Genomic DNA, 122,924 nt, shown 5'->3' with positions numbered 1-122,924 from the left:
GAATGCTGACTGCCAGCCATGCCTAATCGCCCAAAATTAGTACCCGACCTCACTAATGCTCTTGTGGCTGAATGGAAGCAAGTCCCCACAGAAATGTTCCAACATCTAGTGGAAAGTCTTCCCAGACGAGTGGAGGATGTTATAGCAGAAAAGGGAACCAATTACATATTCATGCCCATGATTTTGGAAAGAGATGTTCGACAAGCAGGTGTCCACATACTTTAGGTAATGTAGTGTATGGAAGGGTTCAGAATATTAGGGATCAATGAACGAAATCCATGTAAATACATGCATATTCATCTCCTTCAAGCACCAATATATAGATATTTTTTAGGGTTAGGAAAGTATTTTGGTAAAGTTTTTAAACAGGGTTGGAAAGCCTTTTATGCACAAAATTAGGGGTAGGCTGTGACCAAAAAAATCGGCCTTGGCATTTCTAACCCACCTGCAAAAAATATTCCTTGTGGCCCCCATTATTATCCAGATAATGATCATTTTGCACAATAAAACCAAGTTAGATAGGCCCGCTAGGATTACAAATGGACCAGCCCTTGCACAAAATTCATTGGTGAATCAAAAATACAGTGGTTTCATTTATCCCGAAAGTTCCATAATCAATTGTTCCATCCATGAAATATTGTAAGGGGAGAAAAGTGTACAGTAAGGGTTGAATAGTAGTCCTATAACTCTACCCTGATAACCCTCACTAATCATGAAACTGTGATGACAATGGTCCAGTTGTCATGAACCGCGTGTCAGGGTCCAGGTTTAAACTGCTAAGTCTGGTGTGCGTTCCATAATGATTCAAATCGGATACATTAATGCACAACTTGTACTACGTTAGCCTTATATGATCCACTTTGCTCGCGATCCACATGAACGTGACAGAGGAAAGAAAGGTAACCTAACGATGTAATGGAATGATGCAAAATGTAAGGAGACTAACAAATAAAGTTAGTGACAATTATAAATGTACGTGAGTATAACTGAGCGTGGCTACCGATAGTGGCTAATATTTAACACTACAAATTGTAAAAGAAATACAGTGAAAAGTCTGGGCATATAATTAAAACCCTCTAGAAATAATCAATGAGCCAAGTAAAACCCCACCCGCCAAACCCTCCCCTAACCCGGACGACGCTGGGCCAATTGTGCGCCGTCCTATGGGACCTCCGACCACGGCCGGTTGTGGCACAGCCCGGGATATGAACCCGGGACTGTAGTAACACCTCTAACACTACTACAGTGCCTTGCGAAAGTATTCGGCCCCCTTGAACTTTGCGACCTTTTGCCACATTTCAGGCTTCAAACATAAAGATATAAAACTGTATTTTTTGTGAAGAATCAACAACAAGTGGGACACAATCATGAAGTGGAACGACATTTATTGGATATTTCAAACTTTTTTAACAAATCAAAAACTGAAAAATTGGGCGTGCAAAATTATTCAGCCCCCTTAAGTTAATACTTTGTAGCTCCACCTTTTGCTGCGATTACAGCTGTAAATCGCTTGCGGTATGTCTCTATCAGTTTTGCACATCGAGAGACTGACATTTTTTCCCATTCCTGGTTGCAAAACAGCTCGAGCTCAGTGAGGTTGGATGGAGAGCATTTGTGAACAGCAGTTTTCAGTTCTTTCCACATATTCTCGATTGGATTCAGGTCTGGACTTTGACTTGGCCATTCTAACACCTGGATATGTTTATTTTTGAACCATTCCATTGTAGATTTTGCTTTATGTTTTGGATCATTGTCTTGTTGGAAGACAAATCTCCGTCCCAGTCTCAGGTCTTTTGCAGACTCCATCAGGTTTTCTTCCAGAATGGCCCTGTATTTGGCTCCATCCATCTTCCCATCAATTTTAACCATCTTCCCTGTCCCTGCTGAAGAAAAGCAGGCCCACACCATGATGCTGCCACCACCATGTTTGACAGTGGGGATGGTGTGTTCAGCTGTGTTGCTTTTACGCCAAACATAACGTTTTGCATTGTTGCCAAAAAGTTCAATTTTGGTTTCATCTGACCAGAGCACCTTCTTCCACATGTTTGGTGTGTCTCCCAGGTGGCTTGTGGCAAACTTTAAACAACACTTTTTATGGATATCTTTAAGAATGGCTTTCTTCTTGCCACTCTTCCATAAAGGCCAGATTTGTGCAATATACGACTGATTGTTGTCCTATGGACAGAGTCTCCCACCTCAGCTGTAGATCTCTGCAGTTCATCCAGAGTGATCATGGGCCTCTTGGCTGCATCTCTGATCAGTCTTCTCCTTGTATGAGCTGAAAGTTTAGAGGGACGGCCAGGTCTTGGTAGATTTGCAGTGGTCTGATACTCCTTCCATTTCAATATTATCGCTTGCACAGTGCTCCTTGGGATGTTTAAAGCTTGGGAAATCTTTTTGTATCCAAATCCGGCTTTAAACTTCTTCACAACAGTATCTCGGACCTGCCTGGTGTGTTCCTTGTTCTTCATGATGCTCTCTGCGCTTTTAACGGACCTCTGAGACTATCACAGTGCAGGTGCATTTATACGGAGACTTGATTACACACAGGTGGATTGTATTTATCATCATTAGTCATTTAGGTCAACATTGGATCATTCAGAGATCCTCACTGAACTTCTGGAGAGAGTTTGCTGCACTGAAAGTAAAGGGGCTGAATAATTTTGCACGCCCAATTTTTCAGTTTTTGATTTGTTAAAAAAGTTTGAAATATCCAATAAATGTCGTTCCACTTCATGATTGTGTCCCACTTGTTGTTGATTCTTCACAAAAAAAATACAGTTTTATATCTTTATGTTTGAAGCCTGAAATGTGGCAAAAGGTCGCAAAGTTCAAGGGGGCCGAATACTTTCGCAAGGCACTGTACATGCAATGCAGTGCCTTAGACCGCTGCGCCACTCAGGAATGGTGTTATTTCTATTTGGGAAAGAATGAAGAATAATATACCTTTATGTTGTTCCACTTGGAAGTGACAGGTTGCTCTACATTATTCAACGTTTCATCGCGTTAAGGTGGTGGAATTATGAGGGAATTAAATCAAGGTCAGAATACGGTGTATCTGTGGACACACCTCCACCACGCCTTCATTTCTATGATATCCACTGGTGAATAGCATGCTATTCTCATGCTTAAGTTCAAGGTCACAATACACATAGAGAGAAAAGTTAATACAAGGGAATTAAGTTTCATTTACACGTGCTTAGCCCGGGTCAGAATCCCCCCCCCCCATAACACAATATAACAATCTGTAAAATGATGCAGTATTGGAGACATAGACATTATTCTAGCTAAGTCTTTAATATATAATCATTTTACACAGTATTTTCATAGACAGTCTCTGTAACTAAACTCACAAATATTATATGAACCAGCTATATTTCTTGGAACATTTTGATGTCAAACAGAGTTTGCATGCAGGTAACATTGGAGCCGGGAAAGCGGAACATGGTTGTTTTGCAGGCTTGAGTGCACCAGTCTAAGCATAAACTCGCTCTGAAAGTGTGGGAACCAAATAAACACAGAAGAGGTAAAGTAGCGTAACAAAGAAAGGCTGGAACTTGCTGTTTGTCACTGTCTCATGGTGCTATGGTTAGTGTGACTGGTCCTACAGCCTGACTGTTAGTCAACCATCTGCTGCAGGCTGGCTGAGAGAAGCGGGCTGCCGACTCTAATGTTCATGAATCATCAGCCTATTTTTGATCCCTCTCACTAACAAATCCCTCTTCTGCTGCAGGGAGATTCTATCATTATATCATCATTTTACCATCCACCCACCCTGTGATTACACAGCATCTGAGGACATCTTCATTCTGTTAACTTGACTATTTTCCCATAGCCATTATGTAACAGTCACCACCAACAAACACTTCATTATGATGATATGGATTACTATACTATAGCATCAAATAACTAAATAAAGTCATAAATATATACATTTTCCTCAGTTAGATTACATTGCATTAAGGATAGTCAGGTGAATTTGGAGTATGGTCTACTTGTTCAATGACACTATTCAGTGCAGAGGATAAAAATGCATTGAACATAATATGGAATACATTTTCTGAGGTAGTAGTTGGACAGATTCAATATGTTCTATGATCAGAAGGCACTTCAATAGACATGATTAAATAACATATGTGACTTGTAATGATACTCTGGCCATGACACCACACACCATTGCACTGTGACACTGATCTGTTCTCTTCCATGTCATTATAATAGGATAGTGGGTGAACTATGCCACCAGCTGTTTATCAAGTGTAACTGCAGATCTTTGCTTACCTTTGGAATGATTACATCTAATTTTATGTCAACCTCTTTAGTATTAGAGGTCGATAATAAACCTTTCACCTAATTGTAGCTTATAATTTTGCCAACAAACACCAGTCAAGTTCAAGATATTGTGTATGACATCAAAGAACATTGCCTCCACTAGTTGTAATGTCAGAGAAAACCAGTGGTGGAAAATACTTAAGTAAAAAATACTTCTAAGTACTACTTAAGTAGTTTTTTGGGGTATCATTACTATTTATATTTTTTTTACAACTTTTACTTCACTACATTCCTAAAGAAAATAATGTACTTTTTACTTCATGAATTTTCCCTGATAGCCAAAAGTACTCGTTACATTTTGAATGCTTAGCAGGACAGGAACACGGTTAAATTCCCGCACTTATCAAGAGAACAAGCGGTCATCCCTACTGCCTCTCATCTGGCTGACTCACTAAACAGAAATGCAAAATTTGTAAACTATATCTGAGTTTTGGAGTGTGCCCCTGGCGATCTGTAAATTTGAAAAACAAGAAAATGGAGCCTTTGCTTAATATAATATAAGGAATTTGAAATGATTTATACTTTTACTTTGAATACTTAAGTATATTTAGAACCAAATACTTTTACTCAAGGAGCACAACTGGATACTTTTTCCACCACTGGAGAAAACAAAGAAACATACACATTCATTTGAGGGCTTGTTATTCATTTTAGTGCCGAAGAAAGACTGGATTGAGACATCAGCAGGTGAGATGGCTTTTCTGAAAGTCACCCCAAATGTCCAGCAGCTCATGTGGTTTAAATCCAGTGACAATGACCCGCGTGGCATACGTACACGTCTCATAATCCAACCGATTGATCTCAAACAAGTTCCTGGGAGGAAGCAGCGTTTGAGAGTACACAGGCCGGACCCCTAGTACCCGGAGACACAACCCCACATAGACATCCTCCAGGGGGATGGGTCTCACAAACCTGGATGCCCATGAGATCCTGTTGGCCAGGTCAATAGAGAAGACATACCCTGCTCCAGAGACATATGGGGGGAACGTGTCTTCGGGGTAAATGTCCTCAGACAGATGCCACTTGCTCTTCCTATCCCTACGAGGCCTGCCGTCACTGATGACTGAGCCTGTGATGTACTTATGCCTGAGAGGGCCACCTCTAACTAACAGCTTATTGACCAGGTAGAACACGTTGACGAAAACGTCTGTGTCCACCTTCATCGCATAAGAGGCACCCTGACAGTGGGTGGCGAGCCAGTCCATGATCATCATGGACTTGATGGTCAGGTTGTGGTAGCTGTCCAGGAAGTCCATTTGGATGATGTCAGCGTGTTCTTTGCTCTCCTTCTCCAGGTCCTGTTGAATGTGGGAGCTTTGTCCCTCCGCGGGCAAGCCCACATAGAACAAAGTGAGGATATCCACATTAGAGATGAGGCCTGGTCTGCCCCATGTCTTTCTGATAGCATCCCTGGACAACCCATCAGAGGGTGCCACTGGAACCATTAGCACCAGAAATGGGCTTCTTTCCTTACACACAGACACATGGTTGAGAACGTATTTGTAGGTCTTTGGGGAAATCACCTTGTAAAGTTCCTGAGACAGAGGACTTGGTGTTGATAAATCCGTCTTTGGCTGAGCTTTTTTGTTCAGTAAGATATTAACAACAACTGTGAGTACACCTGCAATGATAAAATACTTCACTAACCTCCAGTAAGACGTTTTAAGCATTGCAAAGTAATCATATACAATCGGTATCTCGAGTGTATCTGATTTTAATTCCTAAACATATTAATTCCTAGGTTACTGTTTCTGTATTCGCGAAGCACCAAAAGAAAAGCATTCACGGTGGCGACAACATCAAGCTTGCATCATTTCCTTGCTACGATTTCATGTTGCCACTCCCAGGCCAAAGAGCAACCAGGAAAATAGTTTCCGTCTGACTCAGAGCTCCTTAAAAGCTCTGACTACTAAACAGCATACGGGTCATACTGGAATGGCCGGTGGTGGTGATTACTACCGGTTTTCAGCACTGGTGGTTTGTTTACATAGTGGGTTACGATAACTAATGTAGCAGATTAGGTTAATAAGTTTACGGTTAGGAAACGGGTTAGTTACAACGCCACAGCTGTCAACAACTGTTATCACCGAAGTGACAACTAGATGGCGCTATACGGGTAGCCACAACCGTACAAACTATCACTATGTCTCCGCAAACCATCAGTATCATAACAGCGGTGCTTTGTTGCGCTAGTGCCCCCTTCACGTGGCATTGATCAATACATGTGATCGATAGACCTTCATGTGTAGGCCACCTCCCATAAAAATACAATCTCATTATAAATATGAGGCGTGCATTCTTGGTACTATAAATAGCCCCCAAAATAGGCTTTATAGAGACTCTATGGCTCCTTCCCATTTGTGCGTCGAAGAGCTATTGACGAGCCAACTCCAAATATCAAAGGTAAAAACACATTTATGGCGGTAACTGATCGGCGTCTTAAATTATTTAAAAAATGTTTTGCTTTAGACAAGATTGAAGACTCTCATTTTTAAACAAACTTTGTTTTATTGTAATACGTGTTACAGAGAAACACCTGTTGTTCACCCAGTTATAATCCCCCAAAAATGTTAAACCACAGAAGCACAGAAACGTTTCATTACACAGGTATTCAAGGGACGGGGGTCAGTGGTTTCGTCTCCAGGCATGGGGAGGGGGGAGGGGGGACAAAACAGAATGAGAACAACTTCTCTTTAGTTAATTTTGGTGTGCCCAAATATATGTTTCTCAGCAAAGTGAACACTGTGACCTTACAATGTCAATTGGAATTTGCCATGAACCTCTTTTCAGCATCAATATATTTTGTATTTCAACACAATAGTCCCCTCTTAACTAAACTTCTGTAGTTAATTTTGGTGTGCCCAAATATGTTTCTCAGCAAAGTGAACAGTGACCTTACAATGTCAATTGGAATTGGCCATTAACCTATTTTCAGCATCAATATATTTTGTATTTCAACACAATATTCCCCTCTGACTTGTTGCACACATATATGTATCCATATATGTATTTCACATTTAGCAAAAAATGTAACAATCACCCACCATTTCATTATATATTGAATAATAGGTCCTGCCTTGGATTTTATAAAGGAAATAAAAACAAATCAAACACATTGACTTTTTCCTCTGGATCCTGTAGCTAATGCATGATAGCTGGAGGAACAAATAGTACAAGCTCAGGTAAATGTGTAAGAAACAATTGCACAGCACTTGCATGGCCCACACAATCAATGGAAACACATCATGTCATCCACATATGTCTGTGGGGGATGCAGCAGATGATCTATATTCAGAATGTCATTTCTTTTCGCCCGTGTCATTTCAGATGACAGTGTGCAGGTTGAGGTGAAGAAGGGATTTCGGGAAAGATAAAGGGACAAAGGATGAGTCACACATAGACTGATGAATGACAAGATAGGACTTTCTCTGGGATCTCTCTCCATTTTACACAGACATTTAACATCTTAACGAGTCGTGCGGTTTAATGAAGAAAATCCGTTTTTGATCAATAATCTCACTTCAATCCAGGAGATCAATAACATCACTTCAATCCGGATGATGGAATTGAATGTACATACGGTACAGTATGTGCTTTTATTGGGTGTTGTGTTATTCAAATAATATAATTTCTATAATCCAGTTTAGAGGTTATCAGTATTATTGAAGAGGCCCTGACACTAAAACAAGACCACATGTATGTAGACAGCCATGCCCTCTCTGCGAACACCCTAATGAACAAGCTACTGTGGCTGGAGGAGATGGACACACTGTAGAGGCAGAAAACATCAGTATTCTACATGTTAATGTGCCATGCCATACCAGACTCAAATGCACCCCTCCGCTTAGTGCTGTAACATTGTGAGAGTGAGAAGAAAGAAAGAAATGCTTTATACTCGGGTTTCATAGATTAAGCTCTCTTTGGTGCATGTTTAATCGGCGTGGGCTGGGTTGGTGGAGTTCATTTTTTTCTCACATCAATTTGGCTTTGACAGTATTTATACTGCACACAACCATTTTGTATCAGGTGGGGTTGGATAGTGGAATTTGTAGTGAATTTGACTGAATCTGTGCTTATTTCTGTGAGTGAGCAGGAGGAGGGGTGTAATTTGAGGTGGCTGGGCTCTTGGCAGTGGCTTTGGTAGCTGCGGGGAGGTGTGGGTGGTGTCCCAAATGGCACCCTATTCCCTATGTAGTGCACTACTTTTGACGAGGGCCCGTAAAGTAGTGCACTACACAGGGAATAGGGTGCCATTTGGAATGCTACCCTGGAATCAGCAGGGGCAGAGGATGGAGGACGAGTTCAGGGGTCACGAAGCGGAGCGACAAGGAGAGGGGTCGGAGCGTGGATTGGTCGGTTGGTTTACGATCGCTTCCTTCTTCCCTCAAAGTTCCTGAAGTTGGATGGCCTGATCTTCATCTCAGCAAACTCAATGGAGTGCTCGTGGCCTTTCCAATGGAACCAGTTGACTCCCTGAATAACATTTTATTTTATTAACACAAATGCCTTGCATTTCCTCCTTTGCATAGTCAATTTGTATCCAAACATTTCTGTCTATAGTTTCATACTGCGCTACAGAAGTATTTTTGAATTATGGATGTAGAAATTGCTGTTAGTTTTGTACTTTCAAATATATGTGCGCTCACCTTGCTATGACTGTCATCTCCATATCGTCCCATAAGGTTGACACGATGGCAATTCTTATACCAGAAGGCACCCTTGTAGGACAGGGCACAGTTTGTGACGGCGATGTCATTGTCATGGTCGTAGGTTGAGAATGGGCGACCATGGTGGTAGGTCATAGAATCACCTACACAGGGCAGCAGAGAGAAAGTGATCGGACTTGAGGAAGGAGGTTTTGAATCCATGCTGACGTCATACTCACACCTAACACCATGTCAAGTCCTTTATAACTTCAGTTTAGCCTGTCTATTTGGGGCGCATCCCAAACGGCACCCTGTGCCCTATATAGTGCCCTATGTTTGGGCTCTGGTCAAAAATGGCGCACCATGTAGGGAATAGGGTGCTATTTGGGATGCAGGCATGTAACTAATGGTTGTAGAGAAGGAAGGCTGACCCGCGGTACCACTGTAGCCTCCAACGTGGACCTTGTAGCGACTGCGGGGATCAGAGACAGAGAACTTGTCATACTGGGCGTAGGCTACATCCCCCTTGTCTCTGAGGTCCACACGAAGTTCATACTGTCCTGCTACTGTGATCTTATGGAGGTTTGACAGGCCTTTGGAGAAAAAGATATCAAGTCAAGGTGATGTGCTTGACTTTTTATGTAAATGTAGGAACTGTGGACATGAATTTCCTCTGTGGAGGACAATAAAACATATCGCATCTAAAAGATTTCAAACATTTGACAAAATACTCCTGATCACACAGTGGTGCTATAGCTGAATCAATTTGTGTGTTGAAATGTTTTCCATAATATGACCATACCGAGCCAGAACTCGTCGTTCATGTCACCAAAGCCAGCAGTGTAGTTCCTCCAGTTGCGGAAGAACTCCAGTTTACCGCTCTGGCGTCGGACAAACACCTGCATGGGATGGGGCCAAACTACATCAGCTCACTCATTCAAACATCATATGGACTAAGATCCATTGCACCACGTTAGATACATCGGAATCAACACGGTTTAGAACCGCTTATGCGTTTGTTCATATAGTCAGTGTTATAACTCATTATAAAGCATGATAAAGGATGTGATATAAAGCATTATACGTATGCACTTCATAGGAAGTCTTGCCAAGTTGGGTTGCAGAGTTTACTGGCCGGTGACTTACAATCCATCCACCTCCATCCGTGTCCATGTCACAGTAGACCTGTATGGGCTGACCCTCATCTCCACCCAGGTAGATGGTGTGAACACCAGACGCTGTGTCTCCATTCAGCAAGGCCTGGGAGCAGTCCCTAGGGTGTTTGTACAGCACGCCAACTACGCACGCACACACACACACGCACACACACAGACACACACAGACAGACACACACACACAGACACACACACAGACACACACACACACACACACACACACACACACACACACACACACACACACACACAGACACACACACACAGACACACACACAGATACACACACACACACACAGACACACACACACAGACACACACACAGATACACACACACAGACACACACACACACACACACACACACACACACACACACACACACACACACACACACACAGAGGATTAGTTACTAAACAGTTCCATCCGCCCAACAAACTCTACGCTTGAGATTAATATGGAATAGAGATGGTCTCAGTGGATGGTGAACAGAACAGAGGGTACAGTGACAATCCACTGAGGCCATCTCTATTCATTATTCATGACATGTTTTGTTAAACACACAGTACCGTTCAAACGTTTTACGGTCACTTAGAAATGTCCTTGTTTTAGAACGAAAAGCCCGTTTTTTGGGGCCATTAAAATAACATCAAATTGATCAGAAATACAGTGTAGACATTGTTAATGTTGTAAATTACTATTGTAGCTGGAAATGGCAGATTTTTAATGGAATATTTACATAGGCGTACAGAGGCCATTATCAGCAACCATCACTCCAGTGTTCCAATGGCACGTTGTGCTAGCTAATCCAAATTTATAATTTTAAAAGGCTAATTGATCATTAGAAAACTCTTTTGCAATTATGTTAGCACAGCTGAAAACTATTGTCCCGATTAAAGAAGCAATAAAACTAACCTTCTTTAGACTAGTTGAGCATGTGGAGTATCAGCATTTGTGGGTTCGATTACAGGCTCAAAATGGCCTCTGTATGCCTATGTAGATATTCCATTACAAATCTGCCGTTTCCAGCTACAATAGTAATTTACAACATTAACAATGTCTACGCTGTATTTCTGATCAATTTGATGTTATTTTAAGGGCATTTCTAAGTGAGCCCAAACTTCTGAACAGTAGTGTATATTTTCATATTTTAACGTTTATGGACAGGGACAGTCGGGGAGACATATCCAGAGGAAAACAGAGAGTAGGGGCCGAGGCAGGATCCATAACCCTATTGCCAGAAGGTATGTTCGGTCCGGAATCGGCAGAGCTACCACTAGACTCCAGCATCACTATGGTAACACACTCACTGGTGGTGAAGACGGTGGTGATGACTCTGCTCCTCTTGGGCCCTGCGATGGCCTGCAGTCTGACGGAGTACTCAGTGGAGGCACTCAGCTGGGCCATGTTGTAGGAGGTGGCTGTGGGGCTCAGAACAACCTCCTGGAGGAACACCACAACACCACAGTAGTCAGAATATACGCCAGAAATGCAGAATTAATAATACATTGGATTTAGATAGGACAGTGTCCATATTACCTGAAACTGTGAGACTGTGTCTGTCCTAACATAGACTCTGTAATATAATGATTTTCTAGATCCCAAATATGTATTCATCAATAGGTCAATAGACCTCTTGGACAAAACAATCATCTATTCTAGAATTGAAAGAATGCAAGGTTGTTCCACCCATAGAAATAGGTTTCAGATTCAAATAGATTCTACTGGAATAGAATAGATTATATTTCTACGGTTCCATTTCTATGGCTCCAGCAGACCACTACTTACCCGGATTGTGCCGTCAGCTGACTCGAAGCTGAGGATGTAGCCGGTGATGCCAGCGCGTGGGGCCTTCCAGGTCAACATGGCGTTCTCTGTCTGGATGTTACTGGCTGCCAGGCCCTGAGGCGCATCCACATCTAGGGGAGAGAGAGCATAGTTCAGACTGCGTACCTCTTATTTTGACCTTCTTTTTGCAGGTTCAGGTTGTCTGTTTGAAGTGGTAGGGGGTAAAAAACAACAACTGGCAGACTTGGAAGTGAGAGTTTGTGTGTGGGAGGGAATGTTCTAGGTCTTGGCCCTTTAGGCCACTCACCAGTGGTGAATTCAGTTGTGGTGACGGCGCTCTTAGCAGATGCTCTCATGGCATAGACCTTGACAGTGTAGTGGGTGGCAGGGGTCAAGGAGCTCATCTCAAACTCGACAATGTTCCCAGACACTCTCTCCATCACTGGGGAAACTACACACACAGAACACACAGATACAGTAAGAATACAGAGATAGAGACAGACAGACAGTGACAGACATTGACAGTCAGAGACAGACAGACAGACAAGGACATTCAGTGACAGTCAGAGACAGTCAGAGACAGACAGTCAGAGATTAGACAGTGACAGTCAGAGACAGACAGACAGACAGACAGACAGACAGACAGACAGACAGACAGACAGACAGACAGACAAGGACAGACAGAGACAGACATACTGTAGACAGACAGAGACAGAAACAGGCAGAGACAGACAGAGACCGTAAAGGAGAGTATCCGTACAGAGACAGTAAGGGCCCGGTCAGCATCTGTCTAAAATATTCTGCAAGGAGATTAAAGCAATCTGTCAATTTAGATCTCTTCTTAAATCCAAACAATGAAGGAACATACAACACACGCAATGGGAGGCCTAATGCCTTTTCTCCCACAATCCCTTGTAATATACTGTACAGTACATCCAGATGGTGTGTTTGTGTGTGTGTGTGTGCTTGTGATACTGTACCAGTGTCTGCAATGTAGGTGATGACATATCCGTCTACAGTGGCGATGGCAGGCTGCCAGTGGAGCAGAGCCTGAGTGTCAGTGATGTTGACTGCGGTCAGACCACGGGGCTTGTCCAGAGCTGTCACATAGAACACGCACGCACGCACGCACACGGACAAACAATATGGTTACTCTGAGCAGAACCACATCAAATACCTCCCCAAGGATAGAGACATGTTCTGTAGTTAAACGGAAACACAAAGCCTATCCACCCCCAGCCATGCTCCATCTGTGCACACTAACAGAATTCACAATGGTCTACGCGCTCAGCCTTTAGAGACGGGTTACCACCATTAGTGTTTGATGCTTTGTTTAGAAATGTTGAATGAATCCAACCATTTCTGCAGAGCGTACAAAGACATGCCTATAATTGCTGTGAGGATGTACTCTGAGTGTACAAAACATTAGGAACACCTGCTCTTTCCATGACACACTGACCAGGTGAATCCAGGTGATGCTGTGATCCCTTACCGATGTCACCTGTTAAATCCACTTCAGTCAGTTTAGATGAAGGCGGAGGATACAGCTTAAAGAAGGATTTTTAAGCCTTGAGACAATTCAGAGGGTGAATGGGCAAATATTTAACTGCATGGTGTATGGTAGTAGGTGCCAGGTGCACCGGTTTGAGTGTGTAAAGAACTGCAATACTGCTGGGTTTTTCCACGCTCAACAGAATTCCCATTTGTAACACAAATGGACACAGCCCTTGTGCTGTGAACAAGTGTGAATCTCACCTGTGGTAACGCTGCTGGAGCCTGGCTCACTCTCCTTCTGTCCCTTCACAGAAATGACGGACACCTGGTAGGTAACTCCAGGGGTCAGGTTTGGCAGCACGGTCTGAGTCTCAGTTCCACCCACTGTCACAGTCTTGGGAGCGCCTACACACACACACACACACACACACGGTCAAAAGGTCAGTCAGACGTCTGATTCTGTATACAAAGTTAGTGTCATAACACATTATAAGTGTGTTATAATGCAAGGCATTCTAAAGCATTTTGCATATGAACTTCATAGAATGTGCTCCCAAAAAGTGTTTTCATTATCATCAAGTAGTGAGGTGAAACAGTGAACCAGTAGCGAAGCAGTTGACATTGAAGTTGTGTTGACACCCTGCTTTCAAACTGCCACATCCTCTCACATAGACAGAACAGCCACTAGAGGGCAGAATGAGACTAACATAGGATTCCACAGGATAGATCAGTTCTTTTTACAGAGACTCAAAAAAAACACCTTATTTATTTTTCATTGATTAAATGAAAACGAATGCCATATGACCACAACCATACGTGTCAATGACTTACCCCTGGTTTTGCAGCCACTGTATGTACAGTATAGGTATGTATCACAGGAGGTTTGTGGCACCTTCCTTGGGGAGGACGGGCTCGTGGTCAAGGCTGGAGCGGAATGGTTTCTATGTGTTTGACGCCATCCTCCCCTTAGCAGCCTCCACTGGTATGTTTAGTATAGGTATATCTGCATGTACTCACCTCCCTGAGCAGCGACATACGTGACACGGTAGCTGTCCACTCGAGCTCTGGGGATTGCCCAGTGTACGGTGGCAGAGGTATCAGTGACTTCAGAGAAGCGGATGCCCGTGGGGGTGCCCAGCCCTGGCATAGGATAAATGATAGAGAGTACAACAAACACACAGAAGACAGGTAGCTAGTTAGCTAAAGACTCCGTGGGCAGGCTTTTAAGTGAAGAGAAATGTATACCAGATCCTAAGATATTAAATAATGCCTAGTCACATTTTTTTATAAAATAATACTGGTGTCAAATTTAAAACAAATAATTTTAACAGGAAAACACATCCCTAAAGCATTCCTAAAGATCCCATCCCTCAATACATCCGTAAAGATCATATTAAATCCCATCAATAACCCAGAAAATACACATCATTCTATTCTTTTAGTGTGAGCCGATACACCAGCATTGAGAACCACTAGTTAAAGTAGATAAAAGGAGATAGACTGAAACAAAGAGGCCAGCGCCTGTCGTAAGCACTGAGCCACAGTATCTGCGTGACAGACATGACAGGGGGAGATTAACTTGCCCCCATTGCAGACACACTAAAGTGAAACATGCGGCAGGGCCATTGGACCCGAGAGTGAAGCCATACCCCCAGAGAAGGCAGGGGACAGCAAGAGAGAGCCATCCAGACACTCAACAGACAACTTTCCCTTTACAGTTTAAAGACAATTAGACAAACCCATTTAGGGGCAAGCCAGCCAAAGACAACATTGGAGACAACTTGACAGATAGAGACAAAAAAAACGGAGCAAATCTCCTGAGCAGTTCTCTGGCTCCCGTGAATGAGAGGCCATCAGAAGCTGAGTGTGGTGTAGACAGACAGACAGACAGACAGACAGACAGACAGACAGACAGACAGACAGACAGACAGACAGACAGACAGACAGACAGACAGACAGACAGACAGACAGACAGACAGACAGACAGACAGACAGACAGACAGACAGACAGACAGACAGACAGTGTGTTGGTTCACAGACGCTGGGACTGGTTTAAGATGAGAGGACTACTGGATGATTCCTGTGGAATCACTCAAGAGTGCTGACAGACAAGACAATGACAGGACAGTGAACACTGAACAGACATGCCCAACTGGGTTGACAAACCACGATGAGGCACATCACACACAGCTGCTGACACATGACACACAAGGCAGCCCAAGCAGGTTTTAATAATTAATTTGCAAAGCTAACTGTTTATAATTCTACCAGATTGCTGCCTTGAACAAATATTATCACACAATGTTATCAGGTTAGTAAACAAAAATGGATGCAGGGATGGGCGATATTCAACACTGACCCAACGTTGACCCCATTTCCATGCTGTTGTTTTAGGAGTACACATTGAGATGTTGAGAATATACCATTTACAGTATTAAAAGAAGCTGACACGTTGTAATGAATACATTCCTAACATAATCTATCCAGTAGCCCTAGGCCATTGCTGGTGTGATGTCATACCGCGTACCTGTTTTTGCCACCACGGAAATAGAATTGGAGAGCTGTCCCGAAATGACTCCATAGAGCTCAATGTTGTACTCTGTGTCCTCAATTAGCTCAGTGAGCACTGTTGTTCTCTCCTCCCCGGGCACGACCACCTCTTGCGGAGAAGCGAGGTCGTCGCTTGTATCATTGATCATAATGACAAAACTATCAAAGAGGTCCTCTTCCGCTGACCAGGCCAGTTTACAGCTGTCTGGTGTGATGTCGGAGACCAAGAGATACTCCACGATGGGTTCAGCTTCTGGGTGATAAGGGAAGACATGTTGTTTTTGTCCCCTAGACCTCAAGAGTACTTAAATAAGTTCTTATGAAGATTACAGAAGATCAGGAAGTAAAAGTTATTCAAATCTGTGTGTACAATAGACATCACAATTAGTTATGGATCCATATCAATCTATGGATCCATATGAGTCAAACAAGAAGAGCAGGTTCACAAGATGCAATAATTAAGAGTTGTTACATACCCCATCCTGGGGGAAATTAAGAGGTTATTTCCAAGAATTATAATGATATTCATGTTGACTTTGTGTTTACTCATAATCATTGTGTCAGGCATAACTGAAGTGTTTATACCACTTAGGCATCTTAATAGGTTTTGACACAACTATACACAGGTAGAAAACCTTGTGCTTAGTGTATGTGCCTATCACATCCACCGTGGTGAGTGTGTAATGTTACAAAATTCCTGGAATTTTCAATCAATTCCATGGTTTTCCCAAGATCCCGGTTGGAGGTATCCCGGAATCAGGAATGAATTAAGCAAGAAATCCAGAGCACTCCAACCAGGATTTTATTGGAAGTTCCAGGAATTGTGCAACCCTAGGTAAGTATGACAGTAACAACATGCATTTTATCGGGGTAGATAGGTACATTGTTATTAACCAGCTAGTTTGATCAAATTCAACCCTCAGTTTATCGATGCTGTGACTGCAAAAGAACATACATGGGATTTGTGCATCAGTTCCATAATACACTGATACGAAAAGTAATCTACCTTCAGAAGAAAAGGAACATTAGACAGACTCAGCCAGAGTTTTACTAGAGTTTTAAGAGCTTGGGTGACGTCAGGGCAGATGGGTCGGTCATATACAGTGTTGTAAAAGCCAACGGTGTTAACTAGTCATTAGCAGGAGCTAATAATGGCCGAGGAAGAGTAGAGGAGCTGAGCGAGCAGGAGTCTACAGCTGTTAGAGAAAGTGCTCGGCAGAAGTCAGAGAGAGAGAGAGGTTAGACCGACTGCCTGCAATGCAGCTTACAGACAGCAGCTCATTAAACTAAAGCTGCTTCCTGGAGAAACAGAGTTACAGATGGATAGAAGGTGGCCCACAATGGTTTTAAAGTATCTCTGCTGTATATGAGAGACGGACTGCAGTAGACCTCGAAGTGGACTCAGTGCCGCCTCAGTGCCACTTGGCTAGATACAGGGACATAACTCATTAGAACACTACACCAAACGTTAGAGTCGCAAGGTCTTGAGCCAGTGTGAACCCAGAGGATTCGGCTGACGTGAAACGAGGGAACTTGTTGTGAGAAGAAGTGGTGGAAAATGAAAACCAGAGTAGACAAATCCCAGGTGCTGTCACTCTTCGTTAGGAGCGGGGCAGGCCTGCCTTAGATACAGTAGTCAGCCAGTCAGTCAGGGAAGCAGGGAGGGTGGTAGAGAGGGACATGGAGGCCCTGGTCAAAATAAGTGTACTATACAGTGGGGCAAAAAAGTGTAATTTTCATCATAGGTACACTTCAACTATGACAGACAAAATGAGAAGAAAAAAAATCCAGAAAATCACATTGTCGGACATTTAATGAATTTATTTGCACATTATGTTGGAAAATAAGTATTTGGTCAATAACAAAAGTTTATCTCAATACTTTGTTATATACCCTTTGTTGGCAATGACAGAGGTCAAACGTTTTCTGTAAGTCTTCACAAGGTTTTCACACACTGTTGCTGGTATTTTGGCCCATTCCTCCATGCAGATCTCCTCTAGAGCAGTGATGTTTTGGGGCTGTTGCTGGGCAACACAGACTTTCAACTCCCTCCAAATATTTTCTATGGGGTTCAGATCTGGAGACTGGCTAGGCCACTCCAGGACCTTGAAATGCTTCTTACGAAGCCACTCCTTTGTTGCCCGGGTGGTGTGTTTGGGATCATTGTCATGCTGAAAGACCCAGCCACGTTTAATCTTCAATGCCCTTGCTGATCGAAGGAGGTTTTCACTCAAAATCTCACGATACATGGCCCCATTCATTCTTTCCTTTACACGGATCAGTCGTCCTGGTCCCTTTGCAGAAAAACAGCCCCAAAGCATGATGTTTCCACCCCCGTGCTTCACAGTAGGTATGGTGTTCTTTGGATGCAACTCAGCATTCTTTGTCCTCCAAACACGATGAGTTGAGTTTTTACCAAAAAGTTATATTTTGGTTTCATCTGACCATATGACATTCTCACAATCTTCTTCTGGATCATCCAAATGCTCTCTAGCAAACTTCAGACAGGCCTGGACACGTCTGGCACTGCAGGATTTGAGTCCCTGGCGGCGTAGTGTGTTACTGATGGTAGGCTTTGTTACTTTGGTCCCAGCTCTCTGCAGGTCATTCACTAGGTCCTCCCGTGTGGTTCTGGAATTTTTGCTCACCGTTCTTGTGATCATTTTGACCCCACGGGGTGAGATCTTGTGTGGAGCCCCAGATCGAGGGAGATTATCAGTGGTCTTGTATGTCTTCCATTTCCTAATATTTGCTCCCACAGTTGATTTCTTCAAACCAAGCTGCTTACCTATTGCAGATTCAGTCTTCAATTTAGTTTCTGGTGTCCTGACAGCTTTTTGGTCTTGGCCATAGTGGAGTTTGGAGTATGACTGTTTGAGGTTATGGACAGGTGTCTTTTATGCTGATAACAAGTTCAAACAGGTGCCATTAATACAGGTAACGAGTGGAGGACAGAGGAGCCTCTTAAAGAAGAAGTTACAGGTCTGTGAGAGCCAGAAATCTTGCTTGTTTGTAGGTGACCAAATACTTATTTTTCCACCATAATTTGCAAATAAATTCATAAAAATTTACAATGTGATTTTCTGGATTTTTTTTCTTCTCATTTTGTCTGTCATAGTTGAAGTGTACCTATGATGAAAATTACAGGCCTCTCTCATCTTTTTAAGTCGGAGAACTTGCACAATTGGTGGCTGACTAAATACTTTTTTGCCCCACTGTATATGGGGTGGCAGGTAGCCTAGTGGTGAGAGCGTTGGACTAGTAAGGTTGCAAGATCGAATCCCCCGAGCTGACAAGGTAAAAATCTGTCGTTCTGCCCCTGAACAAGGCAGTTAACCCACTGTTCCTACACCGTCATTGAAAATAAGAATTTTTTATTAACTGACTTGCCTAGTTAAATAAAGGTTAAATAAAATATAGGGAATAGTGGGAATAGCCATAGGAGTGCACAACCTAGGAGTGCAAACATTTGTTTCTCGACTTCTTTCAGAAGTGAACATACATACATTACACAAACTAATCAATCAATGGAGACAGACTGACAGTGTTTGTATGGATACTTCATAGTGTTGTAAATGGATTATGTTTAGGCTAATGTCAATCAGCGCTGTCTGAAGAAAACATGGTAGCTCCAAAACAGAAACTTTTCAGTAAATGGGGAAAAAAAACAGCCATATTTTCCCTTTAACTAACATACAATTACGAAACTGGTTTCTGGGGCTGGTTTCTCTTCAGATCATTAGCATGCAGACAATGGGCTTCAGAGCAGACTTGAATATGTGCCACATTGAGCCATGGTCCCAGCAAGCCGCAACAGTCCCTGGCACCCCAACACCAGGCGCCAGGCTCCTGGCCACAGTGTCAATGTGAGCATGAGAATGAGGAGCAGAGGGTCTGGGAGCGGAGCAAAGCGGTCTGAGTCGAGGGATGGAGGGAGAACTGGGGGTGCATACAGAACAGAGCCTTCACAGAATGAAACAAAAGCTCCTCAGGGACTTGAAGAAACCACTGACTCTCCATCTATCCATTTGCTGAATCATCATTATCTGGGAACAGCTGAACTATCATGTGCTTTTGATGTTTACTAACAATGATACAATACCCGTATTGTTTATACTGCGAGTATGCAATGGAAAAACTTCCCTTTGTCAAAATAAAGAATCATTTAAAATTCGCTTTGAAAAGATCATTTCAAATATATCCCTTTTAAAGTGACCAAATAAGTAGATGAGAGACAACTAATTTGACGTCGTTTTTTTGTTAGCAGGTGAGATGCAAGACAGAAAGCGAGACCTGAACAGAACAAAGCTATGTGTGTGTGCAGCCTGGTCTTTATGTGAGTGTTTCTGTAGAGTGGGTGGTAGCAGGGGTCTCTATGTGAGTGTTTTTGTAGAGTGGGTGGTACCAGGGGTCTCTATGTGAGTGTTGTTGTAGAGTGGATGGTACCAGGGGTCTCTATGTGAGTGTTTTTGTAGAGTGGGTGGTACCAGGGGTCTCTATGTGAGTGTTTTTGTAGAGTGGGTGGTACCAGGGGTCTCTATGTGAGTGTTGTTGTAGAGTGGATGGTACCAGGGGTCTCTATGTGAGTGTTTTTGTAGAGTGGGTGGGGTTAGGGGTCTCTATGTGAGTGTTGTTGTAGAGTGGGTGGTACCAGGGGTCTCTATGTGAGTGTTGTTGTAGAGTGGGTGGTACCAGGGGTCTCTATGTGAGTGTTGTTGTAGAATGGGTGGTACCAGGGGTCTCTATGTGAGTGTTGTTGTAGAGTGGATGGTACCATGGGTCTCTATGTGAGTGTTTTTGTAGAGGGGTGGGGTTAGGGGTCTCTATGTGAGTGTTGTTGTAGAGTGGGTGGTACCAGGAGGCTCTATGTGAGTGTTGTTGTAGAGTGGGTGGTACCAGGGGTCTCTATGTGAGTGTTGTTGTAGAGTGGGTGGTACCAGGGGGCTCTATGTGAGTGTTGTTGTAGAGTGGGTGGTACCAGGGGGCTAACTGATCTGAAATGACAGGTATTATTCTCTCCATGACAGCAGAAGTATGCAGAGGCCAGGTTCATCCATGTACTCTATGCTGTAAAACAGATGGCTGTAACCAAACTGAAACCCAACTTAAATCCCAACGGAAAATAGATTACCACATTGAACAACACTCAAAAGAAAGATTTGGTTGGGCGTCACCCCTACCTTGCTGGCAAAACATTTTAGTGGCACCCGTCCAGAACATTTTGAAGTTGAAAAGTTAATTTCTTACAATTCTACACATTTTGCTATGGGTATACATTTTGCCACGTGGCGGAGAGAAAATGTTGCACATTTAGAACTAATTTCATGCAACTCTACTAGTTTTGCCACTGCATACAAATACTTATTATTACTTATGGTAACTACTGCTTAACTTCTTAGCCCACTGACAGTTTAGAAATGGTTCAGGTGCTTTTTATCTCATGGCACGTCCTGACAGGCAGATAGTGTGCTAAGGGTGGATCAACGATTGATTCACCGAAGGCCATGCCAGGCCTCATGTGAACTGAATCATATTTGTCTGGGAGGGGTGGTTCTATACCGTGGACGGTTGGTTTCAAAACATATTTTACAGTCAGTGCATCAAAGTGAGGGAAACACACAATGTGGGAAGAGGTATTGTTAGGTGATAATGGGTTATGGGAGAGGCATGATTTGAGTGGCAAGAGGTTAAAACGTGTGTTTTTTTTTTGTATTGTGAGGTCGGGCATTAGAGAGGTTGGGCACTGATGATGGGTGATTAGGCCTGGCTCTCAGGTGGCTTTTCAATTCATTCCAAAGTTCTTCGATGGGGTTGAGGTCAGGGCTCTGTGTAGACCAGTCAAGTTCTTCAAATTTGACGAACTGACTTGTTTGAAAGGTGGCATCCTATGACGGTTCCACGTTGAAAGTCAGTAGAATAGCTCGGGCCATTCTACTGCCAATGTCTGTCTATGGAGATTGCATGGCTGTGTGCTCGGTTTTATACATCTGTCAGCAACGGGTGTAGCTGAAATAGCAGAGGCCTCTAATTTGAAGGGGTTTCCAAATACTTTTGGTCATGCAGTATATTTTCTGTGTCCCAAATGTCACCCTATTCCAGAACCCTATCGGCCCTGGTCAAAGGTAGTGCACTATATACAGTTGAAGTCGGAAGTTTACATACACTTAGGTTGGAGTCATTTAAAACTAGTTTTTCAACCACTCCACAAATTTCTTGTTAACAAACTATAGTTTTGGCAAGTCGGTTAGGACATTTACTTTGTTTACGTACACTAAGTTGACTGTGCCTTCAAACAGCTTGGAAAATTCCAGAAAATTATGTCATGGCTTTAGAAGCTTCTGATAGGCTAAATGACATCCTTTGAGTCAATCGGAGATGTACATTTGGATGTATTTCAAGGCCTACCTTCAAACTCAGTGCCTCATTGCTTGACATCATGGGAAAAATCAAAAGTAATTAGCCAAGACCTCATAAAGAAAATTATAGACCTCCACAAGTCTGGTTCATTCTTGGGAGCAATTTCCGAATGCCTGGAGGTACAAATCAATCCCAGAACAACAGCAAAGGACCTTGTGAAGATGCTGGAGGAAACAGGTACTAAAGTATTTATATCCACAGTAAAACGAGTCCTATATCGACATACCCTGAAAGGCTTCTCAGCAAGGAAGAAGCCACTGCTCCAAAACCACCATAAAAAAGCCAGACTACGGTTTGCAACTGCACATGGGGACAAAGATTGTACTTTTTGGAGAAATGTCCTCTGGTCTGATGAAACAAAAATAGAACTGTTTGGTCATAATGACCATCGTTATGTTTGGAGGAAAAAGGGGGAGGCTTGCAAGCCGAAAAACACCATCCCAACTGTGAAGCACGAGGGTGGCAGCATCATGTTGTGGGGGTGCTTTGCTGCAGTAGGGACTGGTGCACTTCACAAAATAGATGGCATCATGAGGATGGAAAATTATGTGGATAAATCGAAGCAACATCTCAAGACATCAGTTAAGACACAAGTTAAAGCTTGGTCGCAAATGGGTCTTCCAAATAGACAATGACCATAGCATACTTCCAAAGTTGTGGCAAAATGGCTTAAGGACAACAAAGTCAAGGTATTGGAGTGGCCATCACAAAGCCCTGACGTCAATCCTATAGAACATTTGTGGGCAGAACTGCAAAAGCGTGTGCGAGCAAGGAGGCCTACAAAACTGACTCAGTTACACCAGCTCTGTCAGGAGGAATGGGCCAAAATTCACCCAACTTATTGTGGAGTGCTTGTAAAAGGCTACCTGAAACGTTTCACCCAAGTTAAACAATTTAAAGGCAATGCTACCAAATACCAACTTCTGAGCCACTGGGAATGTGTTGAAAGAAATACAAGCTGAAATAAATCACTCTCTACTATTATTGTTACATTTCACATTCTTAAAATAAAGTGGTGATCCTAACTGACCTGAAACAGGGGATTTTGACTCGGATTAAATGTCAGGAATTGTGAAAAACTGAGTTTAAATGTATTTGGCTAAGGTGCTTTTACTGTGCCATTTGGGATTATTGTCTCTCCTCCCATTTTCAGTCATCAGAAGCAACTGTGGCAGGGTCTCAGGTTTGGCCTTTAGCACATGCAGATGGATATGTGATGGGATGAATAAAATAACTTATTGTCAAGACGAGATAATCTCAAAAACATGCAGGACAGGCACTTTGTGCTCCATTTGGAGGAGAAATTGTCATGCAACATTTTTATATCAAAATAGTATCAACAGGGCCTCCCGAGTGGCGCAGTGGTCTATTGCACTGTATCGCAGTGCTAGCTGTGCCACTAGAGATTTTGGGTTCAAGTCCAGGCTCTGTTGCAGCCGGCTGCGACCGGGAGACTCATGGGGCGGCGCAAAATTGACCCAGCGTCGTCCGGGTTAAGGGAGGGTTTGGCTGGCAGGGACGTCCTTTTCCCATCATGCCCTAGCAACTCCTGTGGCAGGCCGGGTGCAGTGCACGCTGACACGGTCGCCAGGTGCACAGTGTTTCCTCCAACACATTGGTGCGGCTGGCTTCTGTGTTAAGTGGGCATTGTGTGAAGAAACACCACGGCTTGGTTGGGTTGTATTTCGGGGAGGACGCACGGCTCTCCACCTTCGCCTCTCCCGAGTCCTTATGGGAGTTGCAGCGATGAGACAGGACTGTAACTACCAATTGGATACCATGAAATTGAGGAGAAAACAGGGTAAAATATTTTTTTTTTATCAAACATCAAAACTTATTTAAAATTCAACAACATTTCCGGTCTTGTTCCTGGAACTTAGGTTTCAGAGGAGGAAGGGGAAGACCATACTCCTCAGTGAATTTCATCAAAATAAACTTTAAAAACTACAAATTATTTTAGGTAAAACTATACTAAATATATTCGCGTCACCAAATAATTGATTAAAACACACTGCTTGACAATGAAGGTCTACAGTAGCCTCAGCAACACTCTGCAGGGTAGCACCATGGTTTAGCCGGAGGACAGCTAGCTTCTTTCCTGCTCTGGGTACATTGAATTCAATACAAATCCTAGGAGGCACATGGTTCTCACCCCCTTCCATAGACTTACATAGTAATTATGACAAATTCTGGAGGACATTCTCCAACCTATCAGAGCTCTTGCAACATTTACTGGCATGTTGTCCAGGATCAGAGAATTAATCTAGTCCTGAAAGTATAAGCTACAGCTAGCTAGCACTGCAGTGCATAAAATGTGGTGAGTAGTTGATTTAAATTGAGAGAAAGACAATAGTTGAACAGTTTTGAACAAATCATTTTTTTACAAAATGAAGGAGAAGCAAGAGAGAGAGAAAGAGATTTTGATTGTATTTGTTTTTTAAACTTTCACTTAGCTAGAGAATGCAGCTACCTAGTTTAGCCTACTCAAATACATGGCTCAAAAAGAGAGGATTGCTATGTTAGCTAGCTGGCTACTGCTGTCCAACACTGGAACTCTTCCAAGTCAAGGTAAGCTTTTGGGTTCATTAAATTATTGTAACTGCTAAACTTCTTTCTGACTGTACACTGTACTGCATGATTGTAGCAGGTTTACTAACATATTAGTTCTAGTTAGTTCTAATATGTTGACTATGACATGATAAAGGTGTAGTCTGCGTGTAGTGGTTAGCAGTCATGATATGAAAGTTTGGCTTGGAAAGGTTTTTTCGCCTGGTCACAGACAGCTGATGTGTTGTGCACTGAAGTCCACAAGTGAAGGTAAAAGATGAGAGGAGGAGAGCGCATAGATAGTTGTGAGAAGTAATCAGATAAACAAAGAGCATGTTGTTTTTATGTGGCTGTTATGAAAGTGAACTGTGTTTGTTTCTTAAACGGAAGCAAACTGAGTCGAAAAGGGGATAAACATAGCGGAATTTGGATGTCGCTTAAGGCAGCCCCCCGCACCTCTCTGATTCAGAGGGGTTGGGTTAAATGTGGAAGGCACATTTATGTTGAATGCATTCAGTTGTACAACTGACTAGGTATCCCCCTTTTCCTAATTTGTCCAAAATAAACTATAATTTGCAACTGTTGGACTAATGATTACACCCTAGATCAGCTAGATGCTGGCAAGAATGTGCAAGGCGGTATTGAATGCGTCACTGTCTGTCTCCTCAATTGATTACTCAAAATTCTCTCGGCCTGTGTTCACCTACACTGTAAACTTTCATTCATAGGCTAGGTTTCGCACATTGACTCTGTACCGGTACCACCTGTATATAGCCTCGCTACTGTTATTTTCACTGTCATTTTACTGTTTTTTTTTATTTCTTTACTTATCTATTGTTTACCTAATACCTATTTTTTACTTAAATTTCGCTGTTGGTTGGGACTTGTAAGTAAGCATTTCACTGTAAGGTCTACTACACCTGTTGTATTCTGTGCACGTGACAAATAAACTTTGAATTTATTTGATGGATACAGGGACAATTTTAGAATCATGTAGTAGCCTAAAACAGAGATTCTTAAGCTTTTTCAGCTCAAGACCCAAAATGAGAAATGTTCTGTCCTTGAACGACCGAAATGAATAAGAAATAGTGTGTCATAATAAATGTTTACTCATAACTCGCGACCCACCGCTCACATCGGTGGCGTTCAGGGCCATTTAAGATGAGGCAGGATGTTGTTTTTTTCATGAGCATGGCCTTATTTCTGTTACAGCATATTGGATGACTCTCATTCATATTCCATTCACCCAGTTCAATGTAACAGCGATAGGTTTAGGCTACTATATGATACACAACTTTTCCCTATACCCATCATGAGGTTGCTACAACCTAGCCTATGAATGAAAGTTTATAAGTTTATAAAGTTTATAGGTGCACACAGGTCGAGAGACAAATTTGAGGTGACAGAGAGTGACACATGGACTGACAGAGACATTGAATACCGCCTTGCACACTCTTGCCTGCATCTAGCTGATATAGTTTTTCAATAGAATCGGTGGAATGAATACACCCCTGATCACGTGTAAACACAGTTCACTTTCATAGCAGCCATGTTGTATTTCTTCTCATGCGCTCTCCTTCGCTCACCTCTTCCCTTCACTTGTGGACTTCCATGCACAACAAGTTAGCTGTATGTGACCAGGCGAAAAAACCTTTCCAAGCCAAACCGCATCACACAGCCTACATCGTTGTCACCATATTTGCTAAAGTAACAACAAAGATATGTATAACTAAACTCACTGTTCTATCTGTGGTAGCATCATAGTCAGCATAGCTGATAGAACTAACGCGTTAGTAAACCCGCTACAATCATGCAGTAACGTTACAGTGTACAGTCATTAAGCAGTTACACCGGCGGGCCCCGGAGGCAATATATTAGTAAACCAAAAGCTTACCTTTAATTGGAAGAGTTCCAGTGTTGTGTTGGAAAGTCATAGCCAGCTAGCTAAAATGTAATTCCTCTGTTTGAGCAGGGTGTTTCAGTAGGCTAGCTGCATTTGCTAGCTAAGTAAGTGAAATAGAAAGTGAAAAAAATAACTCTCTCTCTCTGTTTTTCTCTTGTCTCTCCTTCATTTTGGAAGAAATTAATTTGTTCAAAACTATTCGACAATTACCTCTATCTCTCTTTGAATCAACAACTCACCACATTTTATACACTGCAGTGCTATCTAGCTGTATTTTATGCTTTCAGTACTAGATTAATTCTCTGATCCTTTGATTGGGTGGACAAAATGTGAGTTCATGCTGCAAGAGCTCTGATAGGTTAGAGGACGTCAAAGCATCCCGGAGGACTTGTGAGGCGTCTGTTTCTCAAACTAGACTCTAATGTACTTGTCCTCTTGCTCAGTTGTGGACCGGGGCTTCCCACTCCTCTTTCTAATCTGGTTAGAAACAGTTTGCCCTGTTCTGTGAAGGGAGTAGTACACAGCGTTGTACGAGATCTTCAGTTTCTTGGCAATTTCACGCATGGAATAGCCTTCATTTCTCAGAACAAGAATAGACTGACAGGTTTCAGAAGAAAGTTATTTGTTTCCGGCCATTTTGAGCCTGTAATCATAAACAGGTGCATGTTCATTAATTGTTTATGGTTCATTGAACAAGCCTGGGAAACAGTGTTTAACCCTTTACAGTGAAGATCTGTGAAGTTATTTGGATTTTTACAAATTATCTTTGAAAGACAAGGTCCTGAAAAAGGCATGTTTCTTTTTTTGCTGAGTTTATATATATATATTTATATGTGTTTTTGTATATTTTGTATAGTTTTATCTGTTTACAAATGTAAAAAAAAAATGTATTCACTGAGGAGGATGATCCTCCCCTTCCTCCTCTGAGGAGCCTCCACTGGCTCACATGCTCAGGTCCCACCTTGGGTCCCAAACCATAGTTTAAGAAACCCTGGCCTAAACCTGTCAATGGAATAGAGAGGGTTATGTACAGCAGAATCTTAATAAGGCTTTAATAAGGCTTTGTTTGCAATCTAGGGTTATACGTCATAGTCTGTATGGTGTGTACAGGGCATGAAAGCCAATACATGCTGATGTGTTTATTCTATTATTCCAATCCGGTTATTGGCTCCTTTGACTATTGCTCAAGATATGATCAATCAAACAGTTCTCTCTCATTGTGCCTGAGTCTCCCGTTTACACAAAGGCTCCCCACAACTCGGTGAGTCCCTGAATTTGCAGATTAGCCTAAATGATGGTTAAACTGCAGGTTTATTGTCTCCTGATCTTCCTGTACATTTCTGACTGCTGGACGGTACTTTCAATTTACCGGGACATTTATTATATTACTGGCTCAGCATTTGAAAAAGCCTCAAAATTCAGAACCGCTGTCCCTGAGCGTTTTTTCCCGCCAGAGGTATGTGTTTCTTATTTGTCTCCAAACACTTGAACTCAGATTCTTGTAATCCTTTCAATGCCTGATGATTGTCAAACACAAGTACAAGTAAGGCCCAGACCTGGGGGGGGGGGCAACACCCCCCCTTGTCCAATCCCTTTATATCCCTGCTAACATGCAGCATGCTTAGTGTTTGCATTACCCATCTGGAGACGATAAAACAGTCGGAGGAACGAATGCTGTATGCGGATTAGAGGAGTGTTAATTTCGGAGACACAATGTTTTTGCAGGGGCTCCCGCATGTGTCTTTTTATCTGACAGACCCACAGTTCATCGTAGTCAAATCACAGAAAAAAACACAGGGGAATGGGCTCACTCCAACAATTATCACATGAATGAGCTTTGTATGGAGCACACACAACACTGCCTCCATTCTGCACCTTGGCAGCATGGGACACAGATTCAACAAAATAAAGTTATTCTGAACCATCCCAGCGTTTTCCATCCCAGCGTTTTCAATTTTGCCCATAGCCATACACATTACTGGCTACCCTGTTACATAACTGGAGGACTTTCTTCTCAAATGTTTGCTTTGGAAGCACCCTGACCACTGGGGCTAGCAACAAAAAAAAATCACAATCATCTTTTTCTTTTTCTTTCCTTAGTTTCAGTCAAATAAGTTAAATAAACCCACATTCAGTTAAATGAAAGGCTTGAGGGGGGAAACAGAGACAGACAGAAAAGTGGTAACAATGAATTCAATTCATTGCCTAGGTTTGGCTGCAGGCCTCGAGAGCAAAACTGAATCTTTGGTTAATGAGAAAAGGGCTGGGGTCCTACAGTACGAAAGCCTGCAGTACAAAACCATATGATAAAAAACCCTACAGCACCAAACCTCACTAAACACAGCCCAAACTCATTTTCACAGAATAAAAAAAAAAAACTTTCTTCCATACCCCTACTATACAGCATCAACATGAATGATGGACAGTGTAAATCCCTCCTATAGCTTTTTAAGATACAGTAAGAGATTGTTGATAGTTAATATACCTGGAAGATGAATAGGGGTAGTGCTAAGGTATAGCCTAACATAGTTATTTTCTAAAACTCATCATGTGAAGAGATGTAGCCTAGTCGTCCAGTATGTTTGTGCTTTAGCCAATGAAGATAGAGTTAGGTCAGATACTGTACATACAGTCTGGAACCAGGCTAGGAGAGGTGTACTGTTAGCCTGGTTCCAGATTAGTTTGTGCTCTTGCCAACTCGTCATTGTCAAGACAGTTATTGTCAATTAAATTGAAGTTTTGGCTTGACAATTACAGTACTGTTTACACTGACCTGTGGCTCGTATACATACTGTACATTCTGAGACCATAAAAAGATATGTATGGGACCAGGTTTGGAGAGGTTCTGTCCACACTGACCTGTGGCTACTGCAGTATGGGACCATATACTGTAAATAGAATGAGGGGACACTCAATATGGTCGCCAGTCCTCCCATTATGGCATAACTGACCTGAATGGGCATACCTGCTCTATTCATTCTAATTCTATGTATGGGACAAGGCTTGAGTCTTCACAGACCTGTTGCTGCTGTGATGGTTGCGGTGCCACTCTGCTTGTGTCCCCTCTCAGCGGTCAGGGTTATAGTGTACAGCATGCCAGGCGTCAGGTTCCTCAGGGTGTACTTGATGTCATTGGAGAAGGGGGTCAACTCAGCCCTGTACCCGTCGGCTGACACATATAGCAACTTGTACTTGTCGATCTTAGCCACCGGCTTCTGCCACACCAGCACCAACTGAGTCTCAGTGGAAGACTCCACCTCAAGGTTTTTAGGCGCATCCAATGCTGAAGATTAGAATAAAGAAGGAGAATATAGAACAAATAATATGAAATATAGAAAGAGAATATAGAACATAGAAGGATAATATAGAACAAATAATATGAAATATAGAAAGAGAATATAGAACATAGAAGGATAATATAGAACAAATAATATGAAATATAGAAAGAGAATATAGAACATAGAATGATAATATAGAACAAAGAATATGAAATAGACAAAGAATATAGAATACATGATATAGAAGGAGAATATAGAACATAGAATAGGAAATATAGAAGGAGTATTTCAGGCTAACAAGACTAGGATGTCTGACTGTAGTGCAAGACAAGTGGAGAAAACTATTTGTGGATTGTAGGAGGTAAATAGTTGAATGGGAATTATAATTAGTAGATTCCTACTACTATCCATGACAGTAAACAACACAATGTATTTATTTACAATACAGTAAAAGTGAATAGATCTCACCTGTAACGGCATTGGTGGTGGAAGGAAGGCTCTCGCGCTCGCTCTTCACGGCAGTCACTCCCATCCCATACTCTGTCCCAGGTCTCAGGCCTACACAACACACAGACAAATAACACGTATTGTACCAGATGTGTGCAAACAGAGTATGAGGAACATATTTTTGTTGTATTGACCAATGATCAGGTTTTGATCTATGAAAATAGTGTAATAGAAAAACACTCAGCTGTTTGCGGCTAATAGCTTCGACAACAATAAAAAAGACTCAAGCACTTCAAGGTCTTAATTGCCTAAAAGAGATTCAAGCATAATTGGGTTTCAGCCTCTTCATCCTGGAACCTGTATTTGGAACCTCTATTTGCACTGATGGCTCTAGAAGAGGCTCTCTATGGGCCAGAAACAACATTTGCTGTGATATAAGAGGCTTTTGAGATCGCTGTGTGTGGTGCAATTAACAGCCCTCAGTCCAACTGCCCTTATTTCCTTTATTAACTCCCACAGAGGTCACTAGGCAGCCAAGCACCAGGAGTCTTGCAGCATGAAATTACATCTAATGCAGAGGAAACTCATTATCAATAAAATCACAAGCGTGAAGGCAATTACAGATAATAACTGTGTGAAAAAAGTGCTGAGGTGTGTGAGGATCAGAGAGGAGCGGAGGGGGACGTCAGTCAGCTAAATAGAAACACTGGGTTTGTCCCAAATGGCACCCTATTCCCTACAGAGTGCACTTTTATTTTGAGTAGTGCACTATGCAGGGAGTAAAACGCTATGTAGATAATGGAATGCCGTTTGGAATGCACACACTGCCTTATATACAGGGGATGGGCCTCCCAAGGACAAAGAATGGGCCTCAGACAAAGACACAATTACTGGTTTGGAATATTTTTTCTTTTTTTCACAGGTAGGGAGCCTAATCCTTCAATGCAGTGGCACATGGTTTAGAAAAACACGTCCGTCCGCCCACCTCAAAGCATGGTGCATTCTGGGAGCCGATGCATGTGGATGAAAAAAGGCCCTCCCTGCTTTTCTTGTTTGACCAGGATGGAGCTCACATGGAATAACACTGTTGCTTGTTTCAATTTAAAGCCCGAATGCACTCTCCTTTTAGCTGTTTTCTAATAAATTGGGGGGCTTTTGTGACCGGGCAAACGTTTCACGAGACAAAAACAAAGCAGGCCATTTGGAAATACTGTAAGTGCATTGAATATAATGCAGAACATTTTTGAAAGAGGACCACAAACGCAGAGCGCCGCCGCCGTTTACATTGAAAAACAATATCTATTAATTTACACAAAGATAGCATGGTTGTTTTAAAGCTGTTATCACATTGAAAGAAATCCTTTTTTCTTAAAGAGTTAATGAGTTAATGTAAACTCAAAGAAAACAAAAGTATCTAAAAAACTGAAACTGTACCAGAAGCACAGTTCACTTCCTCACTTCCTGTAGAGTTGGAAACGAGACTAGCACCACCACAGCATCCTGTAACTCTGGACTAGTGGGAGGGGTTCTGTCTTACCAAAGGGAAAGGAACACCGCCACAACCTTGCTCTCCAACAAAGCCGATTTGAACTGAGGAGCTAACTGAAGTGAAGAGGAAGTTGTCTGGAAGAGAAACTCTTGGAGGGCAGTTGAAGTAGATCAAAATAACATCTTTATTGATATAACTAACGCATTTGAGCCCTCTGCCTTCGCCAGGGTTTTACAGATATTCAAATGAGATTACTTACCACTGATCTTGGCCTGGGTGGTGTCCATGGGTCCTGTAGGGAACAGCAGCTCCCCGTGGTCTCCTCCAGAGAGGGGGCCGTATTTGATGCGGTAGTTGTCTACTTTAGCCTGGCTGTTCTTCCACTCCAGAGTGATGCTCTCGTCAGTCAGCTCTACCGCCTGCAGATCCCGCGGGGCATCCAGGTCTGGAACACATCCAGTCACAGATCAGTCGGAGTGGGAACAGACCACCACTTTTTTTTTTAACAGAATTTTGCATCCCTAGTGCTGTATGAAATGCTTGTTCCAGGTTCCTTGGCTGCATCCCAAATGGAACCTGGAACCAAATATTCCCTATATAGCAGGATTGGGGTCCAATTCCACAAATTCAATTCTAATTCTATTCCATCCCTGTAAATTCCATTTAATTCAATTATTTGAATTCTGAGATAATTCAATTCCTTTCCAATGTTAGGTAATTCCAATAATTCATTCCCCGATTCAATATTATCCCCAGAACTTCTACAAATTCAAATGAATTCCCAGACAGCCTAGCTGTACTGAAAATATAGAAACACAAGTTGAAATGACTTAAACAAATCATGTAGTCAACTTTTGATACTGCATTAATTATATTAACTGGGACATATACAAATATCAATTAAATGAAATTACAGAGATTCAATGTTTTTACAATTCTAATTCAAACAGTCTAATTACAATTCAATTCCAATTGTGTAAATTGACGATTGTTGAAATTAAAATGGAATTCAATGTACATTCTCCACTTCATGAGTGAAATCAAAAATGTAATTGGAATTTCAAATGAAATTGGAATTGACCCCAACCCTGCTATATAGTGCAATACTTTTGACCAGAGCAACAATGAAGGAATAGGGTGCCAATTGGGACATTGCTCGTGTCTTACCTGTTAGGAAGTTCTCAGACACAGGCACACTAGTCATCTCTCCCCTCTTGGCCATGAGAGACACCTCATACTCTGTGTCAGGGTTCAGGCTGCCCAGGTGGTACTGTGTGTCGCTGGAGGACAGCTCCACTGTGTTCCTGTCTGAGGGGTTGTCGTTGGGCCCATAGGTCACGCTCACCCCGTCCACCACAGCCACCGGCAGAAACCAGGTCACCAGCGCTGTGGTGTCCGTTACGTCACGCACATCCACCTCTCTGGGCGAATCGATCTCTGCAGAGAGAGGAGGCCAGAAAAGGGGGTGGGGTGAATACAAGGTGCTATTCCCTATATAGAGCACTACTTTTGACTAGAGCACTATGGTACCGGGTCAAAAGTAGTCCACTACATAGGGAATAGGGTGCTATTTGGGTCGAATCCCATTTAATAAGCATTTAGTAAGCATTCATAAGGTTCGTAGGCCAGAGAAGGGGGTTTGGTTGTTAAATTAAGGCAGGTTGCACTGGGATGCACTGGGCAAGGGAGGAAGTGGTACTGGGTGCAGGTGCCCAGGTAAGACGACAAGGATCGGGCAGAGAGACTTGGAATCCAGGTTAGAGAGTGTGAGCTCTCATCAGAACCTTTGCTACAGGGTTGAATATGAATAGTGAGAGCATGTCCTACCAATAATAGTTTGAAAACACTGCCATTTCTAGTATGCATCCATGCATGCGGTTGTTCATGTAAGTACACATCAAAACCTGGAGCATGAAAGGCACTTTCCCTACAGTGTGATGGAATTGATTTGTCACATTCAGCAACTTCAGGAAAGTCAAACCTTCTGCAAAAGGGAGATAAGACATGGAACCTGCATTGGAGCTTAACACAGATTTAACCCCCAATGAGACTGGCTGTGTGCTTGTGCGCGTGTGTGTGCGTGCATGTGTGCGGTTCCAGGGTTGCGATTGTCTCCTAAATGGTGCCTCCATCCCACACACATACACACCATGGGGGGAGGGGAGGGGGAGAGTGAGGGGGGACGGGATCACTCCATGCAATTAGACCCCCAGAATGCAAATCCCACTACAGTATGTCAATGTGTGTTAATGGCAGACATAAAGAAGCCCTGAGTGACATGGAGATATAGGAAACCCCATCCCTGTGCTGCTGTGTGTGTGTGTGTGTGTGTGTGTGTGTGTGTGTGTGTGTGTGTGTGTGTGTGTGTGTGTGTGTGTGTGTGTGTGTGTGTGTGTGTGTGTGTGTGTGTGTGTGTGTGCTTAACACCACCCAGTGTGGTGCTCAGGTTCCATTGTTCAACAGCTCCATAGACTTCACACACGTTGTAAATGCTAGTCCTATAGTAGTGACAGTCAATGCGTTAACTTATAAACTACCCATCCGATCCTAAAGAGGAGGTCTATAAGAGGAGAACGTCAGGTAGCTAATGGCTTCTCCTTGCCTTGCTCCGTTTACTCTGGCAAATTGGGGGCTGTTTTCAAACCATAAATAAGCAGAGAGAGCCTGACCTTGCTTTGGGATGGAGGTGAGGCCATAAAGGTTAGTAGAGAACCTTGTGAAACATTTTCTTGAGCATATTGAAATTGCCTTATTCTGATTGGTTGTTACAGAACTCTCTGGGGCAGCGTCAAAAGCTCACACTCTGTTCAGATCCCATTTCAGTGCTGAAATGTTCCACAAATCTTTTAAAAAAAATATATATATATATAATAAAACACCATTCCCGAAGACTACTAGTCTTGAATGTGTTGGTGGTGAGCCACCTAAAAATAACTTGGCTGGTTGAGAGGGTTGGTGGGAACCAAGCTGGCAGTTGGAGTATAGTTTCAACCCCAACACCTGTAGTTCTATTGATCCAAAACCCAAAGTACTTCTCACTGATACAAGCCATTAGCCTTGACAGCAGCACCCTGATGGAGATATTATTTCCTCATAACTGTTAAACCTTCCAAGGGGGTAGTGATGGCTTTTTACAGCCTCTAGTAAATCAAGACGAGGATGTGAAAAGTAATGAGCTAATCACTCAACGTTGGAACTTCAGGATGCCTTGGACCGACTGTCCGACTGCATCCTCCTAAATTGTACCCTGTCGCCTACATAGTACACTACTAGTCCCATAGGACCCTGGTCAAAAGTAGCGCACTACATAGGAAATAAGGTGGCATTTAGGACAGAATCTCAGAGCTGCAGGAGAGGGGATATTCAAGAAATCTATTGGATCAATGTGACAATGTGTTTCTGTGTGCAACTTTGACAGCTGAAAGCTGCTTCTGAGTCTGTCTGTATTGATGGAAATCATGTTTAAAATGTATGCAGGAGGTCAGAATGGCGTAAGGGGGGTTTATGGCTTATTCCCATGCAAATATGTCATGAATACAAGGATTACAGTAGACTTGATGCTGGCAGGTCCCTGTGTGAAGCTCTCCATATTTTGAATTAGTTATTTACCTGTAATTGTGTGTAGCCAGCATTGGCAGGCATGAAAAAAAATCTAATTCTGAATGAATTCTGAACATTTAATTCGAAGCTTCTTCAGAGATTAGACATTCAAGCCTTGAGGCATTAAATCAAAGGCCTACTGTATATATGATTCTGTAAACCTTGGCTATCACAGCTACCATCTACTCAGGCTCAACATTCAGGTACATTTTTCAGGTACCAGTTATTTTCAGGTACAAGTTATTTGCCTGGAGGAGTAAATTGTTGTCCTGTAAACAAATGGATGTACACTCACTTGTGAAAACGTTCTTGCGTGCCGGGGGTCCGCTGGTGTTGTTCTTCACCACCTCCAGTTTGACCTCGTACTCCTGACCAGGTCCCAGCCCAGACTGCTCGAACATGGTGTCAGGGCTGCCCAGGGAGTTCAGAATCTCCCCGTTCTCCTCTTTCTGTCGACACCAAACAACACCAATCATTAAAATGATATGGCATGTTTCATAATGGCACAGTTCCCCTTGTGGATTAATTAAGTACCTATCTATCTAGTGTATCTATCATTACCCACCTCAAAGGCAAGCTTAGGTTTGAGCAGCTTCCCAAACCCTATTCACTTTACAGTGCACTACTTTTCACCACTGCCAATTGGGCTCAGGTCAAAAGTAGTGCACTATATAGAGAGTAGGGAGCCATTTGGGACAATCCCTTGGTGTGGGAATAGGTCAGCCACATCATACCCAGGGGTCCAGTCTGTGATGGTGGAACTATAGTAGGGTGTGTGGGGGGAACTAAATGTAATTAACTGTGGCTTTCATGTCCTAGGACTATTTCTCATAGGCTCCTGAAAAGAAAAAAAGCTTTTAGAAACAATAATCATTCTGTGCCTCGTGGCTGCAGTACATGGCCATTAGAGCTGTCAATAGAATCCTCGCAGAACATTCAGTCACATTTAAACTTAGAGACTTAAAGAAAACAGTCTTTGGATACTGTCTCGGCGAAACTATTTTCCATGAAATACTAACCCTGTTTCACATAATCTCCCTCTCAAATGGCACCCTACACCCTATTCCCAATATAGTGCACTACTTTTGACCAGGACCCATAGACCTATAGGGCTCTGGTCAAAAGTAGTGCACTATATAGAGAATTATGTGCCATTTGGGACGCAGTACACATAGCTAGGGCAATTACTGAAGCTTGGAATGGGTGTCTGTCCTGTTATGGGGCGTATATGGTTTCTTCCACAGGGAAACAGGGATAATGATAGGCTGTGGGCTTCTGAAGATCTCAACCTCCTCCTTGTGGAATAGGTAGAGAGAGCTCCATTAACAACATGCAATGCACCATGGGAGACAGGAGAGGGGCGTGCTGCCCACTCACACTGTTTCTGAAGATGAATGGTCTACTGTTGCTAGCTCACAGTGTTTCTGAAGATGAGGGATCCACTGTTGCTAACTCACAGTGTTTCTGAAGATGAGGGATCTACTGTTGCTAACTCACAGTGTTTCTGAAGATGAGGGATCTACTGTTGCTAACTCACAGTGTTTCTGAAGATGAGGGGTCTACTGTTGCTAACTCACTGTGTTTCTGAAGATGAGGGGTCTACTGTTGCTAACTCAGTGTTTCTGAAGATGAGGGATCTACTGTTGCTAACTCACAGTGTTTCTGAAGATGAGGGGTCTACTGTTGCTAACTCACAGTGTTTCTGAAGATGAGGGGTCTACTGTTGCTAACTCACAGTGTTTCTGAAGATGAGGTTCCAGCCATCAAAGGGGATGTCCAAAGGGTCCCACTGAACCTCCACTGCAGTCTCCCTCACTGATGTGAACTTGAGTCCCTCAGGCACAGGAAGATCTAAGGGGATGAGACGGACAAATAAGACCATATTTGATGTTCTGTTTACTTAACCCTCAGGACACCCAGCACATGGTTACATCTCAAATGGCACCCTATTCCCTATACACTACACTGATTAGACCAGAGCCAGCCCTATGGGCGCTGGTCAAGGTAGTCCACTATAAGGAATAGGGCGCCATTGAGACCCAGACATGGACTCACGGCCAGCTGGTTCCAATGACGGGTAGATCAAGGGCAACATTGAAAAACTGCACCATCCCAGGTACAAATTAGTGATTTAATGAAATTACATTGGCAACAGATTTTTCGCATTAGCCCTGTAATCAATTTGTTGATATTAAAAGTTACATTGGATTTTTATTGACTGCCCTTAATGAATGGCATTTTTTGCATTACCCATAGCAGTCAACGGTTAAGGTTGTACAGTGTCCATATTAGGACAGTCTCAGTCAGACTTTAGTCAGCCTTATCATGAGTGCCTGCTGAGACAGAGAATGTCCGAAAGTGGGCACCGCAGAGGTGCCTGATGGCTCCGGGGTGAATTTTACCCTAGATACAGATCTAGGAACGGCTTCCCCTACCCAAATCCTAACCTTAACCATTAGTGGGGGAAATGCTAAACTGACCCAAGGTCAGCATCCTGGGTCAAAGTTACGCTACTCCTGACTTACGTGTTGCCACCCTGGCACTGACAGGGACACTCCTCTTGTTGTTGAGAACAGCGAAGACACTGATCAGGTACTCCACACCAGGCTCCAGCTCACTAATGGTGGCAGTCTTCTTGTCCCCAGGCACACGCATGTCCAGCTCCAGGCCCCCAAGGCCGGTTGGCACATAGGTGACCAGGTACTCTGACACCTGCATCTCGTTAACCCAGGAGAGGTCCACTGTCTCCGGGGTGACCTCTAGCACTGTCAGGTCCTTGGGTGGAGACACTGGAGAGACACAAAACAACAACATGTTAGGGGACATATTCATATTTTTTAGAAGTGATAATTGTTTTTTGTTGTTTATATCATGGAAGCTTGTATATATCATGGAAGCAGGGAAATTAAAATGTCAAGATAGGCTAAGTGAATATTTTTTTGTATGAAAATTACAGCAACACAACTACAGTTCAATGGAGGGTGGGCTTCAACAGTATAATTTGACATTTTTCTCTGATCTGAGTTATTTTGCGGCGACTAATGACCTAACTTCAACCAAATCATCAATTCTCCATGTTGAAGCCAGTGGAAAACTTCAACCCATATGTCATCATTCGACAACCACATTAAACTGCAATATTATTAATTTAAAGCAATATAAACAATGTTGTGAGGCCAGACACATTAGCATTCCAATGAATGTCATCATGTGGAAATGTTCCTTAAAAATATCAGCCGACATAAACAAATGACATCACATCAAACAATACTCTCATCAACCAAAGGATCTCTCTTTCTCCTATATAGTGCACTACTATTTACCAGAGCCGTATTGGCCCTAGTCAAATATAGTCAGTGGTGGAAAAAGTATCCAATTGTCATACTTGAGTAAAAGTAAAGATACCTTAACAGAAAATGACTCAAATAAAAGTGAAAGTCACCAAGTAAAATACTACTTGAGTAAAAGTCTAAAAGTATTTGACTTTAAATATACTTAAGTATCAAAAATAAATGTCATTTCAAAAATATACTTAAGTATCAAAAGTAAAAGTGAAAGTATAAATCATTTCATATTCCTTATGTATGGCAAACCAGACGGCACGATTTTCTTGTTTTTTTGTAATTTACAGATAGTTGGGCACACTCCAACACTGACATCATTTACAAATGAATCATTTGTGTTTAGTGAGTTCGCCAAATCAGAGGCAGTAGTGATGACCATGGATGTTCTCTTGATAAGTGTGTGAATTTGACAATTTTCCTGTCCTGTTAAGCATTCAAAATGTAACAGGTACTTTTGGGTGTCAGGGAAAATGTATGGAGTAATGTAGTGGAGTAAAATAAAAAGTTTTCAAAAATATAAATAGTCAAGTACAGATACCCCAAAAATGACTTAAGTAGTACTTTCAAGTATTTTTGCTTAAGTGTTTTACATCCCTGAACATAGTGCACTATAAAGGGAATAGGGTGCCATTTGGGACGCAAGCCTATGTCTCTTACCCTCAGAGCAGTCTTCTCCGATGAAGCCGTCGTTACACAGACACACTCCGTTCATACATTTCCCCTGGTCCTCGCAGTCTCCTGGACAGGTCAGCAGAGAACAGTCCAGGCCCTGGAATCCCTCGAAGCACACACACTTCCCGTCCACGCAGTAACCCCTCTCCAGGCAGTTATTGGGACACGTCTTCTCATTGCAGTCCTCCCCAGCAAAGCCCTGGTTGCACACACACTGGCCATTGACACAGTGGCCACGGTTCAGACAGTTGTTGGGACAAGTCAGCTCGCTGCATTCTTTGCCTGTGAAGCCCACAAAGCACACACACTTGCCATCAACACACTCGCCGTGTCCCAGGCAGTCTTTGGGGCAGGTCTTGATGCTGCAGTCATCCCCCGCAAAGCCTTTACTGCACACACACTCTCCGTTCACACAACTCCCTTGGTTCAGACACTTCATAGGGCAGGAGATTTCAGAACAGTCCTCGCCCTCAAATCCTGCATTGCAGACACACTCTCCATTGACACACTGGCCTCTGTTGCTGCAGTTGTCTGGGCAGGACAAAATGGAACAGTCCACTCCCTCGAAGCCTGGGTCGCAGATGCACCTCCCGTTGAAACAGTGGCCTCTCTCAGTACAATCGTTGGGGCAGGTGAGCTTGGAGCAGTCTTCCCCGCTGTAGCCGGAGTGACACACACACTGGCCGTTGACGCACACCCCGCGGTTGTTACAGTTGCTGGGGCAGATAGGCTCCCCACAGTCCACTCCTGTAAAGCCCTCTTCGCAGAAGCAGGTTCCGTTGACGCAGCGGCCGCGGTCGTAGCAGTCGTTGGGACAGATGAGCTCGGAGCAGTCGTAGCCCGTCCACGGCTCGTCACACACACACTCATCGTCCACGCAGCGGCCACGCCCCAGGCAGTTGTTCAGGCAGTTGGTCTGGGAGCAGTCGTTCCCCGTGAAGCCTTCCTCACAGATACACATGGCGTCGATGCACTCCCCGTTGTCCCCACAGTCCACCTGACACAGCTCCATACTGCAGTCATCTCCATAGAAGCCCTCGAAGCAGACACACTTGCCATCGATGCAGCGCCCCTGGTCCTGGCAGAAGTTGGGGCACTCAGGCTCGGTGCAGTTGGGTCCCTTCCAGCCGGGCTCACACACACAGCTGCAGGTCTCAGTGCTGAAGTTACCACGGCCGTTGCAGTAAGGCTTGGTGGCCACCTCACCTGAGGAAACATGGAGGGAGCAACACAAAATTCTATTTAGGTGATTATGATAGTAGAAGTTCTACCACAAATATTATGCAAAAAGACAAAGACAAGTCTGAATAGGGGTTATTGATCTTTAGAAGAATTAAGACCAATCTAAAAATGTTATCTAAATCGAAACTACAACTAACTGCCCCGAGAGCAGTGTTTCCACATCCTGGTCCTTTTGTTTTTGTCATAGCACTAACGTATGTTATTCAATTAATCAACTCATTATCAAACCTTTCGTTGAATCAGGTGTGTCAGGACCAAGATTGGGAAACACTGGCCTAGAGTGTCTGTAGACCAACTGTGCTATACTGTACCTGTAATCTGAGCTCCACAGCAGCTGGTTCCACTGCCACACTGTTCTCTGAGGCTGGACAGCTCAGACTCCAGCATCTCCAGCCTGCTCAGGATGTCCTTCATGTCGTGCATGGGGTTGTCACAGCCGCACGCCTGCTTGGGAATGTTGATGCGGTGGGTGAACACGATCTGGTTCTCCCCGTCCACCGTGTGCTCCAGGTGCTCTGTGGTCTGCATGTCCGACTGGACTGGACTTCCTTTGGGCTTGATCTCGGTTCCTCCGGGGCTCTCCACGTCTACGGAACACAGGGAGCTGGAGGGGACATTGATGTTGTAGATGTGGTTGAAGACCACTGGCTGGTCAGGGTGGGGCAGGGTCATGTTCTCAGAGGGGTCTCTCAGGGTCTCTCTGCGGTGGCGGATGATCTTCTTGACCAGGCCAGCGCTGGAGAGCTGGAGCAACACGGTCACGGTCACACAGCCTAGGAGCAGGCCTTTCATCACCATGATGACCAGGTCCTGTCAAGTCCTGCTGGGAGAGCTTGTGATCTGTCAGGAGAATGGAGTTGTTCTATCTGTGAGATGGCGAAGATGCCCTTGTATCCTAGAATCAAAGAAAAAAAGAAAGCCTAGTGTGAATCGAAGCCGAAGGTTCAGATAAACTGTATGTAAGAGAGAGTAGGGAAAATAATAGGAGAAAGATTGGAGAACAGTAGCTACTTTATCTATTTATAAAATATTGAATGCACAATCTCAACCCACTCTCAATTCTCAAGTTATGAAACTCATTGTTCATCTTGACATTTCTAGTTTGCCCTTACTAGCCAGTATGGATCTGACAGTGACCAACACACAACAGCCTGATTCACTTCAGATCATGTGGCTACAGTGAAATGTCAAAGTATCCTACTAAAAGCAATTAACATTCCACAGTCTCATTTAACAAAATACCTCCTACAATACATGATCCTGTTGCTGCCTGTCTGTCTGCCTGTCTGTCTGTCCTGCCTTTCTGCCTAGTTATCTCCTTGCCTGCCTGCACCCCATCTCAACCCCCCTGCTCACAGTGGAGGAGACAGACATTTTCTCTGAGGACCAACACTGCAGGGGCAATTACTGCAGGGGTGGCGAGTTGTGACCTTGAGTGCTGCGGGATTTTATTCTCTGTCCGGGTTTCTCATGACAGGCTGCCATGAACAGCAGGCAACACCTGCATGTGGGGAAAATGGAACTAACCTTCTCCCTCCCCTCCCCTTCCCGACGCCCCAGACCACAACCCAAGCTGACAGATTAAAACCGGTGAGGGGGAGACCATCTGCAGGGTTCCGGCTAGCCTTGCAGCACACCGCGCAGGGTTGGCCGGGTGTTCAGGGCTTGCATCCCAAATGGCACCCTATTCCCTTTATAGTGCATTACTTTTGACCAGAGCCCTGGGTTGAAAGTAATGCACTGTAAAGGGAATAGGGTGCCATTGGGGATGCTCTCCAGACGAACATTCAGTTCAATTTGGTAACATGATTCTTTCCACACCAAAAGTTACTGGGCTGTTTCTCTAGGCTCCCGAGACATGTTGCTTCTTTTAAGAGTAACGGTCTGCTGGAAAATGTGCTGAGATTGAGTTATGGTTTGGAGGCTGGCAGTAAAACCTTGTGGTCTGTCCTTTGATCTTGTTGTTACATAAAAAATACATGTTAGTGAAAATATGCCCCTCTGTGGGCAACAGAGCTTGAACGTGGAGCGTACATTACATGTTCTTTATCAACACAAGAACAAATCTGGACATATGGAAGGGGTTTGTAAAGACAATGCTGAACAATCAGGAATTAAGTAACTATTAAGTAACTTTGTGTAAGTTAAGAGTGACATACAATTCAACACGTTTTTTTACCTTCTCATTATTGGTCAGTTATAAGGGGGAGGGTAAATACACATTTAACAATGGATTTCCTGCCTTCAAAAAATAGGTGTTTCCCCCTAGCTAATTACACAGTAACTTTTTATTTTTCCTTTATTTTAACTCAGGGGCAGAACGACAGATTTGTACCGTGTCAGCTCATGGATTTGAACTTGCAACACTTTCGGTTTCTAGTCCAACGCTCTTACCACTAGGCTACGCTGCCACCGTCAAAATGCTGACACCATCTATTTGGTGTTTCTCACCTTCAGTAAGAACAGATACACAGGTTGCTCTAAAAGTAGGATTGCTTTCAAGCAGTCAAAATAAAATGTTCTCCATATGTTCCAAAAAGAGTTGCGACTCAACACCAATTCAACATTAACTAGACATGAGCCCCTAGACATGTTCCGTACGGGTACGTCCCAAAAGGCACCCTATTGCCTGTATAGTGCACTTCTTCTGACCTGGTCAAAAGTAGTGCACTGTATAGGGAATAGGGTGCCCTTTCGGACTCAGCCATGTATATATAATGGAGGGAGTTCCATTATCGTGGGGTGATGAAAAGGGGGTTACTGCCTTGCCGCAGACAGGGTCAGAGTGACACAGAATATACTAACGGTGTGCAGCGAATCATAAATCTTCTCTACACACAGAGAGCGGGAGCCTGACAGCCAAGACAGCCACTGGCACAGGGAGGTCATGAGCAGTAGCTCCTGTGATGTGAGGAGCCACTGCTCTGCTGCTCTCTGCTCAGTCTCCTGAACCTGCGCTGACGTGTGATTAGGCTGTCTGACAGATGAGCTCCAGTCCCAGGGATAGAGCGAACGGGATCCCACGGCTGATCTCAGCATCAGCAGCCAGCCCCTGATTAGACAGACAGGGATGAGTGCCTCCGTGATGGACGCACAGTAAGAGCACTAATGTAGCCTGCTGATGGGAGCGCTGAGATCTGGGCCCTCGGGGGCACGAAAAAGCTACCCCCCCCCCACCTCACAGGCATACATGCAGGCACACACACACACACACACCACACACACTTGCTCCGCTGTGCCTGAGCATCGCAAACCAGGGATTAAATCAACAAAATAGCCAGAAAATTGCTTTGAGTTGCTGCTAGGGTTTTAGTTCTGGGCGGATGGTTGGCTTTCTCACTTTGGAGGCTGGCTGGCGTCTCTCCACATGGAACACTTAGGGAACCAACCCTCTCTGAGAGAGCAAACTAGTCTTTGTGCGAGGCATTATTTAGCAAATCTGTGGCTTTGGCGAAACAAGTGGAAAGGAACTAAACTTGTATTTCTCAAATATCCATAGACAGTAGTCTAATATATCAACTACTTGCAACCATAATTTGATATGCTGCAACGGTTATTATTAGATGATCATTGAAATACACCAGACAGTTCTAGCCTTTTTTCCACCATGGGAACAGAGAAAACAACCTCCCCTCCTGGACTTCCGTCAGCAGACCCCTGTGGCCATGGCACTATGCTAATGCAGTTGGTTGCTGGCACACTCACTCGGACTTGACACAATTTGACTGCTGCTACTTTCTAATTCTCTCACTTTTATTTTACTCTATTGTTAGCTTCTCAGACGGCAACAAAGCCAGTTGGCTGCCATGTGGCCAATGTGTGGGGGATTTTACCAGGGGAACAAGAACCTGCTGGCTGGCACACATATTTAGTGCAAGTGATCTAAATTAGCCCAGTATTGTAAGAGTGCTGCTGAGCCGGCAACACTTCAGTTATATATCCACCACACACAGAGGATAGCTGGGAATGGTTTCAAACAAAGTCCCCTCTTCCTAAGCTTCTAATTCAAAACAAATTCTAATTTAAAACACTGCTGTATATGCCGTTCCTCTGAGACAACAATGATGCCTGTCATAGATTATAGAACAAGGTCTCCCCCAACATACATATGCAAAAGTTTGGATTGGTTAGATAAATGAATGAGACACAGTAAATCTCAAAACAATGAAGTCAGCATTGGTCTCTGATCATACAGTATTGATGATGGGGATCACAGTAATAAGAAATAGTGTCAAGTGTGGCCGTGCTAACTAAATTGACATGATTTTGACTGATCAAATCAGGATGATCCTGCACAAAATCTACATGACGAGAATCTAGAAATCCATATCAAACTGATGAACGGTTTTGCCATGTGGGTGTGAATACAATAAGCATGCTTCTTCATGTTGCATGGAAAAGAAGAGACTGTATGAGACAGAATTGAGACCCTGCAGAGATTAAAGCCTACTCTGTTTGTAACGTGGTGTTATTTCCTCTGTCTAAACCACGTTTCCATCCACAGTTGTCATGCGAGTGGAATCCTACCGTATAAAAAATACATTGCGACAGCTGTGACGGAAACGGGCAGGTTCGGTACATCTCCTTCCCATACGGTACCTTCCTGACTTTCTCATTAGTGTAATGTAAAAACCATGGCGCTGTGTTATCCATCTCCAAACAATGCAAGCGAAGATCCCCCCCCCCCCCCTTACCATTACAGTACCAAACGTTCTTTCTTTCTCTGATAAATACTCCTTTCGTCTCTCCGCTGCGTGTTTGCATGTGGGGTCTTGGAGGATCTTAATCCTTCAGTAAATCAAGTCAATGCACTTATTTAACACAAAGCAGAAGGAAGAGGATCAGGGTGGAATATAGGGAGTTAGCAAGAGGGAAAACCCGGACACTTCTACAGCCCATTTAAATCCATATGAGCTACAGTGGTGTATACCAATATTTGATTTCATTCCAAATGGCACTCTATTCCCTTTAGAGTGCACTACTTTTGACCAGGGCCTCAGGTCAACAGAAGTGCACTATATAGGGAATAGGCCCAAGTTTTGACTTGTGTCAAGATTTGCACTGTAAATGTTCAATCGCTTAGCATCGCTGCTACCATTTCTCACGTTCACCTCTAGTGTCAGGGGAAATAAACACAGAAATATTTTGTCAATGATTGTTTTTCCAGTGGTACCATGTCTTTTTTTCTTTCCTTCTCCCGTCTTTCAGACACTCAGGGCCGGCCCTAGCCTTTTGGGGCCCCTAGGTGAGATTTGGTTGGGAGCCCCCCCCCCCCCCCCCCCCATTTTGCTATGGGAAGGACATAACATTTAGCAATTTTATAACTAATTTCATGCAATTCTACTCTCGTTTTGCCATGGGACAGAGAGAAAGTAAGTTGAGACCCTGACTGAGTTCCCCCAAAAAATATGCCCAGGGCCGGCCCTGCAGACACTGGAAGTTTTGAATTTTGAATTCTATCCCGTCAAGGATTTCAGACGTCCTATGCAGAAGCCAGGATTTCTTTCAAACTCAGCCCAGCCTGGCCCCCATGCTGGCAAACTTAATCATCACTGTAGTCTACCTTTACTAATACCCACTGTGCCATATGGTGCAGCCAAGATAAATCACCAGAAAACACCACTGTTCACCATGCACAGTGCAGGCTGTCACTGTGTAGCCCGTTTGGTGAAAGATGCTGGCTATCGATAGAGCAGGAAGGAAGGCAACCATCCAACCAGGCACGTGTTTTATGACTTAAATGCAAGCTAATACAGGTCATGATAGTTTGCTAATGATAAATAGAAGATATGCCTGTGGGATGGAGTATAAGGGAAGCATTCACATGGCTGGAGCGTACTACTATCTAGTATCAGTAAGATAAACTCCACAACAAACAAACTGAATATTGAAGCAGATTGGCCCACTTGATGTGTAAAAACTGTAAATATTCAATGACTTCTTCAACCGACCAACTCCCCAGACTGTACATCACCAGTATGTTAAACCGGGGAATGTGGAAAAGCATGCTTTTCTTTTCATTTCTGTGGAAATCATCAAGCTTGCCTAGTTTTGTAGGTCACCCATGACAACAACGAGCTTTCCTTCTTTGCCACACACTATTCCTTAATCTGGGTCGCTCGTGAGGAGAGGAATGAAAAGTTATTGTCTGGAGGATCTTTTCACCTTGAGGGACGCCATACAAAATGTCTGGGTGGATGGACCAGGCTCAATGACCAGGAAATGTTGCTCCGTCAAAACAAAAATGAAACATGCCAAACTGCCATACTAAGAGCATCCATTCATTGCAAAGCCAAGAATAAATCGGCTAATAAGGAACTCTCTTCACATGTCAAGATTCATCTCTGAAGAGAAGCTCCTCAATAAGGCAGTCCTACTGGCTGATATTGAAATGATTTATATGTACATAAATCATAATGAAACGCCTGCAAGTTGAAAGGGGTTCTACTTATGTCCTCTTCTGGAGCAGTTTAAGTATTGATTTGTTTCAATCCCCACCAAGGTCACAATCAGAGAGAGAGAGAGAGAGAGAGCGAGAGAGAGAGAGAGAGAGAGAGAGAGAGAGATCGAGCGAGAGAGAGCGAGAGAGTAGCTGAGGACAGCACTATGGCTGCGAGTTATAATCATCAAACACAAAAATGTATTTCCAGGACAACTCATGACATGGATTGACTGCAAAGAGAGAGACATGGGATCGATTGTAAAATTCAGCCCTCTGTTGCGATGTTGCTGCTCCTCAAAATGGGTTTTTAAAGTTATCACCTTGCAACAATGGAAGACTCTGTCCTCTCTGTCTCAACCTATCATACAGTGCACGACCTGTGCTGATATTGCACAGGGTTCAGGATGCCCCAGGAATTCATATTTGATAACACAGCGGATTAAGCAGTCAATCAATCTCATCTTATCTGTCCAAAGGGAGGGGAGGAAGGCACCGCATACTGTAGAGCAGGGCAAACTTTTTCACTTGAGATTTTGAAATTCAACGGAGGGACGCATTTTTTGGGGGACCAATTGTTTGTTAAAATCAATTTGCCAGGGCTTCCCGAGTGGTGCAGTGGCACTGCATCACAGACCTGGGTTCGATCCCAGGCGGGGTCACAGCTGGCAGTGACTGGGAGACCCATGAGGCGGCGCACAATTGGCCCAGCATCGTCCGGGTTAGGAGAGATTTCCTTGTCCCATCGCGCTCTAGAGACTCCTGTGGCGGGCCAGGCGCATGCACGCTGACACGGTTGCCAGGTGTACGGTGTTTCTTCCGACACATTGGTGCAGTTGGCTTCCGGGTTAAGTGGGCATTGTGTCAAAAAGCAGTGCGGCTTGGCTGGGTCGTTTTTCGGAGGACGCACTGCTCTCGACCGCCTCTCCCGTACGGGAGTTGCAGCGGTGGGACAAGACTATAACTACCAATTGGTTACCATGGCCATCAGACTGTTAAACAGCCACCACTAACATTGAGTGGCTGCTGCCAACACACTGACTCAACTCCAGCCACTTTAATAATGGGAATTGATGGGAAATTAGGTAAAATATATCACTAGCCACTTTAAACAATGCTACCTAATATAATGTTTACATACCCTACATTATTCATCTCATATGTATATGTATACACTGTACTCTATATCATCTACTGCATCTTTATGTAATACATGTATCACTAGCCACTTTAACTATGTCACTTTGTTTACATACTCATCTCATATGTATATACTGCACTCAATACCATCTACTGTATCTTGCCTATGCCGCTCTGTACCATCACTCATTCATATATCTTTATGTACATATTCTTTATCCCCTTACACTTGTGTCTATAAGGTAGTAGTTTTGGAATTGTTAGCTAGATTACTTGTTGGTTATTACTGCATTGTCGGAACTAGAAGCACAAGCATTTCGCTACACTCGCATTAACATCTGCTAACCATGTGTATGTGACAAATACAATTTGATTTGATTTGATTTGAAATTGGGAGAAAAAAGGTATAACATTTGTTTTTCTTTCTTTTTTTTGCCCCCACTTGCCTTAGAGGGATGAGGCTAACTGATGGGACTGACTGTGCTCATGACCTACAACCCTACAGGAGCCTCAAATGGCACCCAATTCCCTATATAGTGCTCTAGTTTTAAACGGAGCCCTATTGGAGTTGGTCAAAAGTAGTGTACTACATAGGGAATAGGGTGCCCTTTGGGACGCACCCTGCAACACAGTCCACTGCCTCCAAACAAGCCCTCTTAGTCTAGTCTGCTAGTGGACGACTGGACGCCGACGCCCCTTAGCCATTTATTTTGTCTGGCCTGGACACCCTTAATAAAAGGGCAGTCGGTCGTGGCAGGTCAGGTTTGGGTTCGCTGATTGGATTGTTTTGAGCAGTCATAATAAACACACAATACACTTCCATTTGTACAGATGAAAGGCCTGGTGGGTCACAACACAGAAACTGACCCTGGCTGGTTATCATGTCTGGCTGTTGGACAAGTCACAGTATTTCCGTATTGTGTAAATTTACACGGTGACAACTTTAGTTGAATAATTGCAGAAATGCAATTAAATCCCAAAAGATTAACTTTAAGAAACTTTAAATTGTAGGCGACTCTCTTTTAATATGCTGGCTTTCAAAACTAAGGGGAAAACACTCCAAGAAGCGAGAATATGAAATCAATTATGTGTTGCAATGTTTTGATTACTTCCCCTCTTGGCATATAGCTTATCAATTTCCCTCTTATGGGAAAAGCATAAAATTACACAAAATGAAAATTAAATCGAAATATGGTCTGTTTTTTTTTCTTGGGATGAATTGGTTTGGTTTCATATAAATTAAGGCCCATGTTATTGGTCCTCCCTGGTGTATCTGATGGCACACATAGTGCGGGAGTGGGGGGTTGGTGTGTTCACGTCTGATAAGACAGGCCGGGGGTGGAGGACTGTGATACCAGCACAAACACTTATCTCGCAGCACTGTGCTACGTCCCAAATGGCACCCTATTCCCTATATAGTCCACTACTTTGACTAGAGCCCTATGGGGCCCGGTCAAAAGCACTGCACTATATAGGGAATAGGGTGCCATTTGGGACGAAGCCAATACACTGCAGTGAGATCACTTTGCCAAGGGTGAACAGTATCACCCTGACGGAACCACAAGGTTGCCCTGGAGCCCTCCTACCTTATCTGACTGTTACAAAAATAAACACACATTCATTTAACAGAAAAGCCATTTCCAAATCTGACATTGAGATACAAAGACAAAGTGTGATACTGTGAATGCACATGGGAGGGGAATGCCTTGGCAGATATCTGAAGACTCAATTCCATTTTATGATGTCAAGATTTTGCTCATCTCTGGACAGTGAGCCCATCAATATTCTTCACTGCTTCATGGCCCAACGTACAGTAGGTCCGTCTCACGCTGCTCTTATAGCCCAGTCCAGCTGGAGAGGATAGATACTAGTCATTGTTCATGAGCTCTTTTTTACATGTTGAGGACTGTTGACCTCCTGTTTATTAGTCTAACCTCATCTGCTGCCTTTACAGAACATCTAATCACTCATTTTTCTAGACGGTCTTAACAACCTAACCCTCCATTCATTTATCCCACTTCCTTTCCCTTAGGTTGAGCAATTCCAATAAAATCTGCTTGTGTTGAACTGTATTCCAACTATGTCGTAATGTGGTGAAAAGGTATCTTATTGAGGCTGGCTGATAAACTTTCCAAGTAACCGACACCTTCCGTCTCAGGTCACCAAATCTAGCTGCAAGACGAACTCGACCGAGATCTGATTGCAGTCCTATAACAAGAGAGCTAGGAGCTGTGTGGGCTTCATATTAGTTACCTCTAGAGAGTGATTTATTACTTAATGCCTACACATACAAAAGTGACACTAGGATCACACACGAGTGAAGGGAAAAAAAATCGGACAGCATGATCCAATTCCTTCACAGACATGAAGACAGAAGATACCTCAACTAGGCTCTTTAGTGGCTTTATAGACCAATAACCTTCTACTTCCTGGACTGTGGTAGGCACAAGGCAAGAACAATTTTGGTGTTCATGTTTACTTGGGAGAGGAAACCATCTATCAACTGTGGACAGAGAATTCCTTTTCCTGGAGAGGGAGCACCATGTCGTCTGGGGAGCGTCTCGTGGTGCTACTCCCTGACTTTGCACTGTAGTAGTACATTCAGACAGAGGAGAGGACAACTTCCTCTGTCCTTGGTCCTAGTTCCTCCCTCGCAAGCTGCACTGGCAGCAGTCCAGTATTTCCAATATGGCAAATGTGTCAACAATGTACAGCAGACAACTTGATGAAAAGGTATAGAGTAATCAAAATGATGCTCTCTTCATTCACTTGCAAATTAATCGAAGGGATGTTCAGGTTATTCAAGGACATCCAAAGTACTATAGACTTATCTTTTCAGGACTGAAAAGAGGGAGATTCTTCACAGCATTGACAGGCTTTATGACTTTCTCCCACCCTATTCTCTAAACAGGAAGGAGAGGTTTTCCCACTCGGAAATCGAGGCAGGAATGTTGGCTGTGATATGAGGACATCTGTTTGTCCTTGTCTGCATGTCGATAAGGGCTGAAAGTGTGTCGCGTGTCCTAATGGGAAGTACTACCATCCATTCACACACTTGTATGAGCTATATAACCCCACCCCGGGAACATTATGATATGGTGGGTGCATTCCAATATGTGGGGTCACTGGTGAAGGCAAAGAGTCACAGCCGTGTTATTAGCCACATGTGTTCATCTCTTGGACGCCTCCAATGCAGTGACTATGTTGGTAACACAGAGGCCCCGGAACACAGGCATGCTGTGTCCCAGGGCTCTGGTCAACAGTAGTGCACTATTTAGGGAATAGGGTGTCATGTGGGACGCACAAACCGGCTGCCAGTGCTTCCCCTCTACTCAGCTCACACATTAGCATCAGAGGAGCATTAAAAACCATCTGCGATTTCTGCACTTTAAGACATTGGATTCTTTTGAGAGAATCTTTGTGTCTTTGTTCCCGTGGTGATGACTAATCTGTCGGGAGCTTTTTGTCTCAGAGGGGCCGTCACCACCAGGGGCCAATTCTGGGAGTGACATAGGAAAGAGGCCTTTTATAAGGCTTAATACATGCGTATGTGTCACTCTCAAATGTGTTCAGCAAATATAACATGAAAACAAAGCACAAATACAAAGCATGATACTACAGAGGTCAATTTACTGGATCGAAGGCTTAGTCTGTGTGTACATGAAGCAAATAGGTCCTCTCAAAGAGGTAGATTGATGGTATTCATTCATTGTCAATGGTGGGATTTCATGAGTCACAGGAACTCAAACTACTACAAGCACAAACAATGACTTCTTCACTCCAGAAAGGTTTTGGTCTTGCAGTCAAGCTCCACATTGTGGGCTATGTGTTCCCAGGTACTGGGATCTGATTAAATCTCTGTGTTGTAGCTAACATCTGGCAGACAGACATGCCCTACTGCCAGCGGCTGGGATATACAAGGTGATATGCACGACTTCCTTATCAGAAATACCAACACACATTTACCAACCTGGAATAGTCTAAATGATCCGCAGCAGGTCATTATCTAGTAAATTACTTAACATCATTCAATTCAATCAATGAGACATATGCAGAAATGTAATTATGTCATACGGTCAGTGAGAGCAATGACTGTGCAAAGAGACACAGAGCGAGAGAGGGATAGAGAGAGAGAGAGAGAGAGAGAGAGAGAGAGACGGAAGGGGGGGGGGGGGTTGCAGTTGTTTGGTCCAGCAAAAAAAAAAAATCACCATTTGGTCCTGAGAATCATCCAAATTCAACTCATTTGCTATCCTTCCCTCTCCTCGTGGTCGTGTACAGACAAACCTCTTCAGGTCATTATGAATACACATGTAAAAACAGTTCATTTCTCCAAGTGCGTTGATTATCAAGCGTGGGGTGTTAGAGGATACAGCTGTCCAAACAAAGGACATTTCCCCACTCATCTCTGGCACTGGGTGTCACTGTCAATGGATCCTCCCTCTGCACATGGCAATAGCGTCATAAAACATTCCTACCCCAAGCCTGAGCAACCACCGAAGGCAAGCAGTCGGCACTAAAACACCACCAATCTGACACTGGCTGTACACACGTCAAGTATATGAGAAAGTGGTTGACAGAGGAAAACCTACATTGAAGCGTCATATGTCTTAGCTCACGGCGATAGAATAAAACCCACACAAATAAACCAAGATAACAATAATCCCACAAGCATTGGAATCGTGTGTGGAAAAAGTTAAATGTCGGCCAATTCGGCACTGAATATCATTGTGTTGCATGGGTTGAGCCTGTTTCAACCGTTATTTACCCAACAATGTTTAAAAGATTAGATGAGGTGCAAGTATGACATTGTATCTCCCCCTAATTTCGCAATTACCATCCAACAGACACAACCCTGGTATCCTGGGAGTCTCCTCCTTCACTGCACCCCACATCTCCATACATATACACACACAGCGCCTCAAAATACACAGAGCACACCACACAAATATCTCCACACACAGCGTACACACACACACACACACGCACGCACATACACACAAACACAACTCCATACCCATCCTCTCCTCCACTCTCAGTCATCCCAGTCACAGGGGTGTAATCTCTTTGTGGGACGTTATCGACAAACCCCCCAATAAGCTCCTTACATCCCTAATTTCTCTCTCTGAGCGTGCTGATATATTTGACATCTGTGAGGAGTGAGGACCACGTGCACACACACACTGAACAGCGTGAACAGTACATTGCTATAGGCTAGAGGGAGGGAGGGAGTCGGCGGAGCTGCCAGCTAGTACTGCGTACCGACCGTACAGTGAGAGAACCTGGAGAGAGGAGAAAGAGTAGATAGAGTAGAGAGAGCAGAAAGAGTAGAGAGAGTAAAGAGAGCAGAGAGAACAAGGAGAGAGCAGAGAAAGCAAAGAGAGCAGAGAGAGTAGAGAGAACAGGGTGAGAGTAGAGAGAGCAACTCAAAAGCACAGCATCTGTCTGTCTTCCGGGCTACAGAAGCCCGCTGTCTGCTGGCACACATTTAGTAGATTTACAGAGGGCTGGACAGACTCAGATCTGGCAGGTTGCAGCAGGCAGCACCCACGGAAACAACCATACCCCTATCTGTACTCCTAACACAACCCGAGCCGACCGCAACTGAACACAACACCTTGCAGAATTATTCAGTAGTTAGCTGATGTCTTAGATCCCTCAATTTACACATTTTCCTCTGTTCAGGTAAGAGCTAACCTCATCCTCAGGCTCTAGAGAGAGAGCCGGGTGGTGGAGGAGATTAGGTAAGGGCTAAATAGTAGAAGCATGTCAAAAATGTGGTGAACAACATCCTTCATAAACTGTAATGGGCACCTTTGAACATGTAAAGTCAATTTACTGTCGGTAATGATGGAACAAAACCTAGCCAGTCTCAGAAGTGTCTGCTTGTTAAATAATAATGAAGGTAAACAATAAAAGATCCCACTTCGATTGATGAAATCTATCTAATTACAATCCACAGTTTACTATTTCAAAATATGTTGCTACGACAATAAACAGCAATTTCTCTGATGTGTCTATAGAATATTCGTTGATATCTACATATTTTGCAACAAATACGTAATTTCCTGTGAAGATTTAGAAACCAAAATCATGAAATTGATTGTATTTTCCAATTTGATACTTCTCTAATATGAATACAAGTCCACAGTCACAGTCACACTAACAATAGTCTTAAATGATCTGATTACACAAAACCTAGACGTCAGCACTCATTCTATTTCGAACAGAGCATCAAAGTGTTGCAGCCAGGTAAAGACAGGAGCAGCTTACCTTCTACTGAATTCACAGAATCTCTCCACTGGAGCTAAATCAATGTAGAGTTGGGCTCAAATAAATAAAACAAATGTTCTTGTGGGTCTGTCTTTGCCTTCTAAAGCAATGACAGTTATGTCATTTTCCTCTCTTTCTCCCAGTCACTCTATTCCTGCCACCTAGAGAGCCAGCCTGCTGATGCTGTAGCCAGTGAGAGAGAGAAAGAGAGAGCAGCCAGGAGATCTAGGGACTGAGTGAAAGAGAGACGGAGGGAGAATTCCCTTTCTCTTAAACAGTAGGCTCTGCGGTCAGACCCCACTCCTACCTAGCGCTCTTAAATACCCCCCCACCCCTCTTACGGGAAGCTGAGGAGTTGAAACGGGATGCCTCAAGGCTGGCTCCTGCTCGCTCACGGTACAGAGAGGGAGAGAGAGAAAGGGACGGAGTAGACGAAGTAGACGTAGACGGGGAGGGGGGGGGGGCATATTAGCCACAAAGTAAGGCAGCCAATGGGAAAAAATGAGTGAATGCAGGGTCACATTAATATACAATTTTAGACTTGAATATAAAAGAGAAATGCAGCTAGTGACTGCCTCTGCTTTATGATGATGATAATAATGGTGGTGGTGATGGTAATGATGATTATGATGATGCCAATCAGATCTTTGTCCTCTTATCCCTTCTCATCAACTACCTTCCCCAAGTATACCAGGAGACTGAAACCTCATACAGAGCGAGCCTGCTCTCCCTACAGTGCTCCACCAACCACACAGCCCTTGATTAGTGTGTGTTTAGATACAGCTTGCGTCCCAAATGCCACCCTATTCCCTTTATAGTGCACTACTTTTGACCAGGACCCACAGGGACCTCCATCTACACCCAGGTCTGGGGTGAATGTAACACTTCCTTCTTTAGGATCCACTACAAGTACGCCAGTAGAGCAGAACCCGGTGGATGCTGGTAGCAATTACCAGCCGTGAGCTGTGCTGCACTGAGCATTTAGTGTAAACAGACAGCCCCACTTCAAATAAACACAGGAACAACCAACGAGGACGAGGCAGCACCCAGCCAGAGCCAAAGCCATACTGCTCCCAGGCAGTGTCCCCTAATTCCCAGGGACTTCAAAAAGGGATGTGCATCAAAGATATTTCATAAGAGCCAGAGGATCCAGCATGGAGAATGGAGTGACCCGGCCTGCAGACTAATCGGGAGCTACAAAGGCTATGGTGCTGATAATGGTCGTGGTGCATGGGGGGGGGGGGGGGGGGGGCTTACCTTGTGGAACGTTTCAAGAAACCCTTTGACATACATTTTTATCAACCCCCATTAGCTTCCTTCTCCTCAATATATCATGAAATAGAGCTGCTGTGACAGAAAAACCTTGTCAAAATGTGGCATATTCTAATGGTGCCTGTCTCTGGATGTTCTCTGTATAAAACAATCTGAAAATGGAAGCACTTTCAATGTCTTCCTTCCTCTCTATGGCTGAATAACACTGGTTGTGTCCCAAATGGCACACTATTACCTTAATAGTGCACTACTTTTGAGCAGGGCCCATATGTCTCTGTTCAAAATAAGTGCACTATATAGGGAAAAGGGCGCCGTTTGGGATGCATAAACAGTGATAAGTATGCCTGGTGTGTGAGGCAAGGGACGTAGCGGTGTGTGGTGAGGGGAAACAGAGAGAGAGGCTTTCTCAGCAGGGGACATGATCCCCTCCTTGTTATTGAGAGCCAGTGACCAGTCAGATAGAAAATGTCCCTCTAATCCCATACAAAACACAATGGCACATACTGTATGTAGCTTGGCCGTTGGGTAATAAAGCATATTCCATGACTCAAGTGGCCTGATTCATTTTGCTTTGGCTCCCCTGAGGGTAAAAGAGAAAGAGGATCTAGTCTATAGATGTATAGTTGTGTTAACAATCAGTGCTTAGGTTATAATCAACGCCGTCATTAACTATAGGATGAAAAGAAGCTGTGGAGCCATGTCTAAGTATAGCACCTGTTTTAAATGAGTGTGTCTGTACACGCAGAGAGACCCTACGTTCCTGTGGAACACGTACTGCGACTCTCCATCTGTTCCTCTTCTCACCTTCCTGTCGCACTCTCCACTTCTCTCTCTCTTTCACCGCAGCGCAGTCAGGGAGGAGAGGGAGGATTCGCAGGGAATTGCAGTGGGAGCTTGACTACTCCCTGTTTGTCATGCTTCTACTCCTACCTCTGTCTACTGACTTTTCACAAAATGCATGGAGCAGAGTTTGATTTCCCTGCTGACGTGTGTGTGCGAGCGTATCCTTCCCTGTCATCCATTCTCGTAGCTATCCGGAACCAGACACTCGCTCAAGGGAGACAAAAAAAAAATGTATTAAGTGCAGAAGGATGTTCTGATTTAGATTGTCATTTAAATGTACTGTACTGTACATGTCTGATGTTTATCACTGCGACTTTAATTCTCCTAACCTGCTATGTTAATTCTCCTAACCTGCTACGTTAATTATCCTAACCTGCTACGTTAACTCTCCTAACCTGCTACGTTAACTCTCCTAACATGCTACGTTAATTCTCCTAACCTGCTACGTTAATTCTCCTAACCTGCTACGTTAATTCTCCTAACCTGCTACGTTAATTCTCCTAACCTGCTACGTTAATTATCCTAACCTGCTACGTTAATTCTCCTAACCTGCTAATGTTAATTCTCCTAACCTGCTACGTTAATTCTCCTAACCTGCTACGTTAATTCTCCTAACCTGCTACGTTAATTCTCCTAACCTGCTAATGTTAATTCTCCTAACCTGCTACGTTAATTATCCTAACCTGCTAATGTTAATTCTCCTAACCTGCTACGTTAATTCTCCTAACCTGCTACGTTAATTCTCCTAACCTGCTACGTTAATTCTCCTAACCTGCTAATGTTAATTCTCTGAACCTGCTATGTTAATTCTCCTAACCTGCCACAAAAGTCAAATCTGGGTTTTCATTTGACAAAAGCTGGATCCCTTTTAGCCATGACCACAGCATGAAAATGGCCAGCTAGTACATCTCTCTCCAGATCGACATTGAATAACTTGCTAGTACACAAGCCAGCCAAAGCAGCAAATTAGAATGAAATCAATACAGCGCTCTAGTCACTCATTTGTGGTGGAGCAGCTAGCTAGCCTTCCGTCTAATGTTAGCTGACAGAAAACATCATCTGGCGAGAGTGAGAAGAAAAACTAAGGCAAGGGTTGCCTGGAGCATATTTAATAAGGTCTTCTTGCCACTGTATAATTGGTGGCACTCGACTTGAAGGCGAGGAAAAGGACTCGGCGGGAAGTGAGACACTTTCTGTCAATGACAGTGAGACCTAATTATAAGATGGAGCCCCTGCAGCAATTCTGTGTGTCAAGGCAGGGAGGTACTGTAGTAGAGGCAGGCAGGCAGCAATAAGGCAGCTGATGGGGCAGACACACCACCCACTGAAGGTGCAGATGACCTGGAAAAACCTGTTTACCTCATTAAAATTGAATTCCCAGGTAATAATGGGGCCTGGTCACTTTGCCTCCCTCCCGATGTCTGTCCTTCATCTATTATGCACTAGCCGCTAGCTGGCATGGTGTGGGTTAAATCCTCAGGGAAGGTCAACCTGGACAGTAGCAAGAGTAGCAAGGAGCGGAGAAGTCCTGCAGATCCTCCAGTCTACAGGAACCCATGCTGCTTAATGCAGTAGTGAGACAATAACACAGCATTGGGAGGCAAGGGATGTGCTAGTGGATCTGTAAGTGGAGAGTGCTCAGCTTGGGTGAAGTGAGTGTGCCATTAAAATCAGACATCAGCACAATAAGCCCGTGGCTGCAGTAAGTTAAACAAGGGAGAAACCGCCTATTAGAAGGAATCCATAATTCATAACCCAGGGAGGGAAGAGACATGGCTCCAGGATAGGCTCAAGCAGAGCCACACCGTGAGCTGGAGGACAGAGGATCCTTTCTTCCTCTTTCACTGTTCAATGGCTCTTCAATCTCTATGAATGATGGACATTTGGCAAAAGCAAATACTGCAGGAATGACGGAAATACACAACTGGAACCAATTAGACAATACTCATTCATGAGCATTCCTCCGTGTGAAGAAATGGGATGATCAACACACAAGGAAAGTACTTGTTCAAACAGAGAGCCCCTGTCAAACGTCGATATTGAGTATCGTCTTATCTACATTGTTGGAAGCCTGGAGGTCTGATGCTGTGGGCCACACAAGCGCACACACACTTAGTTGTGATCAGCCTTATAAAACGCCTGTACATTTCCCAACACAATGACAGGACCTTGTGAGTTTACAGCCTCTGTGTGACCCCAGTAAGCAAGGACCTCCCACCTTCTGTGTTGCCACAGTTGGCACTGTGTCTACAGTAGGGGTGTGCCGACCTGGCCACGGGCTACTCGAATTCGTTATCGTACTCCGTAGACTGACCGTTGATAGTCGTATTGGATCGGTTTTAATATGCCTAAACAGACTAGATGTTGGCACATTCATAAACTCAAAAAAGCCGCAGATGAGGAGCAGGGTGCAGAGGGATGTGTGTGTGTGTGACTGTGTCGGGGCCGGCGTTATAGGCGGGCCTAAGGGGGTCCTACCGTACCTCCTTGCCCATCCAAATAAAATATAGAAATATTTCTAATTTATTTGACCGAGATGAGCGCCTAAAGAAAGACGCATCAATCTCAGATAAAGCGCCCGTGTGAGCCAGACAGCGCTCCGTAGTATGTGTAGATCATGTATCTGGATGAAAAGAGTATGGCATGACATACTCTTTCTGGCCAGACAGGATCAGATACATACATGTGCTACATAGAGTACAGGTCAAAAGTTTGGACACACCTACTCATTCAAGGGTTTTTCTTTATTTGGACTATTTTCTACATTGTAGAATAATAGTGAAGTCATCAAAACTATGAAATAACACATATGGAATCACGTAGTAACCACAAAAGTGTACCCCGTGAGGCTGGTTGAGAGAATGCCAAGAGTGTGCAAAGCTGTCATCAAGGCAAAGGGTGGCTACTTTGAAGAATCTCAAATAGAAAATGTTTTGATTTGTTTAACCCTTTTGTGGTTCCTACATGATTTCATATGTTTTATTTCATAGTTTTGATGACTTCACTATTATTCTACAATGTAGAAAATAGTCAAAATAAAGAAAAACCCTTGAATGAGTAGGTGTGTCAAAACTTTTGACTGGTACTGTATAGTAAGACAGATGGGCACTGTTTGGCTCGCTCGGATGCTTTCTCCAGTGATAGATTCAGCAGAGAGCAAGGAAGAGGTTTCACTCTTGCCAAAAATCTGTCCAGAATACATCCAATGTGTTTTTATGGGCATATTATGCAGACCTAAGCTTGTAGCTTGCCTTCCCGACTTTGGGACAACAACTCCTATTGTTAGGGCGGAGACATGGACATCTCGTCATTTTATTCAGATCTCTGGTTTCAGCCTCTTGCGAATTGGAAAGGAAAGTTGGCGATTGCACAGTGCATTGTTCGGATGCTGGCTTCCCCTAAAGTGAATTGATGTTTTGCCAAAATTATATAATTACTCCAGTGTAAAGACAGCATGACAAAGGATAATTAGTTTCTTTAAAAAAATAGCTGTGGATTGTTTCAAATCCCAAGTTTGTAGGCCTATGTCTATTTGGGAGGCCCACAATTTGGGCCGAGCATGTAGCAATAGTCCTAGCTGATTAAGTTGTGGCTGTCTGTGAAACGCTTCTAAAATACGTGTTAAGATAATGTTTCTTGAGTACAATATAAAAATGTTGAAACAAGAAGAAGGGGAGGGGTGTGTGGAGAAGACATGGCATGTGGCTCTCCAGAATACCTGTACTCAGCTCTCCAGAATACCTGTACTCAGCTCTCCAGAATATCTGTACTCATCTCTCTAGAATACCTGTACTCAGCTCTCCAGAATACCTGTACTCAGCTCTCCAGAATACCTGTACTCAGCTCTCCAGAATACCTGTACTCAGCTCTCCAGAATACCTGTACTCAGCTCTCCAGAATACCTGTACTCAGCTCCCCAGAATACCTGTACTCAGCTCCCCAGAATACCTGTACTCAGCTCTCCAGAATACCTGTACTCATCTCTCCAGAATACCTGTACTCAGCTCTCCAGAATACCTGTACTCAGCTCTCCAGAATACCTGTACTCATCTCTCCAGAATACCTGTACTCAGCTCTCCAGAATCCTCTCAGCTGTTTCCCGCCAATTCTTGCACATTCATTTTGTGAATTGTTTGCCCTTTTGATTGTATATCTATTTATCAATTCCCCATTACATATGTCACCAGCAGGCCCAGTAAATGTACCATTAATGATCCATTAATTGGTTACATTAATTTCTGTTAATTCATGTATTAATTACAGTCATTTAGCCTACCGTTCTCATTATCGGAGTGGAAACTTTGAGTTCACAACCTGCTACGCTTGTGAGAAACAAGTTTTGCTTTATTTCATAACCATCACTTATGAGTTTTGAACATTTTTTCATTGTCTTTTGTTTAGAGCACTCCATGTGACCAATGAGCATGTGTCTGGTTTCTCTCTAGGAACATACAGAGGGAGCTAGCGAGCCTGAGCACACATAGTAGTAGGTCGTACTTGGCCTGCTGCATGCATATGTAGGAAAGTTCCATTTGGAATATCTGATTTTGGATTCTCTTACCTCACCAAGTTCACCACTAATAAGCTGGGTTTCTCATTCATTTTTTTATTCACCTCACACAGTAAGTCAACAAGTCTGTTTGTTTTGTTTCCTTACATCCTTTGTAAATAATAATAGTTCTTCACAGTATTTGAATTTTTTTCCCACCACTCTCCCGGCCTAAGAGGCAATCCGTAATTTCGATGAAGACATTAATGAGCGAGCTAGGACAGACGTAGTCAATACAACTATTTGTTCAGCACTGTCACGTGTGCTCCCTCTCGGCCTCTAGGTCACCAGGCTGCGTTATGGCGCACACCTGTCACCATCGTTACGCGCATTATGACACTCACCTGGACTCCGTCACCTCCTTGATAACCTTCCCTAAATATGTCACTCCCTTTGGTTCCTTCCCCAGGCGATATTGTTTCTGTTTCATGTCTGTGTGCTGTTCGAGTTTCTTGTTTGTATTATGTTCCATTTATTTATTAAAACACTCACTCCCCGACTCTCAGCGCACATGTTACAGAATGATGCCTCACCTAAGGGAATCATCAGGGAGTGTTTTTTTGTTGTTTTGCTTTTATTTTGGAGGTGATGTCGGGTCCGGGTGCGAGAACCGGAGCTACCTGGGAGACCTTAGCCGGTTTGTCGGATTTCCATGCTTTGGTGGGTTCGACGGGTTTCCCTACCTCAGCTGGCTCGACGGGTTTTCATACCTCAGCGGAATCGATAGGCTCCCATGCCTCAGCTGGCTCGATAAGCTCCCATGCCTCAGCTGGGTGAACAGGTTCCCGTGGCTCAATCGAGGCAACTGGGGGGGTCTCAGCCGGTTCATCAGATTTCTGCATCTCAGCGGAGGCGACCAGTACACTCCTGATCCCCGGGATCGTCCCTATGGTTGTTGCCCTGCTGCTGGAGCCGAACGTGCCGGAGAGGGGGCACTGTCACATGTGCTCCCTCTCCGGCCTCTAGGTCACCAGGCTGCTCGTTATGGCGCACACCATACACTTAGTATTAATTTCTTAGCTACAGTGTACATATCTCTCTAGAATTTTACACAATTTATGCAGTAGCATACACAACATTTTTGGACTCATTCTGAGTTGGATGACCATTCAAAACTTATATTCCCAGTCAGAGTTAGTTTTTCCCCAAGGTGACGTAGTGTCCCCATGAGTGACAAAACACTGAGCCAATATCGGACTGCTTTTTTCCACTACATCACTGGATTCCTGCCGCAAGCTCTGGAGCATTACACCGGATCATCGCAGCTAGCTAGCTGCTACCGAGTGGCTATTGTGGCTAACGCCCTTGTCCAGAAGCAAGCACCAGTTAGCCTCGAGCTAGTCTCAAGCTAGGTCCATCTCCCGGCTATTAAAAGATGTACACCAACTACAATACCTCTCTTGCCAATTGACCTGGAACCTTTGTGGACACGGAGCCCCACTGATTCATCATGACTGGTCTGCTGGTCTGCTGATGTAATTCGGCCGATGTGCTCTCAACCGCCCCCTGCTTTGGATATCGGTGAAGACCCTTCTACTAGCCCCGGCCAGCTAGCTTCCTGAACACCGTGTCTCCCGCTCGCCTAGCGTAGTAACGACTACCGAACGTAGTCTATTGCTGCTCATTGGACCCTTTGATCACTCGGCTACACAGCTGATGTGTCACGCGGGACTAGGTGGGTGAGGAAGGAATCAGGCACAGAGAGTTCCACAGGGAAAAGGTACACTTTAATGCGGCACAAAATAACAAGCCCACAACACAGGGCGCGGACAATAATGTGGACCACCCAAAACACAGGGCGCGGACAGTAATGTGGACCACCCAAAACACAGGGTGCCAGGTCCAGAACATGAACACCTCTACCTAACGCACACACTTAACACAAATACAATCCCGCACAAAACAAGGGCTGGTACACATACTTTAAATAAGGAAGCCCATTAAAAGCACATACAACAGGACAAAGGTGAAACTAATAAGACAAAACAAACAGACAACGAAAAAGGGATCGGTGGCGGCTAGTAGGCCGGTGACGACGAGCACTGCCCGAACAGGCAGGGGAGCCAACTTCGGTGGAAGTCGTGACATGATGCCTGCTGGACTGTTCATTAACACGGTACATTGTTTTGTTTATCTGTCGGCCCCAGCCTCGAACTCAGGCCTTGTGTGTAGCTAACTAACCCTCTCTGCCCATTCATTGTAATTTACCCGTTGTTGTTGTTGTCTTAGCTGATTACCCGTTGTTGTCTTACCTGTTGTTGTCCTTGCTCTCCCAATCAACAACAACTGTGATTGCTTATATGCTTCTCTCTAATGTCAATATGCCTTGTATACTGTTGTTGAGGGTAGCTCTCATAGTTTTATTTTACTGCGGAACCCCTAGTCCTGCTCAACATGCCTCAGATAGCTCCTTTGACACACCCCCACACCTAGCTTAACTGGTGCCTCTAGAGGCAAACCCTCTCTCATCATCACTCAATGCCTAGGTTTACCTCCTGCACTTACCTGCACTCACAGCCTACCATAACTTTGTCTGTACATTATGCCCTGAATCTATCCTACGCCCAGAAATCTGCTCATTTTATTCTCTGTTCCCAACGCACTACACGACCAGTTCTTATAGCCTTTAGCTGTACCCTCATCCTACACCTACTCTGTTCCTCTGGTGATGTAGAGGTTAACCCAGGCCCTGTGTGTCCCCAGGCACTCGCATTTGTGAACTTCTGTAACTGTAAAAGCCTTGGGTTCATGCATGTTAACATTAGAAGCCTCCTCCCTAAGTTTGCTTTATTCACTGCTTTAGTACACTCCGCCAACCCTATGTCCTAGCCGTGTCTGAATCCTGGCTTGGGAAGGCCACCAAAAATTCTGAAATTTCCATCCACAATTACAACATTTTCCGTTAAGGTAGAACTGCTAAAGGGGGCGGGGTTGCAATCTACTGCAGAGATAGCCTGCAGAGTTCTGTCATACTATCCAGGTCTATGCCCAAACAGTTCGAGCTTCTACCTTTAAAAATCCATCTCTCAAGAAATAAGTCCCTCACTGTTGCCGCTTGTTATAGATCCCCCTCAGCTCCTAGCTGTGCCCTGGATATCATATGAGAATTGATTTTCCGCCCATCTATCTTCAGAGTTCGTACTGTTGGGTGACCTAAATTGGGATATGCTTAACACCCCGGCCGTCCTACAATCTAAACTAGATGCCCTCAATCTCACATAAATTATCAAGGAACCTACCAGGTACAACCCCAAATCTGAAACCATGGGAACCCTCTTTGATATCATTCTGACCAACCTGCCCTCTAAATACACATCTGCTGTCTTCAACCAGAATCTCAGCGATCACTGCCTCATTGCCTGCATCCGTAATGGGTCCTCGGTCAAACGCTCCCTAAAACAGTTCAGCGAGCAGGCCTTTCTAATCAACCTGGCCCGGGTATCCTTGAAGGATATTGACGTCATCCCGTCAGTAGAGGATGCCTGGTTGCTCTTTAAAAGTGCCTTCCTCACCATCTTAAATAAGCATGCCCATTTAAAAAAAATGTAGAACTAAGAACAGATATAGCCCTTGGTTCACCCCATCCTGTGGCGTTCTGCATTAGCATCGAATAGCCCCAGCGATATGCAACTGTTCAGTGAAGTCAGGAACCAATATACACAGTCTGTTAGGAAAGCAAAGGCTAGCTTTTTCAAACAGAAATGTTCATCCTGTAACACTAAGTTCAAAAAGTTTTGGGACGCTTTAAAGTCCATGGAGAATAAGAGCACCTCCTCCCAGCTGCCCACTGCACTGAGGCTAGGAAACACTGTCACCACCGATAAATCTATGATATTCCCAAAGATTAAAAAAGCTGCCACGGTCATCCCCCTCTTCAAAGGGGGAGACACTCTAGACCCAAACTGTTATAGATCTATATCCATCCTGCCCTGCCTTTCTAAAGTCTTCAAAAGCCAAGTTAACAAACAGATCACCGACCATTTTGAATCCCACCGTACCTTCTCCACTACGCAATCTCATTTCCGAGCTGGTCATGGGTGCACCTCAGCCACGCTCAAGGTCCTAAACGATAGCATAACACCCATCGATAAACGACAGTACTGTGCAGCCGTCTTCATCAACCAGGCCAAGGCATTCTTATTGGCAGACTCAATAGACTTGGTTTCTCAAATGATTGCCTCGCCTGGTTCACCAACTACTTCTCAAATAGAGTTCAGTGTGTCAAATCAGAGGGCCTATTGTCCGGACCTCTGGCAGTCTCTATGGGGGTGCCACAGGGTTCAATTCTCAGGCTGACTCTTTTTTTCTGTATATATCAGTGATGTTGCTCTTGCTGCTGGTGATGCTCTGATCCACCTCTACGCAGACGACACCATTTTGTATACTTCTGGCCCTTCTTTGGACACTGTGTTAATTAACAAACCTCCAAACGAGCTTCAATGCCATATACACTCCTTCCGTGGCCTCCAAGTGCTCTGAAATTCTAGTAAAACGAAATGCATGCTCTTTAACCTATTGCTGCCCGCACCGGCCCGCCCGACTAGCATCACTACTCTGGACGGTTCTGACTTAGAATATGTGGCCAACTACAAATACCTAGGTGTCTGGATAGACTGCAAACTCTCCCTACAGACTCACATTAAGCATCTCCAATCCAAAATTAAATCTAGAATTGGCTTCCTATTTCACAACAAATCCTCCTTCACTCATGCTGCCAAACATACCCTCGTAAAACTCACTATCCGACCAATCTTTGACTTCAGCGATGTCATTTACAAAATAGCCTCCAACACTCTACTCAGCAAATTGGATGCAGTCTATCACAGTGCCATCCGTTTTGTCACCAAAGCCCCATATACTACCCACCACTGCGACCTGTATGCTCTCGTTGGCTGGCCCTCGCTACATATTCGTCACCAAACCCACTGGCTCCAGGTCATTTATAAGTCTTTGCTAAGTTAAGCCCCACCTTATATCAGCTCACTGGTCACCATAGCAACACCCACCCGTAGCACACGCTCTAGCAGGTATATTTCACTGGTCATCCCCAAAGTCAACACTTCCTTTGGTCGCCTTTCCTTCCAGTTCTCTCCTGCCAATGACTTGAACGAATTGCAGAAATCCCTGAAGCTGGAGTCTTATGTCTCCCTCTCTAACTTTAAGCATCAGCTGTCAGAGCAGCTTACCAATCACTGTACCTGTACACAGCCAATCTGTAAATAGCACACCCAACTACCTCATCCCCATATTGTTATTTATCTTCTTGCTCTTTTGCACCACAGTATCTCTACTTGCACATTCATCATCTGCATCATCTTATTTCGCCTTTATGGCCTATTTATTGCCGTACCTCCCTACTCTTCTGCATTTGCACACACTATACATATATTTTGCTATTGTGTTATTAACTGTACGTTTGTTTATTTGTAACTCTGTGTTGTTGTTTTTGTCACACTGCTTTGCTTTATCTTGGCCAGGTCGCAGTTGTAAATGAGAACTTGTTCTCAACTGGCCTACCTGGTTAAATAAAGGTGAAATAAAAAACTTGAAGACTCATGAAACCATAGACTTACTGGTAAAATGCTCATGAGGGGGTACTTCAGGGGTACTCCGGACAGACAAAAATTCAGTTCATGGGACACTAACCGAAAAAGGTTGGGAACCACTGGACTAAATGATCCGACCAAAACATGCAAGTTGAAGTGATCGGGTGTAGGAAGCAAAGCAAGTGGATGGAGAAATATAGCTTCACTCTATCCAATCAGAGCAGCAGGATCAATGTACATCCCACCCTTCTCTTTACAGATAGGGAAACTAGCCAGTTGAGTTATTTAGACCAAGTAGCATCTCACACTTGATAGAAAGATGCGCGCTGGCACCCCCCCAAAAAATTGGGGCACAATCACTGATGGTGACAAAAAATACTCTGTCATAATCCAATGAGGACAATTGCCCATATCCATTACAATATATTTTTTAATCCAACTACTCAGCAAACCCCTGGCCTACAGTAGTTTTTCAAAATTCCATGAACTTTCAATAAATTATCTGGTTTTACAGAAATGATGGTTGCAGGGAATCTTCCAACCGGGATTTTGGGAAATTCCAGGGAATTTATTGAAAGTTCCCTGCATTTTGCAACCTTAGTCTACAGTGACTGACTGACCTCTACTTTTCATTACACAACTGCTGATTAACATCTCAGGGCTCAGGACACTTTCATGACTGGCTGACATCCATGACGCTCATACATACACTATATATACAAAGTATGTGGACACCACTTCAAATGAGTGGATTCTGATTCTTGTTGACAGGTGTATACAATCAAGCACACAGCCATGTAATCTCAATAGGTGTTATCTGAAGTGATGAATCACGCTTCACCATCTGGCAGTCCGACGGACAAATCTGGGTTTGGCGAATGCCAGGAGAATGCTACCTGCCCAAATAATGGTCTAGCGTTGTTTTTCATGGTTCGGACTAGGCCCTTTAGTTCCAGTGAAGGGAAATCTAACGCTACAGCATACAATGACATTCTAGACTATTTTGTGCTTCCAACTTTGTGGCAACAGTTTTTTGAAGGCCCGTTTCTGTTTCAGCATGACAATACCCCCGTGCATAAAGCGAGGTCCATACAGAAATGTCCACATACTTATAGTCATGTGGTGTATAATGCATGAAATCAACAAAAACTGCTCCATTTTCATTTCATGTCAGTGTAATTTACATTACAAAAAAAATGGTAACTGTAATCTGTTACGTTTCCAGCAAAAATATTGTAATCAGATTACCGATACTTTTGAAAAGATGATAACTTTAAAATTCAGAAAGGATCTTTGACATTTCTCTGTTTTCTCAATGACATTCAAATGAGCATTGAAAAAGGCACAACTTTAAGTTTGTTCCACCTGAGCGTGTCTGACCACCATGATGACACACCAAATGTGTTTGATGGATCCCGGAAACGAGCAGGAATGGGCTTTTGTAGGCTACATACACTCCAAGTCTTCCAATGGTGCGACTGCTGTCGGAATCCAAAGATTATCCAACTTGAATAAGCGCTTGGTGGTAAGGATGACAGTAGTGGTGTAGTCTACGGCGATACGGATATCGCTTATTATTATTATCTACATAACGCATTGATGTGAATGACACTGCTGCTCACTCATTGCTGCTCACCCTTACGTATTGTGGTTGTTGTGGATGGCTGTTCACAAATCTAAATGTGTATTTGAACCCAATAATGGTTCAATTCAAGAAGTTTAAGCTGCCTATCAATCATTGTTTTTGAAAACAGTGGACAGCCAGTGGAAAATGCACTCTTGCAACAGCTGCATAGTGCAGATCCAAGCCTATGGAATAAAAGTGGGGCTTTTATTGCTCAATCTAATTCATACTGATATATAAAAGAATCAAGAGGCTTAATGGACACATGCTAAAACTTGTACACTTCTGATTGACTTAACAGGGCAATCTGTAGTTGCTACATCCATTTTTGGACTTATATATTTTATATATGTAAACATTGTAAATGTTAACAAACACTGTACAGCCTCATAACAATAATGTTGATATCATGGATGGTCAGTCCTTGCATCCATAGCTCTGTCTATTAATCTGAGTGGTTACATTTCTCTAGGCCAATCCCTCAGCTTTTTACTAAAACAGAGGTGGGGCAACTGTTTTGTTATTGTTTCATCTGTGAATTTGCCCTTTAAACAGCTGCACATTATCAAGATCTCAAAGTGTCACCAACAAAAAGGTAAAAAATAGGCCTATATCAAATGCAGCATATGGTATTCATTTTTCACATGTAAATAGTCCTCCATGACAACAAAATCATAAACAACAGAGTAGGGCTGGCTAATAAGTCATGTGACGATAATGCTTATACGAACTCGAACCAAGGCACAGAGCAACACAGAAAGCAGAGGTATGGGTCAATCCAGAACTTTTACTTAGAGTTTTAAAAGAAACAAGAGCACACAAAAAAAAACGAGCCCACAGCAATGATACAGGCCAACTGAGGAACCTAATTAACCAGGCAACCAGGTGAACAGAGAAGGTAATTAAACACAGGTGAAACCAATAAGAAATAATCAAGGTAACCTGGAAACTAGAAAACGAGGTGCCCTCCAGCAGTAACCTAAGGAAACAACTCTCAAATGAAACAGAACCTGTGACAAAGTCCTTTGTTTTGGGGTCATGCTCAGGTTAAACAATTTGGCAAATCTATACTTCCATATTTCCAAGTCCTATTCTTGAAGATCAAGGGATACAACATTTATTGGAATGACTGGAATTCTGATAGACTTTGGTTTTTAACGTAAAGAGAATTTAATTGTATTATCATATGTAGTAGAAAACAATGAGTTAGAAGAAGCCTACATAACCAACCCATAAAGTAAAATGTAACATCCATGTATGGCCAGCTATGTAAACTTTAAAGTGATTTATCCTGCAAAAGATGTCGTTCAATTGGTAATATACATTTTTGTCTTCTTGTAACGCCTCTTAAGGGGAAAGTAATCTAAAAGTAACAATGTAATCAATTACATTACTGATTACAATTTTGGACGGGTAACAGATTACATTTAGAAAGTAATCTACCCAACCCTGGTTATGGATATGTTAAAATGTTGGTAGGTTGTATTAATAATTTCCCTGTCCATCCCTTGTATAAAGAGAAAAAAATTAAGACCAGTTTAACACAATCTGGCCTACATTTCATTTTTCAGTTCAGGGTGATTGAAAGGTAGAGCCTGTTAAAACATTAACAGCTGAATATGCCTCGATATATTTCTCTCTCTCAGCTCTGTATGTTTTTCTATTGGCTCAGATATGGCTCATTTTAAACATCAGGGACTGAGTGCCAACACCTCTCCCTATAAACAAACAAAACATGTAGAGACAAGTAAACCATTTCCTCCTGACTGGCTTCTGACAAAGGGCTCAACAGTGAATAGAGGGGTCTATGGAGCACAGATAGGGCTACTGAATGAGAACTTTATTGGGGGACTTTAAATGGGCTGATTCCTCTCCACTAATGGAGCCAATGGAACATATTTAACCTGCACACAGGGAAACTATGAACCAAACCTGACCGCTGATATTTCAAAGGGCAATGTTTTAATTGGACTATGGAATAAAGTAGTGCATTATATAGGGACTAGGGTGCAGTTTGGGCCGTAACCAGAGTGAGTAGAATGTGGCAATGTGAGCCACGTCAAAGCTGGGCAGTTGGGACCTCATGGGTAAAATGTGACAAGTGTGACCCCTGAGACCTGATCTCTGTCCAACCTCATCCCAGAGACGACAGGCTGACAGCCAGGGAAATACCACAGTCACACTGTGTCCCAAATGTCATTATATTCCCTATATAGTTTTGTACTTTTGAGCAGGGCAACATACACACAGACACCCTGGGACACAGGACAGCTCAGGCTAATAACATACAGAAAACTTCAGTTCATTTGATTGAATGAAAGACAGTACATCGAAAAGACAATACATAATTTTTAAGTTCCGCTGCCTCTCTTTTTCTCTTAATTGCTGGGATGACAAACTAATGTACAGATGACCTCTTGTGCACCCTATGCCATAGTCAACTCATCTCAGTGTTTTAATTATGAACATCTGATTTAAAAAAAAATTGGAGCACCCCCAGAGAACATTTTAGTTAGAGGTGCTGACTAACAGTGAATAAACTGGAAGTGGTAAAATAGTTGCGCACTTTTATTTTTATATATATATATATATATATAACTCCCAGTAATTTATTGGGTAAAACACCAACATTTTGGCATCACTGTCCCAATAAATTACTGGGAGTATATATACAGTCAAAGTCGGAAGTTTACATACACCTTAGCCAAATACATTTAAACTCAGTTTGTCACAATTCCTGACATTTCATCCGAGTAAGAATACCCTGTTTTAGGTCAGTTAGGATCACCACTTTATTTTAAGAATGTGAAAAGTCAGAATAATAGTAGAGTGATTTATTTCAGCTTTTATTTCTTTCAACACATTCACAGTGGGTCAGAAGTTTACATACACTCAATTAGTATTTGGTAGCATTGCCTTTAAATTATTTAACTTGGGTCAAATGTTTCGGGTAGCCTTCCACAAGCTTCCCAGAATAAGTTGGGTGGATTTTGGCCCATTCTTCCTGACAGAGCTGGTGTAACTGAGTCAGGTTAATTGGCTTCCTTGCTCGCACACACTTTTTCAGTTTTGCCCACAAATGTTCTATAGGATTGAGGTCAGGGCTTTGTGATGGTCATTCCAATACCTTGACTTTGTTGTCCTTAACCCATTTTGCCACAACTTTGGAAGTATGCTTGGGGTCATTGTCCATTTGGAAGACCCATTTGAGACCAAGCTTTAACTTCCTGACTGATGTCTTGATGTTGCTTCAATATAGCCACATTTTCCATCCTTGTGATGCCATCTATTTTGTGAAGTTCAACAGTCCCTCCTGCAGCAAAGCACCCCCACAACATGATGCTGCCACCCCCGTGCTTCACGGTTGAGATGGTGTTCTTCGGCTTGCAAGCATCCCCCTTTTTCCTAAAAACATAACGATGGTCATTATGGCAAAACAGTTCTATTTTTGTTTCATCAGACCAGAGGACAATTCTCCAAAAAGTACGATCTTTGTCCCCATGTGCAGTTGCAAACCATAGTCTGGCTCTTTTTATGGTGGTTTTGGAGCAGTGGCTTCTTCCTTGTGGAGTGGCCTTTCAGGTTATGTCAATATAGAACTCATTTTACTGTGGATATAAATACTTCTGTACCTGTTTCCTCCAGCATCTTCACAAGGTCCTTTGCTGTTGTTCTGGGATTGATTTGCACTTTTCACACCAAAGTACGTTCATCTCTAGGAGACAGAACGTGTCTCCTTCCTGAGCGATATGACGGCTGCGTGGTCTCATGGTGTTTATACTTGCGTACTATTGTTTGTACAGATGAACGTGGTACCTTCAGGTGTTTGGAAATTGCTCCCAAGGATGAACCAGACTCGTGGAGGTCTATAATTTTTTTTCTGAGGTCTTGGCTAATTTCTTTTGATTTTCCAATGATGTCAAGAAAGAAGCACTGAGTTTGAAGGTAGGCCTTGAAATACATCTACAGGTACACCTCCAATTGACTCAAATTATGTCAATTAGCCTATCAGAAACTTCTAAAGCCATGACATAATTTTCTGGAATTTTCCAAGCTGTTTAAAGGCACAGTTAACTTAGTGTATGTCAACTTCTGACCCACTAGAATTGTGAAACAATGAATTATAAGTGAAATAATCTGTCTGTAAACAAATTACTTGTGTCATGCACAAAGTAGATGTCCTAACCGACTTGCAAAAACTATAGTTTGTGAACAACAAATGTGTGGAGGGTTTGAAAAACGAGTTTTAATGACTCCAACCTAAGTAACTTCCGACTTCAACTGTGTATATATATATATATATATATATAAGTGTGTGTGACTCACTTTATTTTTTATATAGCTTACAATTATGAACATCATAACATGCAACAAGAGTATCAACATTTTTCAATTTCATTTTGAACCCACAACGTTCCAATTTACTACATTAAACACTGGTGTGCAACATTAGTTTGTGGAATCTGTATTCTCGAGTATATCATTAGCTCGTGGCACATAAACGGTTAGTTAAGTGAAACATGCAACTTTCTAAATACCTACTGAGACTTTCCCCATATCTGCTTCAGTTTTAAGCTCTACAGAAAGAGAGAAGCCTGTGGAAGCGCATTGCAGTTCACACTGTGTGTTCCCGGTGTTGAACTGATGACTTATTCATGTGACACAGGTAGGAGAGGAGACAGACTACTACTATTTGTCAGGGTTTTATTCCTGTCTAGATTAACATGTCGCAGAGTTAACTTATACGTCTTCCAGTCTGTAGACCATGAGCTAATGTCGAAATGTGATGTTGTTTGCCCCACTAAACGCAAGGGAGGGCTAAGCCGAGGATTCAAGCTGTCAACAAGTCTTCAGTCGCAAAGCTTTATTATTAAACAAGAAACAGTGGAAGTAAAAAATGTACAAATGTTAAGTAACTTTGGAAGGAACAAGGTTCATGTGAACCATAAATTGGAATACAGCCTGTGTCTGGCTCATACATATGCATAAAACGAGGCCCACTTCTTACTTGTAAAGAGCAATTAGTGGAGGTTATCAAATAGAGCAACGATCAGGGCGACTATCAGAAATATATCATAGATGGATGAGACAGACAAACATTGGCTGAGGGGGGCATCTTAGCAGAGCCAGAGACAGAGTTATAGGGGGATCCCCATCCTCATCCCCACCTCACCATCCCCAACCCCAGTCAGACTCCAGCAGTCTTCATGGACCATTCTCCACAGCCTGTCTGGGCCAAGGATTCAGCTCTCCTTTTACTCTTTTGCCTACTCTCTTGGGGGAAATGAATGGGAGGTTGTGTACAGGACAAAGGAGAGATCATGGGTCTATTCGTTGGACAAATGAGCTTCATTCTGGTTATGGCAGCCAATGTAAATGAGAGGTCTGGACAATGTTGGGGGAGGGGGGCAAGGGCTCGATCACCTTCAGTCTCCTGTCCAGGATGGTCAGGAAGGGGATGAGTAATTGTAGTGTGCATTGGAACAGCTGAGCTCCTCCCTCTATCCCACCACAGCCACAGTATGTCTGTGTCATACAAATACCTCATCAATATCTATCAGTAACATTACTGATGCCGTCCTCAAGTGCATGGAGAATGGGGGAGAGAGGCAGCAAGCTAAGGGAAAAACTATTTGAAAACCAGGAAGGAATGATGGAAAACCAGTTTATTTATATTCTGTTGGGCCATTATTGTAATGGTTGGTTCTCTTTTGGCAAAATATGTTTCTGCAATATGCTCAGATCTGAAACCTATTTAAAATGATAACTGGAAATAAATCCCTAATGTATGTGCTTATTTCTCAAACTGTTTATAAAATTTACATTGAAATTGCACTGTCCCCTTTAATAAAGCTTGGAACCTTTCCTTTCATATGATTGAATAGAGATCTCCTGAAAATTCACCCTCTCGAAATTGCCTTTTGGGTTCCACCCAATTTGCTGCTGGTTTCCTCTTTTTCCCCTGCCTCTCCATCAGTCCTGATATTTCATTTTGCGGCAAAGCCATCTCTTTATGCCCACCCCCCCCCCCACCAGTCTCTAGTACCCCACCCACACATCCCAGTCTCCAGTCCATCCCAGTCTCCAGTATCCCTCCCAACCACCCACCCAAGTCTCCAGACTCCAGGCACCCACTCACCCAGTCTCCCTCTCCCGTCTCCACCCCTCCACCCACCCCAGTCTTCAATCTCTGATCCACCCCTGTCTCCAGTCTCCCACCCTCCAGTCTCCCACCCACCCCAGTCTCCAGTCTCCCACCCTCCAGTCTCCCACCCACCCCAGTCTCCAGTTTCCCACCCACCCCAGTCTCCAGTGTCCAGTCTCCCTCCCTCCCACCCCAGTCTCCACTCCCCCACCCACCCAGTCTCACTCCCTCCCACCCACCCCAGTCTCCAGTCTCCTACCCGCCTCAGTCTCCAGTCTCCCTCCTACCCACCCCAGTCTCCCTCCCACCCACCCCAGTCTCCCTCCCACCCACCCCAGTCTCCCACCCACCCACCCCAGTCTCCAGTCTCCCACCCACCCCAGTCTCCCACCCACCCCAGTCTCCCTCCCACCCCAGTCTCCCACCCACCCCAGTCTCCAGTCTCCAGTCTGCTTCTTCTTATCACTACTTCCTTTCAGCTGCATTTCTCCATCCCCAGTGTCAGTAATCCAGCACAGTGCTAAACAGAGTCATGCTTATGAACTACTGCCAGAAAGCCCCATCAACTCCTCTTCCTACACACACACACATACTCTCACACACATTCATATTGACACAACAACAAAAAACGTCTCGCTCCTAAATTGATTATGTATGGATGAGATGAGAATGTTCCAGAAAACACAGTGTGTAGGAGTCCCAAAGATGGTCCTGGTATGAGACGACAGAACTATTGTTCATTATGCTATCGGTGTATATTTCAATATAATGCTACAGTGCGCCAAACAACATACAACATGAGTAAAATAAAGAATTCTGCCATTACACATTTCATTTTAGTAACATTACCTTTATAAATTACATCAAATTGTACTGTTATGCATTTATTGATCCACAAACATCAACCTTATAATCATCTGAAATGATGACAGACATCCAAATGATGACCATCTGACCCCCTTGAACTCTACACGTTAACTGAGGGTGACAGGTAGGGGGGCTGGGTGTGTGTGTGTGCGACAGGCTGCAGGGGGCTGGGGTGACAGGGGATGAGGCGGTCTGTCTGAATAAAGGGCTTTGTCAGCCCCCCTCGTTTCAGGGGAATAACAGGCCCTGTCACCAGACAGGGGATAGAAACCCCACATGATTGATGTCTACCTTGGGACAGGTCTGGTAGCCTGTTGGTGGTCCACTAACCTCGTCCCCAGCCTCGAATTACTGGCGCATAGAGCCTGGTAACACTGTGCCACAAATTGGGACTTGAACGGTTTGTGGTTAAAATGGAGGGGAGCAAGCCTGGGAATGGGTCGCCACTTGTTACCACAGTCACAAAATCATAATTATGATTTTAGACCAAAAAGCTCATTTTTGTTTACATGAATATATACAGTCAATTCCGACTTTGTGGCTGTGGTAACTAGTGAAAACCCACTGTCCATTGACGGGTCTTTGAACAATGCAGAAAATCGGCAATCAAAATAAATGTTCTGAGTGACAATGTTATTTTTGGAGAGCCCAATTGATTCTGAGATTGTGCATAACGTTTAAATGTGAAAACAATTTCTTAGATGCATAGACGGATTGGTTGTTTAGCAACAAAACCGACACGTTCAACTATTGGGGAAAATAGACAGGTTTGGTTTAGAATGTTGACAACATGTAAACTATATTTTGTCTAATGTTTATTGAAAATAAATACATTTGCACAATGAGCACCTGTTTTCTCTCAAGTACATCGTTACAGTTAATTAGCTAGCTAGAGAATTTTAGCCATATTAGCATAGACATGACATCAGTCAAAACACCTCAAAACAAGACATGGTATCAAGAACAAGATAAAACTAGCTGAAACGAGCCATCTACGATTCCCCATATGGCAGCTTCTTGTAATTGTTGCTTGCTATCTGGCCATCCAGAATCACAACAACACATGTACTTCTGCCCAATTGAATCCCGCACATAGTTTTTGTGATGTTGTCAGCTAACACGACTATATTTTCTGATTTCACGAACTCACTTCTGTCATGACTCTCCTGGGCTGGTCCAAAAGATCAGGTTACGGTGGATCAGCTCTACAGAGATTTCTCCCTCCCACAGAGGGGTAGAGGGATGAAGTTGGGGGGTTTACGACACCTAGTTTGGGTGTCTGGAATGTCTTTGTGCCATATTAAGAGTTTACAGCACAAAACTAAAACATCAAATAAATGGACTCTGGGACAATATATTTCATCCCCCGAATGCTGGCAATAATAAGAGGTGGAATGTGGAAGATTAATGTCTATTTTTGTGATGTCATTAAAAGTTAAATGAAGACGTTATGACGAAGACGTTGTAACTGGAAGAGTTTTCATAATGTGTATATGATTTTTTAACATTTTATTTATTATTTATCTGTTATTTTACCAGGTAAGTTGACTGCGAACACGTTCTCATTTACGGCAACAACCTGGGGAATAGTTACAGGGGAGAGGAGGGAGATAAATGACCAATTGTAAACTGGGGATTATTAGGTGAGGGCCAGATTGGGAATTTACTTTAAATTGTGTAGAAAATATCCAGATTAAAGAGTGTTTTTGTGACGATAAGATTTTAGTTGTCTAAACGAGATCATAAATTCTAATACCATGTCTCAATACTAGCTATGCCACAGGGAACCCAGAGAACATGTCATAAAGACAGAAACGCCCCCTTTTTACCCGAGGGTATAAAGCTTGTGAGTTAAGAATTGACATACCAGATTAGGATGACCAGCGCTGTAGCCAAGGTCTACAATTAGTCATGTTCCCGAAACGTAACCCGAGGTTGAAGAAGACAAAGAAAACCTCTTAACAATCAATGCTATAGTGGATCTAAGAAGGTGATTTTAAGCAGGACCATCCGGTGATTCTCTTCAAGTCATCGGTTGTCTACACGGCTTTCCTACCCACGCTGGGAGCATTGACACGTCTGATTAGCCGTCCTCAGAAGACTACTCTCACAGAATGAGTGCAAGGAAACAGACAACTAAGAGAAAGGATATTGTGACATCTTGTGGACAACCAGAGGCTTACATCGGTTGAACCTCTCCCACTAAGCAGAACTCGGCCGACGAAGGCCTGGGCCTAACAGAGATAGATACCCAACAGAGATACCCGACGAAGACCTTCAACACGTAAATACATGCATTACACTTCTTACCCATAAGAGCGGTAGTTCGCGGCAAGGTATTAGGGCTAAAATAAGTATTGTTTACAAACGTATCCAAGTGTTATTTATTTTTCTCTCTCTCTTTCTCTTTAAATCTCCATCTTTTGTAACATGTGCCATAATGTGTTGTTCCGCTAGGGACCTGTTGTCATTGTATTAAGTTCTAATCAATAACCTAGACTGTGTGTGTGTGTGTGTGTGTGTTATGTCATCATTTAGCTTGTTCGTAAATAATTAATCAACTCAATTTGTGTTGTACGGAATGAGTAGTGAGATCCGGGTTTGTGGAGATTTACAGAGTCTACAATGTTCAGAATGAGACTGTTGAGGAAACGATTGAGTATTGACTGTTATCGTATCGAGATATTTTGATATATTCTTGAGTTAATTCAGGAAATGGTAACTCATTAAACAAACTTTTCCCGTGGTGCCCCAGATTACGAATTAGTTGATTGTTACATGATTAATTTAATCACGTAATAATTAAACATAGTTAATTATTCGATAAATAGCATGTCATCACATTAATGATAGTCACATCACGACACTTCCTTGTTTAGCCCATTACTTGAGCTGCTCGCCCTTTGAAATCCACAAAGAGGGGGAGGTGCTGGATGGTAATGGACTGAGAGATCAGCCAAATAAAACCGGTCACTCTTTTCACCACACCTGCCATAGACTGCCATTCAAGTCCCGTTCTGAGGTGTTCTGAAACCAGACTTTTCGTCAGAAAGAGAGCCGGCTGGTGGGCGAGATTAGTGGTCCACAAAATGTGAAATGTAGCCATTTAACTGTGCAGCTGTCTGCACAGATGGACATTAAATACTATTGTGAGAGCATGTTTATGCATACACTTAAGTTCTACAGCATACTACATTTCAGAATAAAATAATTGCTGTGAGTTGCATTATATATAACCCTTGTGTTGTTTTAACGGTCAAACATGACCCACCACTATGTTTAACAGCAGAGAAAACCTCCTAAATTACATTTTTTCAACTTAAAGTTTCATGACTTTTCCTAGAGTGACCCCAACATTAGGAAAAGTGAAACCATGCCTTTGTTCCTATTTGCATGAAAGCTGTTCACCACCAGGGTACAAAGATTGTCTTAGGGTCATTTTTGACCCGGCAGTTATAAAATTATTTACACACCACAAAAACCACAAAGACAAGAGAAAAAGGATTTAGAAGAGCAGGAGGTATCTGAAGAAGAAGAATTTGGGGAAGAATACAACCCAGAGCACGATGCATCATCGTCAGATGAAGAAGAAATGCCTCAAGCTGAGAGACATTTTTGTCTAAGAACAGCAAAATAACATGGTCCTTGTCACCATATGACAACCAGGGCAGGATAGCAGCACAGAATATCATAAGGATGACCCCAGGGCCCACAAGACATACAGTTGCCCATTCTCAGGACATCGCCTCAACGTTCTACATGTTCATTACAACAGCCATTGAAAAAATCATCCTGGAGAAGACAAATTTGAAGGGTTTCCGTAAATATGGAGACAACTGTAAAAGGATGGATGAGATTGACCTGCGTGCCTACATAGGGTTGCTAATCTTAACGGGTGTGTATAGGTCCTGAGGCGAGGCTACATGTAGTTTCTGGGATGCAGAGAGTGGAAGGGCAATTTTCCGTGTCATGATGCCACTGACAGTCTTCACACTTTCTCAAGAATGCTACAATTGAATTACTGTGAGTCAAGACCTGCAAGATGTGTGAGAGACAAACTGGCGGCCATAAGAGAGGTCTGGGAGAAGTGGGTGGAGCGTCTGCCATACCTCTACAACCCTGGGCCTGAAGTAACAGTGGATGAGCAACTGGTTCCATTCAGAGGTACATTTTTATTTTCATATCTGGTAATGTAAGTGATATTCACTGTTCATTTTATTATGTATTGCTGTAATATCATTGATTTATGTGATTGTTTTCTGTGACACTGATACTAATTCCTGATAGTAATCTCTATTGTCAAAAGGTCTCTGTCCTTTCCGGCAGTATATGCCCAGCAAGCCAGCAAAGTATGGCATCAAGATATGGGTGGCCTGTGACGCACAATCCAGCTACGCTTGGAAGATGCAAGTCTACACGGGGAAGTCGACCAGTGGAGGCCGCGGAGAAGAAACAGGGGATGCAGGTTGGGCTTGATGTGACAGGTGGGCTGAATGGGCACAATGTCACGTGTGACAATGTCTTCACCTTTTATGAACTCAGCGAGCCCCTCCTGAAGAGGAAGGTCACCATGGTTGGCAAAGTTAGAAAGAACAAGTCTGAGCTCCCCCTGCACTCCTCGCAACAAGGGAAACTTTCTCATCAAAGTTTCCCTTCACCCCCACCACCATTCTAGTTTCTTACCTCCCAAAAGGAACAAGAATGTGGTCCTCCTGAGCACACTGCACAAAATGGCTGAGATCAGTGATTGTGAGGACAGGAAGCCAGCCATCATCCTGGACTACAACCACAACAAAGGAGGCATGGACAACCTGGACAAGGTGGTTGGAACTTACAGCTGCAGGAAGATGACTGCCTGCTGGCCCCTGGTCATCTTCCACAACATCATTGATGTGTCCTCATACAATGCCTTCGTGATATGGAACAAGATCAACCCTACCTGGATGCCTGATAAGCGGAACAAGAGGAGGGTGTTCCTGGAGCAGCTGGGAAAGGTCCTTGTAAGCCCACACATTCAAAGAAGGGAGCGCCTCCCCCGCACAGCAGCCTCTGCAGCGCTTGTGAAAGCTGTTCAGGGAGCTGAATCTTGTCCTGAACCAACTGAGGCTGCAGCTGGAGCACGCAAGAGGAGGAGATGCCAATTCTGCCCCCCAAAGAAGGGCTGTAAAACAAATACTATGTGCTACACATGTGAGAAACACATCTGCAATGTCCATGCACACACACTTGCATACTGTCCTACATGTGCTAATTAGAGTTGATTGATTTATGTGCTTCACATTTTTGTTTTGAATCTATTTTATTCTTATTTATTGTTGTTGTTTGTTCACCTTGTCGGTGGGGGAAATGGGTAAAAAATGGGAGAAGACTAGTATTTTGTAGTTGAACTCCATATTGTACATTATATAAGAACATATCACTATGTTGCCAAAAAAGTTTAGGACATTGTTTCCCTTCAATAAAATGCACTCAAAACTACTTTCTGCACATTTCTGCTACTTTCTTCGGCTATACAAGTGCTGTCTCTTGCTAAAAATGTTATGCTTACACCTATGCAGTACCTTTAGCAATAATAATACTAAACCTCTACTAGTAAAGAAAACAATTATGACAGGAATGTTGTAATAAAATGAGTGTAGTCTTTCTGCATTGTGAAGAGGGAAAACCCAGATATTCACACAGTTTGTGACAAATGACAGGTTGGGGTTTAAAATTAAATTAAGCTGCTTTATTTTAGAGGTTTAGAAAAAGGCAGGTCATGTTTTACCCTTAGGACAAGTGAAGTATACAAAATGTTAAGACTACACAAGGGTTAAGCATTAAGGCCCAATGGATATGGGGATATGGGGATGTGGGTATAGCACGGCTAAGGGCTGTTCTTAGGCACAACGCAACGCAACACGCCCTTAGCCATGGTATATTGGCCAAATATCACAAAACCCGAGGTGCCTTATTGCCATTATAAACTGGTTACCAATGTAAATAGAGCAGTAAAAATAAATTTTTGTCATACCTGTGGTATACGGTCTGATATACCACAGCTGTTAGCCAATCAGCATTCAGGGCTTGAACCACCCAGTTTATAGAATAGAGTAACTACTGGTAATACCGTACCTAAATAGCAAACATCGCTATTAAATGTATAGCTAGTTATTAAGGAAAAAACATTACTTGCTATAAATGTGATAACAGGTGTCTCTCTTAGCTACCTTAAGATGAATGCACTAACTGTCTGCTAAATGACTAACATGTAAAAAAATATATATATATCTATATTTAACCTTCAGGAAGTCCCATTGAGGTCAGAGGACTTTTTTTTACAAGGGAGTCCTGGCCAATTACAAGAAGCGATAAAGGATACATTATTTACTTATTGTATGGTTTACAGGTCCATTAAAACACTGCCCAGATCCTCTTAGCCCCCACAGCAGTGGTCAGAGGTCAGAAGATCAGGAAGTGGAGGTGGAGGAAAGGAAGCGGACTGCTAGTCTGATTAACTTTCCCCCAGAAGACTCGGGCATTGGCCTGTCTTTTTCTTTCTCTCTACACCCCCTGCTTGAAGCCTGCTGCTACAGCCATAAAGATACATAAAGACCAAACAGCTCATCATGGAAGTGGAGCCTCAGTAAGGAATCTACAGGTAGATATCTAACAGTGACCACAGACTGTCATAAATCAGCTGTGAACCACCAGTAGAATCTGGATCCTGAACAAGCCAGCTCCGAGAACAACCATCCATCATAACAATGTGGACTCCCATGATGGACACAAGGTCAGGAGTCAGGGTTTAGGCCCAACAGGCTGGCAGGGAGCAGGAGGTCCAGTCGTAAGCCAGTCCGACATGTGAGTATCTGGGCTGGAAAGCAATCTCTCTCTGCAAAGATTAGATAAGTGGGTTTGAAGCATTCAACCTTAAGTGATGCTGTAAACATCCATTAAGTTCTTGCCGACTCAATGGATATACCATTAGCATGCTGTTCTACTTAGTTCAGTAGCAGCTCAATGCAGAAAGAATGCCAGAATAATGTATGCTATGTACCTAATGATTTTGCGAGGCACTAATGATGATGTTATAGCTCATCCTCACACCATAGCCTCACACTGAGCACGGCGAACCAATGGAAAACTTCAAGAGTTGAAACGGAGATCTTCAGAATACCACAAGTTCTGTGTTTTCCAGTTGACCATGGAAAACACGTGTTGTTTGTTTATGCCAAAGAGCAAATATCCCATTTTCATCTTGCCCTTTCATTTTGCGCTGCATCCTAAACGCATGCTGTGCTACTGTAAAAGAGTCCACATGTGAAACTGATGTGACGTTTCTTAATAAAACAAATATATTGAATCATTACGACAGCATTCCTCATCTCCAAAAATCAATAAGGTCTATCTTGGCGGTGGGATTGCCCTGGTGGTGAAGGTCTAGTTGGACCAAACTACCTGCAGTATTGTCATGTTACCCCTGGACCATGAGAACCCTGACCCCCAGGTCCTAATACACACGTATTATTTGGCAAGAACTCCGGCTTGCTTTGCCACTAAAGAGCTAGCTAGTATACTGAATGACAAAAGTGTTAGTGAGGCTCAGTGAGACCGCAGCAGGCTACTGCCACCATATTAGTCGATACTGTAGCACAAATTATGACTTTCTGTTTGCTGAAAAATCAAATCAAATTTTGTTTCTCACAACAGGTGTAGACTTTACAGTGAAATGCTTACTTACAAGCCCTTAACCAACAATGCAGTTCAAGTAATAGTTAAGAAAATATTTACTAAATAAACTAAAGTCAAACATTTGACAAAAAAAACATAATAAGGGCCTTCCGGGTGGAACAGTGGTTAAAGGCGCTGTACTGCAGCGCCAGCTGTGCCATCAGAGACTCTGGGTTCGCGCCCAGGCTCTGTCGTAACTGGCCGCGACCGTGGGGCGACGCACAATTGGCCTAGCATCTTCCGGGTTAGGGAGGGCTTGGCCGGTAGGGATGTCCTTGTCTCATCACGCACCAGCGACTCCTTTGGCGGGCCGGGCGCAGTGCACGCTAACCAAGTTTACCAGGTGCACAGTGTTTCCTCTGACACATTGGTGCGGCTGGCTTCCGGGTTGGATGCGCGCTGTGTTAAGAAGCAGTGTGGCTTGGTTGGGTTGTGTATCGGAGGACGCATGACTTTCAACCTTCGTCTTTCCCGAGCCCGTACGGGAGTTGTAGCGATGAGACAAGATAGTAGCTACTAAAAACAACTGGATACCACGAAATTGAGGAGAAAAAGGGGTAAAACAAAAAAGTAACACAATAAAATAACAATAACGAGGCTATATACAGGGGGTACCGGTACCAAGTCAATGTGCGGGGGTACAGGTTAGTTGAGGACCTGTTCTAAAAACAACCAAAGTGCATCAGGCAGAGAAGGTTCAATTTCAGCGATTCCTTAAACAGATTGGTCCCTCTAACAGTTCAATAGCTCAACAAAACTATTATCGTCTCTCTTGCTTCCCTGAAGGCAGCTCAGAAGCTCAGCGACACCCCAGTCTCAAATAAGAGCTAGAATGATCCATCTCCTACAGCAGGGAGGGGTGGGGAGGGGTGGGGGGTAGTGGCGGGAAGTGTTTATTAATGACAAACTAACGTTGGCGACTCCAGAAGGGCCCTGGGAATCTCCCGAGGTGTGCAGTCTGTCTGTTCTATTTATTTTCACAACACAAAGAGACTCTGACACAAAGAGAACGCAGATTTAGAGTCATGCTGTGCTCACTTATGTGGGGCTTGCAGATTTTTCAAAACGTGCGTTACCATTAAAATGTGCCCCAAAGCCTTCCTTCACTGATAACATGTTATATGTTGTATGCCCATAAGCCAATCGCAGAGCCGAAAGATAGAACAAAACCATATGTGCGTCTTTTAAAAGAGCAAAACCATATGTGCGTCTTTTAAAAGAGCATTGGTATAGTTTTGATTGATGTGGATTGGATCTAGTTATTTGGCTTTTAAGTTGGGTTATTAATATTGTACATTGTTCCGGTTGGACACAATGTATTAAAAAGACTGCATCCAGTATAATGACAGGCACAGGCAAAACATTTTACAAAAGTATAAAAACACATTAAATATTAAATATGTAATATGACATACTGTAGAGCTGGTGTCTAGCCAAAATAAGTTATGGTGAATCGTGCTGTCATTTTCCACCAAGGACACGTTTTCTTGACACTGGAGACTGGAACACAGCATCCATCTCCTCTTTGACTCAAGCACATACAGCACGTTATTACCCCTGTCTTCACTGTGGTCCATTATATATGAGTTTTAAAACATAGATATGATATTACATGATTGCAGATGATTCTGTGTCGGATAATGTGCATATTGGTCTGAGATCCCTTTACTTTCCCACACAGAAGTCAATTTGGCTCTGCCACAGACATTTGATTTCCTCCATGTGCATGTTTTACATGTGTGCTGCCCTAACTGTCACAGTAGTTATAATGATTATCGGACCAAGGCGCAGCAGCGTATGTTGAGTTCCACATCATTTTTATGAATAAAGTGAAACTTAGCAATGACAAAAACAACTAAACAATAAACTAACAACGAACCGTGACTACAGAGATGTTATGTGCACTAACTCAAAACACATACATTCAAACAATATCCCACAACCCACAGGTGGAAAAATGCAACTTAAGTATGATCCCCATTTAGAGACAACGAATACCTGCTGCCTCTAATTGGGAATCGTACACAAACCCCAACATAGAAAATTAAACATAGAACGTCACATAGAAATAATAAACTAGACTAAAACCCCTAGTCACGTCCTGACCTACTCTACCATAGAAAATATAGGCTTTCTATGGTCAGGACGTGACACTAACATACTGCACACCTATGGCTTGTTCAAATGCATGTTCTCTATATGGGTGACTCGACAGAAGTGAGATAAATTGCTGTCCAAAAAAAAATATTTAAAAAAACAGTTAAGTCTCCAAACTTAGGACATTTATTTCCATCATATGTTCAAATTAAATCCAAGGTAATAACAAACATATTGATAAATGAATATACAAAGTCATTTCTTATACCCATATTTCTATTGAGAGCTGGCTGTCCCAAAACCCCAAACTTTATGTTTGAAAATAAAGCAATTAAGGAAACAAAAAAAGTATCATCATGTAACACTATTGTTTCAATATGACATCTTCAGTTGTTCTATTATTAAATTGAAAGATACTGATCCAATTATTAGTTGTTTTTATTTTTAAGAATCTTTCTCAGAAAATGCTGTCCCTAATTTTGATGTCACTTTGGAAACACATACTTTAAAAGCCTGTAGAATGATTGTGCCTTAAGCCACATCCCTACAACTTTCACCGGGTGATGGGATTTCACACCGCTCTACTATGGTCACATGGTGAGTAGTCTGTCTGCAAACATTTTGGAGAAAATTAGTGATGAAGTTGGTAAATCTCAATGTATTTTTATCAAGTGTTATCAAGTTTATCAAGTATCAAAATCTCAAGAAATGTAAGTATGGTTTTGGGACTAAAATATATCTTTGCTAGGATGTACATCTATCCAAATGAAAGATAGCCAGACATATGTTAGCCATGGAGATTCTTCAAAGTCCAAAATAAGTCAAAATTGTCAAAACCAAAACAGTCACAGTTTACCAAAACAATTGACACCTTTGAGATATATAGAGATCTCATCGTTGTATCTGTGCCATGATGAAGTCTTTGACAGCACAGACAGTGCCATCAAGGCTATCTCCAATTTAAAGTTGTATGAGCCATGCTCTACCTACTGAGCTACAGAGGACCACCATGTGGATAGTGAACAAGCGCACACAAATGTAGACTATTGAGATGCATAACCAGAAGGGGGGCTCCAACCCTCCAAGAGCCCAAACTGTACTGTATTGTACTGTATTGTGCTCTACTGTACTGTGCTAAGTTGTATTGCATCCTACTCTACTGTTCTCTACTGTATACTTCTAGACCTTCTTTGGACACTGTGTTAACTAACGTCCAGATGAGCTTCAATGCCATACAACTCTCCTTCCGTGGCCTCCAACTGCTCTTAAATGCAAGTAAAGCTAATTGCATGCTCTTCAACCGACCACTGCCTGCACCTGCCCGCCCGTCGAGCATCACTACTCTGGACGGTTCTGACTTAGAATATGTGGACAACTACAAATACCTAGGTGTTTGGTTAGACTGTAAACTCTCCTTCCAGACTCACATTAAGCATCTCCAATCCAAAATTAAATCTAGAATTGGCTTCCTATTTCGCAACACAGCATCCTTCTCTCATGCTGCCAAACATACCCTCGTAAAACGGACTATCCTACCGATCCTTGACTTCGGCGATTTCATTTACAAAATAGCCTCCAACACTCTACTCAGCAAATAGGATGCAGTCTATCACAGTGCCATCCATTTTGTCAACAAAGCCCCATATACTACCCACCACTGCGACCTGTATGCTCTCGTTGACTGGCCCTCGCTTCATATTAGTCGCCAAACCCACTGGCTCCAGGTCATCTATAAGTCTTTTCTAGGTAAAACCCCGCCTTATCTCAACTCACTGGTCACCATAGCAGCACCCACCCTTAGCACGCGCTCCAGAAGGTATATTTCACTGGTCACCTCCAAAGCCAATTCCTCCTTCGGCCGCCATTCCTTCCAGTTCTCTGCTGCCAATGACTGGAACGAATTTCAAAAATCCCTGAAGCTGGAGACTCATATCTCCCTCACTAACTTTAAGCATCAGAGCAGCTTACATATCATTGCACCTGTACATTGCCCACCTGTAAATAGCCCATCCAACTACCTCATCCCCATATTGTCATTTTTTTCCTTCTCCTTTGCACCCCAGTATCTCTAAGTGCACATTCATCTTCTGCACATCTATCACTCCAGTGTTGAATTGCTAAATTGTAATTACTTCGCTACTAAGGCCTATTTATTGCCCTACATCCCTAATCTTATATCATTTGCACACACTGTATAAATACTTTTCTATTGTATTATTGACTGTACGTTTGTTTATTCCATGTGTAACTCTGCGTTGTTGTTTTTGTCACACTGCTTCGCTTTATCTTGGCCAGGTCACAGTTGTAAATGAGAACTTGTTCTCAACTGGCCTACCTGGTTAAATAAAGGTGAAATAAATAAAAATACTCTACTGTACTCTACTCTAATGTACTGTGCTCTACTGTACCATGCTGTACTGTGCTCTACTGTACTGTACTGTACTGCACGGTACTCGAGATTACTCTACTCGAGTTTCTTATAATTGAAGAAAGGGCCCATGGACTCTTGATCTAGTGGTCTTGGTCTTGAGATGCATTTCGGTCTTTAACTTGTCATGGTCTCTACTCACTGGGTCTGGATCTTGGGACCAATGTCCTGGTATAAATCATGGTCTTGGGTCCTAGATATTGCATTATTCTTTGGTTTACAAACAATAGGCAACCGAAATTGAAGAAGACAATACTCTCTGATCATTGGCTTATCACTCCTAACCAATGTTCCCTCTAAACTGCTCGGGTGAGCAGCCGCGCACCTCCCCCAGGACTGCCACGCAGATGAAATGCCATGCTGTGCAGAGACTCTGCAAGAGAATTTTACTGAGTTCGCCCCATTAGTTTGCACTGCGTAGACTAATGTTTTTTCTGTGATCGAATCAACATTATATCATCCCCTTTTCATTGCAACAAACCAAAACAAATCTAACTTTGCAAAAATGTATTCTGAGATTTTGTTTGAGGCAGACCCCAGAGTGCAATGGGTAGGTGTCTTTCAATCATTCAGAGCGCAGAACCACGCGTGTGCACATTTGTTGTTATTCTTAGCTAGTTAGCGAGTTATTAGCCCAGTTATAGATAAGTATATGTCAGCAACGGAATTAATGCTTCCTACAAGAGCACAACACATGTAGGCCACATTTCAAGCTGTCTTTGAAAAGCCAGTCAAGTAAAAAGCTTACATCTTAATTAAAGGGGCAGTGTTTTATTTTGAGACAGGCTTGAATAAGAAAATAAGTCAATAGGCATAGGGGTAGCCTACATTATCTAATTCTCTGTATGGTAATAATAATACATTGTATTTTGTAAAGTGGTTTCTTGCATCATACAATGCATTGCAATTTACAGTCAGCTAAGTAAAAAAATTATTAATTTCAACCCCTTCATAATGTAAAAACGTTTATAAAAGTCTCATGCATTGTAGGCCTGCATTGAACATCACATAGGCTACTGGAGGCTATATCAAAAGCTATTTCCATGTGAAAATGTAATGCGATTTGCTCCATTGGTTTTGTTGGTAGTCCCACGTTATGCTCACATTCTGGGTACAGCGTGTGAACACTGAAGTTGCAAAAAATTCTCACAACGTTCAAGTTTCCGCTCACAATACCTAAAATTTGCTAAGTGCCCCAAATAATTTGAGGGAACATTGTTCCCAACCCATAGAAATCCCCACATACTGTAGTTGACTACTTTTAAATGGTGAAAGCCCTCAATGGCAATGTCTATAACAAAACGTGTTATTTCCACCTAGAACCCTCTATTTATCTCTATGATTGACACTTGACACTGAAATGCTTGTTATTTTATCAAAATATAAGTGAACATTTAAACATCTAACAACATAATTAATTAGACACAAAAGTAATTAAATCCACAAGTTTCAGATTCATTCAATCAACATTGAACATTTTAAAGAGATCAACAGAGACTATATTACTCTAAATTCAATTTAAAGGTTTAGAAAATCTGTTTTAACTATTTTGTTAATTCGGTATGCAAATAACATTTCTAAAATGAATCTGTAATAGTAGAAATTCATCTGTAGTAGAAGGTTAATCAAATGGTCACTACTATGCATGGTTCTCCCTTTATTGCGACCTTTTCACTACATTTCAGTAGGGACAGATTTAGTTGGATGGTAAGGAATTCAGGTAAATATTTCAAATATGCAATACAAACAAAGTATGTGAGTAGAATATACAGTACAAGTCAAAAGTTTGGACACACCTACTCATTCAAGGGTCTTTCTTTATTTTCACTATGTTCTACATTGTAGAATAATAGTGAAGGCATCAAAACTATTAAATAATACACATGGAATCATGTAGTAACCAAAAAAGTGTTATACAAATTAGATTCTTCAAAGTAGCCACCCTTTGCCTTGATGACAGCTTTGCACACTCTTGGCATTCTCTCAACCAGCTTCATGAGGGATGCTTTTCCAACAGTCTTGAAGGAGTTCCCACATATGCTGAGCACTTGTTGGCTGCTTTTCCTTCACTATGCGGTCCAACTAATCCCTAACCATCTCAGTTGGGTTGAGGTTGGGTGACTGTGGAGGCCAGGTCATCTGATGCAGCACTTCAACACTCTCCTTGGTCAAATTCCCTTACACCGCCTGGAGGTGTGTTTTGGGTCATTGTCCTGTTGAAACAAATGATAGTTCCACTAAGCGCAAACCAGATGGGATGGCGTATCATTGCAGAAGGTTGTGGTAGCCATGCTGGTTAAGTGTGACTTGAATTCAAAATAAATTACTGACAGTGTCACCAGCAAAACACCCCCACACCATCACACCTCCTCCTCCATGCTTCATGGTGGGAACCACACTTGCAGAGATCATCTGTTCACCTACTCTGCGTCTCACAAAGACACAGCGGTTGGAACCAAAAATCTCAATCATCAGACCAAAGGACATATTAACACCGGTCTAATGTCCATGGCTCGTGTTTCTTGGCCCAGGCAAGTCTCTTCTTATTATTGGTGTCCTTTAGTAGTGGTTTCTTTGCAGCAATTCGACCATGAAGGCCTGATTCACGCAGTCTCCTCAGAACAGTTTATGTTGAGATGTGTCTGTTACTTGAACTCTATGAAGCATTTATTTGGGCTGCAACCTGAGGTGCAGTTAACTCCACTGAACTTATCCTCTACAGCAGAGGTAACTCTGGGTCTTCTTTTCCTGTGGTGGTCTTCATGAGAGCCAGTTTCGTCATAGTGCATGATGGTTTTTTTCTACTGCTCTTGAAGAAACTTTAAAAGTTATTGAAATGTTCCGCATTGACTGACCTTCATGTCTTAAGGTAATGATGGACTATCATTTCTCTTTGCTTACAGTGCCTTGCGAAAGTATTCGGCCCCCTTGAACTTTGCGACCTTTTGCCACATTTCAGGCTTCAAACATAAAGATATAAAACTGTATTTTTTTGTGAAGAATCAACAACAAGTGGGACACAATCATGAAGTGGAACGACATTTATTGGATATTTCAAACTTTTTTAACAAATCAAAAACTGAAAAATTGGGCGTGCAAAATTATTCAGCCCCCTTAAGTTAATACTTTGTAGCGCCACCTTTTGCTGCGATTACAGCTGTAAGTCGCTTGGGGTATGTCTCTATCAGTTTTGCACATCGAGAGACTGAATTTTTTTCCCATTCCTCCTTGCAAAACAGCTCGAGCTCAGTGAGGTTGGATGGAGAGCATTTGTGAACAGCAGTTTTCAGTTCTTTCCACAGATTCTCGATTGGATTCAGGTCTGGACTTTGACTTGGCCATTCTAACACCTGGATATGTTTATTTTTGAACCATTCCATTGTAGATTTTGCTTTATGTTTTGGATCATTGTCTTGTTGGAAGACAAATCTCCGTCCCAATCTCAGGTCTTTTGCAGACTCCATCAGGTTTTCTTCCAGAATGGTCCTGTATTTGGCTCCATCCATCTTCCCATCAAGTTTAACCATCTTCCCTGTCCCTGCTGAAGAAAAGCATGCCCAAACCATGATGCTGCCACCACCATGTTTGACAGTGGGCATGGTGTGTTCAGCTGTGTTGCTTTTACGCCAAACATAACGTTTTGCATTGTTGCCAAAAAGTTCAATTTTGGTTTCATCTGACCAGAGCACCTTCTTCCACATGTTTGGTGTGTCTCCCAGGTGGCTTGTGGCAAACTTTAAACAACACTTTTTATGGATATCTTTAAGAAATGGCTTTCTTCTTGCCACTCTTCCATAAAGGCCAGATTTGTGCAATATACGACTGATTGTTGTCCTATGGACAGAGTCTCCCACCTCAGCTGTAGATCTCTGCAGTTCATCCAGAGTGATCATGGGCCTCTTGGCTGCATCTCTGATCAGTCTTCTTCTTGTATGAGCTGAAAGTTTAGAGGGACGGCCAGGTCTTGGTAGATTTGCAGTGGTCTGATACTCCTTCCATTTCAATATTATCGCTTGCACAGTGCTCCTTGGGATGTTTAAAGCTTGGGAAATCTTTTTGTATCCAAATCCGGCTTTAAACTTCTTCACAACAGTATCTCGGACCTGCCTGGTGTGTTCCTTGTTCTTCATGATGCTCTCTGCGCTTTTAACGGACCTCTGAGACTATCACAGTGCAGGTGCATTTATACGGAGACTTGATTACACACAGGTGGATTGTATTTATCATCATTAGTCATTTAGGTCAACATTGGATCATTCAGAGATCCTCACTGAATTTCTGGAGAGAGTTTGCTGCACTGAAAGTAAATGGGCTGAATAATTTTGCACGCCCAATTTTTCAGTGTTTGATTTGTTAAAAAAGTTTGAAATATCCAAAAAATGTCGTTCCACTTCATGATTGTGTCCCACTTGTTGTTGATTCTTCACAAAAAAATACAGTTTTATATCTTTATGTTTGAAGCCTGAAATGTGGCAAAAGGTCGCAAAGTTCAAGGGGGCCGAATACTTTCGCAAGGCACTGTATTTGAGCTGATTTTGCCATAATATGGACTTGGTCTTTTACCAAATAGGGCTATCTTCTTAATGCCACCCCTACCTTGTCACAACATAACTGATGGGCTCAAACGCATTAAGAAGGAAAGAAATTCCACAAATGTACTTTTAACAAGGCACACCGGTGAATTGAAATGCATTCCAGGTGACTACCTCATGAAGCTGGTTGAGAGAATGCCAAGAGTGTGCAAAGCGGTCATAAAAGGTGGCCTATTTTGAAGAATCTCAAATATAAAATATATTTTGATTTGTTTAACACTTTTTGGTTTCTACATGATTCCATGTGTGTTATTTCATAGTTTTGATGTCTTCACTATTATTATACAATGTAGAGAATAGTAAAAATAAAGAAAAACCCTTGAATCAGTAGGTGTGTCCAAACTTTTGACTGGTACTGTATGTTTACCTGACATGTAGTATATTGGAAAAATGTTTGCTGAAAGCTTTGTGGAAATAGGATACAAATTAGATATTTTTCCAACCCCCAATTCACACCACTTCTGTAGACAACACATATACATTTCCTCTTACAATCTGGTGTGTGTGTGTGTGTGTGTGTGTGTGTGTGTGTGTGTGTGTGTGTGTGTGTGTGTGTGTGTGTGTGTGTGTTTACACAAGCCTGCTCTGATGGTGAGAGAAAGCACTGGCGCAGAGCAGCAGCCTGTAATTAATGGAGGCAGCTTCTGTGTGAGAGCAGAGCAGAGCAGAGATCCTACTGGGTCATTTTGTCTAAGAGCACTAGAGGAAGTATGGCTCCTTTACTTTCTAGCACTTATTTAAATATATCAACTCAAGCCATTCCACAAAATGAGCTGGCCAAAAAATGAATTCCAAGAACTCCCTCCCTCTGATGATTACAGTACATAAGAGGAAACTTCCTCTCTCTGATGATTACAGTACATAAGAGGAAACTCCCTCCCTCTGATGATTACAGTACATAAGAGGAAACTCCCTCTCTCTGATGATTACAGTACATAAAAGGAGACAAAGGAGTAAAGAAATGATCCCCAAGCCTATATCAAAAAAGGTATTCTGAAGATAGCATACAAATCCAAGTCGGTATACAGTATCTACAATACATGCAGTGAGAACTGGCTGAATCCGGTTTCTTCAATCCCTGCATCTGGAAGAGTGAGTGAGATGTTGCTAGCACCCAATGAGAGAATACATGGCTGGCTTTAGAATATATGGCTGACTTAATGGATTTAAAAGGGCGAAAAAACTCAGAGAGAGTTATGGAGCATCGGTGACGTGCTGTCCAAAGTCGTCAAAGCCCCCTGGAAGGTGAATCACAGAGGAAGATGTTGCACGCCACACGCACAGGCAGGCATGCACACGCACACACAGTGGACCAGGGCAGCAGGGCAGCTTGTCTGAGGGACCCAACAATTTACTGCAACACAAGCCTGCTGCGCACACCCACACACACACACACACACACACACACACACACACACACACACACACACACACACACACACACACACACACACACACACACACACACACACACACACACACACACACACACACACACACACACACACACACACACACAAAATATATTGTCACCTCGAGTCACCCGGAGATCATTCTGCCAAATGTGAAGAAACAAAGACTGGCCATAACAAGAGAGCAACAAGAGAGCAATCTGCAATATGTTTCCAATCTGAAGATTTGATAGACTATGATGTCATCTTATCAAATGATATAGAGTGTCCCCATTGCATTGGACAGTGTATGATCTGATATGTTCTTGTGGGACTCAACAAAGGAACATTGCACACTCCAGCTGTTAAACGAGTTTGCCTTTACACAATCTTTACACCATCTCATTTGGTGGATGGGGATGGCTTCGTGTGGATTCTTCTATGATCAAAGGTGAATCAACGAAGGCTAGCTTGCTTTTAGAAGATAGTGGAGCTATCTCCAACTCCATCCCCCTGCTAGTTGTTTGTTTTACAGTAGCTATTTCATATCAATCAAGTGCTAAGGCTAATGATCCAAGCACTGACACACCAGGCTGGGTAACAGTCTGTTTAACTAACATTCCACTCCTTGTACTCTGTGTCATATGCCAAAGTTTAGCATGACAAGGATTGGCAAGGAGTGGAATGATAGCTAAACAGACTGCTACTCAGACTACTGACACACTGATGTTTCTCAGAATATGCATGTAATTGCTTCACTGAATATGTTCTCCATTTCAATTTCACCAAGAACTCTCCAGATTAAATGTAAGCTTTTTTTGCCCCAAGGTTAATTTGTTATTAATATCCTAAAATCAATCCCTAGATCATTTGATATCAAGTCAATAAGAAAAGATTAGAAACTGTTGGTCTTTTGCCAGTATTCTGCAGCTTGATCCTCAAATCAATTTGGTTGAATTATTTACAGTTGAAATGCTATGATGATTTACATACAGACATACTGTATCATGCGCCTCCACAACCATACCACATTGCTGCTCACTCACAGTTTTGCTTTGAGACATAAAATACAGTACAGCTATAAGTCTAAACCCAGCATGAGAGGGTTGACATGTTGGAAGAGTACATACAACGTCCCACAAAGCTGTGCAATTCAAACATCCCCATATAGAATGCAGTTTTCATGAACCACCAACACGAAGCACCAATTCAAACAGACAGGATTTCAGTACATCTGCCACCTTTGTGTCACAAAACATAATTATGTATATACATAACCTGTATATACAGTAGGTCATCACTGTTTGTGTGTGTGTGTGTGTGTGTGTGTGTGTGTGTGCGTGTGCGTGTGCGTGTGCGTGTGCGTGTGCGTGTGTGTGTGTGTATGTTTGGGTTCATATACAGTAAATGTTTTATTTAAAACACACACAATTGAGAAAAAAATTTGTCCTTCAGATTGTAGGTTGGGTATGTTTGAAGAATAAAGCAAACTTTGCTAGATCTATTTTTCTTCTTCAGTTTCAAGGCTTGTATTTGGGATCAGTGTGAGATGAAGCACCATTTTGAGCTGCCGGGGACAGAGACCTTGATACTTACATTCTGACCCACTCATATTTTACAAGCAAAGCACAAAGCTGTATGTATATACATTGAGATCTATCGCTGGTGCCCCTGAACAGGCAGTTAACCCACTGTTCCTAGGCCGTCATTGAAAATAAGAATTTGTTCTTAACTGACTTGCCTAGTTAAATAAAGGTTAAAAAAAATGTTTTTATTAAAGAATAATTTACTGTTGTTGGATGCAGAACGACAGATTTGTACCTTGTCAGCTCGGGGATTTGAACTTGCAACCTTTATAGTGGTTACTAGAGGTTACTAGTCCACCACTTTAACCACTCGGCTACCCTGCCGCCCCAAATATGCTGGCCAGAACTAAAACACAGTCCCAGGGTTTTGACCAACGCCTTGTGGGATGAAGGGGGGCCGCCTCAGCTCTAGTATGAGGGATTTAGGAGAGAGATTGACAGAGAGCGAGAAAGAGAGAGGAGGCAGATAGACAATCAGACTGTTGTGAATGCACAACACGGCAGCCCATGACTCATCTCAGCTTTTCAGCAACCTTCCTGTCTGCTGGGGGTGAAGCCCTGATTTGTCCCCCAAATAGCACCCTATTCCCTTTTATAGTGCACTACTAGTCCCTAAGGCCCTGGTCAAAGGTAGTGCACTATAAGGGGAATAGGGTGTCATTTGGGACACAGACCTGAACATTTGGCTGCAGCACCAGCACTATTATTCTCCATCCTCTGTCCAGCAGGTCAGTCTGTCTGAGGACCTGGCCTGTCAATCAACAAGTCCTGAGGTGAGATGCTGGACAAGGCTTGAAAGCCAGGATACTGAAGAACACAATATATTTTGTAACGCACGGGGGGGGGGGGGGTGTTGAATCAGAACAGTAATGTCTCAAATGGTACCCTATTCCCTACATAGTGCAGTACTTTTGACCAGAGCATGTTGTGCACTATAAAGGGAATAGGGCACCATTCGGGACACATCCTCAACAACATCTCAGGGGGTTTTGTTTGGCAAACTGTACCTGTAATGGGCTTTGCAGCATGATCTCACCCTGCGGAGCTCCTACATTAACGCTTGGAAGAATCAACTTCGGTGAACTTTCCTGCATCGACACATTAAACCATCATTATAACATATATATTTCGCCGTCAATCTCTGTGCTCCGCCGACCCCGAACAGGATCAACTCTGCATCAAATCTTTGTGTCCAAAGAAAACATTTGCTGATTATCCATCCCTTTTACAGTACGTGCGTACCCTGTAGACTCATGTATATGTCTGCACATATTCATTTCATTCTGAAGAATGGGAAAAATATTTCCAAATTCCAAATTCATGGTATTCCATCCTTAAGCATTAAACAAACCAACAGGTTTTTAGTATCATAGCAGTCACTGGTGTGTGACAGACAAGCATTGCAGCTCCTTAATCCCACTGGGGACGCCTGCAAAGTCCATTAAAAAAGGCTACACATTGACATGCTGGGAAAGTATCTGAGTGAATGAGGATGGGGGTCTACTTGTTTTGATTTCTGTCCGTCACTTCCTCTGTGTGCCATCCGGCAGGATCCATACAAAGAGATCAGTGTCTAACTCTATAGGTGTGAAAGAGAGGAACTAACGTGCTACATGCGCGTAAGTGCACGGAAATACACACACACATACGCACACGCACACCCATAGCCTAGTGATTAGAGCATTGGGCCAGTAAAGGAAAGGTTGCCATCCGAGTTTGAATCCCAGAGCCATGACAGTGACCCCACTCTCAGGGGGTGGCATATGCAAAAAAAACACCTTTATAATTCACACGTGTATTAATACACACTTGTGCATGTGAGATTGGACAAATATAAGCACCTACCAAATTTGTATTATCATTATATAGACACACACTTTCCAAGGTCACAATGTGCTATTATTAATAAGGAAAGGTAAAGAAAGAAGGGAAGGTTGCTAGCTGCCATGCCTACAATCAGTCACATGTAGGCCCCCAAACCACAGGTTTCAATCTACAGAGCCTGGTACTGGGGGCTCCAATCAGAATGCTGCCTTGTGAGTACTGAGGCATGGTCTGATTGAGGAGCTCTTGGACTGGGGAGAGAGGAGAGAGAGGGTCCTCTGCTGGGTCTTATCCTCCAAGATGACACGTCGCACATACCAGATGGATCACCCACTGTCTCCTCCGCATCCTGTGTCAAATAACCTGGGTGACAGGGTGGTTTATTCACGGACCCCCCTCCCCACCCCAAACAATCACCTGCATCGTGAAAGCATTTATAAGAGTTAGTAATCTGCACTTGAGCACAAATCCTGAATTATTACCCTTGGTTCTGTCGCCGACAGACTCACTCCTTCCCTTTATCCCTCCACGCCCCCATCCTTCCCCAGCCCACTCATCTTTCCCCTCTTCATATAGTGCAGGGATCATCACCTAGATTCAGTTGCAGGCTGATTTTTTTTGTTGAGTGGATGGTAGACTGCAAATTGACCGCAAGATATAATGCCCAAACAGATATAATGTTTGACTAAAACATGATAATTTCAGGCCTTTCTTACAATTGCATACAATCACATCTCTATATTATTGCTGGGAATAATTGGGAAAAGATAAATTTAAATTAAAATCACTTGGAGTTGATTTCCTAGGGCAGGCCAAATTCAGAAACACTGATTCACTGTAGAGGGATTCAAAGTGAGAATTGATGGAGCACTGGCCTTTCCACCTCTATTTATTACCTCTACTCACTTATAGCCACCTCTACCCACCTCTATCTATTACCTCTACTCACTTATAGCCACATCTACCCACCTCTATCCACCTCTACCCACCTCTATCCACCTCTACCCACCTCTATCCACCTCTACCCACCTCTATCCACCTCTATCCACCTCTATCCACCTCTATCCACCTCTATCCACCTCTACCCACCTCTATCCACCTCTACCCACCTCTATCCACCTCTACCCACCTCTATCTATTACCTCTACCCTTCTCTATCTATTACCTCTACTCACTTATAGCCACATCTACCCACCTCTATCCACCTCTACCCACCTCTATCCACCTCTACCCACCTCTATCCACCTCTATCCACCTCTATCCACCTCTATCCACCTCTACCCACCTCTATCCACCTCTATCCACCTCTATCCACCTCTATCCACCTCTACCCACCTCTATCCACCTCTACCCACCTCTATCCACCTCTATCCACCTCTACCCACCTCTATCCACCTCTATCCACCTCTATCCACCTCTATCCACCTCTACCCACCACTATCTACCTCTACCCACCTCTATTCACCTCTACCCACCTCTACCCACCTCTACCCACCTCTATCCACCTCTATCCACCTCTACCCACCTCTACCCACCTCTACCCACCTCTATCCACCTCTATCCACCTCTACCCCAGCAGCTCGTAGACACATTTATACTGAGAGATCCCCGCTAGACCCACATATGGCTGTAATATACTGCCTGTCCGTGATGTGTGCGTCTGTGGACACAAATTTATTGGCTCCCTAAAGCCATTATTGTATCAGCACTCCAGTAACCATTCATCCAACAAAAATCTAATAAACAGTTTACAGGTGGCTGGCTGGCTGGCTGGCTGGCTGGCTGTGTGTGTGTGTGTGTGTGTGTGTGTGTGTGTGTGTGTGTGTGTGTGTGTGTGTGTGTGTGTGTGTGTGTGTGTGTGTGTGTGTGTGTGTGTGTGTGTGTGCATGCGTGCATATGTATGTGTGAAATTACCCGACCTCAACCCAATAGAGATGGTTTTGGGTGAGTTGGACCGCAGAGTGAAGGAAAAGCAGCCAACGAGTGCTCAGCATATGTGGGAACTCCTTCAAGACTGTTGGAAAAGCATTCCAGGTGAAGCTGGTTGAGAGAATGCCAAGATTGTGCAAAGCTGTCATCAAGGCAAAGGGTGGCTACTTTGAAGAATCTCAAATATAAAATATATTTTGATTTGTTTAAAATAATTTTGGTTACAACATGATTCCATGTGTCATAGTTTTGATGTCTTCACTATTATTCTACAATGTAGAAAATAGTAAAAATAAAGAAAAACACTTGGCGTGTCCAAACTATTCTGGTATTGTATATACTGTATACAGTTGAAGTTGGAAGTTTACATACACTTAGGTTGGAGTCATTTAAACTCATTTTTAAACCACTCCACAAATTTCTTGTAAAACAAACTATAGTTTTGGCAAGTCAGTTAGGACATCTACTTTGTGCATGACACAAGTCATTTTTCCAACAATTGTTTACAGACAGATTATTTCACTTATAATTCTCGGTATCACAATTCCAGTGGGCCAGAAGTTTACATACACTAAGTTGACTGTGCCTTTAAACAGCTTGGAAAATTCCAGAAAATTATGTCATGGCTTTAGAAGCTTCTGGTAGGCTAATTGACGTCATTTAAGTCAATTGGAGGTGGGACCACGCCGCCATACCGCTCAGGAAGGAGACGCGTTCTGTCTCCTAGAGATGAACGTACTTTGGTGCGAAAAGTGCAAATCAATCCCAGTACAACAGCAAAGGACCTTGTGAAGACGCTGGAGGAAACTATCTATATCTATATCCACAGTAAAACGAGTCCTATACCGACATAACCTGAAAGGCCGCTCAGCATGGAAGAAGCCACTGCTCCAAAACCTCCATAAAAAAGGCAGACTACGGTTTGCAACTGCACATGGGGAGAAAGATGAAACAAAAATGGAACTGTTTGGCCATAATGACCATCGTTATGTTTGGAGGGAAAGGGGAAGCTTGCAAGCCGAAGAACACCATCCCATCCGTGAAGCACGGGGGTGGCAGCACCATGTTGTGGGGGTGCTTTGCTGCATTAGGGACTGGTGCACTTCACAAAATGGATGCCATCATGAGGGAGGAAAATTTGGTGGAAATATTGAAGCAAACATCTCAAGATCAGTCAGGAAGTTAAAGTTTGGTCGCAAATGGGTCTTCCAAATGGACAATGACCCCAAGCATACTTCCAAAGTTGTTGCAAAATGGCTTAAGGACAACAAAGTCAAGGTATTGGAGTGGCCATCACAAAGCCCTGACCTCAACCCTATAGAACATTTGTGGGCAAATCTGAAAAAGGGTGTGCTGGCAAGGAGGCCTACAAACCTGACTCAGTTACACCAGCTCTGTCAAGAGGAATGGGCCAAAATTCACCCAACATGTTGTGGGAAGCTTGTGGAAGGCTACCCAAAACGTTTGACCCAAGTTAAACAATTTAAAGGCAATGCTATCAAATACTAATTGAGTGTATGTAAACTTCTGACCCACTGGGAATGTGATGAAATAAATGAAAGTTGAAACAAATCATTCTCTCTACTATTAGAGATTCTTAACATTCTTAAAATAAAGTGGTGATCCTAACTGACCTAAGACAGGGAATTTTTACTAGAACTAAATGTCAGGAATTGTGAAAAACAGAGTTTAAATGTATTTGGCTAAGGTGCATGTTAACTTCTGACTTCAACTGTATATATGTACGTTACTGTGCAAAAGTTTTAGGTAGGTGTGAAAAAATGCTGGAAAGTAAGAATTATTTCAAAAATAGACATGTTAATAGATTATATTTATCAATTAACAAAATGCAAAGTGAGTGAACAGAAGAAAAATCTTCATTAAATCAATATTTGGTGTGACCACCCTTCAAAACAGCATCAATTCTTCTAGGTACACTTGCACACAGTTTCTGAAGGATCTTGGCATGTAGGTTGGCCCAGACATCTTGGAGAACTAACCACAGTTCTTCTGTGGATGTAGGCAGCCTCAGGTGATTCTCTCTCTTCATGTAATCCCCGACAGGCTTGATGAGGTTGAGATCAGGGCTCTATAGGGGCCATACCATCACTTCCAGGACTCCTTGTTCTTTTTTACACTGAAGATAGTTCTTAATGACTTACGCTGTATGTTTGGGGTCGTTGTCATGCTGCAGAATACATTTGGGCCAATCAGATGCCTCCCTGATGGTATTGCATGATGGATAAGTACCTGCCTGTACTTCTCAGCATTGAGGATACCATTAATTCTCACCAAATGCCGAACTCCATTTGCAGAATTGCAGACCCAAACTTGCAAGGAAACTCCACCATGCTTCACCGTTTCTGGCAGACACTCATTTGTGTACAGCTCTCCAGCCCTTCAGCGAACAAACTGCTTTCTGCTACAGTCAAATATTTCACATTTTGACTCATCAGTCCAGAGCACCTGCTGCCATTTTTCTGCACCCCAGTTTCTGTGTTTCCGTGCATAGTTGAGTCACTTGGCCTTGTTTTCAAGTCGGAGGTATGGCTTTTTGGCCGAAAGTCTTCCATGAAGGCCACTTCTGACCAGACTCCGGACAATAGATGGGTGTACCAGGGTCCCACTGTTTTCTGCCAATTCTGAGCTGATGGCACTGCTGGACATCTTCTGATTGCGAAGGGAAGTAAGCATGATGTGTCTTTCAGTAAGTTTTCTTGGCCAACCACGGGGTCTTACGGTCCTCAACGTTGCCCGTTTCTTTGTGCTTCTTCAAAAGAGCTTGGTCAGCACATTTGGAAACACCTGCCTGTCTTGAAATGTCTGCCTGGGAGAGACCTTGCTGATGCAGTATGACTTGTGTCTTGTTGCTGTGCTCAGTCTTGCCATGGTGTATGACTTTTGACCGTAAACTGTCTTCAACAACCTCACCTTGTTAGCTGAGTTTGGTTGTTCCTCACCTAGTTTTATTCCTCCTACACAGTTTCTGTTTCAGTTAATGATTGTGTTTCAACCTACATATTGAATTGATGATCATTAGCACCTGTTTGGTATAGTTGTTTAATCATACACCTGACAATATGCCTACAAAATCCCTGACTTTGTGCAAGTGTACCTGCAAGAATTGATGCTGTTTTGAAGGCAAAGGGTGGTCACAACAAATATGGATTTGATTTAGATTTTTCTTCTGTTCACTCACTTTGCATTTAGTTAATTGATAAACATAATCTATTTCTAACGTGTCTAACATGTCTATTTCTGAAAGCATTCTTACTTTACAGCGTTTTTTCAAACCTGCCTAAAACTTTTACACAGTACTGTATATTTATATATATATATATTTATTTCATCACATTCCCATATGTGTGTGTATATTTATATATATATATATATTTATATGTGTGTGATGGGATGTATACATATTAAGCACAGCATGTGGATAGAGTATATAGTACAGCTGAAGAATACATGGATAGAATAGTATATGTACAGCAATAGTTGAATAGGATGGCCTTGACTAGACAGTATATGCATATGAAATGGGTAAAACAGGATGTAAACATTATTAGAGTGACCAGTGTTCCATCAATCAGTGTTCCATCAATCAGTGTAGATTAAGGGGAGGAGACAGGTTAAAGAATGATTTTTAAGTCTTGAGACATGGATTGTGTTTGGGTGCCATTCAGAGGGTGAATGGGCAAGACAAAATATTGAATTGCCTTTGAACAGTGTATGGTAGTAGATCCCAGGTGCACCGGTTTGAGTGTGTCAAGAGCTGCAACGCTGGGATTTTTCACGCTCAAGGCCATCCAGCCAACTTGAAACAATTGTGGGAAGCTTCGGAGTCAACATAGGACAGCATCCCTGTGGAACGCTTTTGACACCTTGTAGAGTCCATGCCCTGACAATTGAGGCTGTTCTGAGAGCAAAAGGGGGTGCCTCTCAATATTAGGAAGGTGTTCCTAATGTTTTGTACACTCAGTTTATATTGAAAGCAGGTGCTTCCACACAAGTATGGTTCCTGAGTTTATTCAGGAATTAACATCCCATCATGCTTAGGGTTATTTATTTAAAAAATGCCGGGCCAATATTTTGGCTACCATGGCTACGCCGCCATAGGATGATAATTCTCCCATCCAAAGAGCACAAGTGGTCACTGAATGGTTTGATGAACATGGAAACTATGTAAACCATATGCCATGGCCGTCTCAGTCACCAGATCTCATCCCAATTGAACACTTATGGGAGATTCTGGAGCAGTGTCTGAGACAGCGTTTTCCAACACCATCAACAAAACACAAAATGATGGTATTTTGTGCGGAAAAATGCTGTTTGCATCCCTCCAATAGTGTTCCAAAGATCTATGCCAAGGTGCATTGAAGCTGTCTGGTTCGTGGTCGCTCTACGCCCTATTAAGACACTTTATGTTGGTGTTTCCTTTATTTTGGCAGTTATGTGTGTTTGATTGTGTTATTTAAATACTTATTTTCTGTGTATTTGAGCATTTTCAAATAATGCGATCTTAATCAGTTACTTCTATTGGAAGTATTTGAAAGTTTTATCAAATACTTTCCTATAAATAGCATACTATTTTAAAGTATTTTCTCATTCTTATTTCAAATACTTTTTTTTCAAATACCTGGGTTAAGTGCATGGGAGTCAGTGTATCTGAATATTTTCAAACGCACGTCAACACTTTCCACTTTCCTTTTTTTATTTTTTATATCTGACTACTTACTTCGAAATGCATGTGAAAGCAATTGAGATATTTAAAATAGTATTTTAACCCAGGTCTGGAAGATACAACCTCTGTCTCAGTCTTAGACACATTCAAATAGGGCCACATTAATTTGTTCTCTTGTCTTCCCTTATAATTGCTCATAATCTGAAACATTAATAATGGAAATAAAAATAACATGATAGCCTATTTCAAATTAGCAGTGCCTCATAACTGTCTTTGACATTGATACCTAGCTAACACCCAATGGAGACATACTACCAGTTAGTTACGTTCCTTTAGGCAAATCATTAAATAGGACACTTGCTGCCAATCGCTTCCACAAACACACTGGCCTGGAGGACTGTTTAAGCTCTCCAGTGGCCTATAGAGTCAATTCCAATTACCACAATGACCTGACATACAGACTACTATATGGATCACAGACAGTCAGACACATTTAGATTCATCACTGTCCCCTGCATTAAGTGTGAAAGATCCATCTGAGAGGAACTGAGATCCTAAATGGCACCCTATTTCCTAATAAGGAGCACTACCTTTGATCAGAACCCTATGGCCATGTTTTTATTTGACCTTTATTTAACCAGTCAGTTAAGAACAAATTCTTATTTTCAATGACGGCCTAGGAACAGTGGGTTAACTGTTTTGTTCAGGGGCAGAAAAACAGATTTTTACCTTGTCTCCCTCGGGGATTCGATCTCACAACCTTTCGGTTAACTAGTCCAACGCTCTAACCACTAGGCGACCTGCCGCTCTCATCCCAATTGAACACTTATGGGAGATTCTGAAGCAGTGTCTGAGACAGCATTTTCTAATAAGATGTCAAATTGACCGCAAGAAGCCCAAACGGATATAATATGTGACGAAGATAATAATTTCATAACTTGCTTACATTTGTATACGATCATGTCTATTATGCGTGTGAAAACTTGGGAACAGATTTTCTGAATTAAAATAACTTTAGAGCTGATTTCCTAGTGTACAGTCTTTTATGTCCAACAATGAAAATTCTATAAATTCTAAAAAATAAAATACAATTTTTTTTTTCAGAAAAGTTTGGGGGCCAAACAAAACCACCAGTGGGCCAGGCTGCCAGTTGAGGAACGCTGCCATATACAGCGAGGGATTAAAATGCAAATCAATTCAAATGCGAATCAATTTATAACATTTTTGACATGCGTTTTTCTGGATTTTTTTGTTGTTATTCTGTCTCTCACTGTTCAAATAAACCTACCATTAAAATTATAGACGGATCATTTCTTTGTCAGTGGGCAAACGTACAAAATCAGCAAGGGATCAAATACTATTTTCCCTCACTGTACTGTATAACAAAATCGGTCTAAATGTTTGTACAACGATCACACTTTTTCACAAATTTTATTCTGTGTGGGGTACTTGCTCTAATTCTAATGATTCTGTGTATGACAGTGAAACTGTGGCTGAATCTCCTCACAAGTAACAAACAGTCATGCTGAGCCAAGTGGCTAGGGGCCACTTCACTAAAAACAGGAAATCTGGAGCCGTTTGTATCAGAGTAGAAGTATTGATCTAGGACCGGCATTGCATTTTACTTCATAATGAACAGTATTTTATATGGACAGAGTGTACCTGATCCTAGATCCGCATTCATACTATGAGATGCTTTATGAATACGGATAATAACCTCATCAACTGAGTTCTGCCAGGACAGAAGCAAAGAGGTTGATATATATTTTCTCTACAGCAATAGGGTGAGACCAAATCCTATCTTGCCTCCAGTCCGCAGCAGACAGACAAATGGGCGCACTTACCAGACCTGGGTTAAACTACTATTTGAAATCATTTGTCATTTTTTATCTGTGCTTCATTGAGCTTGCCTGGCTTAATGGACTAGTCCCAAAAGCCCCGTCCACCTGGCAGGCTAGAGTTTGAAAAATGCTCAAAGAATTTGAAAAATGTCAAACAGTATTTGAACCCAGGTCTGAACCCTTCCCAGCCATTACCCCCACTACACAACATTACGGCGTGATGGGATTCAACTGTGGATGTAATAACACATCACACTAGCTATGCAGACTCCATTACCATGCTGAGATACTGGCACTGCAGCCCTACCGCCTTGCCACCTCGCCTGACCTCCTAACATCATCACTTGGCCATTAACACAAGCAGGACAGAATGGAGCTAAGGCTTTAAAAGCTACTTAAAGCAAAGTGCACTGTGTCTATGTGGCCAAGTATGCCATGTAAACACATTCATTCATCCTCTGGTGAGGAATGGGATGGGCTGCTGCTGCTGGGAGGGATCAACTGGCCTGACAGTCTGGGCTGGTTCCTCAGTGCCTGGCTTATCAGCATACATAGCACCACTCCAACACACCACAAGTCAACAGTCCTTACTGAACAGTGTTATGGTTATTACCATAACATTAATCCGGTCCACCAGCCGTCTCTCTCTGTCGAACCCTATATGCGTTAGCAGAGCCTGGGGATGAGGTTACCAACACATAAATCTGCAAAACACACAACAGTAAAACTGCTGTGTTGACTAGATTTGACAGTTCTGAAATGTGTATTATTATTTTTGGCCTGGCTTGAACTAATGTTGTTGGGTGTGAAGCAGTGGCATCAATACTGGACATTGGTGATTCACACATATCCTATTGCCTTGTAGTGAACAGAATGGGTGTTTCCCAAATGGTACCCTATTCTCTATGTAGTGCATTACTTTTGATCATGTCCAATAGGGCTCTGGTCAGAAGTGGTGCACTATATACGGAACAGGGTGGCATTTGGGACTCAGATAAACTGTGAGACGGTGGCCGGGGCAAGCCTGCTGGCACGGTGATATCTGGGCTCTGTAGCCCACTGTAGTGAAAGATGAGATGGCAGGTTGAATAATGCAGCCGTTTGTTCTGCAGGATGAAAAGGAGCTGGCGCACAGACACACACACACTAATGAAGCTGGCACTCTTGGCACTTCAACTGGCAGATGATCCGTGCCACACTCTCTCAGAAAAAAAAATAGGTCTAGGCCTGTATTCATGAAGCGTCTCAGAGTAGGAGTACTGTTCCCGGATCCATTTTCCTTTTCGATCATCATTAATAAGGTTATATGAACAGGGAGGACCTGATCCTAGATCAGCAATCCTACTCTGACATGCTTTATGAATACGGGCCCTGGATTGGAATAGGCACCGGTTTCATATCATATAATCAAACTGGCCAGGAGTAGGAGAGGAGAAAACACACTTCTTAATGGAGGTGGTCGACAACAGGTCATACAAAGTTACCAGCTGATGTAAAACACAAAGATGTAATTGAGCTTGAGGAAATTGTCCTTACAGCTACAGCAATACCTGGTCCACTGTGACACACACAACACAACCCACTGCTTGTGCCCATGGAAACCAGAGACAGAAAAGCGTGTTTTTTCAAGGTGTTTTTTCTGTCCTTCTTTCCTTGATTGCCAAAAGCACTTGACTGTAGTGAGTTGAAGCCCCCTCTCAGTGTGTATTTAGCTCAATCCAGAGGAACTAGGGGCCAGATGAGTTCTGGCTGTGCCAGCTCACGGTGCCAAGCAGCCATGGAGCTGGGCCATTTGGATTTGGCGTGATTAGATAGTTATGTGTCAGACAAGGCCGAGCTAACTACTTTCTCTCTTTCTCTACCTCTGCCTGTCTGTTTCTCTCCCTTTCTTTATATATCGCTCTCTTTCTCTCTCTCTCTCGCTTTCACTGTCTCAGTCTGGTTCTCTCTCTCTTTTTCAATTGATTGACAAAGGTAACAGACTTAAAAAGGACATAATTGCTGCTGTTAGTCTCATGTCACTGATGAGAACATTGCTAATCTATTTCCTCTAAACGACTGTAGTGTGTGTATGTTATTCAAGGCAACAGCATAGCATTGAGAAAAGACAACAGCAACATCTACAGTGCCTTGCGAAAGTATTCGGCCCCCTTGAACTTTGCGACCTTTTGCCCCATTTCAGGCTTCAAACATAAAGATATTAAACTGTATTTTTTTGTGAAGAATCAACAACAAGTTGGACACAATCATGAAGTGGAACGACATTTATTGGATATTTCAAACTTTTTTAACAAATTAAAAACTGAAAAATTGGGCGTGCAAAATTATTCAGCCCCCTTAAGTTAATACTTTGTAGCGCCACCTTTTGCTGCGATTACAGCTGTAAGTCGCTTGGGGTATGTCTCTATCAGTTTTGCACATCGAGAGACTGAAACATTTTCCCATTCCTCCTTGCAAAACAGCTCGAGCTCAGTGAGGTTGGATGGAGAGCATTTGTGAACAGCAATTTTCAGTTCTTTCCACAGATTCTCGATTGGATTCAGGTCTGGACTTTGACTTGGCCATTCTAACACCTGGATATGTTTATTTTTGAACCATTCCATTGTAGATTTTGCTTTATGTTTTGGATCATTGTCTTGTTGGAAGACAAATCTCCGTCCCAGTCTCAGGTCTTTTGCAGACTCCATCAGGTTTTCTTCCAGAATGGTCCTGTATTTGGCTCCATCCATCTTCCCATCAAGTTTAACCATCTTCCCTGTCCCTGCTGAAGAAAAGCAGGCCCAAACCATGATGCTGCCACCACCATGTTTGACAGTGGGGATGGTGTGTTCAGCTGTGTTGCTTTTACGCCAAACATAACGTTTTGCATTGTTGCCAAAAAGTTCAATTTTGGTTTCATCTGACCAGAGCACCTTCTTCCACATGTTTGGTGTGTCTCCCAGGTGGCTTGTGGCAAACTTTAAACAACACTTTTTATGGATATCTTTAAGAAATGGCTTTCTTCTTGCCACTCCTCCATAAAGGCCAGATTTGTGCAATATACGACTGATTGTTGTCCTATGGACAGAGTCTCCCACCTCAGCTGTAGATCTCTGCAGTTCATCCAGAGTGATCATGAGCCTCTTGGCTGCATCTCTGATCAGTCTTCTCCTTGTATGAGCTGAAAGTTTAGAGGGACGGCCAGGTCTTGGTAGATTTGCAGTGGTCTGATACTCCTTCCATTTCAATATTATCGCTTGCACAGTGCTCCTTGGGATGTTTAAAGCTTGGGAAATCTTTTTGTATCCAAATCCGGCTTTAAACTTCTTCACAACAGTATCTCGGACCTGCCTGGTGTGTTCCTTGTTCTTCATGATGCTCTCTGCGCTTTTAACGGACCTCTGAGACTATCACAGTGCAGGTGCATTTATACGGAGACTTGATTACACACAGGTGGATTGTATTTATCATCATTAGTCATTTAGGTCAACATTGGATCATTCAGAGATCCTCACTGAACTTCTGGAGAGAGTTTGCTGCACTGAAAGTAAAGGGGCTGAATAATTTTGCACCCCCAATTTTTCAGTTTTTGATTTGTTAAAAAAGTTTGAAATATCCAATAAATGTCGTTCCACTTCATGATTGTGTCCCACTTGTTGTTGATTCTTCACAAAAAAATACAGTTTAATATCTTTATGTTTGAAGCCTGAAATGTGGCAAAAGGTCGCAAAGTTCAAGGGGGCCAAATACTTTCGCAAGGCGCTGTACATTATGTCTAGACTCAAACTGATGCAGGCTTATTTATGTGCCTGTTTGTCATTTTTGAAGCACCACTATATCCCTAAAAGACTTGCCACTAAGGGGACAAATAAAGTTATTTGAATTTAATTGCATTGACCTCGCAAAGAGTTGCCAGACATAAAATTCACAAATATTTTTCATATTCTGAAGGAGGAACCGATTTGATTTGGGAATATTTGGGGAATTAATGATCTACTCTGTTTATTCATGTGTTACTTAATAATAGGCTATTCAACATTTTCACCTAACCTCTCAGTCTTCACAGCTGCCTAGTAACTGAAAGATTGCTGGTTTAAATCCCTGAGCCGACTAGGTGTAAATTATGTCGATGTGCCCTTGAGCAAGGCACTTAAACCTAATTGCTATGGATAAGAGAGTCTGCAAAATGACTTAAATGTAAGTCAGTGGAACAATACCTGCTGACAGTCACTCTTTTGTCAGAAACATATATTTCATTTTTTTTCTAGGTACAGTGCCTTCAGAAAGTTGTCATATCCCTTGACTTATTCTACTTTTTCTTGTGTTACAGCCTGAATTCAAAATGTATTAAATGTATAGTTTTTCTCACCCATTTACACACAATACCCCATAATGACAAAGTGAAAACATGTTTTTAGAAATTTTTTCAAATTTTTTGAAAATGAAATATTTAACTTACGTACAGTAAGTATTCACACCCCTGAGTCATGTTAGAATCACCCTTGGCAGCGATTACAAATCTCCCCACAGTTCAGTTCCCCGAGAACTGCCCCTCAACCATCCAAGACCCCCCCCCCGAAGTCTCCCCCCCCCCCCCGCCAATATGCCAATAACCAACAAAATGAACAAAAGAGGAAAAAAGAGAAAAACTAAAATCTAAACAGCAAGGCCGACTGTATGCATCTGAGTGCATGTGTGCCACTATTTACAAGTGTGTCTGTGTGTGCACGTGTGCTTTTGAATGCGAGTGTGTGTATGCATGTGTAAGTGCGACATCAGCCTGTGGCAAACAAGCATTGGATGTAACAGCGTTCCCCCTCCGTGTCATTCAAAGTACTTTATTTTGGGTTTATTTTGACTTCATTTTTTATTTTTTATCTTAGACTGTCATTCTATCCCCCACCCACACTCTTCACTCCCACTTGTCTCTAGTTCCACATCCCAACCCTCAGTTTCCCCCAGTTAATCCCACCTATTTCTGCTGGCCTCCCTCATTGGATTTCTACATGCCATATATCTTTCAACTATGCTGAGATGTTCAACATACAATTTGAATCTATCTAATCGAAGAGAATCCACAGATTGCGAGTTGAAGACAAATCATTTTACTAAGAGTATTAGTATATTAGTAACTGACTGACCAGGTCTCTCCAGATCTCCCAACAATGCTATTTCTAGGGTCAGTTTTAGATTAATGTTATGCTTTTTCAGCCATTCCTGAACCTGAGACCAGAAACAGGCTACCTGAGGGCAATACCAGAACAAGTGGTCTATTGATTCTGTATCTACCCAACAAAATCTGCAGAGCTGTGATGATTCTATGCCACAAATATATATTTTTTGCAGTTTTACTTCAGTGCCTTTTTGCAAACAAGATGCATGTTTTGGAATATTTTAATTCTTGACAGGCTTCCTTCTTTTCACTTTGTCATTTAGGTTAGTATTGTGGAGTAACTACAATGTTGTTGATCCATCCTCAGTTTTCTCCTATCACAGTCATTAAACTCTGTAACTGTTTTAAATTCACCATTGGCCTCATGGTGAAATCCCTAAGCGGTTTCCTTCCTCTCCGTCAACTGAGTTGGGAAGGACGCCTGTCTCTTTGTAGTGACTGGGGGTATTGTTACAAAATCCAAAAGGTTAATAACTTAATAACTTAATAACTTCACCATGCTCAAAGGGATGTTCAATGTCTGCTTTTTTTAAACGTTACCCATCAACCAATAGGTGCCCTTCTTTGCGAGGCATTGGAAAACCTCCCTGGTCTTTGTGGTTGAATCTGTGTTTGAAATTCCCTGCTCAACTGGGTGACCTTACAGATATGTGTGTGGTACAGACATGAGGTAGTCATTCAAAATCCTGTTAAACACTATTATTGCATAAAGAGTGAGTCCATGCAACTTATTGTGTGACTTGTTAAGCACAAATTTACTCCTGGACTTATTTAGGCTGAACTTATTCATTTTTTATTAATTTGTAAATATGTCTAAAAACATCATTCCACTTTGACATTATGGGGTATTATGTGTAGGCCAGTGACACCAAATGTCAATTTAATCAATTTTAAATTCAGGCTGTGACACAACAAAATGTGGAAAAAGTCAAGAGGTGTGAATACTGTCTGAAGGTACTGTAGTATTAGCTAGCGCTAGATGTAACTGTAGTATTAGCTAGCGCTAGATGTAACTGTAGTATTAGCTAGCGCTAGATGTAACTGTAGTATTAGCTAGCGCTAGATGTAACTGTAGTATTAGCTAGCGCTAGATGTAACTGTAGTATTAGCTAGCGCTAGATGTAACTGTAGTATTAGCTAGCACTAGATGTAACTGTAGTATTAGCTAGCACTAGATGTAACTGTAGCAGAGCTTGGATATGTCCCACATCTCACCCTATTCCCTATACATTACACTACTTTTGACTAGGGCCCATAGGGCTCTGGTCAAAAGTGCACTTTGTAGGGAATATGGTATCATTTGGGAAGCAGAACCTTGACTTTGGAGACTGGAGCCAACGCACCAGTCCAACTGTCAATCAAGAGACCACATTAGACTGTTGAAGTATTCACGTTTAACTATACTTGAATAAGACAACCTCCACACTCACCTTGCTATGGAGTAACACCATTTGTCAACGTTTTTGCAACACTGTAACTAAGAACAGACTCTTGACACTCGTGAACCAAATCAGCTACTTGTTAAGACTGTGATTATTAAGAACATACACGCATTCACTTGCTTGCTTAGATAAGTGTGCTTTAAAAGTGAATAGAGAGATGAAGAATGAGTTCAGTACTGCGTCCTACACTGTGCTGTATGATGATGATTTGCTGTGAGTCCTGGTCAAAAGTAGTGTACCGTGTGATGATTACTGGGGGATAAAAATAGAGAGTGAAAATCTGAGCCATTAAACGTTCGAATCTGATGGCAATGAAAGGACCACGCGGCGGCGTACATTAACGTGAAGCCTCCACAGCTTCAACAACTTAATGGATGTTCATTAATGGCCTATAGGCTTTGTTCAGTCGACATCTCTCTGCTCTGTAGCCCACTAATACATGCTCCATTCACTGATTTCCATGGGAACTTTGGAAATGTCTCACTGATGCATGATTACATTTCATGTATGAGAAAGGCATTTATTTTTATCCTGTGCCTGAACACAGTGTCAATTGTTACAATGAATGATGAATGTTGGTGAACAGAAACGTGGAGGCCTTATCCTTTTGTTTTGGGGCGATGTGCAAACATGTACCGGAGCAGAAACCGTTCCTAACTTTTTTTCCCTCTGCATTATGTTATGTCAAAGTGAGTGAGCATTACGTTAATCGTCTGCTGCACTCTCATTGATACCGTGTGAGTTACTGAACATAGAACAAGGTGGCCGAATCTCAAATATCTCCCTTTCTTGACCGTGGTAATATTAACGGAAGACATATGAAAGGCTACAGGAAAGCAGCATTGATCAAGTAAAGTGCTATCCTCCTGTGCTTGTTCGCTCTCAACGCTCTCTAAACGGGATGCCATAATAATGCCTCCTCGTCTTCAAGCACGCAGACCAACTTCCCCCATGTGTGGAGTGTGACCTACAAGCATGCCAAGGTAAAGTGGGGGTAATTCTGCAATCAAATACCTCTAAGAGCTTCTCCCACTGAGGATTCTCTCTCTCTCTCTCTCTCTCTCTCTCTCTCTCTCTCTCTCTCTCTCTCTCTCTCTCTCTCTCTCTCTCTCTCTCTCTCTCTCTCTCTCTCTCTCTCTCTCTCTCTCTCTCTCTCTCTCTCTCTCTCTCTCTCTCTCTCTCTCTCTCTCTCTCTCTCTCTCTCTCTCTCTCTCTCTCTCTCTCTCTCTCTCTCTCTCTCTCTCTCTCTCTCTCTCTCTCTCTCTCTCTCTCTCTCTCTCTCTCTCTCTCTCTCTCTCTCTCTCTCTCTCTCTCTCTCTCTCTCTCTCTCTCTCTCTCTCTCTCTCTCTCTCTCCTAACCCCCCCCCCCAGGCATTGTTCTGCCTGTTATCTTTGGCAGCCCATAAGCCATACGGCATTCTCAGGGCTTCCTCCCTCTATCCTAACCACTGTACCGGTCGTCTCATCCCGCACATTCATGCTAAGCTCATTAACTATTCAAAAGAGAACAAAATCTCCACCATATCTGGTTGCTCGGGGGTTGTGTGTGTTTTGTGTGAGTGTGCCCCATCCCCCATACTTGAACACGCTTCCATCACAGCTGTACTCATCCCCCATTTAGCCAATACTTTTCATAGCTCGCCTTACTTGACTGTTCAAAGGATTTTTATCATATCACATTTGATCATATTCGCATCATTTTAAATGATTGTATAAACATGCAGGTAGTGCTCGACACAATCAAATATACACACAAGTTAACATGGTGAAGTGTGTAGAGAACTCTCAAGTCCAAGTGCTCATTATTAAAACAATATTGAACTTGAGACGGAACAAGCCAAAGACTGCAGTAACTAAAACCTACTGACTTCCGAGGTTGCGCTCCCTGGGGACAAGCTTAAAGGAAACCCTGTTTTGTGGAGCATTTTGTCTAAATCACTGCTATAAATGGCTTAGGCATGTGTGAACCTTTTGAAATAAAAAATGGATAAGAAGATGACATGGTTTGCTGCACATGCCATGGATGGCTCTAATCCATTCACGGCTCAATGTCAGTTACCCACACAAGGTCATTTACTGGCCTATATCCCACAATGTAACACCTCTACATTCTAAAAGATTGTTGTATAAACTCAACGACACAATAACCATGTCGGAGACATGAAAATGAACTGTGTCAAGAAACCACCCTTGTTTGGATCTGAGGACTGGATAATCCATGTTTGCATGTGAAGATCATACTAGGGCAGTCCACGGGCTGCTGATCTGTCTAAAGACCTTCACCTCTACACTCACCCTTAATCCGTTCCCCAGACAGACTGATGCCAGATCAGCAACGGGCTTCAGTCTCAAGTCCCCCTGCCCTAAAATAAGCTGGGACCCTCCTCCACCCAGCACAGAGGTCACATGCTCTCCCTGTTCTCCAGGCTACCACATGCTACCAGACACAGAGATAACTCAAGACCTGGGAGACACCTAAAGCTGCTTAATACACAAGGCCTGTTTCCCGGCCATGGCCAAAGATCAATTTCATATCCCGACACTTGGGTTTTAGAGTATCTCATTTGCCCAGCTGAAAGATAAACAATTACGCTTTGTCATTTAAAAAATACCAAGATTGGGAGCTGAATGAAATTGCTTGGAAACCTGTCAGAAAAGAGCAACCTATGCATGAGAGAGAGGACAAATAAGACCTGGCTCTGAGTCATTATTATGTCTACAGTGTGCATTGTACTCATTAAAATATACCAGAACTTAAAATACGATTGGAAGAACTCATCTCAGTGACCTTTTAGAAAACAATTTTCAACAACAAAAAAAAAATATGGCCGCCCTTCTTAGTCACAGTGAGTGTATGCATGGAATACTAAAGTGATTTTACCTTGAGCTGCTCTACCTCTGAAATAATGGCCCAGATTAAACTGATAAAGCAACTGGTCTCTTTGTTGGCATAGCTTTTGAGTCAATTCGCACCCATTTCCTATATAGTGCACTATACAGGACAGAGGGTGCCATCTGTGACACAAACCTAGATATTTATTTACAGGAGGACACGCTTGGACTGGGATTCAATATCACTCGTCGTGAGCATAGCCTGAACTTCTGTGAGGGGCTCCTTCCTGTGGCCCTTATTCGCCTTAAATTCCTCGTCAATCTCACTCAAGTTGCCATTCCACCACTCTCTATCCCCGCCCTCTCTGTCACTGACATTATTTTAATCCATGTCCATAAGCACATCGCCACTCTATCCTCATCAGATCAATGAGCGATTACAACAAATACACAAAATATAATATATATATATATCCCTGTAAAACCCTACAAACTGTAACTAACAACAGGCTTTCTGATAATCTGATAAGCCAGGTCTTGGTAAAGGAGAGGGACACAGATTCAAGGCAAATGCTCAACAATGACTGTCTCTTTATAAGATGCTCCTGGGTCAATTTAACACGGACCTGGACGGATCAATAGTTTGTCTGGGTAAACAGTCTTGTGGGTTTGTCTTGTCAGCCTGATTAAATACAAAAGGAAATTGGGTTGATTAACAAATATGAACGCATCAATATTACATGAGATTGAATCTATCCTTTGAGGGGGTTTTAGTTTAGAAAAAATACTTTGTCTCTGCATTCTGAATTGTAGCTGCTTCAGTTCATACAATGAAATGATATACTGAGAGAACACAGTGATTCATTAAACTAAGCATTTTTGCAACACATAGTCATGATGCAAATCCACCATTTCCTAAAAATGTCTAAAACAAAAGAAATAATTCCACTCTGAAAATAATGAACCATCGCTACACAAAAATATGAAAAATATATTGTGACACATCTGAATGGATCCCAGCACATAGAAACATGGAAACAAATACCTTATTTATATGAAGATAGAGCAGGGCACTTCAGTGGCATTGTCAGGGCTGAATGTTGCTGCAGGGTGCTTGTGGTTCCCTAGTGAACTGAGGCAGATGTCACAAGAGACACCTGCTCTGCTTGGACTCTAGTCTCCTCCTCTACTCTGCTGCTTGTTTTGGTGTAGGGGGGTCGTTGCTTGCCCTGCCCCAAAATAGACCCATCGCTCAGCTAGCTGGGATTTATGGGTAGGAAACTCATTAAGTCACATTAAATCATTTTCAACATTATCTACAAACAAAATCAGCTGTTTTACCTATTGTATAGATCATAGCATTGACATGGCCCATTAGAGGGGGCCTTCACAATGTTTTTGATGAATCAATACAAAATAATAATAGTGATGTGTTGCTATAGAGAACCACATTATTGAAAGGCATGGACATAAACTAAGGAGCTTACTGTATCTTAACCAGTGTGCATGTCCACAGCCAGGCTGGTCTGGGTGGGGGTGCATTCTGAAAGCCTTAATGGCAAGCCATCTGTTTGGATGTTTCATGGTGGGCTCACATCAACACCCACATGATTGACTGACAGTCGGCTAATCCAATCTCCGCTGTTCCTACTGTATGGCACGGGACAGACTTCCTGGTGTGCCAAAATTCATCATCATTATCACCACCTTGGGAGCAACGTCGCACCTACCCAGGGAAGGGCATGGTGAGGTGTCCTTAGTAAGTATGACTGGACTTATACTGCAGGAAGCTGCAGTATTTAATAATGCCTGTGGTTTTGTGAGAGAAAGAATAAACAAGCTGCCTGACCTACATTACTCTTCAGCTGAATGACAGATGTCATGCTGGTGTCTTTACTACTGTGTGGTAGATGATTAAAATGTTTTGGTTCTCCAGATTTACAACCAGATTTGCTGTCCTCAGTTGCACTGTAGTATATCAATCTATCCAGTTATACAGCGGGAAATCTTAATCTGAAACTGAACCTGACCAGTATTTTTTTTTTTTTTTTGCGATATACTGTAAGTAAAATGTGTTCAAAGACATGTTCCATTGACCTTTTTCTGAAAACAATTTTACTCACTTTTTGGTGAATCATACCCTTTAAGAGGCCGTTAGGGTTCTCTGAAGTGCAGTAGCTATGCACTGAGTGTACACAACATTAAGAACACCTGCTCTTTCCATGACATAAACTGAGCAGGTGAATGCTACGATCCGTTATTGATGTCACTTGTTGAATCCACTTCAATCACTGTAGATGAAGGGGAGGAGACAGATTAAAAAATAATTTTTCATCCTTGAGACAATTGAGACATGGACTGTGTATGTGTGCCATTCAGAGGGTGAATGGGCAAGACAAAATATTTAACTGCATTTGAACGGGGTATGGTAGTAGGTGCCAGGCGCACCGGTTTGTGTCAAGAACTGGAACACTGCTAGGTTTTTCATGTTCAACAGTTTCCGTCTGTATCAAGACCGGTCGACCATCTAAAGGACATCCAGCCAACTTGACACAACTGTTGGGAAGAATTGGAGTCAACATGGGCCAGCATCTCTGTGGATCGCTTTTGAGTCCATGCCCCGATGAATTGAGGCTGTTCTGAGGGCGGGGGGGGGGGGGGCATTCTTAGGAAGGGAAGGCATTCTTAATGTTTTGCACACTCAGTGTAATTGACAAATGATTGAACTCTTTCATTCAGTCTGTAGCCTTTGACATCAAAATATGTAACTCAATGGCTGTATTAGTAAGGGGATAGCATACCTCATGTTCAAATCAAATCATTGGTTGCATACACAGGTGTTATATGGCAGGTGCAGTGAAATGCTTATATTACTAGCTGCAACAGTGCATCAGAATGTCTCGCAAATACAAAAAACAAGAAATAACTATCTAAAGTAGCTATATTAGAGTGAGCATGTGTGAGAATTCAGAATATAAATACATGGTGTATGTGTGACAATTCAGAATATAAAAACGTGGTATCTATAGACAGTATATTATTTGGATATATTTTTTTTTTTCATGTACATTACAAAGTATATTAGGATAAGCTATGTCAAGAATACAGTATATGCATACACACTAAGTAAACAACAGTATCTAAACAGAATATGCGTTCAATGACTCTATATTCATGAGGCATTAGTCTCAAGGTGAAGGGCTGAGTACCTAGCAGGTAGCCGGCTAGTGATGGCTGTTCAACAGTCTAATGGCCATGGGAGAGAAGTTGTTGATCAGGCTCTCACCTTATTTTCCTGGCAACACTCTGCCAGGGCTTTCACCTTCTCCTTGTAGGCTGTCTTGTCGTTGTTGGTAATCAGGCCTACCACTGTCGTGTCGTCAGCAAACTTGGTGATTGAGTTGGAGTCGTGCGTAGCCACGCAGTCATGGGTGAACAGAGAGTACAGGAGGGGGCTGAGCACACACCTCTGTGGGACCCCCGTGTTGGGGATCAGCGTGGCGGAGGTGTTGTTGTCTACCCTCACCACCTGGAGTCGGCCCATCAGGAAGTGCAGGACCCAGTTGCACAGGGAGTAGTTCATTAGTAGTTCACCCAGGGCCCTGAGCTTAGTGACAAACTTGGAGGGCACTATTGTGTTGAAAGCAGAGCTGTAGTCAATGAACAGCATTCTCATGTAGTTATTATTTTTGTCCAGGTGGAATAGGGCAGTGTGCAGTGCAATGGCGATTGTGTCGTCCGTGGAACTGTTGGAGTGGTATGCAAATTGTAGTGGGTCTAGGTGTCGGGGCAAGGTGGAGGTTATATGGTCCTGGTCTAGCCTCTTAAAGAACTTCATGATGGCAGAGGTGAGTGCTACGGGGTGATTGTCATTTAGTTCAGTAACGTTAACTTGCTTGGGTACAGAAACAATGGCAGACATCTTGAAGATAGTGGGGACAACCAACTGGGATAAGGAGAGGTTGAATATGTTCGTAAATACTCCAGCCTGCTGGTGGGCGCATGCACTGAGGACGCTGCTTGGTATGCCGTCCAGGCCGGCAGCCTTACGAGGGTTAACACTCTTGAAAATTCTAATCACGTCGACTACAGAGATCTGGAGCCCGCAGTCCTCATAAGCAGCAGGGTCCCGATGGTAGTTCTGTGTTGTTTTCATACAAGTGGGCGAAGAACGTGTACGCTTGTCTGAAAGTAAGGCATTGGTGTCCACGATGTGGCTGGTTTCCCCTTTATAATCTGTGATTGTCTGAAGTAGGGATGGGGGTTTGAAACAATTTTATTATAATAATAATCGAATAGTATCCTACGTTTTTTCTCGGATATCTGGATATTCAAAATGAAGTTATGTTTTTAACTTGAGGACTGCTGCGCAAGGGAGAGAGGGTAGCGCTCTATTGCTGCAGCTGTGGAGGAGTCGAGCAGATGGGAGAGAGAGAGAAGCAGGGACGCAGTAGCCAAGGCAACTCAGCTACAACCAAGACTAGCTAATTTGTAGCAGACACAAAATGATTTATCATCCTATATAACAGACTAGCGCGCACTGCACCCGGTCCACCACAGGAGTCGCTAGTGTGCGATGAGACAAGGACATCCCTACCGGCCAAACCCTCCCTAACCCGGACGACGCTAGGCCAATTATACGTCGCCCCATGGACCTCCCGGTTGCGGCTGACTGCGACAGAGCCTGGGCTCGAACCCAGAGTCTCTGGTGGCACAGCTAGCACTGCGATGCAGTGGCCTCTTTGCCATTTTGATTGGCCAACATAAAATAAATCTACACACATGAAGGCTACCAGTATTTTTATGGGACGCATGTCATAGAAACTACGTTGAAATGTTTGTTGTTTTATTGAATTAATAATTAGATGTAATAGTAATATCATGGTATATCCTTGTATGTAACAATGTCAAATGTTAACCTTTTCACATGCGAGTTCCAAATATCTCTAAAGGTTGCCCCAGCGTGAGTTTTATGCACATGATGTCAGAATGCACTCACTGTTCCACAATGTGATTGTTACACAACAGGACTTTTAACACGCACTGCCTGCTAATTATCTATAGGCTATGTTTCAATTTGTCAATTTCAAATTATTTTCTAACAAGTTTTATTTTCAGGGCCTTGTAGCCATCCCAGAAGGGAGAATAACAATGGTCAAGCGTCCTCTCTCCGTGTGTAACAAAGAAAATGTGTTGGTGGAATTTTGGTAGAAAATTCCTCAGATTTAATTTGTTAAAGTCCCTAGCTCCAACAAATGTGGCCACAGGATATGCAATAAACGGCCATGACAATAACCGGTGAGAATTCTCTTGGGAGGTAATGGGGTCGGCATTTGATGGTGAACTATTCCAGATCGGTGTTCCACGTCATAGTTCTACAACACACCTGTGGTAGAGTACTAGCCCATTAAAACAAGGTTAGGTTTCAGCAGTGCCCTGCACACACCTCTGTTTGGAACTGCCCCCAGTCCAGTCCGGTCTGTCACTGTCAATTTTTCTCATAAAGCCATCCACACTGCAGCTACACAGAGATATCCCGGATATACATATCCATAATATTATCCAAATGCAGCATGTTCATGTCACTGATTTGAGCAAATCTAAAACACTCACAGCATTTCTCCTCAGTAGATTAGTTGGTGCATGCGCCTAAAATCATAAGCAGTAGAAAAAAAGAGAAGGTACGTACTCTGAACCTTGCAATTCTCTAAAATCCTCCTTCAAAACTTATCGTAATCAAATAATTTTTGAGCTGTCCAGGACCACCATAGATCTACATACATACAGTGCATTCGGAAAGTATTCAGACCATATGATTATTGTTTTTTTTTGTTACGTTACAACCTGATTCTAAAATGGATTAAATACATTTTTCCCCCTCATAAATCTACACACGATACTTAAAAAAAAAAAAAAAATTTTTTTTTAACCAGGTAGGCCAGTTGAGAACAAGTTCTCATTTACAACTGCGACCTGGCCAAGATAAAGCAAAGCAGTGCGACACAAACAACACAGAGTTACACATGGGATAAACAAACGTACAGTCAATAACACAATAGAAAAATCGATATACTGTGTGTACAAATGTAGTAAGATTAGGGAGGTAAGGCAATAAATAGGCCATAGTGGCAAAATAATTACAATTTAGAAATTAAACACTGGAGTGATAGATGTGCAGAAGATTAATGTGCAAGTAGAGATACTGGGGTGCAAAGGAGCAAAAAAATAAATAACAATATGGGGATGAGGTAGTTGGGTGGGCTATTTACAGATGGGCTGTGTACAGGTGCAATGGTCGGTAAGCTGCTCTGACAGCTGATGCTTAAAGTTAGTGAGGGAGATATGAGACTCTTTTTACAATTCATTCCAGTCATTGTTGTATGGCATTGAAGCTCGTCTGGAGGTTTGTTAACACAGTGTCCAAAGGAGGACCAGAAGTATAGAGAATGGTGTCATCTGCGTGGAGGTGGATCAGAGAATAACCAGCAGCAAGAGCGATATCATTCATGTATACAGAGAAAAGAGTCAGCCCGAAAATTGAACCTTGTGGTACCCCTATACAGACTGCCAGAGGTCCGGACAACAGACCCTCCGATTTTACACAATGAACTCTATCAGAGAAGTAGTTGGTGAACCAGGCGAGGCAGTCATTCGAAAAACCAAGGCCTTTGAGCGTGGCTGAGGTGCACCCATGACCAGCTCGGAAACCAGATTGCATAGCGGAGAAGGTATGGTGGGATTCGAAATGGTTGGTGATCGGTTTGTTAACTTGGCTTTCAAAGACTTTAGAAAGGCAGGTTAGGATAGATATAGATCTGTAACAGTTTGGGTCTAGAGTGTCTCCCCCTTTGAAGGGGAGTGACCACGGCAGCTTTCCAATCTTTGGGGATCTCAGACAATACGAAATAGAGGTTGAACAGGCTAGTAATAGGGGTTGCAACAATTGCGGCGGGTAATTTTAGAAAGAGAGGGTACAGATTGTCTAGCCCACGTGATTTGTAGGGGTCCGGATTTTGTAGCTCTTTCAGAACATCAGCTATCTGGATTTATCGGTGGTGACAGTGTTTTCTAGCCCCAGTGCTTATTCTCCATGGACTTTACAGTGTCCCAGAAATGTTTGGAGTTTGTACTACAGGATGCAAATTTATGTTTGAAAAAGCTAGCCTTTGCTTTCCTAACTGCCTGTGTATATTGGTTCCTAACTTCCCTGAAAAGTTGCATATTGCTGGGGCTATTTGATGCTAATGCAGTACGCCACAGGATGTTTTTATACTGGTCAAGGGCAGTCAAGTCTGGAGTGAACCAATCGCTATATCTGTTCTTAGTTTTTTTTCTTTATGAATGGGGCATGCCAATTTAAGATGGTGAGGAAAGCACTTTTAAAGAATAACCAAGCATCCTCTACTGACGGAATGAGGTCAATATCCTTCCAGGATATGTGAGCCAGGTCAATTAGAAAGGCCTGCTCGCTGAAGTGTTTTAGGGAGCGTTTGACATTGATGAGAGGTGGTTGTTTGACCTTGGACCCATTACAGACAGGCAATGAGGCAATGATCGCTGAGATCCTGTATGAAGACAGCAGATGTGTATTTAGAGGGCAGGTTGGTCAGGATGATATCTATGAGGGTGCCCGTGTTTACGGATTTAGGGTTGTACCTGGTAGGTTCCTTGATAATTTGTGTGAGATTGAGGGCATTGATACACCATAATAACAAAGCAAAAACTGTTTTTTATACATTTTTGCACATTTATAAAAAAAATAACTGAAATATAATATTTACATAAGTATTCAG

General features: G+C 42.8%; 2 protein-coding genes across 9 annotated transcripts; both read right to left on the bottom strand.

Annotated features, from left to right (window-relative positions):
- Nucleotides 1-3,276: 3,276 nt before the first annotated feature.
- Nucleotides 3,277-6,419, bottom strand: b3galt8 (beta-1,3-galactosyltransferase 8). Its single transcript, XM_021606414.3, has one exon. It carries the CDS (start codon nucleotides 6,000-6,002, stop codon nucleotides 5,013-5,015), a length of 990 nt encoding a protein of 329 aa, XP_021462089.2. The 5' UTR covers nucleotides 6,003-6,419; the 3' UTR covers nucleotides 3,277-5,012.
- A 401-nt stretch (nucleotides 6,420-6,820) lies between these two features.
- LOC110525909 (tenascin) lies at nucleotides 6,821-116,331 on the bottom strand. Of its 8 annotated transcripts, none has more exons than XM_021606412.3 (22): nucleotides 116,177-116,331; nucleotides 41,234-41,817; nucleotides 39,666-40,886; nucleotides 38,190-38,453; nucleotides 37,400-37,515; nucleotides 35,960-36,113; nucleotides 33,232-33,501; nucleotides 32,324-32,509; nucleotides 30,597-30,686; nucleotides 29,870-30,133; nucleotides 15,961-16,236; nucleotides 14,451-14,573; nucleotides 13,695-13,838; nucleotides 12,920-13,039; nucleotides 12,247-12,390; nucleotides 11,940-12,070; nucleotides 11,462-11,594; nucleotides 10,125-10,276; nucleotides 9,781-9,877; nucleotides 9,410-9,571; nucleotides 8,979-9,142; nucleotides 6,821-8,805 (listed from the first exon to the last, which is right to left on the bottom strand). In XM_021606412.3, the coding sequence occupies exons 2-22, from the start codon at nucleotides 41,718-41,720 to the stop codon at nucleotides 8,695-8,697; spliced, it is 4,809 nt and encodes a 1,602-aa protein (XP_021462087.3). In that variant the 5' UTR covers nucleotides 41,721-41,817; nucleotides 116,177-116,331; the 3' UTR covers nucleotides 6,821-8,694. The 8 variants fall into 8 exon arrangements, with proteins under 8 accessions (XP_021462087.3, XP_021462086.3, XP_021462088.3 ...); XM_021606411.3 differs by lacking the exon at nucleotides 116,177-116,331 and adding an exon at nucleotides 55,116-55,363; XM_021606413.3 differs by lacking the exon at nucleotides 116,177-116,331 and adding an exon at nucleotides 54,775-55,188 and having other exon boundaries at nucleotides 15,961-16,233.
- Nucleotides 116,332-122,924: the final 6,593 nt, after the last annotated feature.

This window comes from Oncorhynchus mykiss, chromosome 6 (assembly GCF_057628025.1).
Source record: "Oncorhynchus mykiss isolate SJ-2025 chromosome 6, ASM5762802v1, whole genome shotgun sequence".
NCBI classification, from domain to species: domain Eukaryota; kingdom Metazoa; phylum Chordata; class Actinopteri; order Salmoniformes; family Salmonidae; genus Oncorhynchus; species Oncorhynchus mykiss.
The sequence above is the reverse complement of the archived record's forward strand: the minus strand, read 5'-3'. Positions and strand labels throughout refer to the sequence as shown.

Coding starts and splice junctions, on each gene's coding strand:
- b3galt8 (XM_021606414.3), bottom strand. CDS start 6,002: ATGCTTAAAACGTCTTACTGGAGGTTAGTGAAGTATTTTATCATTGCA.
- LOC110525909 (XM_021606412.3), bottom strand. CDS start 41,720: ATGGTGATGAAAGGCCTGCTCCTAGGCTGTGTGACCGTGACCGTGTTG. Junction 37,516..38,189: donor CAGTGCCAGGGTGGCAACAC/GTAAGTCAGGAG, acceptor TCATCCCCTTAG/ATCTTCCTGTGCCTGAGGGA. Junction 13,040..13,694: donor CTCCAGCAGCGTTACCACAG/GTGAGATTCACA, acceptor TCTATGTGACAG/CTCTGGACAAGCCCCGTGGT.